The following is a 121,919-nucleotide window of genomic DNA, read 5'->3' on the forward strand; positions in this document are numbered from 1 at the left end:
CTGGTCTGAGCACAGAGAAGCGCCCTGCTGAAAGCCCTTCATACCCCTTTGAAGATGGCACTCCCACACCTGATCGGCTTCGTTCTGCCCTACTGTTTTGCCATGTGTGCTGTTTAGCTGTACTGCAGCTAGAAAAAAATTGACTGGTACTTCAGTTTTCTGCTACTTAGAATCACCACTCGTTAGCTCTATCCAAGGCGCTTACATGCTCTTTAGACACCTCCTGTCTGCAGGCATTCCGTTGCCTATGGACCCTGCTGGAGCAGGCAGAAAATCCCTCAGCCAGCGCAGGGTGGGACTGCACTCGCCACAGCTTCTGCCACGGTGTCCCATAGGATAAACAGCCGCTGGCGGCCACTCACCCTGCAGAGCTCCCAAGTGTAGCGCTGTAAGGCTGAGGCGGCTTGACACTACTGAGACAGAGTGGGAAAAACGCACTTTATAATTCAGCACAGCACTGTGTAACAGGACGGTCCTGTGAGGAGGTGACATTTACCACCCAGCCATGTTTCACTCCATTAAAGGCTGGGTTCCTAGTTAGTTCTCTTCCTCGTTTGCTTTGACCCAGAGAGAGATGAAATTCCTATGAGAAGTGAAGTGTTGCGTCCCACGGTTGCACTAAAACTCTTTATGTTTCACGTACACCATCTATACCGGTTTAGGCAGACAATGTACTGCGTTTCCATACTCCTAGTCAACGAGGCGTATCCCACGCCCCGGAATTGTGCGGTCTGGAATGGGCGGGGTTCCGGGCGGCGGCGCCGCGCTCGCGCCCTGCGCCGTTTGGCGCGGGGGGTTGTGGGTGACGTAGTCTCTGCCCCGCCGCGGCCCCCAGGCGCACACGCTCCCAGGCGGCGCCGCGGCCCTCGCAAGGAACTGTGGGTGCTGTAGGAACGGCGCACGAGCCAATGGGAAGGCGCCGTTTCGGAAGGAACCGCTGGCGCAGCGGCCCTCGCGGAGACACGTGCAGCGCTATTTGCTAACGGGAGGGCGTGGCGGGCGAGCTGGGCCCCCGCCGAGCCAATCGGAGCGGGCCATGTAGAGCCGGCCGTTCCCCGGGGTTGCGTGTGCTGCTGCCAGCGGCCCGTAGTCGGCCGTCAGCGCGGCCGCTGATTGGTGGCGGCGGAGCGCTGGGCGGGGCGAGAGAGCCGGAGTCGGGGGCGCTCGGCGCGGCCCCTCAGAGCCCAGCGGGATGGGGCGGCGGGCGCGCTGGGTGGCCCTGCTGCTGTGCCTGGCCGCGCTGTCGGCCGGAGCGCTGCCCACGGTCGGAGCGCTTCCCGCGGCCGGTGAGTACCGCGGCCCCGCCTCCCTACGCCCCCCTGGGCCCGAGCGCTGCGGCGGCATTGCCCCCCGGGGCCTGCGGCCGGGGAGGGGGGCGCAGAGGTGTCTGTGCGGGTCCTGACGCCCGCACCGGGTAGCGGAGGCGGCGACAGCGGGGGCGGTGACCCGGTGCTCTCGCCGGGGCTTTGGGCTGCGTGGGGGCAGCGCCGACCTCGCCGGGGCGCTGAGGCGGCGGAGCGGAGCAGAGCGGGGGGGCGCGGGGCTCCTGTCACCTGCGGGGCCGCGGGTGCCGGGACCGGGCTGGCTTGGGCTCGGCCTCACCGGCGCTGCTCCGTAGGCCTGGTAAGGGTGGACGCATTGCTCAGTGCGGTGCCTGCCTTTTAGCAGCTCGTTAGGAGCCCACTTCTTAGTGCTTGTACTGCTTAGAACCGAAATGGGGCGTTTTTCCTCCCTAGAACGCATTTTCTCCCCGAGGCGCTGATAATGCTGATTTCAGCCTTATTAGAGCGGTTTTCTCACCTCGATACGTAGAGAACATTTATGCGTCCTGTTTTATGTCCCCGTAATATTTTTTTTCCCGTCTCTGTTTTATTGTTATGCAGCTCGGGTTTTGTCTTTTGTCAGATTCTCATGTGTTGTCATCTACTTCCTTTCCTGGGGTTTCTACCTCCCACACCCTTCTTTCCACCATGGGCTAGTGGGGGGATGTGCAGTGCATTTATTTTTAAAGCCAGAAGCCACTACCTTAACGACAGCCATATGCGGTGCTACTGGGGATTTGCTTTTACACTGTTCCAGGAAAGTAACTTAACCTTTTCGCTAGAGGTAAGTTCAGTACTTCGGGGTTCATTTTCCTGTATGCAGTAGAAAGTTGAACTTTAAAGTAATATTACTGGATTATATGAGCTTTGTAGGTTGCTTTATAAGCCAGCAGGGCACTTTGGAAGTTATGGAAAGAATACACACACAAGTTCTGTGAAACCAGAGAGATGCAGCCAAACTTTTGAACTATATGCTAACGTGGAAGTTAGGTGATAAGGGCTAGGCAGGGGTGTGCATCAGTGGCTGTGCTACCATGCAGCTCTCCCACCTTGACTGTTAGTCAACTATCACAAAGTTGATTTGTGGGCATGAAGTTCTGATAGTTTAATTCAGCTTGTGTAAACAAAATGTTTAGATTCAATTGAGCTAATACAATTAATAAGCCATAGAAAGCACAGTACATGAATGTAGGCTTAGGAGCTGTTTACAAACTAAAATTGCTGCTGTGATGGCAGACTGTTTACTGATGTCCACAGTTAATTAGGAGAGGATGTTGAGAGTCCATAATTTGGCAGAAAGCTGTGAGAGGAATACATTTCTTGCCCAGTTTTTGACAAGAATCGTTCTGAAAGTTGTCCTCATTTCATGCTTTGATTTCCCACAGTAGCAGTGTGACTTTCTGTCTTAGAGTATAAGTTTGGGACTGTGTAATAAATGCTTCCTTGAATGTCTGTAATTGTTTCTGATGTCTGCTCTGGAAAGAGTCATCTGGGATGTGAGTATTGTGGGAGGGGTTTTAAGAAGAAAGAGTAAAAATGGTCCAAGTATGACATTTCCTAACTTTAGGAAGAGGTTTTAATGAGGACTTTTTTTAGTAGTGAATATTTTAAATTTAACTTGAGTGTTTTAAATATAACTCTATTGTAATAAACTTTGTTTAAATCAATTTATTGAAAACTTAAGTTGAATGCAAGAAAATTCAAGCCTAAGGGAAGGGGCACTGTATTTTTTTAAACATCATATTGCTGCAGATTATAAAGGCATTTAAAATAGAGACTGAGGAAAGACATTAAGAAGCACTGGCAAAAGTAGCTAAAAAATGCTAAGCATGTGTGCATTCTCCAGATGAAACTGGCCGTCTTCTGGTCACTGCAGGAGTGATGGCCTTCCCCTGCTGATCACTCATTAAGGACATGGAAAAAATCCTCTTTTTTTGTGATTGCTGGTATTATTTGATTAGTGAGATTGTTTCCTCTTGTTCACTAACTAAGGGGTAAAAATGTCCTCATTCTGCCTGAAGAGAGGAAGTGATGCTTCCTCTGAGTCCTACGTGTTCCATGGCTAAGTTCAGCAATAGGCAGATGTTTTTATGCTGTCCCACAGATTGGTGGGACAAATGAGCGCCCTCATATACCTGTAGGGAACTTCAGTACCTGGTCTTTCATCTTTCATAAGACAGAGCTCAGTGGTTTTCCCTCACCTTTCTGTTTTTACTTACCTGATAGAAAAATATTCCCTTAACTCTTTGCCTTGTTGCCTGGTTGGGAATCTCAGTTGCTACTGAGGAACTCGTGGAGAGTAAGTTCTGTAACTAGTTAGCCAGCAATTGCAAGGACACTGGAAAAAAGATTTTTATTCAGGGTGAGGGCTGACCTATATCTCAATCTTCTAGTTGAACTAAAATGAATATGTTGCACAGATTGTAACTGGGAACAATTTACTTGCTGCCAAGGATACTTGGGAACTATTCTTGTTGAATAGGTGCCACTTAAGGATTTTACTTAACTCACTGCATGTTTTAATGGGAATAGCATCTATACTATTGAGATGGGAATAGCATCTATGCTATTGAGTCTGTTTCAATGCTGAATATATCAGTCGAAAAAATTGATGAGAAGCAGTTTGAGGTAATTTTTTCCTTTAGATTTCCTTCTTTCCTGCAAGAACTGGATAAACAGAATTTGCTTTCTCTTTCAATGTCTATCTAGTCCTTGCACAAAAACAACATTGAAAGAAATTGCCAGAAATACTACAGAAAATCTCTCACGGGTGCTCTAAAGCAGTCACTGCCAAACCATTTCTGTTCATGCACCCCTCTCTGGAGACAGATTTTTGAGCATGCATTTTGCATGTATTTTTTTGTAAGTTAAACGTTCATATACTCTTGTCCTAACCTATTATGTGTCATAAGACATGCACAAAAACACAAATAAAAGAAGAATGAAATACAGGTGGAATGACTGCTGTATTAAGGAAAGTTTTATGTATTAACAGTCTGATATGTATGTTATTCCTGCAGCCCCAGTGGGTTGGCTAGCATCCTCCCTGAGGTGAGCACACCACTTGGGAGATCCCTGCTCTCAGCAGAAGCCCACTAGCTGCTTTGTTGTCACAGTATTTGAGGCTTGAAGAGCTTGGCAAAAATTAGAAGGAAACTTAGAACAGTAATCATTTAGGGATTCATCAGAGCTGGGGGAGACTGCTTCGCTTACTGAATTTTTGGCTACTTCCTGAGTGTGGGTGACCGTTGTAGCGTTGAAACTCGTGGTATTTCTTGTCTGGTAGTAACAGCCCTTTAGGTTTATGGGATGTTAGTTATCTGTTCTTCTAGTACAGCAAAACCTTGGAACTGTTGAACTCCCTGAAGCTAATGACGTTATTGCTGAATCACACTGCATAGCTCTTCTGGTTTCTACCCTTCTCTCCTTAGTGCTCTCTTGAAAACAGTAATTCCCACAAAATGGTAGGTGCTTTATCCAGCATATGGTAGGATCTTTTTCTCTAGCATAGCCTGCCAGAGTACTTTTCCTTTATTTACATAGCATACTTGAACACTGGCCTTTCTAATTGAGGAAAAATTAGTACTTCTTAAGGCTGATTTTAGTTCTATATGAGCTGGTGGATGGTGGAAAAAAGATTTTGGTTCTATGAAGTGTTTTAAAGTCCTAGCTGGATGTGAGAGCACCCAGCAATGTCTACAGCTCATCACTGTTTATAAGGGAAGCATTCTGTACAACATTGTCAACTGCCCACTTGAGCCACAGGTATTTTTGCCTACCTTTTCCTTTTAATAGATCATTTTACTCCCTAACTTGTTTTACAAATTGTGAGATTAATTTCCACTTGGCCTTTTTAGAGGAGGTTTATGGAATTAGACAGCCTTGGTAACAGATCCAAATGATAATAATAAAAAAAAAAAACTAAGTTACTTTTTATAATTGAAGGTGGAAAAACAAGCTAAACTATCAGCTTTAATCTCTGAAACAGGTGCATAAACATAACATCTGTGACTTCGTTCAATAGCTCAGCCTTGACTAATAAACTGTTCTTGGGCCCAGCTGTGACCTTTCATGGACCTTTCATTAACACTTTCAGAATAGTTTTAACAGTTTCATAGGAGTAAACACACTTCTGTAAGTGGGTGCATGTTAGTCAGCAGTTCTGTGGAACAACAAGGCTGTAAGTGATCCCTCCTTTAGTCATGCTCTTCATTATCTCTGCAACCTCATCTGCCTACCTTAGAAAAAGTCTCAAAGCTAAGAAAAATTAATATTTTGGTTTTGCTTTAGTGCCTTTTGGAACCACCGTTTGAAAACAATCGTTCAACTACAACTTCTCAGTAACAAAGCTGGTTTCTTCAGAGAAAATTTAAATCATGCAATAGAATGGAAATAGTTTTATTTACTTTCAAAGAAGAAAGAGCAAACACTTAGTGAGCTCTACCTGATGTTGCTCACGTGTCTCTTGACTTTGAGTTTATTGCAACTTCATATGCAAAAGGTTTAGTAAAATTGTTGTTTTATATGTGTGCATAGACAGTATAACCTATTTATATTTATTTTTGTGTGGTCTTTTGACGTAAAGTGAACCTACCACCACAGATTGAAATCAGTTAGTGAGGCCTTTTCTGAAATGTTAGAAAGCTCTAGTGCTGTCAGGCATATAGGCTGGTTTTGTACAGACAAAAACAATCAGCCTAGCTGGTGTAGCTGTTCAAAAAAAACCAAACATGATGTTTCCTACTGCAATAACAGGTACTTTTTGAGTGCTTTGTATATATTAGAAGGAGCATACAAGCTACTGGGTAGGTTACCCTTAGTTTTCTTGCTCTCCAGAAGCATGTCTGGATATCGTGACAAGCTCTGATGTTTGAAGGTAGTGTTTGGTCTAGGTCAAAATTATTTAGGATAATAGAATGTGATATGTGGGAAACATGGTAAATGATAACTTCATTCATAATTTCAAAATAGAAACACCACCAAGTATCCTAAATGTATGTGTACTTTTGCTGAATTTAAAGACCAATCGTCATATCATGATCTGGAGTGTCAAAGTTCAGTGGCAGAACTTCTTATGATTTATCACAATCACCCTTACCTGTTTGGTTCCTCAAGCTGCTAAGCCCTGAGGTCTCTGCCAAAAATGCAGCTAGCCTTGTTTTTCCTTATGCCTCATAGTGGTTTTTTTTTTTTTCCAAATTGGGGTTTGTTCTTATGCTATCTTGATTGCTCCTTGCAGGGTGTGTTTGATCTGGAGTGCTCTGCTGTCTCCACAAGTTTTCCTGAAGTGTTCTACACATTTTCATTTTCAGACCTGTAGAGTACAGCTGCTTACCCACATCAACTGTTCTCGATCCTTTTTAATTCCCTGACTGCTGGCACTCAAACTCTTTGAGCTTTACGTCCTCTTCACCATCCTCAACAGGCTGTTATTTATATGTCTCAGTTGTACTCATCTCATCACCACAGTTTTGCAGCTTCACTTACAAGTCTTCCCATTTTTTCTTAATTTCTGTTACACTGTTGCTGCTTAAAGTTGAATTCTCCCTCATCTTTTCACTTGTTCCAACCAAAGGTTGTACTTCAAGTAACAATATGGAATCTAGATTCCAGAAAGCAATTTCCAAGATTAACCCTTTCATTGCAAGGGTTATAGTAGTAGGCTTTGAAACATGACCCGAGGAGGTGTCATGTTTAGAATTTGTTGCTTCAGAGATGGTGTATCTCTGGTAAGGCACTTTACTTGCACGAGAATGAAAATTGTGCAAGTTTTGTTTGCTGCTAAGTGCTTGCAGGAGTCAGCAGAGTTCTATAAACTGTTGGAAGTGTTTGTGCAGGTAGCCTTTCATGGCTAACTGTAACATACTAAACGTACTGGGTATTAGTTTCTATCAGTTTAGACACCTTTTCCAGTCACAGTGCAGGTCTCCAGCCCATTTTTGCTTTGCCACTGCTACAGGGCATTGTGTACCCCAGAGCCTCAAAACGGAGGATTTCTAAGGCTAGGAGGAGTTAGTGGCAGCTTTGCTAAGTGGTCTCTTTGTTTTGAGCTTTTATTTTAATATGGGATGTGTACCAGAGAGAGGGAGGCCTGTGGCATCTTGTTTCAAATGTAGGGAGATTTGTTTGCTGCAATGAGGTGGTATCAGACACTGATGACTCGGAACAGTCACATCTCAGTGATGTTAATGTTAGAGGCTTCCCATCAAAATCATAGCACAGACCAAGTTGTTTGAAGCCCATTTTAGTTAAAGGAGCAGAACAATTGCTGCAGAAAAAATTCAGAAAAACAATGATAAAGCTGTCATAAATAAGCTTTTCTAATTATCTTCACCTTTTCACATGTATTCCTTTAATGTCTACCTAATAGCCTTTCTTGTTTATCATTTCTTTCCCTTCCAGTCTTTTCAATCAAATATCATATGGCTTTTAGACAAGAAAGATGACATTTAAACAAGACTTGCATCTCTTGAAGAATATCTTAAAGACAAACTAATTCCTCACAGTTTTGAAGAGAAACCTCTATATAAAGGTTTGAGTATGCGGGTCAGGCAGAATGAATTGGCATTCTAAAAAGGACAATGTTTAATTATAAGCATGAGGGTATGAATACAGCTTTCTGGTCACTACTGAAGCTGTTGGTACTAAGGCTGATTTGGTGACTAAAAACCTTATGTTCCACAGGCCTTTTTCACTTGATGAACACCTTAGTTTACTTGGACTTGAACCATTCAGTTCTTGGGTTTGGAATGACTATGACTTGGGTTTAGAAAAACCACACTTTTTTCACTATGGAACACAGTGTTATGTTTGCATAATTTAAGGAAGAGAATCGCCTCTGAAACATTTGATTCCTCCTCGTCACAGTTATAAAGTTTTTCTGAAGTGTATTAGTCAACTTAGTAGTACACTAGAATATTTCAGAACTATAGTACAGTATTGTAAATAAAGCTTTTATTTTTGAGATAGTTACTCATGGAAAAGCATTTTACTGACTAAGAATGTCTCTTCTAGATGAAGAAGGAAATCAAGATGAATCACTGGAGTCGAAGGTGAGGAGATAAGTTTCTAGTCATTCTGATTTACCTGTGGAATGAGAGCAAAGGACTGAAATTCAGAACAATAATTTGATTTTAGGTTTTAAGTTTTTCTGTAGCTCTTGCTGTCTCACTAATTTTTTCTGTGCATCAGAGAAATTAATACTGAGTTACAAGTTTGAAACATTTTTTTTTTCAAAGACCTGAAAGGGATACAGGCAGTGAGAACTGATAGAGGTAGCTCAGCTTACTTTTGATTTGACTGTTTAATTAATTAACTGTATCTTTTAAGAAGTTTTTAAATGGATTTTAAGCCAGCTGCTGCTTCTTTCTAATCTTCTGAATTATGTGGCTGCTTTCCTTCAGACTTTATCTGCAGAGGACCAGGTAAAGGATCATTCCACAGGAACTCGAGTGGTCGCAGGTCAGATCTTCCTTGAATCTGGGAAATCAGACTCTCAATCAGAGAATGAAGAGAGCTTTCACAGTCAAGAAGAGGAAAAAGAGAATTCACTGGAAGAGTTGAACTCTCTAGAAATGTCAAATCTATTAAATAAGGATTTGGAAGAAGCAGAAATACAGAGTCCAGGTAACTGCTTACAGACTTTTGAACAAGTGGCAGCATAGATGAGTCTGAGTAACTCCAGCATGTGGGTGAACACAAACAGTAATTTTAAACATATGAAATAACAAGTGTCTTAACCTTTCTGCAATGGAGTGGTAATTGCTGCCTTTTTCATTAGAAATAGCATCAAAATATTTGAAAGGTACTGTAATTGAAATGAATAGTTATTTTCAGATGCATTTGAAAGAATTTTCTATTTTTCTTATGTCTTAAAGCTGGAAAGCTTTAACCAGCTTTAACCAGAGAAGGCCCTGATTTCGCAAATAGAAGTCAATTACAGGTTCTGTGCTCTGTATGTACCAGCAATACAAAGAGAAATTTGCATCAGTCTTTTTTCAATCCCATGGCTGTTTGCCTGGTGAGTCAGTTGACAAAAAAGGAACAAATAGTAATGTAAAGACAAGCTTCCTGGAACAGCATTGAGAGCCTCAGGGCAGCATCTGAACTGCATGTAAACTTCAGGAAGTTTGTCAATATAGATAATACCTTATGTCTTGGGCCAGAATATCCAGGATATATATGGCTTTTTTATTACATAATTTTATGATTTTTTGATTTGCAGATAGTAGTTGGTAATAACAAGATGGCACAGTTGCGTACCTTAACCTATGCAGCAGACTTTTCCTTTTTACTTGTCCATAAAAAGTAAATCTTCAATATTACTGAAAAATACAGTTATGTTGTACTAATGATACTTGTCTTCTCACTCATACTGAAATGTCAAAAGAAAGCAGGAGCTATTAAATGAGCTCTATCATGGAATGACTGAGTGTTTTCTAAGCTGTTTCCTTATTAGAGCAGAGCTAATATCAGTTTGTGGAAACTCAGTAATAGGCTTAACCATTGCTGTGTTGTTGTTTGATGCTGTGTTGTACAGGAAAAAAGTATGTAAAATCCACTAAATATCTTTCTGCCACAAAACAGTGAGGTAAGCACCATATTTAGTCAGTGCAGTCTATTTCAAAAGTAAACTTTGAGATACTTTTAATCTCATAGAAAAATATATCCAACTGACTGGCTCCTCAGAACTAAGGTTTTTAACTACCTATCAACATACTACAAGTGACTTTCAAAAACCATAAGTTTAAGTCTTGCACAGTTCTTGGAACATCTTAGGAATTAAATAAGCAGTGTGGATTGAGGGATTTTTCATTTAAAAAAGCAATTCTAAAAGAAAAGTGTATGTTTTCTGTTAGGAGAGAGGAGTGCTAAAGGACAGCTTTACAGATGCTTTAACTGAGCATCTATCTGAGGTACAGATGTTACACCTCCAGATGAGCTACTGGTGACAGGACTGCATTGAGGGACATAAAAGCTTTTCTAAAAACAGTTTAGCTACTGTGTATGGTCACAACACTGCATGGAACAAAAGTATATCCTGAAAATTTCCATGTTTTATAGGATATAGAACAAAAAAGTCACTTCTTTAGAATTAGTGCTAGTAAAGGTTTTAAGTTTCTAAGAAAGTTATCCTGCTCTCTTCTGATGAGTGATGAGATTGTGTGTAAAGAGAACTATATTTCTTTAGTTATTGATATGTTGTGTTTTAGGGTTTTATAACACTGAAGTTCCATACTAACAGTTTTTGCTGAAAATTGCTCACAAGTTGATAAAGAGCTGGCAATTCCTGTTGCACTTACTTTCCTTATTTGGAAGAATCTTACATTAATATTGCCAGTACTTATAAGTAATCTATAATTGGGTTTCCTGCAGCTTAAAGTATGAAACAAGACATATGTAAATTAGGACAAATATAATTAAATACCACGTATTTTATTCAGAGATAGTAAAGAGGGAAATTGCTTCTGGAGCATTTGGATTGACAAAAACTAATTTATCCTCTGGGTAAATTGTTTGCCTCACTTAGTATTTATCAATGTCTAAGTATATAAATAACTGTTGTGAACATTAACCTGTGATTGCATTGCTGTGTTGCTCTTGGGATTAGTCTCTCTTACTATTTGGGAACAAAAACAGCATTATGCTTGAATTTAGAATTTAAAAAATGCAAAGAGGGGAGCATTGGGGCAGAGTAATTTCATAACTTTAGTATGCAGCTACATCTCCTCTGCAGAGCCTCTGTAAAACTGCTTTCCACAGGGGAGACAAGGTACAAAACAGTACAAATAAAACCAGGAGTTCTCAAGGAGTGCTCCTGGACTTGGAGCTTGTTCAAATGACAGTGGTTAGAGGTCCCATAAGTTGTAGTTACATGAACCCTTAGTAGGAGCTCGTATATTACTTTGTAGGCAACAAATGTCTGAAATTATTTTGGGCTAATTGCATATTAACACATGATTTTTGAGTGCAGTTACTGAAAATAACAATTTCTCTCTTGTGATGTAATTAACTTGGAGTGATGTGGTGGAACCTGTGTCAGGGCATCCAGTTACAAAGAGCAGTTTGAACAGGTCCAGCTATACCTGAAGACTTTCTTTTGCTTCAAAAAATCAACATAAAATATTTAAATTAGTATAGTCTTTAGACCTTTCAATTATAAACCCTCAAACAAAGAACTGATTTTCTCTGTAACTACAAAAATTACAGAGTTAACTTGAAAAACCTCTATAATTGACATTGTCAATTGCATGATTTTGCAAATGTTTTCAAATTAAGCTGAACCCAACTGTTGGATTTAGCTAAGTGAAAGAGGAAAGCTTTTATAAAAGTCTAACTGAAATAATTCCATCTTCAAAACCTACGGAGAGAATTCTTAGTCTTCATAGAAGATTGATTTTATTTAAAAATATTGTGATATTGGAATCAGTAACATTTGAAGTTTTAGTGCATGAGAAATGATACATTGTGCTGTTCAAAACCATTTTGAAAGCAACTAAATATATTGGCAAAATGAAATAATGATTTTAATCTTAGTATTTTCAAGAGTAGAAAACTACCAAACTCATAGTGATGAGAATCCTTTCATCTACATCATACTGATTTCACTTAAATCTTTTCATATAGTTGTGTGTTCGAGTGTACTCCCTGCTGTTACTCCACTACTTTCAATATAGCATTTTGCCATGTGTGGTGTTCTGTCGTGATTGTGCCTAAAAACAACATAGGAGCACTTTTCTGTTTGTAACATATGATTTAAATTTGGGAATAAAGGAGAGTAATTGCTGGGTATGTCTTTTCAGTTTTGACAGCTATTGGAGGCACTGCAGATGGTGAACCTTGCCACTTTCCATTTCTGTTTATGGAGAAGGAATATGCAGAGTGCACTGCGGATGGGAGGGAAGATGGCAGGCTGTGGTGTGCAACAACCTATGATTACAAGAAAGATCAAAAGTGGGGCTTCTGTGAATGTAAGCGACCTTTTGGCTTCTTGTTCAAGGAATGCTTTTTTAGGCTTGTACTTTCAGTCCTCTTAATGCTCTTGATTTCAGGATGTAGAAGTCTCTGGCCACTTCATACCATAATAAACAAGAAGTTATAAAGGCAAAGTTGTCATGATGAAGAAGTTTTAACAAATGCCAGTTCCCAGACCTGATTTGGAAATCATGCAATGAAGGCATCTATAAAATTATTTCTGAGGCTGTAGCGGGATAGGGCTTTGACAGTATTGTCCATTATACTTACTGATTTGTTACAGAAAGGCACCCCTTCTCTAGGAAATGTCCTTCTGAAGGAGGAACCTGCACAGCTTGCTTTTGAGCAAGGAATAAAAAGAACATTTTATCAGCAAACTTATACATGAGACATCACACAAGAAGAAATCATCTGTTAATATATCAAACACATCCATTAGACAGCCTTTTGTAATCACTTTGTTTATTGGTCTTCAAAAGCAAGTTTCTGGCTGTTCTTACCCTTTAGAATGAATAGGAATTTTGAGAGGACAGTCTTCAGTGGTATAATTTGAGCTCTTAATGTACACTTTTTTTTTTTTTTTAGCTGAAGAGCAGTCTAATAAGAGAAGGCAGATGCAAGAAGCTGAGGATGTATATCAGATTGGAATGAAAATCCTTAATGAAAGTAGTAAAAAGGCTCAGAAGAAAGTGTAAGTATACCTCATCTGCCCCCCCACAGGAGAAGGATGATATGGCTGGTCACTTTTGCTTAACTCAAAAAGAACTTGAGTGAGCTGTCGTGAGATTTTGAGCTTTATTGGACTCACCATCAAACCATGCAGTGATAGAAGATAGATAGTAAATACAGGGTATTTAGAAAAAAAAAAAAAACAACTATGCCTGCATTCCTTTGAATGCAGTAAAAATTGTGTAAGATTAATTTCTGAAGAGTGGGTGTCATCAAAACATTGACTTAATGCAAGGTGATGCTGCAGTTCTCTAGCTCCAATTTATACATGGCAACTGGCCAGGAAAGAAACTGAGAACATGATATGAGATAATTGCCCTTTTCACATGCTTCTTGCAGTCTGGCTCTCATTCTGCTTCAAAGATGATGTGGGGAAAAATTGGCATTTCTTGTCCTGCTCTGTTTTTTCTCCTGCTTTCTATGGTTTTAGTCACCATAAAAATAGTATTAAACTTAAAATTAACAAATCATTATAATTCTAATAATTCATTTTCTTAGAAGAGGGTAATGCTTGTAGACAAATAAAAACATTAGAAATTAATGTTCTGTTCATTCTACTTTATTTTCTGAAGGCATCCAATTACTGATTAAATAGCCGTGGACTTACCACTGTAATTTAGAATTGCTATGTTAATTTAGATCTTCCTCCTGTTCAGGTTGACAACTTCCTCAATAAGTGGTGACTTCTGCTGATTAATATGTGAGGACTATAACTATTCTAGATTCATTTTTGGAAATAAGGGAGTGTATTTCTACTTTGTCAGGGAAAGTGAGGAACATCTAAAGTTGTCTGCACCTTGGCAAAGACAAAGAGAGGCAATATCTGTTGGATTCTGAGTAATATTTTTAGTATAAAATAGTGTAAGAATTCTAAAACAATATTAGGTGTTAGTTCTCTTGTATACCTTACACTTTCTTAGAAGATGAACTTCTGTGAGGAACCAGGTATGCCTCAGTCTGTCCTAAAGAACAAGAACATGCCTGAGTATTGAAAGGAGGAGAGGTAAATGAAAATCTTGGAGTGCTCTCAAGGGTCCCTGAGGCTAAGCTGAAGCAGGCTTGCTTGATACTGTGTAACCCTGTGTAAAGTTAGGAGGTTTTTAATTGCTGTGAAATTGCTTTGAAGGGCTACCAGTTCTGAGTGAAATAGCAAGAGGAGTATCCAGAGGTCCCCCTGTTTGTTAGCATGACTTTTTCAGCACAAAATTGATCACATATGCTGTTGTCTTGGGCCCAAGGCTTGGTGTTTTCACTGGAGTGGTTTTGTACTCAGATTGTAGAGAATACATTGTCTTTTTCAGGCTGCTTCTCTTTACTGTGATATACGAGACTGTTACAGGAGTGGTTCTACTGGACACCTAGTACAGAACTAAAAATTGTTGCTACAAAAATATGATCATTTGAGCTTACATTTCTTGTATGTCTTAGAGGAGAGGAAATGCATACTGCTTTGCTTATGGAGTAGGGCAAACATTAAAATTCAGCTTGTCCATTAACTAAATCATGTGTTGTTGCTTACGTTGATGATTTGTAGCTGGAACAAATGATTGTAGGTAGATGCATTTTTGGAAAATAAAGGCTAAAACAGAGGAACAAAACCCTCTCCAGAATCTTCAGGTTTATAAATGGAATTTGCTACATTGCTTCAAGTTGACAAAGAAATTGTTTTCTCTTAAGAGCATATCAGTATCTTCTGAAAGCAGCTGACATGAATCATACCAAGGCCATGGAGAAAGTGTCTTATGCTTTGTTGTTTGGGGATTACCTGAAGCAGAACATCCAGTCATCAAAAGAACTATTTGAAAAACTAACGGAAGAAGGTTCTCCTAAAGGACAAATGGTATGTATATCCTTAGATCCTAGAGATGCTTCTATAGGTTAATAAATGAAATAATATAATCTATAAATACAGTGTTTTAGATGGTACTTCCTCTAGGGTGCTTTTATAGATGGCACCTGTACCCTCAAAGTAAGCACAAACACATCTTCTGTTTGAGTTTTAAAATGTTTAACTACTAGTAATATGAGATGGTGCTGGTCTTTTAAATTTTTTTCCCCTGTTATATGACTGACAACATGGGATGTATAAGTCAAAAAACCAGGTGTATATATAGGTGACTCCAGCCAACAAACCTTCTGAAACTGTGTACTTTTTATGTGGTTTTTTGTGCAATGTTGTGACTTTTCATTTGCAGTTTTATCTGAGATGACACCAGTTTATAATCTAGGAAATAAAAACTCTTAGGAAACCTGACATGTATTTAATGGATTGGGACTTGCTTTGTCCCTGTGGCTTTGAACACAGAATTATTCGTGCTTACTGTTACAAAATGTCATAAAATATGAGTGTTAATGATTTTAATATCCCATACCTGCATATACTTCTTGTTTAGTTATCACTTGTTTTGGAAATGTCAGCTTCTTAAGGAGCTATTAACTTTCTCTTCTCTTTGGCTACCAAATCTACAGCTGTTCCCTGTTTAATGGTGGAGTACCCATTTACCATAGAAAGTAGGAGCATGTTTTCTCTACAGACTTTGTCTCTCAGTGATGAACTTGACTTTTATTCATCTAAAATTCAATACTGTCTGCATGAGATAATTTTTGTGTATGCTTTCAGATTGCCTAGAATAGTCTTAGAACACTGAAATATAGACATCTTTACTTATACACCAGCTTCTGTGCTACTGGTTTCTATTCTGAGCTACCAGCTGTAACAGGTGTGATAGGTAGAGCAATAACTATGTAAATCTTAAGAACAAAAATAACTTCTGAAAGAACATCAGATAAATAGCTCAGAGCATTCTGATTGTTTATATTTATAGTTGCAAGTAACCAGTGGCAGAGCAGATGCAAACCTGTGGATTCATAAGATCTGTGAATCAAACAGTACAAGTCTTCTATGCAAGGCTGTGGTTCACAGATGTTTACATTGGTGTCTGAGGCAAACTGGGTACATGAATAACCTGACAGATACTGCTTAGCTTCTCTTGAGGGTCTTTAAACTGGGATACTTTCACTTTTTGGGACCTTTGGATCTACACTTGATATTCTGAAAAGTTTCCTCCTTGCATTTCATTCACTTGTCTGAATTCTGGTGAAACACTAATTTATGTTAGCATCCTAAGCAACTGAATGATTTTGAAACTTGGGAAGGGGCAGGGAAGAGCATACATATAGGCAGCACCAAACTGAAGGTAGAGCTTGGCATACTCTTTGCAGCATTGAATCTCTATGCCCATGTATTCCAGGAGAATTGATCTGTGGTTTTTCAAAAGGTGTGCTTTTGTATTTCTAGGCACTTGGATTTCTATATGCATCTGGCCTAGGAGTCAATTCGAGTCAAGCTAAGGTAATTTAGGAATTTTCAGTGTGTGGTCTCGTGTTTTCTCTTGGGGACTGATGTTAAATAACCAGTGATTTTTGTTTTAAGGCCCTGGTGTATTACACTTTTGGAGCTCTAGGAGGAAATCTGATCGCTCATATGATCTTGGTAAGTAACATGGTTAAAAACTTTAAACATGCAAGAGTGTTTTTGTACTTCTACATTTTCAGTGTTATGATTTCCTTTCATATGAATACCCTGTCCAAATACTACATCATTTTGCATGCATTGAGTGTGCAGTAGTATCTTCCCCATTATTCATTTTTAATTCAAGGATGAGTCTGCTCATTTTAAGCTATGCACCACTATGAATTTAGATGGAATTTGGATGTTTAGATCTCTTGACTTAAATCCGAATTATCAGACTTAAAATTTTTATAATCAAATGAGAACTATGAAAGAGATCATTACAGAAAATGCTGTTTTAATCATTATTGTGAGATTTAAGATCAAGTGCAATATGTAAATAAAAGGCTTAACAGGTTCACCCATAAGCATCTTTCTACTTATTTGCTTTTTCTTGAGTAATATCTGAACTATACTGGCCATGTTTAACCTTTAATAGTGTCAGTCATTGTTTTTTTTATGTAGCTACCAAGGACTCATGGCTTTTTTCCAGCCTGTTGTCTTGTCAAATCTTGATCAAGTAATGTGAAAGAAGTTTGTAACATTGCAAGCAGTATATTCTCAAGTAATTGATAGTCCCATTTTTATGTCATTTCCTTTCCAGGGTTACCGGTACTGGGCTGGGATAGGAGTCCTTCAGAGCTGTGAATCTGCTCTCACTCACTACCGACTTGTAGCTAATCACGGTAACAACTTTTTACTAGGGTAACATTCTTGACCTTCTCTGTCCTTCTTCATCATTCAACTGGAAGATACTAAAGTCTTTCCAAAGCTAATAGTATAAATAGAGAATTTCTGATATTAAACAAGTTATGGCTCTGCATTAGGATATGCTATTTTTATCTGTATTGAAATGTCGTGGAGGGTATCAAAATAATTCTCTCTTGAGTAACAGCTTGAAGCTCTATAGACATCTGGTTTTACTAACTTTTGGTGTAACTTCTGTATTGAAAAAACCTGTCTGAAAATTGATCTAATCTCTTTTTCAGTTGCTAGTGACATTTCCTTGACTGGTGGCACAGTGGTTCAGCGAATTCGCTTAGCAGATGAAGTAGAAAATCCAGGAATGGCAAGTGGTATGCTAGAAGAAGACTTGATCCAGTATTACCAGTTTTTAGCAGAGAAGGGAGATGTACAAGCACAGGTAAGATTCAGTTCACCTGATGACATTCAGACATTTTCAAGAATTACAGGAACAGCTTTATGAAATATGGAAAGACATTGGAGCTTTAGTGTTCTCTTCATCCAGAATCAAGCTGTTTCCTATTTCCCCCTTAGTTTTTATGTGAAGAGATTTATGTTTTAGTGTGTTTAAGGTAGAACTTGGACAGAAAATGCAAACTTTTTTGAAAACAACTTTAGCATCTTAGAAATGAGATCTTGGTTTTCACTAGAAGCCAGCCAGACTCTTTCAAGGATAACTTCAGATGTTGTGCAGGAAGGCTAGATAAAAACACTGGCCTTGACAAGGGATTTCAATTTCTCACTGGTCCTGCTCTTGGGTGACTTCTGCGTCACCTGCACGTCCATGCTGCAGACTGGACCTCTTCTACACACAGTCCAGGAGAGGAGGATGCTAACAAAGGCAAATTGTCCCAAGCTAACATGGTCAGGTATCACTTAAGACTTAGGTAGGCAGGATTCAAATGAACATTTGTTACTTTACATCTAGGACAGTATGTTGCTTCTATCTAGGATAAATTTCCATTTAGGCTAGTGTGAAAAAGTAGGACTGTACTGTAGTTACTGAATCAAATCTATGCCTTCAAACTTTGTGGCATCTTTAACTCTGATATTGTCTATCTTTGTGCATGTAATTAGCTCTCCTGGATCTGTATTGCTAGAAAAAGGAAGTCCCAAGGGAAAAGTAATGTAAATGCAATGTAAAATTTTTTTTAGGTTGGCCTTGGACAGTTGCACTTGCATGGGGGAAGAGGAGTAGAGCAAAATCATCAGGTACCTTTTCTCTATATCTCTTGATGCATATTATGCTAGGCAGAGGGGGAGAAAATATGACTGAGAAAGTGGTGCAAAAGTGTCTAAGTACCACTGTGTGGTATGTAACAATTTCAGTAGCCTTGTTCAATAAAAATCTTTATGTGACTAGAAGATGGAACTGATTTTTTTACATAACTAGTTTAAGATTAACCATCTTAAAAATGAGAATGTCAAAAGTAAAGCCTTATCAAGTAGTACTGGAGCTGGCTGAGCTTTTGTAAATGTGGTACAAGCTTCATGATGCACTGGGCCTGCATTAGTGATGATAGTGTAGTTTGTGGCTTGCAAGAATATTTTGCTTCTGTAGACAAAACACTGTAACTTTAAATACTAAAGATATTAAGTGTGCATAGAAAATAGAGCTTCTGCAGATGTCAGGCAAGCTAGCTACCTTGCTTATGGAAGTTAAAATAGCTAACCTCATCTTGAAGTATGTATTGAAAAACTGAGAGCTAAGGATGTGTAGTCCTGAGGATTATTTAATCCAATACAGTAATTATTTATTAGTCATCATATTTAAAATACTTCCAGATGACTGTTTCAGCAGGGTTCAGAGATGACAGTGAGTGGTCAGAAAGTAGAATAGGAATTGGCCAATCTCACCTATTCTAGGCAGGGTTTGATGGTACCATAAGAAAGTAAGATTTACCCTTGTAGCTAGTAACATAGCATAGTAACAGTTACAGTTTGTTGGTTTTTCCTCTTCTGGTTTTTGGAATACACTGGTTAGAGGGATTGCTGCTTAATATTGCAATTATATAAGTGAAGAACCCTGTCACATATATTAAATTAGGTGAGATTGGTAACTTTACTCCCAGAAGAATGTGGTAACTTGGCAAACAAATCTACCTGCCTCTACTCTATTTGCAAGAAAAGTTACTCAAATCAAAGTGATGGTGATTAAAACACTTGCTTTCTTTTCTACAGCGAGCATTTGAATACTTCAATCAAGCAGCTAATGCTGGCAATTCCCATGCTATGGCTTTTCTAGGAAAGGTAAGATACAAATACTCTCAAAAGTAAGAAAACTGCCTTGCAATGAAAAACAGAAAATGTTTCCTACTTTCTGCTATCAGTCAATCTAAAACCTGAATTCTGCAATCTAATTATTGCAGTTTAGCTCCTATTTTGAATTTTTCTGCAAGATTTGAGTGTTGTAGTGACTTATGTCTTGTCAAAGTTTTCCTTTACCATTGGGATTTTGGAGGTTTTTTTAATAGTGCCTGAACCAGGGTTTTGGTGTTTTTTTGTTTTGGGTTTTTTTTTTTTTTTTAAACAAATAATTAAATATTTGAATGTCCTTTTTCTGTGGTGGAATTCAAAACTCTAAATAGGAAACTATTCTTTTCCACACAATGTATGGGGGAAAACTAGGTTTCTCAAAACTTTGAAACTTTGGCCCTCAGGAAATACTAAGTTGTGAAGGAAATGGGAAGGAAATTCTTCCAGTTTCATTCTGTGTAGAGAATTGAGGCATCTGAGTCAGAAATGCCAATAGGCCTGTACTTACTTTGCACTAAAGCTTGACTCTCTGTGCAGGGTGGGCCTTTGTTTCAGTTATATCGGATTTAAGGGTTTTTTTTGTCTAGGGACAGATCTTACCTGACCAATCTGGTTGCCTTCTGTGATGGAGTGAAAACAGTGGTCAGCAAGGGAAGAATGTCTGATACCAGCTATCTAGATTTCTGTAAGGCCTTTGGCACGGTCCTGTACAACATCCTTGTCTTCAAATTGGAGAGACATGGATTGGAAGGGTGGAGTATCTGGGAAATAAGGAATTGGCTGGATGGATATAGCCAGAGAGTTGTGATTATTGGCTCTATGTCCAGGTGGAGGCCAGTGACAAGGAGGTTCCTTCAGGGCTCTGTCCTGGGACCAGTGCTCTCTAATATCTTTACCAGTGGCACACACAGTGAGATCAGGAACAGCCTCAGCAAGTTTGCGGATGCCACCAAGCTGAGCAGTGCAGGGACACAACAGAAGGATGGGAGGCCACCCAAAGGGACCTGCACAAACCTGAGATGTGGGTCCATGAGAACCTCGTGAAGATCAATAAGTGCAAATGGGAGGGCTGCACCTGTACAAATGTGGGTGCAGACTGGGAGATAAACTTATTGAGAGCAGCCTTATGAAGGACTTGGGGGATCTCATGGGTGAAAAGCTGGACGTGAGCCAGCAGTGTGCATTTGCAGCCCAAAAGGCAAACATCATCCTGGCCTGCATCAAAAGAGGAGTGGCCAACAGGCTGAGGGAGGCAATTCTCCCCCTCTGCTCTGCCCTCATGAGACCCCACCTGGAGTAGTTTGTCCAGGTGTGCAGTCCTCAGCACAGGAAAGACATGGACCTGTTGGAGTGAATACAGAGCATCAAGATGATCAGAGGGATGGAGCACTTCCCCAGTGCAGACAGGCTGAGACAGCTGCAGGTTTTCAGCCTGGAGAAGAGAAGGCTCCAGGGAGACCTCACTGCAACCTTCCAATACTTAAGGAGTCTTACAAAAAAGAGGGAGAGCAACATTTTGCACAACAGGTAGTTATAGGACAAGGGGGAATAGTTTTAAATTAAATGAGGAGAGATTTAGGTTAAATGTTAAGCCAAAGTTCTTTATTCAAAAGGTGGTGAGGCAGTGGAACAGGTTGCCCAGAGAAGTTGTGGATGTCCTATCCCTGGAAGTATTCAAGGCCAGGCTGGTTTGGGCCCTCAGCAACCTAGTCTAATGGCTACCTGCCCATCTAGTTGGATCTAGATGATCTTTAACCCAATCTGTTCTATGATTTTTAATTTAAAACATGATTGGCAGGCTGCTGGCAGTGATTATAGTGCGCTACTGCTTTGAAGGGTATTTAGGTCACTTGTCTGAGATCTGGGCTGCAGTCTACCTTCAGCCTGTGAGGAGTCTGAAGGTAAATCCTTATTACTCCATTTGAGTACCTTCTAAGGTTAGGCTACAATAAGCACCAGCTCTAGGTCATCTTTTTCAGGCTGTCATTGTAATAGAGGGTTCAAAATTAATGTCCTTAAAGCCTAAAAAATAGCATAATATGCTGTTCAAGGCACCTGACAGAAGAGATTGCAGTTCCTGCTTTCTCTATTGGTTGTTTTGTCACTAATTATTGTTGAAGTGAGCTGTGTTTAGTAACTAATTTTTGCTTTGTTTTTGCAAAGTATTTTGACTGCCTATACAGTTTGATTTCCACTGGTCTCAAGATTTTTACCTGTTTGTGTGTTTTTCACTGCACATCAGTAGAAATTAAAAATGAAGTGTATTGTCCTGAAAAAAAATTATTTTATGGGCAGTTCATTTTCCATTAGAAAGTTAAACCCCCTTGAGTTTTACAGCAGAGAGATATATTTTCTGCTTCTGGACAAGTTTTAATGATTATTCAGTAATGTGATAGAATAATCTAGTACAGTAACTTCCTCTCAATATGTAAAGTGAAGATGCTTCATGGTCTTCATGCTAAACTGACTACTTTGGCTGTTCTTCAGTAATGGCTTTCTCTTTCAGATGTATTCAGAAGGAAGTGATGTTGTACCTCAGAGCAATGAAACAGCCCTTCAGTATTTCAAGAAAGCTGCTGATATGGTATGATTACCTATAAGCTGAAACTACAGCATGTGCACTGAGTTGATTAGCTCTAAGTTGAAATGCGCAAATGCTCCATGTGCTCTTCCATGTGTAGACACCTATTCCCAGCTTTTGTCCCAGATGAATTAGCCCATAATCTTTCTTGCCTAAGATGTCAAAAACAGCTCTGGCTATGGTGCTTCATAAAGCTCTGTTCAGCATAAGGAGTCTAGTTGTCATGAACAGCATCTAACTCTATTTCATAATTATGAAATACTGTCCACCTAAATAGTCTGCAATTCTGTGAAGTGCTAGTTTGTTAATTTGAAGTTGTCTTGTCACAGGAATTTACAGTGCTTCTGTTATGTAAATATATAATAGTTTTATACCTTTCATCTTATTGGACTGTTTCCTCTTTGGGATGATGTTTTTTGATCATGTTAATGCCTTGTATCTGTCTTTGATTTATCTCTTATGGTTGTGTTTGTACAGTTAAAGCATGAGTAGTCCTCCAGGAAAGGTGTTCAGTGTGTGAAACAAAATAGATTAAGTTCTGAAGGAACTGTTGTAAGATAACTGCCTTCATGGTTCTTATATTCCACAATCTGAATGCTGTTCCACAACTCTGTGCTAAAGTGAGGATCTCTCAATGTGCTCACCCTGCATTGACTGAAACTTTCTGATGTGTCCCATTGCCTGTCCTGGCACTGAAGTAGTGCCATAGTGCCTGCTTTTGCAGGGGTAGTGGTTAGTAATGTAGCCCACAGGACAGCCACCATTTCACCCTTAACATGGGTTCTTAGAGTTCCTGGAGTTGTTTTGGGAACTTCTGTAGCACCCAAAACATCCTGAAGTTGGAAAAACTAAAGGTAAGTAAACTATTAATGCCCCATCTTTCTAAGGTTATGGGTTCTATATTTTGTATGACACTGTAAAAGTGCACAGTAAACTTTCATAAATAATATTGAAAGCTTTTCCCTGTTCATCAACTGTGTAGTTACTGAATAAAAGTTACTGTAAATGCTGTTTCCTCCCTAAATAAGTATTACTAGGAGCAAAAAATGAATCTCTCTTGAGTACTGTATGTTTTCGTGATGTTCAAGACATACCAGATTTGAAAAATAGAGATGTAGGTTTTGCCTTTCTTTGCAGAAGTGTTTTTCTATGTTTTCAGGGTAATCCAGTTGGACAGAGTGGATTAGGAATGGCTTACCTCTACGGAAGAGGTGTTCCAGTGGTAAGCTTTTGACAGTCGTCTTTCTAATCATAGGTGATTGTGTGACTTTTTGTTGTCAACAGATATTTTTTTTTCTGGAGGGAAGTACTGTGGAAAGCCTAATTGTGAAGATTTCTGTTGCACTGAAAATTCCATGAGGAAATCTGTAATGTAAAAAAAAATGCACTATGGAATTAGCAGCTATGAAAGAAACATCCTGATTTTGCTCTCAGAAGCTTGAAAACGTTGCTTAAGCTATTAGAAATACATAGAAGTGTGCATTTTAACAGGAGATTTGAGCTTGTCTCTAATTTTCTTGTGAAATAAAACAAATCCTAACTGTCCCCATTTTGTGACCCTTGTGGGAGTGGAGGAACATTGAAACTTAATTAGTTCTTTTGCTTTATTGCTTTTCCCACAAGAAGGTTTCTTGTCAAATTTTTTATATTTAGCTATGCAAACAGATACTCAAAATTTGAATTAGCCCAAGCTTGAGGAAATGAGTGTTCCAGAACCAGAGCAGAGCTTCTATTCTGTTAAACATAACTGTTCATAGCAATGCTGTATGTGGATGCCAGCTTTGATATAGCTGCAGAGTTACAACAGGCTAAATATCATTGTAGTCTGTTTCATTTTTTGCTTCCAGATTTTGAACAGGGGAATATTTTCACTGGAAAATCTTGCTGTGATTTTTCTGTAAAACAGATCTGTCCTTTCACATATGCACATGCATATTTTCTCTCAAACTTTGGTGTATTGCAAGGTTCTAATGACTGGACCAAATCTTCCTGCAGAACTATGAGCTAGCACTGAAGTATTTCCAGAAGGCTGCAGAACAGGGATGGGTTGATGGACAGCTTCAACTAGGTTCCATGTATTACAGTAAGTGGCATCAAAACCGTTTGCAGGTCTAAGCACCTGCCCTTTCAGTCACTGCTCACTAGGTGGCATTACAAGTGTGCATACCCTGCATGTAGAATGGACTTACTACGTTGAACTTCTGTTTCATTCTGTTTTTTCCTGACTTTTTCACAAAGCTTTTCTAGAGTAATTTTGAAGACTAAGAACTGTTTCATACAATGCTGCTTTTCAAGAGGAATGAATAGCAATGATCTAATCTTTCTTTTAGATGGCATTGGAGTCAAGAAAGACTATAAACAAGCTTTGAAGTATTTTAACTTGGCCTCCCAGGGTGGCCACATTCTCGCTTTTTATAATCTGGCTCAGATGCATGCTACTGGCACTGGAGTGATGCGGTCCTGTCATACTGCTGTTGAGGTAAGGTCACCTGTTCATCAGCATCAATAATGCTGACTGGCAAGAGACTGGCTATAACCACATCAGCTTGTGTAGAACCTTTCTATTTCAGTGACTGCAGAGTCAAGGCTATCAAAAGGGAAAGTGATATATTAGCAAACTTGTTTGTATTTCATGAGAAAAATCTTTGGCTTTTTTGTCATGTCAGGTTTGTATTTCCTTTATTGACTTCTAAGAAAATAAAAAGAATGTAATGCAAAGCAAGCAACAGTAACTTCAAAGTACCAAATTCTTCTTTTATACTTGGATTTAAGTGTAACAAAAATAATTCTGAGTAATAATTCTGAGTAAGCATCTGAATCTTACAAGTTACTATCTTTACTTACTAAGAATCTTACAAGTTGCTAAGCATCTATCTGCTTAGCAACTTGTACCTTAAAGTAAGCTTGTCTTGAACAGTGGAGTTTGCTTGTCATCTTTTCATGTGAAATAGAAATATTTTGAACAGGCATCAGAATGTTAAAGTGTTACTTCTTGCAAAACCTCAAGTTTTGTAGTTCCTGACAACCAGTATCCTCCCCCTTCCTTTTTCCTCTGCAGTTGTTTAAGAATGTCTGTGAACGGGGGCGTTGGTCTGAAAGACTGATGACTGCCTACAACAGCTATAAAGATGGTGATTCAAATTCTGCTGTGGTTCAGTATCTTCTTCTGGCAGAACAAGGCTATGAAGTTGCACAAAGCAATGCTGCTTTCATACTTGATCAGAGTAAGAATCTAAATATATATTGAAAAGGATTTTTCTGGAGGTGGCACGTTAGAACTTTAATGAAGCTCTTGTCCTCTTTCCTGCTCTTCGCACTGGAAAGCAATCAGTTCTCATTTTCACTTCTAAGGATGACTTGATAGACTAAAAGTTAAAATACATTTTATTTCTGACTTAGGGGATTTTAAAATGGTGTAAGCAGAGAGCCTTTAGAATATTGCACAGTGCTAAAAATTCTCTGGATTTCCAAAGCACAGTTGTAAAAGCAGGGATTGCATTAGGTTTACTTTTGACCTGTACTATGCATAGAAGTCTCAGTGTCCTTTGTTCTTTCTCTTGTAATGCATTTTCTCAGCACCTTCTTTGTGTGACTTTACTGATGCTACTCTTGAAGCAGGGGTAAGGAACTGAGCAGCTGATTCTCTTGAATTTGAAAAAAAACTTGTCCCATGTGTCTTACTGGAACTATATGGCTTGAACTTGGATTTATTAGTTTCAAGTCATTGGTAGACAGTGGAAGTACAATGGTAAATCTTTCTACAAACTGCAAAAGCCAGTATTTTAAACTTTCTCTAAGCCAAATTTAGGTCTCCTTGCCAGCTTTGTCTTAGTATTGAAAGCACCTATTGGTGGCTGATGGGCTAATCTAACATCTTCATTTCCAGTTAATGTTTTTTAAAGGTGTCTGAGTGAATCATCTTTAAGTAAGGTACAGTAATGACAGTCTTGGCTGGAAGTGCAAAGAAACAGTTTTTTCCCCGAGTTAAAACTCTGTCTTTACTCAGATATATCTGCATCTCAACTGGAGATTAATTTAAAATTACTTTGTTTTATACAAAATCTGTGTCAGCTGTGGGACAGTACAGTTGAGACCATAGTTAAACTAGAAGTTCAAGTTATAAATCCTTTGAATTGTCTGATACTTTGTGAACCTTCATATTGTGACATGGACAACTTCTGAAGTAGCCAAAGCACTGCCATGTAAGAGACTGCGGTCTGGCTGGTTGAGGTGTTTATGCCTTTGTTTTACCTGACTAGTCCTGGGTTTCAGATGGCCAAGACTATAACAGGTTATACTTCAACCTTGTATTTTTCAAAGTCCAAATTATGTGCTCTTAAAACTTGCATTTTCTGTCATTCCTCGAGTATGCATCAGAATCTCCTACAGCTGGAATGGGAGAGATGCTTGGTAAGCCATAGTTCAGGGTGAAATTATATAGTTTGTTCCTAGCTTTCTTATGTGGGCAGATAAATGGAAGGGCTGTATAAATTAAAGAGGTTTTTATAAGTTTCAGATGCATTGAATCTTGTTTGTTCTATAACACAGATTGCTTCGAGTTTTTAACATATTTCAGCAGACTCAAGATAAGCAGAGGGTTTTTTGTGGTCGTGTGTGTTTATACCATGGTTCTATTTAACTGGATTATTTTCTTCTTTAGAAGAAGCTAGCATAGTAGGAGAAAATGAAACCTATCCTCGAGCTTTGCTTCACTGGAATAGAGCAGCTTCTCAAGGTATGTCTGTACCTCACAATTCCAATCTGTTTCTTTTTATGTTGAGCTGCAAACCTACATTCAGTGTAGGTTCGCAGCTGCAGGTTGAGCTCTGGGTGGGAGGAGCCCAAGGCAAGGAGCCATGAACTGCCAACCTTTTCCATAACAAGGGGCCTGGGGACCTGTGGCCTAGGCAGGTGACAAGACACAGCAGGAGCCAAGGACCCCAGACTTAAGTATGAACAGACTGTGAGGGTATAAAAGCCCAGAGATGCTTTTGTTTGAGATTCCTCCTTGGAAATACCAGCTCAAGCTGGTTTTTGTGTTACTCTGCCATTATTAAATTGTTTAAAAGATTCAGACATCTGAGAATGTTCTCTTGGAAACCCAGGGTCAAACCAGTAAGGAAAGCTTGTCTGACTGTGAGAGTGGCACAAGTAGGGAGTCAAGCACCCATCAGCCCTTGCAGCCAAGCACTGCGAAGGGGGAAGGAGCTTCAGTCCCTGCAGTATCAGTCTGTAGTGGTGGGAGTGTGATGGCCACAATGCCTCTCAAATGGTCAGGAAGGTTGCCTTAACATTTAGTAGAGCCATTAATGCCTGATTTCATCTGTTTTGCTATGAAACATGTAAGGAGGGAAAGTTTACCTTCTCATGTTAACAGAAGTTGTATCCCAGATAGGATAGTTGGTGTTCTTTGGTCTATTGTTAGCTATAGTGTCATTACAACGTCCTTGCAGATCTGAGCCTTTCTGTGATTCTAAAGACTAAAAGGACTAAAATACAAATGTACTTTGTGTTTCTTTTGCTGTTCCATATGGAATTATAGAGCAGTGTTAAACAACATTAGCAATGTTTACACTGACTTTTCTAAAAGTGTATCTGCTTGGAAAAATAAATCCAAAATCCTTCAGAGTAATTTGTTACCTTTCATCATTTATTAAGAAATGCAATTTCCTATTCAAAGTAAGCAATCATGAAAAATGCATCCTTGATGTCCAAACAACACAAATTTAAACTCTGGTGCTTGTTTACCTACCCTAAAATGTGAACTTAATGAGGAAATATTTTGAGGTATCCAACTTCCAAAGGGATGCATCTACACTAATATCTGTATACTAGTTTTTAACTTTAGAGCAAGACTACCATGCAAATTCAGACTTTCAAGGCTTTTAGTTTAAAATTACAAAATTGAGATGATGGTGTGAATGATGAGACACTATTTTTCAAGTTTCTAGTGTTACTGCTCTAAAAAAAAAAGATGAATCCTTTCAAGGCCATATAGCAAATGAAAAGTTTTTCTGTAATAAGGGACTGATCATGGAAATGTTACAGGTTTTCAGCTGATAGCACTATATAGCAATAAAAATGTTGGCATGATTACTAGGAAGAAGTCTTACCTGCAGATAGAAATTGGCTCTGTTTTGGTTAGCTTAACCAAATTTTAAAAATAAAAGCTGTTTATGTGAGGGGGTGGTGAAAGATAAACAGTTTATACTGTCAAAAGTAATACTAATGCTCCTACTGCATCTTCATAGGAAGCCAAAATGGTTTCTTTGCCTAGTTATTTTATCCTTTTTTGCTGTTTTTTGATTTATAGGATATACTGTTGCAAGAATTAAACTTGGAGATTACCATTTTTATGGGTTTGGTACTGATGTTGACTACGAAACTGCATTTATTCACTATCGACTGGCATCAGAACAGCAGCACAGTGCTCAAGCAATGTTTAATCTGGGCTACATGCATGAGAAGGGGTTGGGCATCAAGCAGGTGAGTGAGCTGTACACTGAGAGTCTGCTTTGTTAGAGTACATTTGCTAATATTCTATTGAGTCCACAACTAGTGGAATTAGCGTGTCTCCCAACACATTCACCAATAGGCAATGGACAAGTATATTGACTTCACACTTAACTATGTGAAGTAATGATGCATAGACATCAAAGGTGAACAAATCTTAGGAAAAAAAAAAAACTATGGTTAATTATTCAAGTTCTTCAAAACTGTATTTTGAATTTTCTTAACTTTAGGATATTCATCTCGCAAAGCGATTTTATGACATGGCAGCTGAAGCAAGCCCAGATGCTCAGGTTCCAGTCTTCCTAGCACTTTGCAAGCTTGGAGTGATTTATTCCTTGCAGTACATACGAGAAATCAATGTAAGTAATGCAGAGTTAAAAGTGAAGAGCAAATATGTTTTCCATTTTTAAAAGTAGCTTACTTTGTAATTTTACTTAAGTAGAAGTATTGCTTGAACATTCTGCAAACTTAGGATAGATTTGTATTCTACTGTTGCATATTAAGAAAGTCAGTGAAGCTTTCATTCCTATTTCCTATTTGTGCAACTCTGTGAATCTGAAATGTGCACAGGCAGTGCTCTTCTGTGCTGTTCTTCCCTTGAAGAGAATTTCTCAAAACTGTTTAACTGTTCTTAGCCATGACCATCTGCTACCAAAATGAAGCGAATTTAACTGACATAATTGCTTAGGGGGAAAAAAAATTATCCCTGATTCTCATGCTATTTTATATTCAGCTGCAACAACCCCATTATACTTGTGTTTGATCTCTGTAGGGGAAAAATGTATTTGTATTAGATAGTTTAGGTATTTGGTATTGTTTTTCCTGAGTGGTGGCCCTGAAAAAAAACTTGTCTGGAATTAAAGTGAAGTCTTTCCAATATTTCTCAGTGTTCTGACATCTTACTGCCTTTTTGGATTTTAATAAATGAAAATGATATGGAAGTTATTACCGCTTAGAGCAAATGCAGTTTCAGACTACTCAGCAAAGTTTGACAAATTAGAGTAGTATTGAGGCTGAGGACAGTCAAAATACTTAAGTCAATTGGGCAAATACCCACGTAGCACTCACAGAAGCTGGTATGCAGAGTGCAGCTTTTCCTAGTTTTAAGTCTGCTGCTGCAGATTTAAATTGGCAGTGACTGTGTAGTATCATCAGATACAGTAGTGAAGCATTGAAGTGTGTGTTGGCTAATCCTTATGCAAATGGGATCTTACAGAAGGGCTCTTCAATCAAAATTCCCTGTCCATTACCTGCACAAATCTCAGCATTGTACCCCACAAGTGTCCTGAGGCTTAATGCTCTGTCATTCATGGGAAGGCCACAAAACTCCATAGTGGAACTTTCATCTCTAAAATAGAAAATAGAGTACCTCATTCTATATAGGATGGCTCTTAGTCTCAATGGTGTTTTAGTTCCTGCAAACTGAAAATGTCACTGATGTGATACTATTTTTTCAGAGAGGAAAAGAGCCACTAAGTTTTAAAACTTATACTTGTACATGAAAAGTGTTACAGGTGGAATTTAAAATCAAAGTAATTTCCCGTTTGTGTTCTTTGACATGATGTGGACTTTTTCTTCCTTAGATAAGAGAGGTATTCTCACACATTGATATGGACCAGCTGCTGGGGCCTGAGTGGGACCTCTACCTTATGACCATCATCGCCTTGCTCCTGGGAACAATTATAGCTTACAGACAAAGGCAACACCAGGCAATTCCCAGAGCAGCAGGACTGCGGCCAGCTGTGCCTCAACAAGAACCGCCCCCAGAGCATCAACCACCACAATAGCAACAAGAGCCTCAGTCAAAGAACTGCATTTTTCCAAAAGGAACAATTTTCATTGTGAATTAGGACTTTGGATCAACAGTCCCTCCCCCAAAAGAGGCACAAAGAAGTTTAAAAAAAATGTTTGAAAGCTGCTTAGAATGATGCCTTTTTTCAGGGATAAGAAAATTATTTTGAAACTGATTTGAATGTTATTTCAGTGCCAATGGAATAACACTATGGCTTTTTTCATGGAAACACAAGAGTGCTACTACAAAAATGTTGCCTGCTGTATCTAGTTCCTCTTTATTCAGAGTCCTTTTCATCTCCCAGAGAGACAGAAGGCTAGCAGTGGAAGGTTTTTGCCTGCTTGATGGCAGTTACCCTTTATAAAAGTAATAATTATAAATTTATGGCCAATTTAAGTCCAAGAAGCTGATCTCTATTCAAATTCTGAAAAGATTAGGGCTATTAGGAACTTAAATTCTGATCTGCATCCCAAGTGTTTCTATAGTCCTTATTGCTAATTTTTTTAGTATTTCTTAACACTTTGGTCTTTTAGGCTGTCTTGGATGGTTTAACATAGATTATGGATAAACCCTGTAAAACTAAGCCAGCAAACATGCTACTCTCCATTTGTGCTTTTTTGTTTTGGGTATTTTCCTCCATTCCCCTTAGACAATTCTCAGCAGTCAGTATGTAGCCTGTAAGGTGGAGTGGGACAGATGGGGTCTGTAAAGTTTGTCAGTCGAAAACTGTCCACACAGCACCCAAATCTCACATACTCCTAAAGCTTTTCAGGAGCCTGTGTACTTTGCAGTCCTTCATGACATGAAAACATATTGGTAGAGTTCCTAAATTTCAATTTGTCTTGACTAAGAGGCTGAGTCTAGATAGCAGAAAGCACCAGTATTACTGCGCACACTGAAGAAAGGAGAGAGCCAGAAATCTCAGTGAGTTAGCTGACTTGCTTTTGGAGTTGGAAGTTCTGTGCTTGATTTTCAACAAACCTGTTAGTGATTTGCACTGCAAGAAAGAAATGTGTCTATCTCATGCATGCATCTGCTTATTGCATCTACCAAAAAGAGCCACAAAAATGCATGCTCTCTACAAAAGGGCTTGGGCTTATGCCAGTGATGCTGCTCCAAAGCTACAGGGGTGCTCTGGTTGTTGCCAGCCTCTCTTGTACCTGGCATAGAGGAAAGTCACAAGTAATGTCTCTGGCTGTGCCATCTTGAGGACCCTTTGTAACAAGAAAATCCAAAGAGAAAGAAGACTAGTGGCTTTTTGATGCCACCAGGTCAGTGTAAAGGCCTTTTAATGGGTGTAAGGACTGTGACCTGTGGACTACTGATTTAAGACTGCAAGAGGAATCTTCACTTTGTGACGATTTTCATTGAACTATAATTTCTGGGGCTGGGGATGGGAAGCAGTGGCAGAATAGTCTAGGAGCATGAAATGCATAAGTGTCTGTTCTTATTTTCCAATGGTAGTGAAATATTGGTTTCTGTACTAGCATTAAACCCTCTGAATATACTATCATAAAGCTGAATGAATACAAATGAGGAGGCTTTAGCTGCTTTCTGATAGAAGCTGTTGTGTTTAAAGGGTTAAGGGCTTCTTTTCATGCAAATGTTTTTCCAGTGTATTGGCAACAACATATCAATACACTTTATTTAGAATTGAGAGTTTGGTATGGTTTTGTACTTGGTACATGTGCAAGGAGATCATTGCACAATAGGCCTCTAGTTTGGGATAGAAGATAAGCAATCCATTCTTTTGTAAATGGCAATGTCACGGATGACTAGTATTAAATGTACTAGTATTATAGGTAGACCTTCTCAGTACTTCATAATGCTTATGCTGGTCATATGAAGACAAATCTTTAATTTCAGTGTGGAGGGTTGCAGTATGTGTTAGAGGAATGCCTTGTTCAGTCTCAATCATCATTAGCAGATGAAACAGTATTGAACTTACATGTAGTGTCTTATATGTACAGCATTCCCCAGCTGCATTTCTAAGATATCTGTGACTTCTGAACATCCTTCTGACATATTTTGCCACTCTCACTTAATAACTCATTTTAGCTTGGCATGAGTAAATTAAAGATTATATGGAAAATGTTTTTCAGTTAAATACCATTCATTCATTGGTATTGGTCTCTTAGGCAATTTAACAATTTTGTTACTGCATTATTAAAATGTTTTGGTTGTTGATCTATTAGAACTAAATTCTAAAAGCTCTCTTTTACTTGCATGAGAATCTCTCATCACTGCTGCTATGTGACAGTCTTGTAGATGACTTTCAGTGAATCTGATGCATTTTTACATCCAAGAAATCAGCAGAAGAAAACAATTGAAGATCAGCAAGTTACTTCATTTTAAAAAAATGCTTTTTGAAGGAGCAATAAGGAAGTCTTTCTCCTGCTTTTTTCCCTTCCACCAAATTACTACCACTAACTTTTCAGATGACATTCATTTGAATGTGGTGGTAGAAGAAAAAGGTACTTTACCATAAATAATGGCAAGTTAACTCAGGGATTAAAGATATGAATAAGTTTTCTAAATCAGTTATCTACACCATGACTTAAGTTTTTATGACAATCCCTTACTACTCTGTTCTGAAACTTGCATTTTGAGGAAAATATATTTAACTCTTACTAGCAATATGTTCCTTGTTGTGCACTCAGTTAATCAAGCATCTTTTTCCTAAAGAAGTTGAGTTGCTCAGTTTACTGCAGTGAATTACTTTTCCCTTTTGGTAGCACACAGGTTATCTTATAGTTTATATGCAGGAGTATTTTAGAAGGGAAACTTGATTTAAGAGAAACCTTTCTGGGTGTGTTCAGCGTGGTTTGAATGCAAAGTTGTATTCTTTGTGTGTAGTAACATAGGCCAGAGCCTGCCTATTTGACCTTCATAGACACATGCTCTTCTTTCCCTGCACAGAAAATGGAACTACAGAGCAGTAAGTGTTATTGGTGGGATTTTTATATGTAGGAAAACTGTGGGAAAATATGAAGAAACGCATTATTCTGCATCTCAAATTATTAATCAAAGACATTAGCTGTTCTTGGTAGTTAAAAGAAACACTGAACTGTTGAGAAAACAGGATTTTAGTTCATCACTGGTGAAACTTGTCCCAGAGCTATCTGTTGAAATAATTTTCTTGCTTTATATTGTCCATAATGGGACAGTGTAATAGAAGGTAAGGCCTTTGATACAAACATCCTCATGAGACTCTTGCAAGATAGTTTTACTCACTTTTTAGTTATCTTCCATGTCAGCTACTCTTACTAAAAAAAAAAAAAAGTTTTAATTTGGGGGAAAAACATTAGGATACAGCTTGTGAAAGGACTTTTTAAGACTATGCATTATCTAATTTCCACCTATTATATGCTAGTTTTGGCCTATAAAAGGGGATTAGACTCACCTTTGCAAGTTGCTTTCCTTTTAGATAGGCAACAGTGAACTGAAATTCTATTTTTTTGTTTCAGAGAATATTAAACTGAAAAGATTTAGTTTGATTTGAACTACTGCAAATGCATATGGCAAATAGGGACTATTGGGGGGAACCCTTTGTTTTTATCAGCTACAGTTCTTTAAAAGGGTCTTGTAGGAGTTTTGTAAATTTATTTTGTATTTAAAATCAGTATAAAGGCTGGTCAAATGTAATATAATTGTGTAAACAAATTCTGTTAATAGAAAGATGTACAGATTCATTTTGTACTGTATCTTTAATCTTGTGAAATAAAGATACCACCTGTGTGGTCACCCTCAGTGTTCACAGTGGTTATGATGACAGAAGACATGAATTGCAAGTCATGTGCACTGGTATGTGCCACTGTTCAATGCATCCCTTCCTGTAAGGATTCTCATACTTTTCACTTCCATTCCTTAGGAAGGGCAAAGAGAGAGGGGGAATGTCTTCAGTTATGCTATAAACTTGCCCTCTGCGTGTGTGCATGTGTGAGACAGTGTATACAGTATTTGTACCTTGGCTGGTAGACACAGCCTTGTGAACTGCTGTGTGATTCAGGAGTAGTGACCAGTAACTTGAGAATTACTACTGCATTTTCAACACTGATACAGGGATAATTCAGTCAGTTGGAATGGGTACTGGGGGAGGGACTACTCCAAGCTGACAGATTGGTTTGTTTTGCAGGCTGGTTTTGACCCAATCATCCCTTCAGGCTCCACCTGTTGAGACCAAGTCCTCCCTTGTTAAATTCATTAAGTTGATGGGCTTTCCAGTGTGCTTCTTCATTGGGGAGAAGGAAAAAAAGGACAGTGGGGGAGCAGTAATACCTAGGAAAAGTATCAATAGGTAAGTGATCCTGAGCATCAGCCCAAATCACATAGTTTTCTGAAGTATTTGGAGGCTTTCCATGTTTTCTGCTCCTGCCAATAGCACTTGTTGCAGGTAAAAGCAGAACTGCAGGTATTAAAACCAGCTTGAGTTCGACCAACAAAGCTCAAGCTTAGTGAGGTCATCCCTCACCTTCCAAAAAAGTCCACTGTTGGAGATGTGAGTGCTGACATACTCAGTTGAGGTGGGGTCAAGCAGATACTTTATTTTATTTGTAGCCTGTAGTCAATGTGGAGCTGTGTTCTGTGGAGGGAACTGAGTACCAGGTAAATCTATAGTGCGGTGTGGGGGAGTGTTAGGGATTTCTGTAGCTTGTTAGTCTTTAAAAGCTCCAGGATAATGTTCATTGAAAACTAATATATTTGGTCTGGTTTTGGTTTTTATATTGCTGTATTTTCTATATTTTAGTCCTGAGACTAAAACCAATTAAAATATTATTAGAGAGTATCATTTCTAAACCTACAAGACCTGTTTGATTAGAATGTGTTATTTGATATAATGACAAAATGTTCTTCCTCTTCTCTAAACTCTCATGATATTATTGGAATCATGACTTTGATTCCCTTTTTTTATGAAGAATAATTGAGGAAAAAATCACTCTAGCCTACTTACTGTCAAAAATCTTCAGACGACTGTAATCAATTTCTTCTAAAGCCAAGAGTGAGGGAGGGCAGTGTACCATATATCCAGATAATGAAAACTGCAACATATCATCTTAAATTTTATTTTCAGAAAGAAAAGTAAGTGGAGGGTGGAGTACCATTGTAGTTGCACTTCAGGTAGTAAGAGAGATAGATGTCATTTAGCTTTCACAGAGATGGGTTGATCACATTTTTATTTCTTTGGTATCCAACTTTTTGAACTTTCCATATAACATGTGTTACAGTTCCAGATTTTTGAAAATAACTTTGAAGAATATCAGTTTTTTGTGTTGCAAAATATTGAAATTATAGCTCTTCAATTCTTCTGTGAATCATTTTCTGTATTTCCTTCTTTTTATATGCTTGTTTTTCTTCATTCTTCCTCCTAAACATAGGTTGTTGTTTATAAAATCAGTTGTTCCAGTTCCCATCTGTTATGTGGCTCCATTTCTGTACAGGATTCATACCAATGTTTTTATTAACTTCTAATTCTTCTAATTAACTACTTCTAATTCTTCTAATTAACTACTTTTGCTGGGGGGAAAAAAATGTTGTACCTGGGGTGTGTGTTTGTAGCCACAAGGGGGTGTTAGACAATAACAGCAACTTGAACTTGTTAAATACTTCAGGTCCCAAAGGTTGGGAATGGAGTAACTTCCACACTTTGAGTCACTGTCATATCTTGGGAGAATGTATGTGTGTGTATACACACACATACACAAAGATGTAAGAAGTCCTTGGTTGCAGGAGCTTTGGAAAATTTACAAAATTAAATAATTCATTACTCTCATTTGTGGAGCAAAAGTTCAAAATTAAAAATCACTATAGCTCCTGGTAAGACTTGGTAAATACCTTTCCATGAAGGTAATTCCATACCTTCCCAACTTTTTTAGTATGTAAATTATTCTAAAATGTGCCAAACTGTCTTCCAACATTGTTTGGAATATCATGTGCACAGCTTCCAGGAGAGTGGGTTTTTTTGCAAAGTTAAATCCATATTTTCTTAGAGTACAAAATCTTTCCCACTAAAACAAGTGAAAATGTTTAGCAACAGGTGATGAAGAAATTTTTAAAAATCATTTTTCGCTGAGATCATCTGGTGCAATATTTGAGCTATCCAAACAGCTTAAAAACAAATTAAAAATATGTTATTTGTTTCTGACCAGTCTTACTTTAATGTTTGTTAGGCTCCAGACTTTGCTATATAATGAAATTCTATTAATAGCATTTTAGGCGCTTCTAAATAATTTATTATTATTGTTATCACTACTACTATTTGGAAAATTTCCCAGGTCTAGTCAACAGCAATTGTAAAGGAAAAGTCAATTTGCATTACTGATATTAAAAAGGGATATGTGAAAAAATCAAACACACTTCATAGACTTTAAAGTCATAGCCAATGTTAAAATTACTGAAGAAATACGTGACATGTTCCAGTTTAAGGGTTATAAATTTGCAGTATAAAAAAGGTACTTCTTGAACAATCATCCAGCTTTGAATTCAAAGGGTGAAGGCCTGGCAATCTACATTTTGGTGAGTTTTCCAAAGTGATTTTGTTATCTTCATTACTGGGGCAGTGGGATCAGGAGGACTTGAGTTAATTCACTTCAGGTTGTACTTAGTTTCATCTCTAGTTTACATCCCTAATGAAAGATTTCATATTTTTTACAAATAATTCTGTGTTTAACTTGGTTGTTGAAATCTGGGAAACATTGCACAGAAGGGAGGTGACTCTAGTAAGAGAATTCAGACCCAGTGAGATAAATGTGGTGATCTCACTGCACGCAGCTGTGTTGGCTTTTCCTGCCTCTTTGCTAAACTAAAAACTTAGTGAGCTCCCTACTAGGAGTCTGATTTTTTGGAAGGCAAAGGGTGCAAGTAGGTAGAAACTTCTCAAAACAGGGCAAGAAAGAAGGGTTTCTTCATTGATGTCATCTCTCAACTAACAAACTGAACATTGTATATTAACTGTTTGCTTACTCTGTCTTCCATATTCATTTAATAGCTCCATAGAGACACAAAAAATACTTCAGGTTTTTTGCACATGTAATTGCAAAAAATTGGCCTAATTATTATGTTTGGGTTTACAAGTGCCAAAGAGTTCACTCTTCACTACATTTGTCATTCTTAGTTCAGTTCCAAAAGGTAGGTTGATACAAAATACTTCTAAATGTTTCTGGTGATACTAGTTTAGCATCATAATCACAGCTCTGATGTTTAGAGTAAACAGTTTGCAAATAATCCTTTGGCTAAAAACTGAAAAACTCTATGGTAAATACTACTAAAATTAATAGAAAAGTAAATCTAAAAATAAAACCCCTTTAAGATTTCAAATCTAGTGTCTTATTAATTCCATTTGGCACTCTGAAAGGTGCTAGAACAAACAATATTCTGTCATTTTAAAATACTATTCCTTATTTAAACACAGCAAATAAAATATTAATTTCCACTGTCTCCTTGGGATTTCTAAGTGCCAAATCATAAAGGCTTCTTGCAACTACAGAAAAGAAAGCTTTCAAATTACATAAAATGAGTATGTTTGAGCCTTTAACTCTCTCTATGCTTATATTAAGCATTTGATGCTTCCAAATTTCTCCAATAGCCATTACACTCCTGGCACTGCTATTCTACCAACTCTTCAGTTGCTCAGATTGCAGGCAGAACGAGCTCTGCAGATACTGGTAATTTGGTTTGCTGTTAGATGGCAAAACAAGGGTGTCTGGTCATTCAGAAATGCCCTTCTATGGGGAAAATATTGTCTGAAGGGTAGGTGAGGGTGATGGCCTGCCATGCGGGAAACAGTGCATTTGTCTCAACAATATTTGTTTTAAACTAATCTTGCCATTACTGAGGCGTGCAGTTAAACAAATCTCTCCTGAAGGATGTGATCTTCCAGGCTGGGCTGTGACAGTTGGAGCAAAGACCCTGCAGGTGTGTGCACATGGTCTGAGGTAAGGGAGCTGAGCAAACAATCTTTTGACACCACACATTTATTTTCTTTTGCTGCTCTGTGTGTCAATATCAGCTCACTGGCTGAGAAGTAGCACTCCTGTAAGACTACTTTGTGATACAGTATAAGGAAATAAGTACACACTTAATTGTGGAAGCAGGTCCAGATAGGTAAAGAAAATCTCAAAGTGCTTCTGTACACTTCCAAATAGAGCCTCTGTTGGCACACAACTAAGGGTTAAGTCACACTGCCTTATTCAGTATGATGAAATATATTGAATTCTGTTAACTGACAAATTTAATTAAATTTGCAGTAAAGCTTGCATGAGAATTCGTGGTTTTGTATTGGAATAAAATAGCATCATGTTCCAGGATATAATGAATTATTCATATCTTTATAATGAAATATTAACATAAAAAACCCCAGTTAGCTGTCAAGTTGAAAGAACAAAAAGTCAGGAGATGTGTATATTCAAAATAAATTAGAATTGGGATTATTCTAGCCTTCAGTTACTCAGTACATGTAGTACTGAGTTTAGAGTTATGATTTCACATGCTCTAACCCTGTAGTCGTATCATAAATACATCTTCAACATCAGTCAGAATATCAAGAATAGAATGCTGCATTTTTATGGTTAATATTATCATATTGTAGAAAATGGAAGAATATAATCTTTGTTCTTCAAACCCAAACTATTTGAAGTAGGCAAATCAGAATCTCTGGAGTAGGTTTAATTTTTTTTTTCTTTCTCCTATGTCTTTACTTTGGTGGGGATAAACGCTCAAGTATATTCTAACTTCTCTTTCAATTGTAGGAACAGCAATGTTCAACCAGAAATTGAATATACTTAATTAAATAGAATAACTTAGGGTTTGACGCTCTGATGTAATAGAATAATTCAGTGGAAAAAAGGACCTGTAATGACCATTAAGTTCAAATGCCTGACCATTGCAGGGCTGACCAAAAGTGTTTTCTGTAGTTTTGATTCTGAGAGGACTCAAGAAAATCTAAGAATTTGTATCAGGTATGTTACCTGCTACTCCTTCCATTCCAGATGTTACTAGTAAAAGAACTTCAGAAATATAAAGCAAAAATTTCTTTCAAGTCCAAACAGAATAATACTAAACAGAGTTGTGTGATGTTGTGCTAATGATGCCGTAATTTTGATGGACTAAATAGTGTAAGAGAATCAAATGTTGTAAAACATGTTTTTGCTCTCCCCCCACCTGTGTCCCACTCCTCCTTTTTAAAAGGATGCTTGTAGGAGGACACAGAATGGGTAATGTAGAATGTAATCTTATCCCCCAATGAGCTGCAGCTGGACCCTATTACGAAAGATTAGGAGTGGGCCAGGTGATAACAGGCAACACCTGTAGCAAATAAGAACTAGTGGCATAAAAGAGTGGATTGGTGGGAACTGAAGTCAGAGGAGTCAGATGGCTGCTGCAAGGACCAGGAACAGTCAGTGCTTAGAGGAGCTGCCTACGAGAAACATTGGGGAGGCATGAAGCTCTAGTGGTATGGAATCCTTGCACTATAATGATAAGAGAACTGTTGTAATATATAAGGTAACAGATGCTTAACACAGGAACTTCAATTTACCTAATATCAGAAAAAGTAATTGATGCTAGAGCAAATTTAAGCCTGGTAATCTGCATAAAAGAGAAAAAAGTGCTAAAAAAAGTAATATATTATGTGCAAGCCTTTTTCCTTTAATGATTTCTTAAATGAGGAAACATCCCTTTCCTCGGCCCTTAAACCATCTAAAGGCTATCAGTAAATATGCTCTGGAGTGAAAAGAAAGCAAAGATGGAAAATGTATTTCTGGTGATTACAGCCTGACTGATGACATTTCATGCTTTGTGCTTTAGCAATGAGAGATAGAGCAACCACTGCAATGGTTGGACTGTTTGTGACAGTATTGGTAGCTGTCACAAGCCTTTGTGACTGGAAGTTCAAATACTGCTGTGAAAAGTTACTCTGTAATAGCTTTTACTTTTATTCAGAAAACAAGAGGGAAAGGCAAAAGAAGAAATGGGGTTCAGAACTTGACCAAAACCAGGAAAGGACTGATGGCCTCCAAGTCTCTTTCTAGCCAGGATCTTTCATAGTACACTAGAGGTCAATAATGTAATTCTGGATCCTGGATTTATTAAAGATGGGGAAGATAAAGGGCAACAAATGGAAAACTAATCTTTTGGCTCATAAAACAATCCTGAGAAGAAACAAAGACACCAGTTGTACTTGAGTAGAACCATCCATGTCCTTGTTGAATTTACCCTGTACACATGTAAATGAGTCTGACAGCCCGCCTAAATCCATTTGGGCAGATTATTCAACTAAGCATCTTCCAGGTGACTGGCTTTGTTTGGGCAATCAACATCTACTGCTGGATAAGACGGAATCAGCAATTCCCGTTTGGGAGTGTTGGAGTTGTTGTGTGCTATTTTCCCCCAGCCGCCTCTAGCTGGCACTCGTGTCGGTGCTTTGGGACACGCCGTGTCCCCCGCTTGTGCCACGGGGGCTTTGCGCTTCGGTTCGAGTGTTCTCTGTAATGTGTTCCCGCACTGCTCCGCACCAGGAAAGCCTCTTCGAAACAACCAGGTGAACTAGACGTGCCAAGCTGCTGAATGGAACATCAGTTGTAATCCCATGGTTATCTTGCACTTTGCATTTGAGATTTTCCCAGTGGTTTGCACTTTTTAGTACTCTTTAGTTCACCCAGAGAAGAATAAAACTGCAATCTTCTTTTTTTGTTTTTTCTTTTTACAGTCAGTCCCCATTCCTAATTAAGGCTGTTATTATCGTGTTTATTGCAAATGGCCAATAACATTTCTCAGCTTGCAAGGTTCAATTTTCTAGGAAGCTCTTTGGTGACTTGCTACTCCCTCAGCTCTCCAGAGTCCTTCTGTAAACCTGCTAATGGCTGTAAATGTACACATCTGCGCTCACGTTTGGGCTAATGGTGCACATGTTCATTTTGCATAAGCTTGCTTTCAGCTGGAGTCTCTGAATGGTACTGGGGTTAGAAGTTAATTTCTCCATAAAGACATTTTCATATGTAAATTGCTCTCTGAACTATTTAAAGGCAGAAATAAGATTAAAATTACCATACAATTTATATTATTAGGTTTGTAATACTCTTACAGTTTAACAGTTTAAGCACAATTTGGTTAATAGACATTGTATTAACTTTTATATCTGCCTAATCCATAATCTGCGAAATTCTTCAGGGTCCAACAAAAGAAGTGAGGTGCCTGTTAATTGGTGTTAAAAGTGTGCACACAAACTCAACAGTTACAAATAAATAAATACAAATAAATAGCGTTGTATTTAAGCATGCCCGCTGAATAACCCCGAGCAGAAGGATATTTTGTTTGCATTATCGATTGTTATTTGCACATTGCTATTTATTTTTGCCCGTGGGCGAACAGAGACGGCGAACTCCGTTGCCTTTGAATCGTACTTAGAAATGGGCCCTAAGAAATTTGGAAGGGATCAGCGCGGGGAGTGTGCAGGACGAGGCGGCCGCTCCGCCGCCACCTGTGCGCGGTGCCGGCGCTGCGGGGCGGGCGGGCAGCGGGGCCGGGGCCGGCTCCGCGCGGGGCGGGGCGGGCCCGGCCAATGCGGCGCCGCCGCCTCCGGGGAGCGCCCAATGGCGGCGGCGCGGGCGGGCCGGGCCGGGGGTGATCGCGCCGGGAGGGCGCCCGCAGCGGCCGCGGAGCAGCAGCCGGCGGTAGGTGCGCGGGGCCGGGGAGCGGGGGGAGCCCCGTGCTCTGCCTGCGGAGCCTCGGGGAAGGGGGACCGCGGCTCGGGGCTGGCGGGCAGCGCTTCAGAAACTGGAGCCGAGGAGCCCTAAAGTGAAGGCAGGTAGCCCTGCCGGCGGAGCCGGGGCCGCCGCCTGCCCCTCGGTGCTTGCGGAGCGGGGCCGCCCGCGGTTCTCCTCCGCGCTCCGGCCCTTTCCCCGGCCGGGGTCGAGGCACCGCTCCCGGCCGCGACCCCGTGTACCGAGCGCGGACCCGTTCCCCCTCGGTGCCGGGCTCCCTCAGGGCCGCTCTCCGCGGACGGTGCCGGTGCCGGGCTCCCTCAGGGCCGCTCTCCGCGGACGGTGCCGGTGCCGGGCTCCCTCAGGGCCGCTCTCCGCGGACGGTGCCGGTGCCGCGCTCCCTCAGGGCCGCTCTCCGCGGACGGTGCCGGTGCCGGGCAGCCCGGCGCCCCTCGGGATGCGCGGCTGTGCGCCTGCGAGCGGGTCGGTCCTCTATGGCTGCGGAAGGGTTAAGGCTCATTAGCAGCAGCGCGGGGAAGCTGCTCGTATCCACCTACCCCTCAGCTGCTCTATGTAATTACTCATGGTTTGGATTTTTTTCTTGCTTGGGTCCGCTGAATTGTGCTGATTTTGAAACGCTTTTCTGCGGTTCAGATATTGCAAGGCAAACAAAAATCTCTCTCTCATCTTTCTGTTGTCGCGTTTGAATACGCTATGTTAAATTGTAGGTTTAAAATGCTCAAATTACACATTTCCATGCGAAGTGGATTTTTGTGTTGATATACGATCAGACAGCCTTCTCTCTGCCCATTTGTTTAGTTCATGTGTTAAGTATTCTTTCTGTGCTGCATCTCCACTTTTCTCTATTGGTTTTTGTTAATTGTTTTGTGGATTAATTTGTTGTAATCAGCCTCAGCTTTTCTCATTTTTTCTTTCCTATGGCTTAATCTGTTTGAGACTTCAGGTTTCCAGAGACACAAAAGTTTTAAAAATGCTCAACTGCTTGAGTAGATCGCGCGATGCTTTGCAGCTCGTGTCTTCTCATACTTTAGTTGTGCCTTTTGCTGGGAAATATCCTTAGGATAATATTGCAGTATTGGTTTGAGGGCACTTTTAGTATTGTCAAGGCAAAAATTTGGCAAACATTGACATTTCTCGTGAATCAGATATGAATCATTCTTGTCTCCTGTGAAATGTGTATTTTGCAAATTACTAGTCTGGGCAAGTAAATTTCTAACTACAGGTTGCTTGGAAAATGATTGTGTTCGCTAATTCTGGCATGTGACTGTTTTTGTTTTTTCTTTTCTCTGCCAAGGGGATGGAAACATACCTTGCATTACACAGACAAGTGAGATCTGCACTTTGCCTTAATGTTGTCCAGATAAACAGGTTTATTTTAATAAAGTTTGTTTTATCACCAAAAAGTTCAAAGAGCAGCTTCCCGCATCTCTATGAGATGTATTATGGGGGATTATGCAACACATTGGACTTCTCTAAATACTTTGTTTCTTAATGGCTAGGTTGTCTCTTCTCTGAGAAATTTTCAGATTTGAATGATTATAATTTAAAGCAGTGTTCACTATGAATTACTTTGTTATGTCATGCTTTTTTTCAGGTCAATATTTGACCTTTTCTGTATATTGTAAATGGCTTTTCATTATATTCCTATGATGCTTTAAAGTACAAAGCGAGTAGCAGTAACTCCCTAGCAGATCTAACATACAGATTTCCTTATATGTTAGGAATACAGCTGGCAACTCTGCTCTTTTATAATTTTGGCTTTTAAATTATTTTTAAAATACCAGTGTCATCAGGAGCATGACCATTAAACTTTCCAGTAAGAAAAAAGGGTCAGATTTTTTTTCTCCCACACGATGCAGTGTTTCTCAGTTTTGACCAGTTGTATGCTCTTATAATTTGTGTCCTTCATTATCATTAAGAACAGAACAGCATACCTTGGTTTTTAACTGCAGAGCTTTCCTTGAGTTCCCTGTATCCCTCACTACATCAGTGGCACAATTAATACTCTGTGTGGTTGATTTAGATTACAGTCCAAGGGATGCAAGGTAAAAAGGTAACAGCAACATCTCAGTAGTGGCCAACTCCCCATGTCGAGTCCTTGTTTGTGCTGCCTTGCCACCTATCTTGTGAAGAACTAGCAGCTGGTACAGTTCCCTGGTTGGGAAACCCAGACTGTGTGTGGGTTACAACCATATTGTGAGTGGGCTAAATACACCATGTTTATAGAGTCCGTAATTTTCAGCTATCTCAAGTCTGGCATCAGCAAGTGAAGATGAGAAGTGGTATCTAAGTGTGTTATCAACCTCTCAAGATGTTTTGCTCTGCAAGGCTTCTGTTGCCCCTGAAGCAGTGACTTTTCCAGTCTGTGAGACAGTTTCCAAGGTGGCATCAGCTGTAAGGTCGTGGCTTGTGGACTGTCCTGCTCTGACACTTGGCACCCTTTCTTCATGCAGCTTTTAACCAGGTACTGCACTGAGGCTTTGTGCAGTAAGCTAACAGAATCAATTTTGAATTGTTGAAGCCCTGTTAAAGGATCTCTTTGCAATACTATCAGCCTTCTCTGGAAGCTGGAAAACCAAAATGGTATGAGGAGCTAAGCTATAGGACTATAAGGACTCATGTGGTGGTGACAGTCCTCTAACATAATCTTTGCCATGTAAAAGTTGTGTTTAACTAAGACAATCACTTCAACTGAGCTAGGAAGGGACAACCTTCAAAAGGCAATTCTTGGCCAGTTTATCTGAGCTATTGGTTGCATTACAAAAAGAAAAAAAAAAAAGTATTCAACTGCAAAACCAGATTATTTTGTCCTCAGATGTCTTAGTGTATTTCTTTGGAGTCCATCATGACAGATGTTTTCTTACAGGATTGTGAACTCTGCTAATGGATGTAATAACTTCACAAGTGGTTAACCTCAAGGAAGGAATGCCTGTCATTGTATGTGTCGGGTATGAGCATGTGTTGTCTTCAAGACTAGCTGTAATTATGACCACAAGAATTTGAGTCCTAGGAAATTAGAAGCCTTACAACTCAGCTGGTACATCTGGAAACTTCAGGGATTACATCTTTGGTCCTTGTAGGTGGTGAAAGGTTTACCAGGACCTTAAACAGGGCCAGAAATCCATCTACAGGTGTCTGTGTGGGTGAGACTGCTTCCCAGGAAGGGATTATGTATTCCCTATTGACTTCTGCCATCAATTTTCACTGTCTTCTAAATGTTCAAATAAAGTGAATGGTGTGGAACATCCTATTTTTTTTCAAAACTGAAAAGGGAGTACAATTTCAGAAACTGTGATGGCAAAAATTTAAAAGATGGAGTCCTGTGACAATACCAGGGAACACACAGCAGTGTTGCAGATTTCTCTTCTTTTCTGAAAAAACTATAGATGAAAATACATGAGCACGTTATTTAGAGCAGGAATGCACTTTTGAAATGAATGTCCTGATCACCTGCATTTCTGCATCTAAAAAAAGATGCACATAAACTGATTCTGTTTGAGCAGAAGGAGGAGCTCATTTAATGTACTCCAAGTGCTAATGCAAATTCAGTCTACAGGATCATTTTGGAGATAATTGTTAGTAAAAACCACAAAAAAGGTAGTGTGAAAGTGGTGCCCTTAATGCTAAGTATTTCACTCTACCACTCAGCTCCTTGGTAAGGTTTTATGCTGTTTACTAGTGTAAACTTAGGATATAGCCTCTTGACCAACTTGACAACCCATTTTTAAATTGGGCATAATCATTATTATATATTGACAGAAAAAACAATTACAAGAAAAATAATTAACATCTTAGAATGATACTGAAAGACTTAATAGCAGACATCAATGGTAGGACAATGTGTCCCTTAGATAAACATAGAAACAAACAGTGCTTTTTAAATAGGAATTTATCTTAAAAGAAGTAGGTTACTGGAATGTATGGCTTTCTTATACATCAGTTCTATAGAGATACAGTTTCTGAAGGGAAACCATAAAATTAAAGAGCTTTTGTTCTCATCAATTGCAAAAATTCTTCAATAGGTGCTTTTTTGACAGGAAGTATTTCCCATAATGCTGAAAATATTTTTTAGCAGTGATATATTAAGGTTTGTCAGTCACCTTCAGTGAAATGTCTAGAAATGTGTGTAAGACTTCCTTGAAGTTTACACCCTTAGGTGTGAAAAAAGACATGTAAGTTTAAGTTAGTTACCATATTCTTCTTGGAGGGGGATTCACCTCATTAGAAAATAGATCAGGCAAAGGACCCCCTGGAGATGATGTGCTCCTTCTACTGACTATAAGCAGAGCCTCAGGTGACTATCTCAGATGTCTGACTGGATGTCTGGAGTTAAAGGAGGTGTGACTCATCTTGCTTTATTAAGGTAACTGAACTAAATGTCTCAGCACAACTCCTTCAGCTTGAAACAGAGGGCAGAACTGACCAGTGTGCTTCAGGATCCTACAGAGGTGCTCTAGTAGTTAAAAACGATGCTGATATTCAAAGAGCAGTCAGTGTGCTCCAGAGCTGAGATTTGAAGTGGAGCTCCTGGTCCAAGGGCCAGCAGACCTGCCCGGTGAGCTGGAGAGAAAGGATGTCTTTTTGATGAGCTGCTTCTTAATTCATTATGCTCTTTTAGGCCAAGTTTTAGTTGGCATTTATAGACATGAATATTTATAGAAACCAGTTCTCTCTGTGGACTCTTGGGTTTGCCAGCTGTTAAAATGAAATGAAAGAATTATCTTCAATTTACCTTTGAAATAGGGAGTGGCTATACAATACAGTAATTTTGCTATCTGAATCAGGGGCATCTGGTGAACAGAAGGTACTGTTTTGCAGAACTTCATGGTGGTTTTGTGGTTATGTGGGTGATGGAAATGCATGAAAAAACATCTACCAAGCATTTTTGAAGAGAAAAGTATTACTAGCTGCAAAGCTGAAAGTAGAGCTGGTCAAGCTCCACAGCACAAGGCCTGTTTATTTTCTAACAGAGCAGTTTCAATTGAATAGCTGTAAGGAAGAATTTGGCCCATGAAGTTTAATGATTAGTTGCTGTTTAGTTGCCAGCTGCTCCTAATGACAGAAACTTGCCAACAGAAATGCTTCTTTCTCTCTGATCCTTGCTAGGTTGTTTCAAGTTCACCACAGTTCAAGTATTTATTTACCTGGCTAAAGCTTACATTCTATATATAAGAATTATACATGGTGGAAGCATCAGGTGCATGCTCCCAAATTTATCCTAAATTATCCAGTACATGAGTTTAGCTTAAGGAATGCTCAGTTGATCGGTGCATGGATTACTTTGGGGGCATTCACAGCCAAAATCTCAAGTGTCACTGAAGAGAATAAAACTGAGGTAGAACAGACTTGGCAGATCTGGGCTTTCCTCTCCTAAATAACACATCTCTGACCTCTGCAATTGAATTGAATGGAGGCAGCTGTATTAGTTTACCACACTACATACAGGCTCAGAGCTTCACACCAGCATTCATCTCTTTTTTTCCCAGAAAAGTTTGCAGATTCTCCCTGTATCCAGTCCAGGCTATTGATGTGAATGTGCTTGGAGCTCACCATTAAAAGATGATCTCATGGAAGCCATGCAGTAATGTTGGTATTAATTATTTGATGCCTTTTAGCATGAGATGCAACCAGTCCTCCTTCCTGCAGTTGGTATCAGACTTGCATTGTCTTCCTGTTGCAGCTTCCTCAGCAAAACACTGAGTGTAATAAAATACAAGTGCCTTACTGCCTCCATATGCAAGAGGGGCCTGCATCACTCACCCCATGTACCTCTGCATCACTTAAAAGATCTCACCTAGATAGATGGCCCTGTGTCTTGGATTCCTCTTTTGGAATGCAAAAGGCTGCCTGCTGTCTTACAAGGCACTATCATCAGGGTGCTACCATAGACTACCACTTATTAGTGTGTGTTAGCAAAAATAAAACAGCCCAAAACCTCAATAAAACCGAACAACAAAAAGTGAAGGATTTTCTCATACCCTCTGTTCTACATCATGCTAGTATACTGTGCTTATGTTTTGACTTTCTATGTTTTGTTCAAAAGTTCAAAACTTTCTTATGTTTTGACAACTAAACAAATACAATTAAGCACAAATGCCTTAGACAGTACCATTTTAAACAAACTCTTTTTGTGCTGTGTATGAACTTGACTTGTCAGGAACTTTGTTTCTACTTCAGATATATTTTTGGTAATATTATATTAAAAACTGGGTACCTTTAAATTCAATCTTTGCACAAGCTTTTTTTTTTTTTTTCCTAGGGCTGTTTTTTCATTCTCTTGAAACAGGAGTAGCCATGCTAAAGGAATAGAACCATCATGTCTAATGGGCCTATATTTAGGCTGTCTGAAATAGAGAGTGACAACAAACATGATATTTGTGGGTTGCCCTGAAGGACTGCAGTGTCCTGGCATCACATTAAATTGCATTTAACTCTTCAGACACTGGAAATGAGGAAAGACCAGTTGGATCATTGAAAGAATTTTCTGCTAGGGCAAGCTTGTTCCCTGTTCTATCTCCTCCAGAGTATTGGTTTTTGTCTGGCTTTAAATAATCAAGCAGGGTTTCCATAAACTGGGAGACAACTTCACATTTTAACGTTGCCTTTATCTATAACGATCAAGAAGGATCTCCTTTATAACAAAAAACCCCTTTTTAAACTCTTCATTGGAAAGGTGCTGCTGATACAGATTAGAAGTTATAAAAGATGTCACATAGAAATACAATTATAGATAAATTATTTATATGTAAATAGTTGTTAGCTACATGGATATACAGAGGAGGCTTGAACAGAAGATGACTTTCTCGCTCAGTGTTCCTAATCACCCTTTTCGGCCAACATTCAGCACAAGAAAACTTCTTTGCTTTCATTCAGGGTTGCATCACTTCCTCAATAGTCCTTGTCTTCCTGATGCTTTCACAGTTGGATTCTGTGTTTTTCTCTCACTCTGAATCTGTTCTCCCATTCTGTGCATACTCACAGCTCAGACAGATCAATGCCCATCCTCTCTGTAGGCATACAGCCTCCAGTGAAGCATCTCTCTACAGAATTCAGTATTCAGTTCCTCCCTTGTCTTGAATGTGGCTAGTGTTTGAGGGCTTGAGGGCTTGACTTCTTTCTTTCTTGGAGATTTTTTTTTGGGGGGGGGGGGGGTTCCTTTTTTTGCTCTTCCACCAGCTTAGTCAAAATGAGAGTTTAACTGATACTGATTGATGGCAAATAATTGTACCCACCATCTTCACTGAAGGTGTTTTTACCCATCTTCTAGCATTTAACTTATTTGTAATCAGAAAATAAAGCCCTGATTTCATTTGTGCGGGTGAAACACTCCACAATGGAATTACTATCCTTACTGATAGAAGCAGGACCAGCTTTTGATTTGTACAGTGAATATTTGAAATGCAGTAATTTGTTGCAATGCATATAAGCAGTGCTGGAAAGTTAATATCTGTCACAACAGGATGGCATTTCTTACAAGCCAGGCTGTGTGTTTTCTGAAAGAGTGTTGGTCATCCAGCATGATATTCCAGTAAACTTATGATAGCTTACTCCCTTCCCTGTTTCTTTTGTCATTAGTCCCAGTACAGAAGGACAGGTAGATAGGATTTTATGCTCTGTGTTCGCTTCTTGATGGCTGTCTTCAGTGATGTCAGGCTGCAGTGGCATAGTTGGTTCTGCAGTGAATAATTGTAGAACACTGTGCTTTTTGTGGAATAATTGTTGAACATTGTGCTTTTTGTGTTAGTGAGGTAACTTAAAAAAACACTTTTATCATCATCACAACAGCAAATAAAATTTTGGAGGGTTTGGTAAATGGAATACATCTGGCTAGCTTGTCTGCAGAATTTAAATGAGAACATATGAAAGCATCAATATCAGATGTGCAAACCAGGTCATTCAGTGGGAATTTTCTTTTGAAACACACATTCCTTGTATGACTCACTTTTTGAGGTTTGAAAGAAGAAATCAATTCTTAAACACAGTTCCCTCCTCATACTGTGGATTGGAGAGTCAATTTTATACTACTGTGTTGTGCAATAGTTGTGACCAGTCCAAATTCACCATCTTGAAGCAGAAAAGAATCTGTGACAAATGTAATGGGCAGGTGTTGAAGTCTGGAATCTGGGTGCTGATTTGGACTTTTGCCCTGTGGAGGCCTTGAGAAAACAAGAATGAGTAGTAAGGACCCTGAACCCACCCTTTCCTAAGGGGATGTTAGCAACCTCTCCTCCCTTACTGCATTTATATTTCCTGTTGTCTATTATGAGTACCACCAGAATTTTGCTGAACAAAGTAAAACTTGAACTATTCTAGTCTTTCGGAAGGAAAAATCTTAAATTAGTGGTTTTTTCTTCTGTTTTTTTCTCCTGTTTATAAAATACTGACTGGGGGGAAAAAAAGTGCCAGATTTTAGAGATGCAAATGTTCTGCTAAACAAATTGACACAGTGCCTCTTTCCTGTGATTTTGTCCCGGTCTAGTTTTATTGCACTGTTGCATTTTTCTGATTGTTGCCTCAGATTCTAGTTTGAGTTGAAAGGTTGGCAGTTTGGGAAGTTGTCCTTCAAGTTCCCATGCAATTACATGGCTTCAGTTACACTTTGAATGAATCATGTACCCAGAGTGAGCTATACTGAAAGTCCTGAGATGCAGAACTTCTGTTTTCCTGCTGGTGACTGGTGATGTGAACTATCACTGTCAAACATTTTGTCTCACATCCTCCCTTGGTTTTTGCCCGCTGTATATTTCTTCTAATAGTAAAAATAAATAAAAAATACATAAAAATTCCTATTTTGTTTTGCACTGCTGGTCTTCTACAGTGTCTTTCTACATTTCTCACGCTTTTAGGAGTACAAGTAATAGAGGAGGTTGTACAATTTATCTCCAGCATCAGACTTTGAATCTCTCTCATTATGAGACATCCAGAATCCATGAAGTATTTCTGAGGCATGGCCTTGGCAGGAGAGACATTATTGCCTTCTGAACTGCCTAAATATGCTGGTATTGCCTGCAGGAGAGCATTTTAGGTGTCTTCTCTCTGTGGAAAACAGAGGAGCTTGTGTGGCAGATAGATTTTGGTGCAGAGAAAACAGCAGCTGTTGACCTTCCAGATATTAGCCTTGACGCAAATATTCCTGGGGGAGATGCTTGTGACTTTCTTACCAATGCATCCTGTACAGACTCTCCTCTCTTACTGTCTCTAATTGTGAGTTTCCAGGAAAGCTGGGATGTGGGTTTGTGGCATATGCTTTTATGTGTGCTGGTTGTGCTGGAGAAAATAAGGTCATTCCAGGTCACCTCAGCTTTAACACTGCTTCTGCCATGGACTTGCAGTGTGGATTTAGGCAGATCACTTTGTATCTGTTGGAATAATTGAGAATGGTCATTAGGGTGGCTGCAGTGGGTCCTGGGCTCAGGCAGACCACCAGTCTGCTTTTCTGTCATTCAGAGAGCCGGATAGCTCTAGTCCCCTTCAGTACCTCACTCCACCTTGCCCCATCTCTGTCTCAAATCACCAGGAGACAGCACTAATGACCTACCTTGTAATGGCACAAGGAGCATTTGCTCTGGCTCTGCAGAGCAAATCTTGTTACCATTCACTCAGGTGTAATCCATAATGGGAAAAGCCATCCTTTCTCCCAGAGAGGCTGCAGGAGTTCCATAAGGCATGTCCATTTGTCTCCCTTTGGGCCCTAATTCTTCCTTTCATATGGTGAGTTTTTGTTCTGCTTTTGTGTGTGTGTTACATGCAGCAGGTAGTGACTGAACTTTTTAAGCTACATCTGAAGTCATGGGGCTCATATACAAGCATGTATCAGAGTAAGTAAAACTGGTCTAAGATCTAAGACAGAGTTTTATCAGAGACTTTCTCAGGGCAATTTACAAGCTGCCAGAGCTGTATATGTGGAGAAACTATTGTCAATATTGCAAATACCATAATCAACCAAATGTAACTTTATTCCTGTCATCATCTAGGTCATTCATAAGGTAAACTTACCTCAGGCATTTAGGCAGAGGTTGATAAAATGATTTTTTTCAGTAAGAATGAAATCTAAATCCACTTCCTTTATTTCACTGGGTTTCTTAAATTCGTTGGTTTATTTTCCTGTTGTTTAGCACTGTGTTTTGTTTATGCTGTTGCACCTTGAAGTACTTGGGACTTGGTTTTGATGCTGGAGAACAGAGTTCCAATTTGGAGTTTGTTTATTATTCAGCTCATGATGTGCTGATGGTCAGTGTTTATTTACAGGCCAAGCCGAGAGGAAGAGCCATGAGCTCTCTCTCACTTGGAAATTTGCCCAAGGCAGCAATCATTCCTCACTTCATGCTACCAGAATAGTTTCATCTGTACAGGTTTGCCAAACACATGGTCAAGATAAAATTATTTTTCCTTGAGGTTTTCCTGGTGGGAGTGAAGTTTGTTTGTTACAAGAAAAGCCCTGGTCAGAGTCTTTCCTTTTCTTACTGTCCCTTTGGCTTAGGTTTTTTTCTTTCTAAGTGAAATTTAACAGCTTATCTAGTTGTTTTCCCACAATGGTCTCCTAAAAACCAAATGCAAACCACTGTAACCAGTTAATGTTTCAGTTCCTGAGATTGTAAGGGAATGTATAAGCAAGAAAAACAGAATCACTGTATGGATTACGGATTTTTTTCAATTATGTTGCCATGTAAGGCAATAGAGTATATGTGCTTAGCACAAGCTTGCAATTGATATATTTGGAAAACAAGAAAGCAAACAACTGAATTTCATTCTCAGTATTTTTATTCTGACTTTTTTCTCCTGTTTTCCCATATAACTGTAACCTAGTAACTCTGGGTAGTGATCAGAAAGCCAACTGCAGCCTGCATCATATGGATGTAACTTGAAGCAATTGGAGAAATGACCCTTAGTGCTTAAAATTATTAACTGTGCTAAGCTGTTTCTTCTCAGCAGAGTTGAAATCTACTGAGAAACTGTTTGAGTTTGCTGTCCAAACACATGAGTAATTAAATACTTGGAATGGTATGTTTACAAAAACACCATGCAATTACAGATACTTCTGAAATCCATTTCAGATACTTCTGATACTTCTAAGCCTCAGTAATGACACAAACATTTCTACATACCAACATTAGTACTGTTGGTGTTTGTACTCACATAGTGTGTAAAGGTCCCCCCTAAAGTGAGGGCTCATTGTACAAGGTGCTGGCTGTCAGACTTCTGGATAATTATGTGTGTCCTTCTCAAATACATGATTTTGGTTTTCCAAGATAAAGGGAGAAGGACAATGCTATTCCTTTTCATCTGCTGCTAGAGTGGAGTTGTACAAAAGGACAGATGTGTAATCACATCACAAGAAGGAATGGCTGTAGTCTGTGAATTTACATAGTTTTGAAATAAGAGGTTTCTAGTTATCAAAGCAGGTCTGTCATTTTAGAATAAACCTTCATCAGTCTTCAAAAGGGCTTGTATAATCAAAACACTGAGGGGACTAAAGATACACAGAGTTCTGTTCCAGCTCTATGATCTCTACCTTCTGGAGACCTGGAAATAACTGTCACCTACTTGTCGCTCATATTTACACGCACCACTGTGAAACTGTAATGTGAAGAAGGGACACCTGAAGCAGAAATTGCAGCTTCTTAGAGAGTTTTTTTTCCTCATGGTCAAGTCACTGCCTTGGAATTGGTGGTAAGGATCATTGGGTAGGTAAAACATTGTATTTACCGTGTAATAGCAGGAAACAAACAAACTTCTGATTCACATTTTTTAACCAAAAATCTGATGAATTAGCTTACTTTTTTTTAACCAGTTCAGCACTAAGCGCCTAGTGCACATAACACAAATCCAGAAGTAACAATCTAAATAATCCTGTTAGTGTAGAGAGAAAAAAACTGCTGATCTGGCCTGGTAATATCTTGTTCCAAGAAATGTGTTTGGGCTGTGCAGCATAAACTTTTGCTTTAATTGTAGCTCACTTAGAGTTTAGAGGATCCATTTGTTCTTAGTCCTAGTAGGCTCCAAAGTTCATCCCTCTATGAATATCCAGAGATGTTTGAGATTTCTGAAGAACAGGAAAGAACCCTCTGAAATTCACTTGCAGAGTACTCACTGCAGTGTTTAAATAGTGGTGCTGGCTGCTTTGGTACAGAGAGGATTCAGGGCTCTTCTGGAGAGATTTACCTCTGTAGTGGTTCTGCAGATTGCAGCATCGTTGTGTTGACTGAATGCACAGTGGCACTGGTGTTGTGCTGGCTGAGGCCCATTGGTTCACAGTGGGATGGGCTTAGATCTTTCTCAAAGGAGGATTTGGGAGAGTGAATGAGAGGTGAAGTTTGTGGATGAAGTATTTTTTCCACATAGTCTGCACAGGTGTTTGCTATATATGATTCATAATTCTATACAGGCATTTAGGTCAAGGGGTAGGATTGAGGATCTTTTGTGAATGTTGAAAGAATGGAAAATTCTATCTTTTCTTTTTTTTTTTTTTTAACCTAACATATGCAGCCTCAAAATGCCTCTATTCTGAATATCTTTGAAGTTATTAGCTATTCAGACTGCCTTTCTTCTCTTTCAGGCTGCTTGTCTAAAGGGCATGATAACCCTGATAAGTCAACAAAATCTCTTTTATTTACCAAACTGAGAAGTCTCTAGAAAATTCCAGTCATGGGAAAGTTGTATAACCCTCAATGCACAGTATTTTGATGCTTTTCTGGGCTTATAATGCTTACTATCCATTTTAAAGTGCTAGTTTTGCTGTCTGGTACTAAGTGGATTTTAAGAATTATATTTGTCACAGGGCAGTATGATACTAGAGCAAATCCATCTTAAAATAATGGTGTAATTCTCCCATGTACCTGTTCTGCTGAAACAGTCCATTTTCCTGCCTCCTTTCATATCTTTCTTCCCCTTGAAATTAAAAAGAAAAAGAAATTAAAAAATGAGCTCTACTGAAGTCTCTGTGCATACAGAGCAGGGTAAACTGTTTTCTTTTTTCATTTCCTGCCACTTCATGCTTCTGTCAGGACTTTTCCAGGAGAAAGGGCAGGGTCAGTATCCAGTTGTCTGGGAAAAGAAAACTTAGTTACAGATATTTAAACAAGACCAAAACAAACAGCTTAATTGGTCACATGAGGAAAACAAGACACCAAGGTCATCCTCTCCTTCCCTTATATGGCCTCCAAATGACCCTAAACATCTGATTTATTTTTTTCCTTAGCTTGCTTCTGTGTTTAGCTTTGTGGTTTCTATTAACAGCACCCAAAATAGATATTATTCAGGGCAGGCAGGTGTACCTGCCCACACTGCATGGAGACAGGGGTCCTGCCATGGCAGTGCAGGAAAAGGGGCCCAAGTGCTGCTGTTCCTCCTGCAGGAGGGAATTGGTTGTGTAACAAGGGTAAGATGTGCAGGGTGACTGGTCAGGGGCACACAGCCTCTGGAAAGTCTATGGCAAGGGGATCAGTCTTATGGCATCAGATTGCACTTAACATCAGGATTATCTCTGGGAATCCTTTTATGTGTTTGCAGGAAATGGTACATTTTGCATTCTATTCTGCTCAAAAAGATTCATCTTCAGACAGGAATTCTAGTTGTCAGGCAGGTTTGTGACTTCAAACTTTTGAAGTTTTCAGCTCTTTCTTTACTGCTGATCTGCCTTCAGCTGAAAAGGACTTTGTGTCCCTGAGGAGAATAATAATATTGGGAGCTATTTAATGATCTGTCTCCTCCAGAAATGCTAAAAGATTGAATGCATTTAAATATGTCTGCTTTTTAGGCCCAAATTTTGTTAATATGGGATAAAGAGAAGTCTCGGTGAAGTATCTGTTCTTGTACACTAACATGAAGTTTCACCCTGAAAAATGCTTTAGTTAGGTGAGAGACAGGAGGCCAAGAAATGCTTCTTAAAGCTCTTTCAAATAGGTCTGAGTTTCAGTATTTTCAAGTACTTCAACACCATGGCAACAAGAGCTTCAGTGCTTGAGATAATTGGGGACAGAATTAGCATATTTCCTAGGAAGAGTCTTCCAAGAGTTTTGAAGTGGTTTGCAAAACTGAGGTGGTCATGGTTTCCTGTCAGAGAGAATGTCTCTGCCTGGACCTGACCCTCCCAGTTACTAGCTAACAACCAGAGCACTTTCCAGTGCTCCATTCCATCTAGCAGATTCACAGATCTTTGTGAGGTGCATACTGTTGAAGGGCCTACTAAATTCAGTTTTCATATCTGTGAAAATATTTGCTGAGCTATAGCAAAATTATGCTTAACTCTGGACAAGGTCTAAGATGGTTTTTAAAATTAGATTTGAAGTTCCAGTCAAGCAGCAGAGTGGAAGGTACATCTAGATGAGAGGGCAGATCTCTATACCCAGACCATGATGAGAGTCATTGGCCACTCATCCTCGTTCCAGAATCAGCTTCATAATTGTTGTTTATAATGAAACATGCAGTTTATTGCTTGCTCTGCTGAGGGATTAGACATTGTAAGCAGCAAGGTGGGCAAAGACATGTTGATAGCTTAGAGTGGGGATCAAGTTACATCATAATCAAAATTTGCTAAACCTGGGAGAATTTCCTCATCTGCTCTTGCTGGGATCACGAGAGGCATGGCTCCTTGAGAGAGCACTAAAACATTGGTTTTGGTGATGGACTGTTTTAACATGAAGATGATTGCTTTATATGAAGGAGTTGCTCAAGTGTAACCCTCCTCTAAACACAGGTGACATTCCTGTCTCAAAGGTGGTAGTGCTTTGACAGTGCTGTGACTGTGGTACATAAATTGCTTTAACATTCTGTATTATAAAAAATGGTGGCACTAGTTCCTCCCATTTAATTTTCTAAAAGAAATATCTACTTTCTTGTCTTAACAGCAGTTGAAAAGAAAGTGCAAAGGAGGTGTTTGCATCTATTGGCTCATCTTCACTGTACCTCTCCCATTCTGCTTCCTCCTCCTTCTGATCCCTGAGTGAAGATGAGTGACCTGCTGCGAATATGACATCTCTGACAAGTGTCATTGCCTCCCACCAGTCCGAGTGGGTGTCCTTCACTGACGAGCTGCTCCTCCCTGTTCCCCCACGAGGTAAGAGCTCTGATTTTCTCTGGAACTGGTGAGACTTCCTTGTCTCAACTCAACTACTGGCATAAATCTGGCATATATATGTGATATATATGGGAGAGAGCTTGCCTTCTAAGTGGAAGCAGTTTGTGCAGAGATTGAATTATCTCCTGCTACCCCTATGTAACAGGAGAATTTGGGCCAAAAAGGCAAATCACTCTCCTTGTGTGATGTAATGTAGATCTACTACAGCTTTTGGATCTGTGCTTCAAAATTCAAGACAGTATCCAACCAGCCATGGAGGACATCTCACCTATTAAAAATCAAGTGCAAGACTGCCCAGTGTTAATCCAAAAACTGCATTAGGTGAAGGAAAAATTCCTACATTTAGTGGCAAATTTTAGATGGTTCAATAAAAAACAATGAAATAATGATCAATCCTGTAAATCTTTCTATGTTACCTCTATTTTAGGTAGCACTGAGGTGCCTCCAGTGAAATGTTTTAATTCCTCCGACACATCCTCAGAAGAGAACCACAATGCAAATGGAGGATTTCAAGACCTTTTCTGCTCAGAGCTGGAGGAGGCAGCTGAGCAGCCCAAGGTGGATTCTGGTAACCATGTGTCTCCCAGCACTGATCTGTCATCATCCATCAGTGCTTGGGTTCAGTTTGAAGATGCACCATGGACCAGTGCTTCATCAACCCACCCACAAACAGGTGAGGCAAAAGCAATGAGAAGGTCTGTTCCAGTAAGATAACAAAGTACAATGAGAGCATACAGGATTTTTGCCTTGCTCTTTGGCTTCTCAAAGGTTTGAGTAGTTTGCACTGTATTTTAACACAATTAATGTTATCAGAGTTTCAAAAAGGGCTCACAGTATCCTTCTGGATTGAACAAGAAATATTTTCTTTTTGTAAAGAAAATTAAAGCCTTTTTTGATTCACTCCACCTGTGTCTTGACTAAGTCTTGGAGATTGCCAAAATGCATTCATGGGGAATGAGCATAGAGGTGTTTTCAGCAGTGACATTTCTTACATAGAGGTATGAAAAGCCATTGAAAAAGTCTGAGCCATATTCGCCTTTGTAATCTGGAACCCAAAGAATGTGATCCTAGCCTTTACCCGATCTTAGTTCCCATATGCTTTTTGCCAGCAGTTCATTGATACCAGCAACTAATGTGCCAGTGCTCATCAGTACTTCCTGCTGTCTTTTGATACTTCCTGATGTCTTGTGATTTAGCAGCTGGAGAATTACAAAGACAACAGATGTTTACCTTAATTCCAGCACTGCATGCACTTATCTTCAAATATAGCAGTTCTTTCTGACATGCTTTAAACATGTGAATTCCCTGTAACACATGAATAATACTTCTGACAGAAAACTTGGATTGTCAGCTTTGGATTGGGTTTTGGATAAACTCCATCTGGTTTTCCATCTGCTATTTTGATGGGTGCTGCAGACTAGTCCTTTAGAGACAGTGTGGTTAGACCTTTGTGCAGAAGTAGGGGAACCTTTAGAATCTCTTCGAAAAGAGATTTCTCTGACCTTCTTTATATTTATTTGTTGGTTCTTAGTTGTAAATACTTATTTATCCTTGTGATGTGGAGAGAAGGAAGAGCACCCATGAAGTATAAATATGTAAAACTGAGATACTCTACCTCTCTCTCTAGTTTCATGGCTGTGTGATCCTTATGCTTACTCACACAGCCACATTCTTTTTCAAATGGGGCTGTTGGTTGCTCTGACTTGGTATTTCCTTCCTAATGTTGTTATATCCTTGTTAACTGAAAAACCTGTAAATGCACCTTCTTAAGCAAAAATTAAAAATCTTTCCTCAACCTTAATAAAGCTAATCATAAGAAAAAGACTTCCATAAACCAAATTTTATGGTATATTACCTGATGTCCTACCCTTGGAGGCATGTGGCCTGGTCTTAAGGTGTATGATTAGCAAAAGCACTGCCTGTTGGTGTGTGTTTTCAGTCACAGGGGACACTAGTCTGTAGGCAGAGGTCTAGGACATCCAGATGAGGAGATTAGAGTAGACTTTCCAAAAGCATTGCAGTTTTGTAGGAGACACTCATTTGTGCCGCTGTAGAGGTTTGTCCTGTATGATCCATGTCACTGAAGGAGGATATTTACACACTGACTTTGGCATCTGACTGAGATTCATGGAGGAGGGTGGTTGCCCTAACAGTCAGATCAGGATGTACTCCATGTAATTCTTGCATGGGAAACTATTATTCTATGAACTATATAGGAACCCTAAGAAAGTGTTTCCTAAGGATATTTTAAAATCCTTACTTATGAGCTGGTCCCATTCCTTTTCTGGACCCTGTATGATAAAGAGCCAGACCAGTGCAGCTGACAGCCTCTGAAGGGAAGCAGAAATGACAGGTCTTTGTTTCTGGCCCTTTACTTTGAGGGACGTTTGACAGCAAGAGGTAGGATAAACTCCAGCCTAGTTGTTCTCCATTATTGTGCAGATCACGATTTAATTCTATGGGCGGCAGCAAAGCTGGAGAGCTGCGTTCGCTGACACCCGGAGTGGAAAGCCCGAGGTGACAGCAATTACTCATTTCCAGTAGCAAACACTCTACGTAGGAACAATAGCAAGTACCCAGCCGGGGGAGGGAGGAGTATAAAGGCTAAGTGCAAACAGAAGGATTGGTGTGAGAAAGACAGCCACATTTGAAATCTGTTTCCTGTGCAGGCAGCTGTGAAGAGCAATGTCCTGGAGGCTCAGCACCCCGGTCGTGGTCCTGTCAGGGCTCCAGCGCTGTTAGGAAATCGTCTGTCTGTCTGTCTGAATGTGCTTGAGCAGCTGCTCAGCTGACCAGATAATTACCCAGGCTGATGGCCAGGCTGCCTGGAAATACATTTTGAAAAGGGATTGCAAAGTGGGATTTCCAGAGTGCCATGAGAGCAAAGAGGATCAATCTTCAGAGAGAGAGATTCTGTACATTGGGGCTACAGTATTTTGGCACAGGTTTCCCCAAAAGCAAATATTTCTCTCAAAATGCTCAGAGTCTAAAAAAATAGCAATGTAAATACAGTTGGAATGTAGTGGTTATTCTATAGGAAGTACATTTTAAACAAAACTAAGGCTAATGCTGGATCCTTTTTGTTCTGGGAAAACTGAAGGCATTATTGGGGCTACAGAGGTTGGGGGGCTGATGGCAAGAAACAGGGCTGAACAAACAGGCAAAGAATTTGGAGATGAAAAGAAAGGTCAAAATCTGAGGTACAGAAATGAAAAGCACCCATAATAAGCCTCACAGTGAAAACTATTTTATTTAGTATGTTCTTGTAAACCCTTCCTTCTGCCAGGTTCAGGTAGAGTAAATGCTAAGCAAAATGTTTGATTCAAAATATTTCAGCATTTGAGGTTTATGTATAGTTAAATGACAGCTGCCAAATCATGTGGATTTCTCCTCAAGAAGCAAAAACTCTTGAGTGAGGCCATAGAAATATTAAGTCAGAGAAATGATGTATTGTTGTGTCCCATTCTCTGTTTTCCTTTTGTGGGGAAAAGGAGAAATTTGAATTTTGTTATGATTATTATCAGCTTAGTCAAACTGTTACTGCCAAAGTAAAAAATGAGATTTTAAGGCTGACCCAAATGTTCCTATCACAAATGCTACACAATCTGTAAATGATCACAGCCAGCAGGTGACAAAACATTTGCATTTGTTACACAATGGGCCTCCAGCTCACAGTCTCATATTCTATCAGTGTTAGCTGCACTCTTCAATTCAATGAGGTATTCTTACTCACCATAATTAGAGTAAGGCAAGATCTATTACATCATCCATCCTAGTCAGCCACGCCCACTTTTTCCCAAGAGCTTTGTCTGGTTTTAAATGGCTCAAATTACTTGGACTCTTACCATGACCCTTGAGAGGCTATCCAACAGCATATCTGGGCTTAACTACTTTGTGCTGTTCTCTCTGAAAGTAGGCAATACTTGCAACACAAGATCAGCAGCTGGAAACTACACCTGTCACTAGAAACTGTGGTGCTGTGTTAAAATCAGAAAAATCTGAAGTCCTATGTAATAAGAAAATAAATGATGCTAACGTGGTTTATTGTAATACAGTGTAGGGATCAAGGAACAGGTCCTCAAAACACCAAAAAGGAATTAATGCTTCAAGGTAAATCTGCATATTAAAAGCCAGTCCATTATTTTAAGCATAGATATGTCAAGAAAAGTAAAATGCATGTTGAAGGAAACGTTTTTCATTTTGGGAATCAGTGAGTTGATTTTCAGTATCCAGTGCATGCTACAGAATTTGCAATTTAGGGATAGTTCTGGCACCAGTCTTTCAACATAAACAGATTTCTGAGAAATTCCTACAGCAGAAAGGCTGTGACTCTCTGGCTATTGGCATTAGAGACTGAATTCAAAATTTCTACAAGAGCCCTGCCTCATTTAGGAATTTGGCTGCAGCACTTCCAGGAATCTGAAGAGCAGCAAGCAGAAGCATCTGAAGAGAGATCTTAAACATGTGTAGATGTTTACTTTTGCTTGTCTTGCTTTTTGAGATTGCTAGACGGTCTTTTGGCTCAGCATAAGGGAAAATACCCTTTTGCTAGTTTTAATAATTAGTGTTGGGGAACCTAGAACAGTCATAGGTAGAAGGTTACTGTAGTAAGAATTTAAAGAACATCTGTTGCAGAAGAAGCTCCCTGTGGTTTTGGTTTTTCCAAAGTACAAGACTCTTTTAAGGAAAAAAGCAAACAATTCTGTTCTTTCAAGATGGCCCAACTTGCCTGGAATAAAATTAATATGCCCTTACATAGAAGTATTTGGCAATGCTAGTCCAGTCAGATGCCTTCTTAGATAAAAATTGAGTTTGGAAAGCACAAAATTAGTTGGCAGTATTTGAGTTATTAGATCTTACATGTTTCTAAATTAGCCTGTTTTTTCATATTGCTGTGACTGACTTAAAAAAACACTGGAAATCTAAGATTTTTTTTGAAATAATTCCACAGTTTCTAGGATATAAAGCACACTTTAAAAAAAACACTTGCTCCTGTTAGTTATCCACATACAGAGCTCAGCTTTTCAGTTTGTCCTCTATGTCCAAATAAAGTGCTTTGTCTATCAAAGCAATTTCAGCTGAAGTCTTAAGGATGGCTTTTCAGGTGCTGTGTTTAACAAAAAGACTGAGAGAAGAACTGACAGATTACAATCATACACTCATCATTCTTTCTCTACAGGCACTGAGCACCACACAGTGTGCAGTTACTGCAGGGAGGAGGGGTGGGCTTTGGTTCTGTGTCTGACACAACAGATGTCAACCTGTGCAATAAGGAGGCAGGTCTGACTTTCAGCTCCTCATCCTCAGGGATGACTCCTCAGAAGGCACTCAGTGTCAGTAGGCTCACAGCTGTACACTTATAAAATACCACTGCCTGCTTACCTGAGGCTATCAGTGCAGATATACAAAATAAATTCACACTTCCCAAGAGGCAAGGCAGAGAGCACTGTTTGGATATTCTGTCTATGCACATATCAAGGTTTCCATAATGTTGGTGTCCCATCACATGGCTTGGATGGAGAGAGAGAAATCTTCCTTAACTTAATTTGTCATTTTTTTCCAAAGTATCTGTCAGCCCAGTAAGGGTTGTTTGTTTATTACATACTGAGAAGAGAATCTCTATGTCAGTAGTTGTTCACTGTAACTGCAAGATTTGAGGAGCATCAAGATCTTTGTTGGTTTAATACCTAAATACAGATGTACTAATTTAGAAAACAGTTACTAAGCTGATATTAAATTAGAACTAGTCTCTACCCATACACTTTTCCTTAGTTCAGGAAGACTTTTTAACCACAACTTTCTTTTATTAGTATTATTTCCTCACTAGAGCCACCCATTGTTGCTAGCATTCAAGTGATGATGTGGGCAAAGAGCATGCAATACAAAGAGTACAGAATACAAACTCATAGCAGTGGATATGTGTGATTGTGTTCTGAGCTCTGGGTGAGGGTTAGGCAGGTCTGAACTGTTTGACATGCAAGTCTGGCAAATGAGTATAATAGGATTTTTGGTCTACACTGAGCAAAAATGTTATGCAGTATATTCAGATTGGGGCTTTACATTCTGCATGTTCACAAACAAAAGTAATTCCTAGTGCACATTAATAGGTTGATTTCAGGTAATTTTTATACTCCCCCTCCATGCAGAGCATTCCTGAGATGATGACTGTATTTGAGTGGGTGTTACAGATAGGGAATGCTTAATTAAATAAAATAAAACCACTTAAAAAAAAATCTGTGGTGCTGTAAAAACTCCACTGAGTTGCACAACAAACATATTCAGGTCTTGTCAGCAGTGTCAGAAACATGAAATCTTGTTCTGAAAAGTCACAGCTTCTCCAGTACTTGAGCAACAGGAAAGCATATGGCTGCCTGCAGCATGGAATCTAAGGCAGACAGCTGAGTAGAGCTGGAGGGTGACAGTGCCAGGCACTAGCTAAGTTGTTCTGCATTTGTTATAAAATAACTGTGTTGCTGTGCATGTTGGAATTTGTATTTACAAAGCCCCAGTACACTGATCTAGCATGTCTTTGGAATAGTTGTGATCTCTGGGTAGACTGCCCTGCATGTCTCTAACCAATACCTGTTTTCTGCAACCAGTGTCTGCTTCAAAAGCACCCAGCTGGACTTCTCCCTCTTCCAACTCTTCTGAGAGGCAAGCCCGTGCCTCAGAGAGCAGCTGGACAACCAACTCAGAGGACACCAGCAGCCCGAGCATTGCTCCCTCCTACACAGATCTGCAGTCACTGAATACCGAGGACTTCACCAGTGGTAGAACATCTGCAGCAGATTCAGCTGGTAAGAGGGAAGCCTTCAAGCTTCCATCTCAATCTTTTTGATGCTACTGAAACTCACTGTTCAGAATTAAGCCACAGGAAATGGATCCAAAGCAGAATAAACTCAAGGATTAGGCAGACTAACATTTTGTTCTATTCTAATTCCAAAAAAATCACACTTGGACTTTACACAGCACTGACATGTGCAGGCTCCCAAAGTTAGAGCCAAATGCAACTGTGTACCTGTTGATAGACTTGGAGCATTTCTGCTTTTCACATGCCACGTCAGCTTAAGCTGATCTAGGAACTAGTATGTTGTGGGAGAAGCTAGATGCCTTTCCTGAATTTCCATGCAGAAATTTTCTCAGCAGTGTATTCAGCTGAGGCAGGCCCAGTTCTGCTTGCTCCTCTCCGTTCCAGGGAGTGCCAAAACACAGATCCAGTTTGTTGGAGGCATTCTTTGCATAGTGGTTTGCACTGTAACTGAACAGTAAATGCAGAGAGAGTGTAAGACATGACATAAGATGGTTCAGGAGCAGATTTTAACCATTTAAGAATCTTGTATCTGACCTTGTAGGGCTCTATTCAGATGCAATCCTGATTATGGAAAAATGTGCTACATGGCATGGTAGCTCTTTGCTCTTCAGTTGTACTCTGGGTCATCTGAAGCAGGAGAAATAGAGCAGAGTAGCACCAGTCATGTCATGGAGAATGGGAACTGCTGAATGACAAAGCTTTCACAGTGCATAAAAAAGCTGACATGTCAGGACACAGAAAAAAATACACAGCTCCAGGAGGAAGCACCTGCACTATGTTGAAAGCTGTTCAACCCAAGCTGAGGAAGGTCAGTAGCTAAACAGTTTGGTGATGAAAATCAATTCCCTGGGTGTCATGATAGCTCAGACCTGGGAGATATTTAATGTGTTTTCTCTCAGGTGGTGAATGTAAAAATATGTGGGAAATAAGATCTGGTTTGTGAGAATGGGCTTCCCAAGCCTCGCTGAGGTCATATGTCCCTTCCATAAGAAACGTATGCATATATCACCTGCAAAGAGTATTATTTGGGGGTTCAGTGAAGCTGGGTTAGACTTCTAGGCAGATTTATAAACAGCATGGTAGGTGCTGGCTCAGCACTTTAGACAAAGGATTTGTGGAGAAGTAGTAGTTACTTTGGATAAGTAGAGCTGTTTCTTTTTTCAAATAATGAAGTTACCACAAATCTGTCTGACCATTTTTATTTCAGAATACTCTGCTTCCTTGTACCTCTGAGTTTGGAAACCACTTTTTGGTAGAAAGGTAGGATGGGCAAGTTGTAGTATGCGCTGGATATTGCTATTTTGTTGATTTGGTATAGGCTGCTGTCACTGGGGCTGTCTCTGTCTGAGCAAAGGGAATGAGGGATGCCCAGTCCATATATAACTTCACATTATATAGCAAGTCAAAGACAAAAGGGCTGCTGTATATGCCTGTTATTCACATGGGATTATATCCTACATATGGCCTAAAGTGAAGCTGATACTTCAGTAAAAGCTTTGTGTGCAACTTTCTTATCTCAGTCTGACATATTTATTAGTAAGACGAGTACAAAAACTCAGTCCAGTCACCTAAAAATTTTACAAGTAAAAAAGGAGGTAATACAAACAAAGCTGTGCTGTTAGTTAAAACATAAGATACACTAATCATAAACATAAGATACATAAAACACAAGATACACTTACACTTCCAGTACCTTAGTGATACTGGAACATGAAGTGTGAAATACACTAAGTCTTTCTGTCACCAGGTGTAGAGTTTGCAAAAGAGCAGGATGAACAAAGTGGATCTGTTTGTCCTGTTCCTGGGATGCCTCACAGTCCACTCCCTGAGATGGCTGCTGGCATCAGGAACGTTTGTGGAAGTGGGGAAGCTGAGGACCTGGTGGCCATGGAATTGTTGTACAGTTCTGGCTGCTCTTCTGTTGTACAGCCCACTGTCATCCCATCATAATAGTGCATAAGTGGACAAAAAATGTATGGTCATTTTCTTCTCTCCGTCCTCTCTGCCCCTCTCCAGAAATTCAGTTCTTTAAACCTGACTTGATTCAAGCATTTGATTTGCATTTCTCCCCTCAAAGGACTGGCTGCCTCAGTCTGTAGTAAAGTTGAATGCTCCACCAAGACAATAAAATGGCATGTATTTTGCCATGAAGGCAAAGAGAGGAATCCTCATGCTCTGTATGATGATGAAGTTACGTTGACTGCTAACCAGTATGTTGACTCCAAGGTCAAGCTTGCTGGAGGGAGAAAAAAAATCAGACTAATTTCACTGCTAAAAGCCCTATGAAAATAATAAATCAATGCTTTGATCTACTTAGTGATGGTAAAGAATCAGGTCTATGAAACCTGGGTCTGGGGTTAATACTGTTTCAAGTGAGAAAAACCTAGTGTTGAGAAAAGCATGAAAAATTCTACTCTGTGGTCAGATGCTAAGTAAAATAACTATTTTAGCCATGGTGAATTTTTATTGCCTGAACAGGATAAAAGGACACTCTATTCCATAATTTCACCACTTGTCTTGAATTAATCTTGCATGCAAAATGCTTAAACACCAGCTGCCTGGGGTAGTTCAGGGCACAGGGTTTTGTATGGGAGCAGATGAAAGCCTGAGGTAGGTCTGACTAGGCATACATAGAGACAAGTCCCAGCTATAAAAATGTGCATCTTGGTGTCCAGGGCTGGTGGGCTCTAAGCACGTAGAATTGGCTGGGAATTAACTTTCTCACAACTGACACAAAATTTGAGTGTAAAACTTACGGGGTTGAGCTTATATAATGCATGTGTTTATGCAAGATATGGCCTAGGAAGATATCTGAAGGAGGAAGATGAGAGAGACCTGAATGATGCAACCTGAAGTTTACCCTTGCTACAGGGGACAGCAGAAAACCTCCTGACTGATGGAGTTGGGATAAGCAGACTGATATCCTGTAAAGGCAGCAATGTTGTATGAGCAGAAGTGAAAAAGATTTGCTTTTCTATCAAAGCGCAGCTAAAAGATGCTGCACTTCATTGCCTATGCTTGTTTGAAATCTGGCACCAAGAAGCCTTTTATATTATCCTCATCTTTTCCAGCACAAGGGACTCTTTAGTCTGCAGCAGCTAGCCAAGAAATGTGAGTCAGGTGATAGCAGACTGTCCATTTACCAGGGGCATGTTTATGTGGTTATAACAGCAAGCACTTTACAACAGCTGGGGTTTCACAGTGTGTGTGAAGCTGTGTTTGGTACTGCTGAAGTGCCCTTGCCTCGGAGTTCTTACCATGCCTCGCCACGTCGCCCAGCTTGGATCAATGAGCACGAAAAGAAGTAGGAACTTTTGGCCTTTGTGCTGTGCTCTGCAAGTAACACAGGACATCTCTGTTACTGATACAATACAAGTGTTTGTTCCTTCTGTAGCAGATGCCTGTCTCAGCTTTCAAAAAAGGCCAAATATCTGCGAGACAGAGGAGCAACGGAGAGGCCTTCTTGTAACTGTGGTTATGATCTGTTCTGTGGTTGTGCCCAAATACCTCACAGTTTGATTTAGATTTCTGCATTTCACCATTTTTCTTTAAAATAATTTTATCTTTATAAATTAAAATTATATTGTATACAAAATATAGTTATATGTGGTCAGCATGCATATAATAAAGAAGATATTATATATATTTACATAGCTCATAAACTATATTCTATTATAAACTTCATAGACTATATAATAGAATCTCTCTGTATCACATAATAAAGCTGTGTATGTCTGTGTGTAGGCATAATTTTCCTCATAGCAATTTTAGGTGCATTGTTGGTAGTTGTGTTGTTTCTGTTGTGATTTGTATCTTAGCAAAGCTGCAGCTATGCCATGTTTGATGTTAATGGTTCAATTTGCTGACCAGTTGTTCTCTTTGGCACTTTCTTCTATCCCTGGGACTACTGGGATACTGAGGAAATTGCTGTGTTATTATTTTCTGAGAACATCTGCATGTTTGGAGATAGAAGGTTGCATGTGTGACCCCTAACTTCCAAAAATCCAGACAGTTCATAAATAGCACAAGGAATTAATTCTGAGAATGTTGTTATTTTCAACATTATTTAATGGGGCTCTGGTGCTTCTCTTCCAAAACTCGGAAATGGCAATTCTGACAAGCTCAGCTCCAGCTATCTTGACAGTAACAGAGGGCAAGTAATAACTTTTCAAACCTTTTCCTAATGCTTTTCTGCAGTGTTTCTGTTACACTTCTTCTGTAACTGTAGCCAGCTAGATACTGAATCCTGATATGATGACTTCAAGAATGGTGTTCAGTGAGTTTCAAACAAGCAGCTTTGAACAGATTATATAGCTGTGCAATGTGGTTGCACTAAATGCCATGAACAGGGTACAAGTTCTGAAATTATTCCATGTTAATTACCATGGCAAGAGGGAGAATAGTACATGCTGATGATTACCACCTTCCATACAGAACTGCATTTCAGTTGTGCTGTTTAAATATTAACCAGTTTGTGCTGTGTCCCAGTCCCAGACACATGAAAACTTGTGCATGAGAGCCTGCCAAAGCCAGCTGGAGAGGCTGCAGAGAGGAACAACCAACCCTTGCTTCAAGGAGGAGGGGACTTCAGAATACCATGAACAAATAGCACCTAAAATATACTCCTAAACAACTCCAAACTGTAAGGGCTAGATTCAGCACCAGAGGCAGGGTTCTTTATTTTCCATGTCAATACCAACCACCAATTCAGGAGTTTTATATCCTTCTTGTCATCCCAGATTTTTTTCATGCATTTTTAGCTTCTTGGAGAGTAATGAATTAGTGGGACAGCTCTGAGAAGCTAGGTCTAGATAATTCTTGGCAGTAGAAGTGCTGTGATCCCAAGATAGACCTGTGTACTGGAAATGAGCTCATCTTCAAGGCTTCCTGGCTGCAGTATCACAATGACCTTTGCACCAGAGTTCAGTCCTCATCCCTGTGTTGCAATGAGGAAGCCTGCAGCTTGGTTGTGCAAACTGGACCTAGGTGAAGTAGAAAAAGCTTTTGCCATATAGACTGACAACCTTGCTCTTTGATGAAGACTGCAGGTAAAAGTAGTGGGCCAGAGTCACTGTCTCAGTCCTGCCTTGTGGCAGGAAGCAGAGCTCAGAAAATCTGCCAGGAGGATAGGGGAACTATTAGAATGAGGAAAGAACAGGTACAACAATAAACAAATGTTTATTTCCATCTATTCAGTAGAGAGAAATAGAAAATAATCTTGGTGTGCAGTCATCTGGTTCATAGGCTTTAAGGCCAGAAAGGAGGACTGTGTTGTCATTATTATTGTCCAGTCTGGCCTCCTGCATATCTCAGGCCAAAGAACCTCACCTGGTCATTTCTGCACCAAACCCTTCAGTTTGAAATACACAGCACAGTTGCAGGCTGTGCAGGGAATACACTGGGAACAGCCCTGAGGAAAAAGGTGTGGGGCTATTGGTGGATGAAAAGGTCAACATGACCTGGCAATATGGAAGAAACTTTACTGTGAGGGTGGTGAGGCACTGGAAGAGATTGTCCAGAGAAGTTGTGGATGCCCCATCCCTGGAACTGTTCAGTGCCAGGCTGGATGGGGCTTGGAGCAAGCTGGTCTAGTGGAAGGTGTCCCTGCTTATGGCAGGGTGGTTGAAACAAGTTGATTTTTAAGGTTGCTTCCAACCTAAGCCATTCTATAACATTACCATATCCTGAGCAAATATTTGCATAATGTCTTTCTGATTAACATCAGCTGCAGCAAAGTTAGTCCCTGATCAGCCATTTCCATCCCTTCAAAACTTGATTTTTAAAAAGGACTGTCCTAGTGATAACATTTAAAAGCAAGCTGAGATGTCAATGAGCTCAGCTCTGCCAGCTCTTGTGGGCCTAAATGTGGTCTGCTAACTTCAAAAGGTCCAATACCTGCCTCCCTTACACCCCAGAAAATAACACTGATTATTTATCTTCTCTGTTACCTTGCCTCACAAAGAAGAGTGGTTGATGCTGCTGTAGGACTATCAGATTCTTGCTTTTTCTTCAGGAACAATAAGAAATATCAGGGTGTAGGAGGACAAAATTGAACATTGCTCTTATAGTAAGAAAGGAGTTAGAAGAAAGCTCAAAAGTGTCTGCTCCTACTAATGCCTACACGGCTGAGTCTTATGGTGTTTACCCCTGTGAATTAATTAGGCCTTCCCTGCTCCTCCACATTTTAAGAAAACCAAGTCTAAGACAAGGAGGAGGCAAAGTGAGAGAGGAGAAAGTGACAGCATTCCACTGAGTCTAATTTTCATTATTGCTTGGAAATGTTACAATTAAAAACTTTATAACTTTATGTGTGTATGTATTAGATATATATATATATATATGCATAGAATCAGTTCTGATCTTGTGCCATGTCATTGGCCCTGTGCTGCAAACAGCTAAATGAGCATCTCCTAGTTCAGGTGCTGAGTTTTCTTCTCATGACTACTCAGAAGTGGAACGTACAGTAACTGTGGATTTGTAGCAGAGTTATCTTTATTATAGAAGAGCTCAATGCTGAGCCTACATGGTATACTTGATGTAGTTCACTCTTTTCACACCTATTCATCAATGTTTTTACATAGATCAGCTGAAAGGACAGCAGAGAGAAGTCCAGGGCAAGTCACAGGACTGACCTTCTCATCTGCCTTTATATAGGCAATATCCCAAGAAAACAGATATGAGTAGGTGCTTTGTAGTTTGTCTCAGTGAGGCAGACTAGGTGGTATGAAGCCCTTTATTTCTGTTTGTAAGGCTGTGATTCCTCAGCCACAGTGTTTATGTTGGCCCCAGTTGGTCTCTAATGCAGAAAGCCACATGCTGATATGATAAGGCTGAGGAGTTCAGCAGGAGATTTTGCAGCTGGAAAGGACATTTCAGTGTAAAGCTTAATTGGAGATGGGATGCTTGAGTGCAGCAGCTATCTGTGATTGCTGTGTTCACAGAGGAACAGCTTGGTTTATTTGGACCAATTCTGCAGGATGCTAAGTGGCTTCCAAGCTTAAAGCTGCTGGGAGAGAAGAACACCAAGATATCTCCCCTATCTCTTTCTGAGTCGAAAACATCACTGGCAGTTTTCAGTGACATCGTCTCGCCTGTTGCATTCAGTTCCTGGCAGCATGCTGCTGTACTGCTGAGAGGAGGCAGGAATAGCACTGTAGCCATGGAGTAGCTCTGGAGAAGCACTGTCCCAGCTTCATGCTGCTGCCCTACAGCACTGGCTGCCCCCTAGGCAACACAGTTCTGCAGCTCCAGAACCGCAGCGGGATTCACCACAGGGAGGACTCATCCAGCTGAGAAGTGGCACCCTTGATTCTACGTGGCAGAGAAGCAAGCAAGGCTTCAGCAGTAGTACCAATTAACAAGAGTTGTAAATCATTGCATGTGCTCTTGATTAGAGATCCCAGTTCTGTGTGGAATTTCCTGTCTGATTATGAAGGGGCTGAATGGAGCTGGCAGAGTAAAACAGCCAGTGAAAAAGCTGGCAGCAGAAGACAGCAAGTAAGAATGAGAAATTTCACAATACCCAAATGCATGGATTTGCTTGTTTGTCTCTTGCTGTGATATCATCCAAAACCTAAGAAAGGTGGACTAAACATCACAGGAATTGGAAAAGTGATGATGAACACCTATAGGGGATCAGTTATAGAGTCATCTCCTCAAAGAACAGTGTGGGATAAAATGGGAAGCAGATTTGTCAAAAACATGAATAGTGAACAGAATAATTTAAGCAAAACCTTCAGCTTTATGTTCACAATTTATTTTCTTGTGCCCACTTAGAAACTTGTGTTAAATGTCCATTTTTATCAGGACTTCTGCCTCCCTTTTTCTTTTATTCAGCCCCAGTGTTAGGGACAAAATGTAACACTTTCTGTTATTTGAAAGCAGAAATGAGCAGAGTTGGATGACAGTACCCTAGGGAAACTGCTGATTTATGTCTTTACTTCAATATCTCTGTTTTTCACCTCATCTAGCCTTGATCAAACCATATAATACTGGAGCACAGATATGACATGAATCTTAATAACCATGTTCATCTGTTATTAGAAGCAATTTGGTCTTAATTGTCCTCATGTTTGACATGAGACCAAAATCCTCTGCCTCTATAAACTGGTATTTGCATTGTGACTGTGCGTGTTACATGAGAGGAAGAGGAGACTTCATGCTATTTCTTCATTCTGATCTTGCCTAGCAAGAATGAGAATTGTGATTCTGGGTTTTGTCACATGGATGCCAGTCCAATTTACTTATCAGTACCCTTGTGGTACTGCAGTATATTTCATGGATATATGAAACTGATTTGAACTCATCACTTAGGACTCCGTTTTTCAAAACTATTAAGAGTGCTCAATACTTTTTGTGAAGAAGTCCAGATCTGGGTTTTGCACCTAAAATTGTTTCCAAGATTCTCATGTCCCAGCTATTCTTGTTACAGTTGAACAAAATTTTCAGTGTGCTCCTCTCCAAATCTAGCCATTTAATTTAGTGTCTAAAAGGAGATTAGAGATCCTGCCAACATATGTCCTGTAGCTCTGTGTTCTCAAGCTCATTACAGGCTTTGTAGAAATTATTTCATTTAGGTGGAGACTTTAGTCAACAGTTTATTGAAGCTGCTGTATTTTCACATGTAGACATTTCAGAGAGCCTTAAACATGATTCACTTGAGATCATAGGAATGGAATCTATTTCCCAGGACCCTGATGTAAATGTATTCATGACCATTTCCTATCCATGTGTTCCTGTGCCAATATTGTCTTTCAAATAGCTTTTTGCCCTCTCCAGTGTAAGCAGTTTAATATATTTATACAGGGTAATTATGTCTCTCTGTGTTCATTTGCTAAACTGAATGAGGCAAGCTCTTTAGTATTCTGGTTCTCCATCCTCATCCTAGAGAGCTTTTCTCAGCTCACGTTGCTGTTTGAATTAATCTTTCGGGTATGTGGTGATCAAAACCATGCAAGACTGAGGTGTCACCACAGCCTGATATCAAGATACTTGTTCTCCCATCTTCAGGAATTGTCTCCTTGATACATCCTGGGATGTTATTTCCTTTTGTGCCAGTGCATCAGGCAAGTCCCCTTGCAGTATATTCAAACAGATAGTCTATATGTGCTTGCTACGTCCTGCCTCTGCTACACATGCACTTGTATGCCTGGTGGTGGGCATGAGTCTTCAGAAGGGGCTGGGGTGGAAAGGGAGCACATGCCACACAGAAGGAACAGAGAGGCACATGGTGCTCCTGGCAGAGCACACAAGTGGAGGGTGTTAGTGCATTTGTCACACCAGCACAGCACCAGCGTCATCTCTCCCTGTGCCTCGGGGCTGCACAGCGCTTCCCCCAGCACGGGCAGCTGGCTCCAGAGTGGGACACGATCCACTGCACTGCCTCTGCAGCAGGCCCTTCACCAGCCAGCCAGCATTAGGATCTGGGTGGGAAAGTTTACATAAAAGGAGTAAGGGGGGCTTTTCTGGTGGCTTTGCTTTCATGAACCCACCACTCCTCCTCCCCCAGACTGATCTGTTTGTTCAGGCTTGGTTGCCTCCAGCAACACATTATTAGTGCGAACTATGGTGTATCCTGGGAGACCTGCAGGATTCCCCACAAATCTTTTGAGTTTTTCGTCTCCAAGGAGGAAGAGACACAAAGGCATTTCACTCTGTTGATGCAGTTGCATGTGCATTGTTCCCCTTCTTTGAGTGTTGGTGTGTCTCTTCAGCAAATGCTGTAATTGGCCTGCTGCACAGTCTTCATCTTGCATCTTCGTCTCAGTGAGTAGATTATGCTTTTCTTGGTAAAGCCACCAAACTGCACTGCTTTGAAGGCTGTATTTGAAAACATGCTTAGCTGAAGAGCAGAGCTGTGTGCTTATTGTTGCACACACGGATCTGTCCTTGCTGATGGTAGACCTCAGGCTTTCACGGTAAATCTGGCCTTAAGATAAATACAGATTGTATTATGCATGAGCAGTTTTCCTTGATTTATCATGGCTGCAAAGGCAGTGAAGACACAGTGGCAATGGATTAACAACATGGGCATGTTCTCGGGCACTGCTAAGACCATATATCTCTGATAAAATCAATGCCACTGCAAATTCTTTAGATATAACAAGTAACGAGAGCATCCCCACAATGTGATCAAACTCTGCAGGTATGCTTTTGATCTCTGCTTGGTTTGAAATTACAGGACTCAGCTTCAGCTCCTTTGGCTGTTCTGTGTCCCAGGCTTGCAGGAACCAGTCTGTGTGTCACAGCACAATTCAAACATCATGAAGAGCTCTTGATTTCCTGATTAGTCACGTATGTGTCCAGAGATGGACAGCATCAGATGAACTGATCTCCCATAAAGGTCAAGGCAGCTTAGCTAACAGAGGTCAGTGCTCCAGTAGAAAAGGCATCAACAACAGATGGCATCCCAGTAAAAGAGCAGTCAGAGGCAATGGACATGAGGGTTCTCATAAGGGTGATGCTGCCAGTAATGGGAGGTTATTAGAGGGCAAAGGAGTTAGGGAAATGCAGAGAAGGTGTTTTGAATGCAATCTACTTTCATCAGGTGATTCAGCTGCCAAGAGACTCAGATGTTAAAAAGTGGTGACTGGGGCTTCAGCCCTGTCCTCTGTCCTCCTGCCAAGCTGATCCAGGTCTGCCAGAGGGTGGGGGACTGCTGGGGCAAAAGGGTGAGCTGTGCTCTGCTGAGATTTACAGTCCAGCTGCATCCACAGAACAAAACCAGTTTGTCTCACGCTTCTGAACAACCTAAACCTGAACTAATGGAGCAAACTGGTGTGAAAGGAGAAGGGTTTTGCCAGACCCAGTAGCCCCTTGTCTACTGGGTAAAAGGAGAAGCAGGTCAGCAGATATCAACTCATCCTTCATCATATGGCAGGGAGAAGAGTCACTCTTCAATGCACAAAAGCATTTGAGAATAACCTGATAATTCCTGGATCATTCTCAAGTCAAACAGCATGGGACCAGGACCCAGGAGGCTTTTCCTGCTAGACCTGGAAACCTAGCTCATGTGCCTCTTGATATCTTTCTCCAGGGAAGAAGTAAGGGGGAAGAAAGTACAAGGATGGATGACTAAGCTATACTTTTTCTGCATTTCAGTTATTTCTTAGTGAACAGCTTTAATCCCCCTGCTTCAGCCCATCTCCTGCTTTACAGAAAAGTTTCAAGGTGGCTCTTAAGCCATTGTTCTAATAAATGCTCTTTAACCCACATGGTTCCTTTTCCCTGTCTTCACCATGGGATTTTCTCTCTTCCTGCCCAATTTTTCTCTTCTGGGTGCTGCTCTACTTCTATTTCTTTCCAATTCAAAATAACTTAAATGCTTAAAAGCTTTGATGCCGGTGGCATCACCTTGTTTCTAGTGGGTGACCTGCTTCATCCTGCATTCCCTTCTGGCAGAGAAGGGAAAATTAGTAAAGGGACTGTCATTCTCCTTTACTTGGCAGAAGGCCCTTCTGCATGCAGAAGAATTTCTTCATAATCTAGTTCCGAACTTAAATTTCTCTTTGTTGATTGGATAATTGAAGTAGCACTGTTGCAAAGTAGTGAAAATACATGAGAAAATACATACCAATTCTAGCAGTCGCTGATGCTTTACTGGAGTGCCCTGCAGTGTCATTTAAATTCCATCAGTGAGGATAATTTCTGCACCTTACAGGAATCTGAAGCTGGTGTATTTCCCCAGACATTTTCTATTTTGTATGGTGCTGTCGAATTTCTTATACCTGGATTTCTAACATCACATTAAAAAAAAAGTATGTTATCTCTAAAACTCAATTTTATGGATGAAAATTTTGTGTATATTTTCATTTTTCTAACTTCATTCATTAAATCATTCTCCCACCTCTCAAAAAAAAAAAGCTATGAGTAGTGTTTGAGTATAGAAGTCTTTGCTTAAATTAGCATAAATTGGGAAAATGCTACTCAAGTTGATGAACCAGTTTTGGAGGCAAGTGGTCTCTATGCTTAACATCATAACCACACAGAGTCCCCATGCAGTAGTCTAGAGAGACATGTAATACAGCCAAGTTGCTAGAGCCACACCAAGCCTGTCATCTGCCTGGAATGAAAGTGTAAAATATGTTCTTGTGCTGTTTTTAATCTAATTGCCTAGTAATCATCAGGAGGTAAATATTCCTCACTATCTTTCCTGAAAAGTTTAAGAACTTAACACTCCCTATATATTTCATTAGTTTTTTTGTTTCAAAAGCCTTCAATCCCAGTTCGCTTTGGCAAATGCAGTACTTTGTATTTTTTCCATGTAAGCGGAGCTGGCTTTGCAATGTGTTTAATAAAGTCAGTTTCCACATTGACTATGTGCAACCAAAAGGGAAGATGTTTAAAAAGAGGAAAACACTGTGGTGAATATACAGTAATGGTCTCCAAATTGTATGCTGCATCTGCCAGTACAGTTTACTTTAAAGTAATTTTCAAGTCAACTCTTGTAAAAAACAGTGAACAAATGGTAAAAATGGTGAAAATACAACTTCTGTTAAAAAATAGCTGCTAGACTCACTAAGGCCATGAACTATGGCCATGGCATGTTTTTTTGATATCTCTGTCTTCTGTGATGAATGGCAGGACTGTTGAGCACTATAAGCATAAAGTAATTTTTAATTCCAGTGATGAGGTAAGATGGTGGGAAGAGTGAAGATCCTCCAACATAATTTTTTACTCTGTGTTTTCTCCCACAGAAATTGGAATACAAAGGCTGCCTTTATCAACTGCATGGGGTTTTTATTTCCCCTCAGCTTCTCATACTTTATAATTTGGCTATAAATTTTAAAGAATGGAGCAGAGATTAGAAATTAGCACCCTTTGTGTCCTTTTGAAGGCATATCAACCCCTCCTCCTTAGACACTGCAAAATTCCTTGCTAATAAGGCTGACTGAACAAGTCTTCATTAAACTGCATGTTGCTGGCCTGGAGAATTTGTCTCCATCAGCCTTTCAGACCATGACCTGGACAAATCAACCGTGATGCCTCAGATGTGAAAAGCCTTTGTTTGGCTTCTCACGTTCTGAACACAATTAGTAGCTCTGCAACTCATCCCCTTGGCCAAGGTAGAGTCACGCTGTCCCTTCCTGTAACTACTGGTCTTGAGGAAAGTCTCTCTGTGCATTCCTCCAGTGATTCAGTAGAATGTCATTTTAACCATGTAACTCCCAGTCCCATGGAAATGAGTGGCAGGTGAGAATAAAACTGGTTACACCCAGTTAGCATAGTCATTCTGTACTGTCTGTGCTGGCAGTGTAATAGGAAATGTAATTTGATAAAATTTCCACTAAACTGAGGTAAAGAAACTGGCTTATGCAATATGTCTGTCATTAAGGTGACTGAGGCTTCTCTAACTTCCAGACACTGTGGTCCAGATGTTTACCACCTCTTCTTTCAACCAGGAGTTAGTTACAATAGATGTGACTTTTGTGTAACATGGCAGAATACACAAGTCTTTTATTAAAAATCATCTTCCACTTGAAGATAAAGTTATTATAAATTATACAAATAAAGGAGGCAGCTTTTTGTAATAGTCATTAAAGGCTTAGGAGCTGTTTCACAAATATGTAGCTCCTTGAGCATGTCAGAGTTTGCTTTGCTCCAGAAGAATGAAGGGCTGGAGTTTTATTTCCTCCTCATAAATCATGCATTTACTCTTGGATTGTGCATTTACTTTGGCACTGGTTTTGCTGCTTCTTCAGATTATGTTCTGTTCCCTCCAGTGTTACTGCACTGGAGAAGTGGTACACCTTCTACTCATTATGGCCAGGAGTTAAGATTTCAGATTTTTTTTTGCCTCAGGCACTGGTTGAAGCCTTTCTCTGTTATGTGCCTGCAAGTCACAAGGCAGCAGAAGCATGCAGCAGGTGAGCCAGGGTACTCTCTCTTTCTGTCTATGTATATAATTATCTGTATTTCTGTATATGGGGAGGGGGTGTGCATGGATACATACTCTCATTTGTAAATTCTTGAAAGACTTCAACCGAAAATCTCAGTTGTGTTTTTGTTGGAAGGGATGGTTGAACATCATACCAACCCAACCAAGTGGCTCTTCAATCAGACAGGTCTTAACAGTGCCTCGTGTTCCCCCTGGCTTCCTCACCCACTCATCCCTCTCTATGCACACAGATCCTGGTCTCCTCAGCCACAGCGCAGATTGCTTCACAGCAGCAGGAGAAATGTTTTCTGTCAGTTGGAATCCAACCAGGATGTGAGGAAAATACCATTCTCAGACACTTCTGAACCAGCCTTGTCTTTGGGGCACAGGGCTCCTGCTTACAGCTCTGAGGCCAGGAAGGGCTTGGTCACTTGTGATAGGAGGTGCACCTGAAGGGATCCATTTCAAATGGATTTAAATGGCAGGCATGGTTAGGACACCCTTAGGGTTGAAGGAGACATCTCTCAGGGTTCTCAGCATGAGAACTAGAACCAGCTGGACACTGGTCTGTCACCTATGAACTTCTCTACACACTTTTCTTCTCACAGACCTTAAACGCTTATTGGCAAAAGGCTGCTTCAGGCATGTGGATTTATGTAACAAGCAGAAACTTGTCAGAGACTATGTCTCATAGATTTCCCAGGTATCAGTGGGTTTGGCTATTCATATTTTCAGTCATGAGAAGTTGTATTTAGCTCTGACTAGTGCCTGGATTATGCCATGTGTTATATAGGTGAGGAGTATCTGGCTTTCAGTTAACCTTTTCTCCTAATGTATTTTGATGCCTTTCATTCTCTATGTTTTGGGGTTTTTTTTTTGCTTTGATTGTATCCTGGCCTAAACCATCTTGTCCTGCTAGGATGATACTACAGAAACCCATTCTGAACTGCTGAGCTTTAATTTTGCCAAATTTTCCTCCCAAGAAAAAGATCCTGGAATAGCAACTTTCAGAATTCAGTGGTTGCAAAATAATTGATAAACACAAGCCAAATGCTGCTGACTGAGGATTGTGTTCAGCCTGGGCTTGGTTTCTTCTCTCTTTCTCACCTGCTGCAGGACGAATACAGGCCAGCAGTGACAAGATACTACTCAAGAGCAAGTCCATATCTGTTATCTATGCTTCAAATGCCTCAGGAAACAGAGTTAAAAAAGACTTTCATACAGCTTTCATATTTTGTAAGGATGAATAGGAATAAAAAAATACGAATGTGAGGTGTGATGAAAATTACACCTTCTCAGGGCTATCTGGGAGAATGTAGAGACCCCTCAGTGAGATCCATTAGGCTGCCAAGCAGGCCCTAGCAGTAAAAGCTTCATTGGTTTGCTATCTACAACACTACCTGCCAGAGAGGTGTTAAACATCCAAAGGACAATCTAGACACACAGTAGATATCAGGTGGCTTTAGTTTTTCTGTAGGGGTTGTTGGAAAGGTATTGTGGCCACACTGGATTTTGACTGAGCTTCCATCAAAGTCCAAGGTGGGGTTTTGACAGACTGGACCCAAACTGGCAATATCAGGGTGGGTAGGATCCTTCTCTAGGATGAGAAACGTGAAGTTCAGGTTGAGCTCTTGTGTAAGGAAAAATAGAGTTGAACTTAGGTTTCCCGCAGCCAAGCACAGGCTGAGTTACCAGCTTCAAAGGCATTTTGGAGTGAAGTTATCCTTTACATTTTTCACAAAGGCTCTTGACAGTTTTTGAGACATTGTGTTTAGAGATAGTAACAGCTCTATAGTGCATGTATTTTTTGGAAGGCAGATTTTATTTCTTTCCCCACAAATCTGATTCTGTTTCTAATTTGAGTTAATTAATGTGCACATTTTAAAAGTTTTTTTTGTATTAGACAAAAGGTCAAGGGACTGCCACCTTATGAGAAAAAAACCTGTTTCCTGAGAAACAAGCTTGCTTCAGTATGTCTGTGACATCCCAGCACCCCATGCAGTGCTCTGTCGTGGTGGCCAGATTAATTATGGACCCTAATTGGGAACAAGAAACAAAAGAGGGAGTCTAGGGAAAGATGACTTCATCTCCCTGCTCATCTTACATTACTGTTCTGCACAAAACGATTGAGGCAACAGACAGAACAGCAAACAAAACTATCTACATAGAGTTTTCCCTTAGCTGAGGAGAGAAAGGGTAAAATGAGAAAAGGAACACTGTTTACCTGGTAAGTCACAAGAGCAGGTCTGAGTTTTCATCTTTTCCAGCCAGCATGTTTGTTTAAGGCCACACCTTTACAAGTTTTTGTTCAAGCAGTTTGTCCTTGGGCTAATTTCTCCATCTCATTCTGCTGTAGCCTCAACTTGCTATAAGCCTGGGAATTTTTAGGCTCTGTGAAAGAAGCTTTTTCTTACACTGACAGAGAAAGCCTTGTCTGCTACATGAAGTTGTTACAACAAGGTGTGGGAGGGAAGTGAGGCATGACGGTGTTGCATAAGGGACAGTTTCACGGTTGGCAGACCGAGGGGGATTACAAAACAAATGTTCTGCTTCTTCCATTAATTGTTTAATTTCAGTGGAGTAGTATAGGCTAAAATTGGCAATACCCTAGATAGATAGGTTGCCACAAGTAAGGACAGCATGTGGCCATTCCTGATTCACTAGTTGGTTTGGGTTTTTCTTGGGAAAGGCATCTAACCCCTGATTCCAACTCCTTGCCTATCAACACAAACATATCCCTCTAGTAAGGCAGCCCTGTCTCTTCTGCAGGCTGGCAGGCACCAGCTTTGCTGCATGCTTGGTGCAGCATGTGCAGCTTTGTGCAGCACCTTTCCCACAGGAAAGACTCACACAATTGTCCCTGCAGTCCCTGATCACACTCATTTCATCACCTGCCCTCACCCCCTTTTCATCATTTAATTCACAATCACCATTGTACCAACACCCAGAAGTCATAGATTGGCCTCTTGTTTTTGGTTCTGCATGCTGCCACACTCCACCATTCAAACCATAAAGCCATTTACATTCTGTGAGTAATTTCATGTACTTAAAATTATTTTTATACTGATATAACTTAATGGGTAAATGGCAAATCAATTATTTTTCTGTATGCCAGGTACTTTTTGGCATTACTTCCCAAGTATCCAGACAACTTTGCCTTCACACAATCTGTTTTCCTCAGTGTGTCAAAATATCACGTGTAATTTTTTTCTACAAAGTAATCAATATGGGGAAATGAGGAAAACCTGAATAACCAAGGAATGTCACAGAGGAGCAAAAGGATGTTAGCTGTTTCTGAGAGGCACTGACAGATTGTTCCTGTGGCTTTCAGTCTTACACCTGAACTGCTTGGGGCAGAGGTAAGGGCAAGGAAAGAAGAAATACAGGCTAAAACCAGGGCATTTGGGAACACCTAGAAGTGTATTTGGCAGGTGGAGCGCTCTGTGTTGGTGGACCCGGCTGTTTGGTATGTAGGTTGGGTCTCCTTCTCCTTCCTTTTATGGCAAGAGTTGGCAAGAACTTCCTGGATCATTAAGTCTAATTCCTGCTATCAGAAATGGACATATCCTCTTATTAATGTCATAAATTTGTCTTGCTTGGTGTTTAAAAACAGGTGGTTTATTCCTTCCATTTTCCATCTGTAAGACTGCACTGGAATCTCATATCCTTCCAATGATCAAAAACCCCCCTTGAATCTCAGTCTCTTAGTTTGAGAGAGACTCATGTCTATGACTGAAAAACTTAGGAAAATGTTTCCAAGGAGATTAGAAATGACTGGCTGACTGAGTTCTTTAAAATGTGATATGTGCTTTGCATTTAAATGTTATCTCTATCTTTACCCAGCCTGGAGTACATCCAAAACAGTTTCACCTAAGAGGACAAAAGGAAATCCCAATCCTAAAGCCAGTTAGTGACGGAAGAGTTAACGGGACACAATGGTTCCGCTGCTGACACGGGGAGCAGCCTGCTGCATTCCTGCAAGGTGATGAGCTGAAATGTTTGGCAGTTTGGTTTAGTTTAAAAAAAAAAAAAAAAAAAGCGCAGCTTTATTACTGAAGCAAACCCAAAACTTCGGGGGTTCGGGGGTTTTGTTCGGCGGAGTTTAACGTGAAGTTCCGCTCCCGTTTTGCCGGCTGCTCCCTGTCTGTCTCCCACCTCCTGCTTCTCGGGGTGTGCCAGACCTGCCCCCAACCTGCACATTCCCCACCTCCCCGCCCTGCCCAGCGGGCGGGCCGGCGCGGAGCGCGCTGAGCTGAGCTGAGCTGAGCTGAGCTGGGGCGGGCAGGGCGCGGGCGCCTTCCTCCGCTGCGCCACGGGCACGGCGGGGACCGCCAGCCTCCGAGGGACCCGACCCCGCCGAGTGCAGCCAGCACCGAGCCCTTCTTCTCGGCCGCCTCGGGTTAGTGTTTTTGCTTCGGTGGGAGGAGGAGGAGGAGCGGCGCATAAACTTTTAGAAGCAAGGTCCTGCAGCGGCGCGGCCGGTGCGCGCCTGGGCAGGCGGAGGGATGGCTGATACAGCAGAGAAAAGAGATTGGGGAAAACATCTCCAGCCCATGAAGTCCAAGGGAACCTCCAACACGGTGTTATTGACTTGGGAAAGTTTTATTTACAGGCAGAGTTTGGTGCTGTGAGCACTACTGGTAGGATGAGGCAGAGAGTTGACGTTTCGTCCCTTGAGAACGAGTGATTAAAAGGAGAATTGTATGTTTTATATATGCAACTAAACCGGCATTTGATTTTCCCCTGTGCCCTATTCACAGCGCGCACTGCGCTGGTAGGAGCGCACGGTGTTGTAGAGCCGAGGAGGATGTGGGGGAGGAGGGGGGTTTGGTTCGTGAACTTTCGTGGGATGTTATTTCTCTTCTGATCAGACGGAGGAAAAGTTGGCTGTTTCTCTGTAGTAGAAGATAAAATGAAACATACGAAAAGAGCTATATTTTCTCCAAATATTGCTGAAATGATAATGGAAATTCGTGTCTGTCCCCACTGAGATGTTCCAGAAAGGGAAGGTTTGGAAGCAGGTTTTGCTGTGAGCTTAACAGCTCTGAGTTGTTCTGTATAGAATTTCAGTGGGTGAGTGAGCAATTCAGATTCGTCAAGGCTGCATTGTTAGGGGATTTCAGTGCCTCGGTATTTGTTGAAAGCACAAGCAGCACATTGCCGTCATGCATGCAGGAATAAGCAGCTGGATTTACACAAAAGTGTACATCAGGAACCGAGTTTTGAGGTGCAAAAAAGCAAATTTCAGCTAAGTTGTACTCTATAAGAAAGGATAATTACATGCAAACTATTTTATTTCCTCAGTTATTTTCAACATCATTTAGTACTACAGTATCATGTGTAGGATCATGTATGTCTGAGCACTTTGGAAGCAGGTTGTGTGAGGACATCCTCACAGATATGTTTATATTTGGCCTTCTGAATATTGGTCTGGCTTTCTTTGTAATTTGAATTTTTCACTCTTCACAGCCAGTTTCAGATGCTCAGCTCTCCACATGTAATTTAGTTTTATTAATATTTTTCTGTGAGGGAGAAGCACTAAAATTCATTCAACTGGTTTGAAACTGATCACACAACAGGGGAGTGAAATGGAGGTGCTTAAATAACCATGGCTATATTTTTTCCCATGCAGATTAAAAGGTCAAAAAGCTTTAAAGTGATCATGTAGCTGGAGCTTTTGCATATCAGAAACCATAGCACATCCCTGACTTAGTTCCTGTGAGAACTAGAATAATCTCACCTGTCTAAAGCACTCCAGTGACTTCACTGAGGAGGGTTTTTTGTAAATCAGTTCCGTGGTTAATTGCCTCTGCATGGTTTTTAATATCAGTTTCTCCATGTTGCCTACCAACTACCACATATCACTTATTAGATCACAGCAGTTTTTCTTTTATAATTTTCTGGGTAGGTACTTACAGACTGATTGTTCCTGAATCTCCTGTAGAGCCGATTAAATAGGTTGAGCTTTTGTCTTTTGGTGTGTGGTAGAGTTTTTATTCCTTTAGATTGTTGTGACTCTTTTCTGAACAGTTCTCAATTTTTCTGTCTTCTGAATTCTAGACAAAAGATCAGGTTCCACCAGGAATCATGCAAGTGAAATTATTTCCCATCCCCTTCATGTTTTTCTCTTCCTAAATCCTATTATATTGGTTCTTTTAGTCTCAAGATCACATCAGAGATGATAATAATCCAAATCTTCTCCAGAATCACTGCCATCCATCCCATGATGTTGCCTACTTCCCTCTGACCCTCTTTACCTGAGGGAAACCCACGCACATTACCCCTAAGTACATACTACTGAACACACCATTTATGGTAAAACACCTTTACAGTCAACATTACATTGTACAATGTTACAAAATTAACAAAATTACTTCCATCTAAAAGTGTCTCCTACTGGCTCAGTGTAGCAAAATTACTTCCATCTAAAAGTGTCTCCTACTGGCTCAGTGTAGCAAGAAAGGCTCTCTTTTGCCACTTCAGCAGAATTGCTGCTCGCAGGATATAAGAGGTCTGCTTTACATATCTTTTATCTGCTGCATCGTGCAAGTGCAGACATCTGAGGAATATATTCACTCAGCAGTGTAATCTGTTGGCATCTGGCCATCCATGGGCAGACAGGGCAATACCCCCTTTCCAGGTGGTCCCTTGTTAGGAAATGAATGAAGGAATGTAAATGAAAAGAACCAACCTGAACTTTCTCCTTCCCAAATTTAAGCTGAACTCCAGAGCTCTACTGAAGCTGGAAGCTGTTCAGTTGAGCTTATTGTCTGTCTTGCAGCTGCCTCAGCATGTACAGGTTCCAGCTGGGACCAACAGAGAATCACTGAAATGCTGTCAGGAATGCTGATCCAGGAGACTCTGTCCTGACCTGAAGTTCATATACTCTTATGAGAGCTCCTGTTCTCAAGAGATTTTCAGCCTGCTTTGCAGGTCAAAAAGACAATGAAGAAACAGTCAGACTTTGGTGTACCTATATAAAACTTATAGTTTACAAACTGCTGGAGTGGATAGCTGCTGCAGGCAGGATCCTTGTTCTTCCAACCAAATCAAAAGTAAAGCTGGTCTTGGCTGAAAAGGGAGTTGCTTTGTCTGCTTGACGTTGTTTCCTCAATTTCTGTACCCAAGCATGACAGTAAATAAGAAGGGAAATAAGAAGGTAAGAAGGGAAATAAGATAACAATAGATCTTTTTTCTTTTTTTTTCCCCATCAAAGATCATTGAGAAAAGGGTCTTACCTATCACAAAAGCAACCAGAACTTTTCAGTTTGGACAGTGAGACTTGGGTGTGGATTATAAAAATCTGCGTACTCTAGAGCTACACTTACATACAGAGACTCAATGCTGAGAGCCAAAAGTTGGGGAAAGCATATAGGATTCCAGTAGCTGCTTTCTTGTTCAACTCTACCCTATCTTTACAGAGGATAATGCGACCAATGCTATCTGTATTTATTCTTTGTGTTGGGAAAGTGTTGCCACTTCCATTTAATGACTTTCTAATGGTTCCCACTGTAGCCTGCTTTGCTGGAGAAGGAGATAAAATACGTAGAATTGGTTGAAATTGCAAACTGTCCACTCAACATCCTTGATCAGCCAGGGCTTCCTATGAAATTACTATAGCCAGGGACCTCCCGTGTTTTCCCAACACGGAGATTTCTGGTGGACCCTGAAGGATGCCAGTTCCAGGCACGCAATGCTTTTAACGTGTTTGGTGCATGTTATTTTGATCTAGTTCAAATTCTGTAATTAGCGCCCGGGCTTGTCTGTACAAGCCGGTCCTGCGGAGCAGCCTGTGGCGAAGGCCAGCCCGCAGTGAGCGCCGCGCACCCCGGTACTGCACGGCCCTGCCCTCCGCGGGCCCGGCACGGCCACCCAGCCCCGGCCTCCTGCCCTGCCCTCCGCGGGCCCGGCACGGCCACCCAGCCCCGGCCTCCTGTCCTGCCTTCCGGGGGCCTGGCACGGCCACCCAGCCCCGGCCTCCTGCCCTGCCCTCCGCGGGCCCGGCACGGCCACCCAGCCCCGGCCTCCTGCCCTGCCCTCCGCGGGCCCGGCACGGCCACCCAGCCCCGGCCTCCTGCCCTGCCCTCCGCGGGCCCGGCACGGCCACCCAGCCCGGGCCTCCTGCCCTGCCCTCCGCGGGCCCGGCACGGCCACCCAGCCCCGGGCTCCCCGCACAGCTCCGGCGGCCGGGCAGGGCAGGCCGGCGGGCAGGGCAGGCCGCTCGCCCCGCTGCTATGGCAACAGGCCGGGAATGCCTCTGGCTCAGCCGCCCCGCTCTCCGCTCCGAAGCGCCTGCTCTGCCGACAGCTCCATTGTCTGCCGGACAGTGGTCTTTCCATCGGCTTCCAGCGAAATGGCCTCTCCCCGAAGACAAAAGGCTCGGCACAAAGAGATTGAACAGGGCTGAGAGTTTAAAGGGGAAAAAGAAAATCCCCTTAATTTGTGTTTTAACTGTAGGGGAGAGAGGAGAAAAATAATTCTGGCTTCTCTAAGTGATAGTTGGTCATGAAGGAAAGGGATCATAACTAGGTTTTGTTGGGATTTGGTAATTGCTTCCTGATGCATCCTGAAACTATTCACAAGGAGACTGGCTCACCCGCGGAACTGGGGCATGGTTTTTATCCCTGCACAGTCAGGCTGCTGCCAACTGACAACTGTTCAGATCATCTAATGAGAGATCTGGGTTTCAATTTGCTTTATGGGTGAACCACTTTTCATATCCAAAATCATGAGAGTTAATCCCAGGAAACAGTTTTGTTTAGATCCAGCTCAGAGAACTCAAGTGCAGATTTGCCAAGTGTCAATAGATACCTTGTTTTCTAGAGTTTCCCCCTTATGTTGTGGTGTGGTGTTGATGGAGAAATTTAGGGGGGAGGATACTGCTGAGTTAGTAAATACAGGATTTAATCTTGCAAGTTGTCAGCATTTCTAGAGCATTAAAATTGTGGTTCAAATAAACACACTCCCAGTACATTCTCTTTTCTTGTCTCAAGCAGAAACATGCTTTCCTGAAGCCAGTGGGAAGGCAGAATTCTCCTTCATGACTTCAAGTGCTCATATGTGTGTTTCTGAACAAAGCTTACAAGAAATGCCATTCCATGTGAGAAGTTAAATTCAAACCTTTCCATAGGGTGCCTGTCCTTGTCCACATGACTGGTCTTTTTGTTTCTGCCATTTGACCTTGATGTGACCTAGATGAGTGGTACAAATCTTTAAACTGAAGAGATGCAGTGCAAAAGATCAGAATACATTATATTCCTAAATGAATTTAGATATTTCTTCCAGACTTATTAACCTAGTGGAAGTCTGCTGGTGGTACTTTCTCATCTGACTGCTATTTCTGACATTTTATATAAGTCCTTTATCCAGATAGACCAGTGGATGAAAAAAAATTCTCATGCCCCCATTTTCATAACATACTGAAGCAATTTTGCAGCATTATCTCATGACGAAAAAACATCTCCTAGATCATGATCAGTTCTTGAAATGGTAGAATAGAATGCTCATCAGTGAACTGAGCAGTCATTCTTGTCCACAGCAATGTTTTATTCTTAGATAATTCCTGTCAATTTCCTCCGCTGTGTAAGATACTGCTTTTGAGTATTTTGGTTACGCATTAAGCGTTGCCCATTTATTTCTTGAATGTTCATTTGATCTTTTTGTAGGAGTACATTAAAATATATATTTTGTAACCTGAGTACCTTTTGTTTAAGCTCAGTGAAGTCCTCATCTTATCCCATGTTCCTCATTTCTCTAATCCCCGTTGTTTCCTTTGGGCAGACCTCAGTTCTTTCAGGACTCTTCTGCAAAATCTCACATGGCCCTTCAGAAAGCTGAGCTTTGTTTACAGGGCACAGCAGCTGTGGGGGCCCTGTTGTTTTCCTTCACATTGGTCACATTCTGTGCTCAGCTCTTGTCTCTCCGGCGCCGCCACCAAACCAGCTACGCAGTTTGGTGATAGAGGCAGTAAGGCTTCCTATCACACTGCCCGTACCTTTTTTTTCCCCTCCCTAATCTTGTCCTGTACCCTGAAGAGATCTGTTAGGTCCCTTCCACATTTCCAGAATGTTGAAGTCTATTTCCACTTAGCTTTCTGTGTGTATTTTGTACAGGAATTGTCCTGACACCGAGAGCTCCACCCTATCCAGTCCTAGTACCCTGCCTAATTCCTACTTCTGGTGCCTCAGGACAAAAATTTTCAGGATTCCCTGTTCCTCCCCTCTCTGCATTCCCAACAAAGGAATGGTGAGCATCATTTGGGGATGAAATAGGGCACATAGGTAAGACTAGGTGGTGATGAGGGTTGCTAAAACTTATAAAATAAATCAGTTGTCTGAGAAGTTATTTGGGACTAGCATTCAGAAATTTGCACCTTGTGTTTTGCCTCCAGCCAGAATCATAGCTTGGATTGAAGATGCCTGTTAAAGATGGAAAGATGAGAATTTAAAATCAGCACAGAGGACTGAAATACAGGTTTCTTCTTCACTTCTCCCCACAGTGCTGTGATAACATAATGAGTTATATCTTTCCATTCTTCTTGTGTGGGTCATTTTTGCTTAAACTTTCACATTTAACAGAGTCCCATGCCTTTCTGTTCACTGTAATCACACCAACATGGTCCAAGGGAGGGAGGAAGAAATTGCTTGTTGGATCATTTCTAATTGGCTGCCTCTGTGGAGTGACCCTGAATAATCCTGTGTACCATGGCAGCTACACACATACATAAAAAAGGAAAAACAAAACTCCAAATTACATAAGATAGGCAACAGCCCAGTATTTGGTTCTGTTGATTTCCTGCAATTGTGAATAGCTGCACAACAGCTGGGATTTTATGGTGGGAGCCTGGACTGGTTGTGCTAAGGGAGTCTCAGGCCTGGAGCAGATGAGTGTAGAAAAGGGGGAATGGCCTCATCAATCACAGCAATATATCGTAAAACGAGCCAGTCTGTCATAGCAGCCTCCTAGGCTGGTGGACAGCTGCCTGAGGCTGGAGATGACATGCTGATAACACCACAGGATGATAACAAGACTCTCAGACTTGGGCAGAGGGCTGTATAGCAGGACAATTAATTAAAACGTATTTGGATGAATAAGCTGGAAAGTTTTCTGTCTTCCACCCTCTTTGGGAGTCCTTTTGTTATATGTGTACAATGGGTGAGCTGGGTCAACTCTGTTGTTTTCCAAAGTTGGCTGAAGTTGTTGATGGTAGGTTGTGCTCATCAGACTGGCAGGGCAAGCACAAACTGTGACAGCGCAGCCATGCTTTTCATAACACCCTCCAAGACAACCCCTGTAGCATCACTTTTTTTTGAATGGGCAAAAACTGAGATCAGTGTCACTGTAAAGGAGGCTGGAGTTAGGTTACCACTAGTGGGAATATTTCTTCCTACTATTCTGTCTCTGAATTGTCTTGCTCACATATATCCAAAACACATCTTTAAAGGCCTCGAGAGGTGAAAACCGGCAATGCAGCATCCTGACTCAACCCTGCAACCACCTTAGCAACAGCCCAATATGAATTTTGAAGACAATAACAGAACAGTAACCAAATAAAGTGGTGCCTATCTCACTGTAAGAAGCATGTTTCACAATCTATTACTGCAAGCATTTGCTTTCCAAGGTCTTGGTAAACCTTTTTCACTTACCTCCAGTATTTTTTGGTAGAATCCTCCTTGCCTCTAAATAGTGTGGACAGTACCCTATTTCTTAGCCTGTGGGAGGAGCAAACAGGATGAAGCAAAAGCCCAGCATTTCTCCTTGCAGTTCACAGCCAGTCCAGTATGTAAGCATTGAGCCTTAGCTGTTTACTCCAGTCTCTCCACCTTTCTCTTTGTTTTCATCCAGATACACTTGCTTGCAATGGCCAGTGCACAAAGAACTACCTTGACACACATAAGTTAAGTTTTGCTCCGCCAAGGGCCACAGCTTCTACTCTCTACAATTGTTTTATTCTCTACAGGAGCTTCCTTGCTTATTCCCTTTATCCTTTATGGCTCCTAGAAAACTCACAGGCTTTCACATGACTTATGATAGCCTATTTATCAAACACACATGACAACAACCATTAACACTTCCCATTACATCAGTATTTTTGTTTTGCTACAGAGAGAAAACTTGTGGAGCAGAGGCCATAAATTGCTAGCTGATGGTCACTTAGACAGTCACATGGTTCAGATTAGCACCTAAGACTTTTGCAGCCCATTCCTGTGTCATATCCTTTGCATCATCTTGCTTCTCAGGCACTTTTAATTACTATTTTTTTATGGAGGGTGTGGATGGATGTTGAACTAGCAGGTGCATGTTCAGTGATATCTATGTGGGTCAGGCATTGCATGTAGATCATGTCCTTTTTGTTTTATCACACTACTTCCAGACAGTTACCTTCAGTCCTTTGTGCTATGTGTCAAAAATCCACCAAAATTAAAAAAAAAACCAAACAAATTCAGATGCATGCGGCTTTGTTACTGCTCTTCTCACCTTTTCACTGAGCACCTCACCTCTTAGCTCATAAAACTTCCCTGTAGCCTGGAGCTCACATCTGCTTTGAGGCAAGAAATGGCCAAACTGGCTACTCTTATGCAGTTACATGGCTTTGTCTGCATTTTAAACAGAAAATGTTTGCATAACAAGCTACAGGCGTGAAAAGTATTAGCATTAGGCAAAAGTTGAGCACTGCTATCTTCTGTAATTTATAGCTATATATCAGCTGTGTTGTCTATGAAACATATTTATCTCCACAGTTCACCAGGTAACTAAATTATTAAAATACATGACTGAAATTGAAGTTTCCACAGAATCTTCCATTAGAAATTTCTAAATATGTCTTTGGGCTTGTTTTAAATATCAGCAGTGACAAACTTGTAAATCATTTTGATAGTGCTCAGGGTGAAGGTAGTGTTTAAATATGAGATTACCTCTTGACCACATGACCTGAGATATGCAGACAAATCTGGCAGACAGGATGTGAGCTGCTGACTTGATATGATATAAAACTTGATCCTGGGAAATGCCTTGGGCACAGAAATGAGGAAGTTATTGCTTCTATTTTTAAATGTTGTGAGGAGCCAGTAGTGTTTGCAGTAGTGTTTTTGAAGATGTAAAATATCCTGTCTCTTTCTAAATGATGTGCAGTGTTTATTTTTGTAAGCAGTGGATTGAACAGTGGTATAGGCTTATTCAACATCCCTGTGTATTGACTTGTCTTTTTATGCTAAAGAATTAGCACAAGACTGAGCAGATGGTTGGAGTGACACTGGTTTCAGCCATGCATGAAGTGTCCACCTAGGAATCAGAGAACCAGTTATTTTGCATTGACTACCAAGTTGTCATCAGCTGATGTTACCATTTGTGGTCACTGCCAGTACAGTTTCTGAACTGATGGACTGGCAATAGCAAGCCCAGAGTGCTTCAGCCACTTAACACACATGATAGTCTCCTGCCTTGGATTTTCCTATAGCTATGGGAACATTTCTCACATTTATTCAGCGAGGCCAGACCCCACACCTATGCAGTACTGCAGCAGCCATTTGAATCCATAACTCAAGGCATGAGGCCATAGTGTGTTACTTTGCTATCAAAGGTTATGCTTCTCAGTAGGACCCTAGATTCTGAGGGGATGCAGTAGCTGGCACGTTTCCACCTGCAGTCTGGCACTGCAAATAAGAGACTTGTTCCCTGTGGTATTACCTCAGGTACTCAAGACAAAACTAACAAGGTCTGAAAACCTTGGTATTTTGTTACTGGTTCACCATATATTGCTTGAAAAGTTACAGCATAATGAAGTAATGTGTTGTCTGTGTATGAGAGATTTAAGTGATTGCCTTTTGCAGAATAGAACTTGTTCAATGGATGGTAGCATCAGCTCCTCCAAGATGAATTGGGATTATCTTTGCATTTATAGGGCTGGCTGCAGATTTATCCTGCTTGCCAGATACCAATTTCATGAAGCACCCTAGGCTTGCAGACACATTTCTCTTTCCTTATTCACTCTAATTTCTTCATGAGGTCAATAGTCTCATCTCAGTGGCAGTTCCACTATTGAAGGATATGTTGTATGTACTGTGGATTAAAATCAGAGAGAGAAGCAGATATCTGTGGAGAGAAGCAAAGTCCAAAGTACATTGAGGAAAACTATCTTCATTTATCTTTGCCAAAGTACCTTTAAAGAAACCACTTCTGAAAAATGTTGTGAATGTCTTGTTCTTCTTTGTTCCTTGAAAGATGAAGTAGCGCAATTCATTCTTCTGCAGAGACTCTCTGCTTCTCTTATTGATCTCTCTGCTGAAACAGGTTCATTTGGTGTTTTCCAACTCTGCTCTGTCCCTTCACACACAGGCTTTGCCTTGCCTACCCAAACTGGGAGTGTAAGTATTCCTGTGGCAGTAGCAATGACTAAGTCTAGGGTGTAGTCACTGTCTTGGTAATCTCTGGACTGAGCACACCTTGCTGAGGGCTCAGTTAGATGACATAGTGGGAAAAATATGTCAGTCATATCTGTGCCATGCCTTCAGGGGTAGAAATGAAGGTGCTTTGTAATGAATCATGTAGGCATGCTTACTTGCTAAGGCAATTACTTTATGAATATACCTGTTTGTTTAATAGAAATAAGTTCTCAGGTAGAAGGAGGAGGTTTTAATCTTTTCTCCACCACTTAGGTGAGATCTGTTCACAACTTGAATCTAATTATAAGCAAATAGTATTATGTCACATGTAGCATGTGAATTCTTTGAACAGGCATAGTGTTGTCTAAATCTTGTAAAAATCTTGAACACTTCTTACAATTATATTAGTGTTAATGTACCACCTTCTGGCCAGCTAATAGAAACACATGAACTGATCTTCAGGAGCTTTCCTGATCTGTGGCTCTCAAATGGGCTAAATAAAAAAGCCTCTTTTTCTATAGTAGCTCTGGGATCCATTCACTACCATTGTGTTACACAAGAGAAGAACTCCACTCTTTTAAGTATGTAAAGAGAACAAAAAGTGTTTACCTAAATTTCTTTTTAGAATAGCCATACTTATTGAAAAAAAAAACCAAACAAAAACAACAGCAACAAAGAAAGCTATGTTTAAGTGATAAGCAGTGCTTTTACTTGGAGCATGAAATGTTTTCTAGCTATGACTAGGAGAATTTTATTCCCTTTAAAAGTAACTGTCTCTTACATGTAATTCCTGCCTGATGTAAAGATGTAACAGTTTATTCAAGATACTAACAGCCTTGTCCATTATTTTTATGAACTATTGGAGTCTACTTACATGAGTTTGGAGTCTACTGTTCAAATGATAAATTGGTATGAATTGGAGACACAGGCACTTACACTTTAAAGCTGTATATCTCTCTTTGCTGCAGTGTTCTGGTAATTTTTTGATAGGCTGTGTGGTTGTTCTTGATAGTAATTCTGTCTAGGATTATTAGTACACTAACTTCCAAGTGTTTACAGGCTAAAAAGTAGGCAGTAGATCTGGAAAGAGCATTTTCTGAATATGGATATGTTCTGCACAAATATAATTTATCAGTTTTGTGCACAATGTGTTACACATGCTTGGGTTTTTTTAAGACTAGCCAGACACATTCTGATTTCTTAGGACACTGCAGAATACGTAAGGAACTTCTGTAAAACTGTAGTTGCAGCCAAGATCTGTACAAGAGAAAGTTCACTGTACACAGACTATGAATTGCTGAAATATATTTTCAGTTATTCCATACCATATCTGACACGCTGGTGGTACAGAATATTTTTTTTGAACCAGAGTTTTAACTACTCAATAAACATAACACAATAAAAATACTGAGTATTTTTAGATTAAATCACTCAAGAAAGTTCTACATTACAAACTAATTTTGTTATCTTGAACATTTTCTTTATTCAAGGAAGAGTGAAAAGGCTCTTATTGAATTAATTAGTTTCTCCAGTTGAATAAAGATAAACAGAGAAGAGGAAAATGATTGATAGCTTCCTGCATAGTTCAATGAGACTTACAGCTGCAACTACTGCTGTTCTGGTGCTATGAAACCAGTGTCTTAATGGTTAGTTCCGTCTTGTTTGTTGGGAAGATGCTCTTTTCCTTCTCCAAGCAGCAAGGGGTGGTGTGACTGGAGGGGACACCAGGCAAATAATTCTGGGCAGTGAAGCACTGTAAGCACAAATACCTGAAAGGCAGTAGTCCTTCTTTCCCATAAACACAGACTTCTGTGTAGAAAGATAATTGTTAGAAAAAGTCAAAGCACCAGTGGAAAAAGTCAACAAAAGCTTCTAGGGTCCTTAAAGATAGTATGTAGAGGACTGTCCTTTTCAATAGTTTTGCAATGCATGGCTAGTCTGTAAAAGCTGTCTGTTCTTGTTATTGCTTTGTATTGCTGTGGCTTGAAAAATAAATTGGTATCATTCACCTTCATATATAGTTCTCAATTGTAATAACCCTTAGAACTTGGTTGTTGTGTTTTGTCCTTAGATCAGAAGGTTGGGTAAACTTACTGGAATGAGAGGACCAGAATATCAAGTTAGCCAAGACATTATAATGAGCTCATGGCAGCACTTCAGCTAGCATGATTATTCCCTATTTCATATTCTAAATGGTAGCTGAAATAAAAATTCAAATTGTCTGTTATGGTTGAGGCAGAATGGAAATCAAGCTCATCTGTTTTAGGAACTGGTGGCAATTTAAATAATGACTTAAAATAGTTTGGTGGTGTTGTTGCTGTAAATTACACTCAAATCACAGGTGTACAGTTATACCACAGTGCTACATTTTACATTTACTTCTTGCTTGTACTGAAGAACAGTGACTTGTGTAAACATGTGATGTCTGGGAGAAGCAAAAAGCACAAATGCCAGCACTGCTGTGTCATGTAGAACAAACATGGTGCAGTTACAGAGTATAATTTCATGCTGGCTGCTCATTTTTTAGAGCATTCTGATTCATTAGCTCAGTAGGAAGAAAATGGGAAGAAGATCATTGCATTTCTTAACACTGAGAATTTGTGCTCATTTTGGAAAACACCTTATTACCACTACAACAATTCTGGGAAGAGCTGGGACTGAAATAGTGCACTGTGAAGGAAGTGTATTGGCAGAGCCTGAGACTAGGAAAATAGCATTCAAAGGTGCCATGTCCTGAGAGAGGATGAGGATAGCTTCCACAACATAAGTTAAACCCATGTTTTTCCTTATCCTAACATATATCCCTAGATCACAGCTTCCCCAAGAGATGTTCCAGAGACATCCAAGGACTGTCAGAGTCTTGCATGCTGGGTACGACAAAGAGTCTCTTTGCTGAACACATCCTGGGGAAAAATCACACCTGGGCACCTTCTGTAGTTCCATCACCATACCCCATGTGCTTTTGTGGTAATGGCACATGCACAGACAAGTATTGGGGACAGATTGCAGATGTGCCCTTCCTCAGTGTTCATTCCTTTTCCTACTGGATTATTCTCTGAAGCAAAGGGTATGGGGAGAGAAAAGGGAGGAAAATTGTAACAAGACTGAGGGAACATTCCAGGCAAATAACAGAAGATAACTGTAGAGAAGAAATGCATCCTGAAAGTTTAGAGAGGGAAGTTTTAAAAAATCACCGTGACATGTGGTTTCTCCTTTAGGTCATTATGTTGGGATGAGATCAGTACAATCATTGCTGTCATTCCTTTAATATGTCTTTATGGATTTCTTTTCTGTGTTCAACTGTGTATCTTTTAATTAATTCTTGTCAGACTCCTCAGCATTTTAGCCAAGTCTTTTGACTATCTTATTCTTGCCCAACATATGAATAGGCCTTCTTTGAGCATGATGTTTTTTTTGAGGAGTGAACTAGGTAATTCCAGAATAATTAGCTGAAATTTCCTCCCCTTCCCTCTTTTTTTTAAAGACAACTCCTCGTCTCTCCAGGAAGATGAAGAGATAGATATGGAGGCTGTCAACTGGCAGCTGAACAACACCTCCATGAATGGCCATTCATCTACCCCAACCACAGTTCGCTTTCCCAGCTGGGTGACTTTTGATGACAATGAAGTCAGTTTTGCACCACAGAGCCTTTCTCCCTTGAAAACAGATACCCCGCCTGCAGAAACACAGGCTCCAGATGTTAACTTTAATCTCACTACATCTTTAAAGAAAAGAGAGCGTCCTAAAAGTACATTGGCAGACCTCTCCAAAATTCAAAAACTAGATCTCTCTTCTTTAACCAAGTTGCCTTCTGTTGAAACACCACCGTGGAGTGCTACTAATCCCTTTCTCGATGAATCTCTTCGAGATGTCCAACCCTCACCCATCAATCCATTCAGCTCATTCTTTGAGGAGCAAGAGAGGCGTTCCAAAAGCTCTTCTGTCTCCAGTGCTCCAGGCAAAAGCCAAAGAGACTCTCTCATTATTCTCCATCAAGAGCCTGATACTGTCAATTTCCATGAGGCAAACAAGGCTGTAACACACACAGCTGTTGTAGAGCAGCTCAAACAGCTCCAGATTGGAGATCCAGATGGTGTGAGCAGTTCTACCTTGCCTGATGATGACCCCATGATGCCATATGATCTGGATGCAGCTTTATTTAACCTGGCACCAGCTCAGCCAAAGGATGGATGGCCAATGATGCTGAGGATCCCAGAGAAGAAGAACATTATGTCATCGAGGCACTGGGGACCAATATACGTTAAGCTGACTAAGAGTGGATGTATACAGCTTTTTTATGAGAAGGGACTAGAGAAGCCTTTTCGGGAGCTCAAACTTGAAATCAATCATGAGATTTCAGAGCGCAAGCTGCAGAACTACGATGAGAATGGAAGGATACACAGCGTGCGGTTGGATCGCACAACATACAAGGAGAAAAAGAAGTATCAGCCTAAACCAGCCATTGCACACACTGCGGAGAGAGAGCAAATTATCAAGCTTGGCACTACAGATTATGAAGACTTCCTTAGCTTCATCACTGCTGTGCAAGACACACTGATGAACTTGCCAGCTTCATCAACAGATCTGAGCACGGTGGGACTGAATTATCAAGAAGAAGAAATCACTGTGGATGTCAGGGATGAGTTTCATGGCATCTTGGCCAAGGGAGATAGTGTGATTCTCCAGCACAGTGTGCTGACTCATATCTATGTTCTCAGCTTCCTTTCTGGCCTTGCAGAATGCAGACTGGGCCTTAATGATATCCTGATCAAAGGGAATGAAATAGTTGCAAGGCAGGATATTATGCCCACTACTACCACTAAGTGGATTAAATTATACAGCTGCCGCTTCCATTCATGTGTGGATGAGGATGTGTTTAATAACTCCCGTATTATCCTGTTCAACCCCTTGGATGCCTGTCGGTTTGAACTGATGAGATTCAGGACTGTCTTTGCTGAGAAAACTTTGCCTTTTACTCTGAGGACAGCTGCCAGCATCAATGGTGCTGAAGTGGAGGTGCAGAGCTGGCTGATGATGTCCACGGGGTTCTCTTCCAACCATGACCCTTTAACTCAGGTCCCTTGTGAAAACGTGATGATCCGCTACCCCGTGCCAAGTGAGTGGGTGAAGAACTTCCGCAGGGAGAGTGTCCTGGGGGAGAAATCTTTGAAAGCCAAGGTGAACAAGGGAGCCACTTTTGGATCAACCAGTCTGTCTGGTTCTGAGCCAGTAATGAGAGTAACTTTGGGAACTGCCAAATACGAGCATGCCTTTAATTCCATCGTATGGAGGATAAACCGACTGCCTGACAAAAACTCAGGTGAGTGCCATATACCATTTCTGCAGGAATAAACTAAAACAAATTATGTTTTTTGAAAGATAAGAAATACTGAGTTTAAATGGTGAGAGATATATCATCCTCTGTAGTATGCCAAAGTATTTGTCTGACCCTTCATTGTAATAGTTTTACATACACTACAAATATAGCTAATGATAAAAACAGTTTTAGGTTTTCTAGATGCAAAAATATGTATTCTGTCTCTTCCTGGGGTATTTAAAAGAGATAGTACTTAGGGAGATGGTTTAGTGATAGACTAGATTTGTACTAGGTTAATAGTCGGACTTGATAATCCGAAAGATAATTTCCAGTAAATGGTTCTGTGATTCTCTGATTATGAAACCTAGGCATCAAACATCTGTGTGCTCAGTACTGTGATTGGAAGCAGAGCCTTTTCATGTAACTTGCAAAAGCAAGATTATGTGCTATGGGACTGAATGACAGGATCAGATATATTGCTGTGCTCAAGCACATATGATATCTTTTCCAAGCATACTGAGACAGTGCTACATATTTCAATGCATATGCCACAATTAATGCCTCTGAATTATCTGAAATGGGGATTGTAAGAGAACAGAAGACATTGCTCAACCATTAAAAAAAACAGACATTTCCAAATACCATTTTGTGGCTATGTTTCTGTGATCAGTGCAGACAGGGAATTACAGCTTAAACCTGAAGAGAGAATACCAACATTAAACCCACTTTATATTTCTATCCCAAGTCTTTGTATTTCTAGTAACGTATATGAAAATGATGTAGGCAAGCTACTGTTCCCTTTGGCCATTTCTGCCAGTCATTCTGTTTGCTGCCTGTCATCCATGGTGCACAATAAATCTGGACAACTCAGGTTTATTCTTAGTTGTAGTGAATTCTACTTCTTGACCTATCTGATCTAGAATTTTACAAATGAGATGGACTTTTCAGTATTAATGCTGTAGTAATGCATCTGGGTCACTGGGAGGGTTTCAGTGTTTCCTGAAGGAAAGTTCATTGTGGTACCAGACTTGGCATTCTCTATATGTTTTTCCTGAGTTTGAGTTAGGGTGTCAGCAAAACAGTGATCCAAATGTCCTAATCTTTTGGGTCACATTTCAGCCCAAGGACACTATGGGTTACACCACGGGTTACAACTTTGGAGGGATATCACTGACAAAAGGGAAGGCTCCAGGTTTGCTGTAGACTGAGGTGGAAGAAGACAGAGCTTGGAAACTTGAGAGAAATACAGCAGTGAAAAATTCACCCCAGGCTGTTTATGAGCAATAATATGCTTATGAAGAAAATCTCAATATGCCATCTGCACGGGCTCTGGGAACAAGATGCTGTGAAGTTGGGCCTTCTGTGGTACCTTCTCTCCAAAGATCTCAGTGTACCATACAGACATCACAGCTGAGGAAACGAAAGCCCTCAGACTTTAACACAATCACAGAACATGCCAGTAGCAAACCAGGAGAAGAGGCAAACCCCTGTCTCTGCTGCCTCCTGCAAGGTGATGCTGCCTTACTCATTGCTACTCTGAGGGAGATATTGATCTGTGCCTCTTGTTTCCTTCTTTCCCATTGTGACTCTTTATTGTATATACACTGTGACAGGGGGAAGGAAATACATTACAGATTTGTTGCTGCTGTTGGACCCCTGCCACAGAGCATCTATCCATCAGTGTCATCATGCAAAACGCAGGGTACTTGGTATTTGTTTACATCCTGAGAGGAAGAGAGTGTCCTCACCCCTCCGGTCAGATCAGATGTTATTTCAGGGAAAGGAAGAGCCTTGGAAGCACTGTCTTGGCCAAGACACATGAGGTATGTGAGAGGGAGGGAATCCCAGAGTGATGACAGGGCAGGCCGAGTAGTTTAAATCTGACCTTGCCCTTCAGGGACTATTTCTGTTTATTTGTGGTACTTCGTCCCATGGTTCTCCTTTCTCAAAGAATATGGCAAACAAAGAGGTGTATTAAGTGGCACTCAGAAGGATTCATTCCCACTCCCTCTTAGATTTGCCTGATGGACAACATATGCTTTTGCCCAAGTGATAGTCATATGGGATCTAGCTACCAGCCTCGTGCATGTTTGGCTGTATCCAGCCCCATCCACAAGTCATATAATAACCCAACTTCATATATTTGCAAAGTTGTCATAAATGATGCAGTTCTCAAGCAGTAAACACAAAACTATGAGTCCACTGACTCACACTTTATGCTCTCTTACTGTGATACCTGTAACTCACCCCTAAGAGCACTCTGGGTCTTCCATAAATATCTGGCCTCCTAATGACCTGCTTTGATGCCCAGGACTCCAGAGCAGGGGAGGAGTAGTGGCATCACATTGGAACTGAGGGAAGTGCTGCAGGTGGTCACAGCCTGCAGCTCCACCTACCTCCAGAGGCCACACAACAGGTCCACACCACTTGGGGCATATGCATTGCATGTGTGCTCCAGCACACGTGCCTGTCTGCCAGACATGCTCACAGGAGTATGTATGTAGGCACACATTTTGGGACTTTCCACACTCTGACACACAGTCCCTTGCAAACACAATCCCAGAACTCCAGAGGTCTCCAGATAGCCAGCTGGGCCTCCTGTGCTTCACTCCATTCCCTGAATGTGGACTGGTGCAGTCTCTGTGTAGAGTGAGGAGCATGACCCCCAAACCTGCTGTCCCCAGGAGAGCGTGTCCCTGCCATAACTCACTGCTTGTACGTACGTTGTAGCATCCTAAGCTCCCAGATTGTTAAGAATTGTTTCAGCAGCTTTGCACTCTTATCTAAATTTTTTCTTTTTGTGCTTTCTAATGGGATGGGGCCCTTTGCACTCTCTCTCTAGGAGACAGTGTTATCAGCACTGTCTGTATTATTTTGTAGTCAAAGTATCTGCTTATGACTGAACATTGAAAAGCATGTGACAAGTGAAGGACAGTGCATACTCTGACTGTGATTTGTCCTAAGCAAAAAAATTGGGACTGGATTCTACTGAGCACATTGCTGAAATCCACATAGCAAATATTTGTCCATTTTTACAGTTTGGTAAACTTTATTGCCTGCGACATATTTAAAATTATTATGAACAAAGGAGTTGATGAAGAATGCCTATCTGCAGGCTGTTTACAGCTCCAGTTGCTGCTGGCTGGGCTTCACATGTTCTTTTTTTTTTTTCTTAAATCCACCAGTAGAATACTAGGGAAACATCCAAACAGACTTTGATCATGGGAAAATGCTCCTTCTGTGAAGCAGGGATGTAACATCTATGCAGAGCCTTGGATCTGGATTTGAACTTTCTCTAGTTTGGCTGTGGATCCCAGGCATGCTGCCTGGAATACTTTCTGAAGTAGATTATATCTTTTAATCCAAACATGTTGGGACATTTGGAGTGTCATGAGTCATTTGGAACAGATTCTCTCCAATCACAGTTACACTTGCATATATATTAATTATCAGATCCTTGATTTTCAGAACAAACTGGTAGTAGCTCAAGGAACCAAGAGGTGCAAAACAAAAGCAGTGTGTTGATTCCTCCTGATTTTCCTAAGAAGGGTACCTGTTCACCTGTTCATTAGAGAAAGAACTCTGAATGAGCCTGTTGAACAGTCTATAGAAGTGGTGCCTTGTGAGCCTCATGCCCAGAACAGTAATGAACACTGATGGGCTAGGTAATTTGGCAATAACTTCAGTGAAGGAGTTGCTTTCTTAATCTGTTCACCTTGTTATCTACCACACTGAGCTGGTTTAAATTAATAACTTTCATAATTTTTATGCAATTTGGCAGGGGCGGGGGGGGCGGGGGGTGTGTTACCAAGTGTCCAGTTGAAATTAGGAAGAGTTGAAAAGCTCAGCTCTCCAAAGCACCTGGCTTGCAGTGTGCTCAAGCCCAGTTGAACACTTCCCAGTGATACCTTCACACACATCCCCCCAAAAGCAGCTGAGCACGTGCCAGCTCAGGAGTGTCACAGCACAAGCTGAACGTTCTGCAGCTGTGGCCTGCACCAGGGAACAGAGCCACTCCTCCCTGGGCTGCTGGCATTCTCCAGTCTGGAGGAGGGAGCAACCCACAGCAAACTAGAGAGGAAAAGCATATCAGAGCAGGTGAGCAGGAAGGATTACAATGAGGAGTCTGCTGACAGTGGTACAGTGTGAGGAAAGAGATATGAAAGGATGGGGGAGCCTGAGACTGGGGGTTGGTTGCCAGTACTGAGTGCTGAACACAGATTTTTGGACCCAGGTTTAGGCATCTTCATAATTCAATGCCAGAGAGCAGTGCTGTGTCACCCAGGGGCCCCACGTCAGATCCTGAACTGTGCTGCCACTGTGGCTGTGCTCAGCACAGCCATGCTCAAGAACTGGTCAGAAGCAAAAGCACTGCAGTGCTGGAGGCACAGTGACCTCCCTGAGAGCTCCTGGGGCTGCTGCTCTCCTGTGGTGGGCAGGAGCAGCAGGAAGGCCTGCTGTGTACCACAGCTCTTGATCCACAAGAAGAATGTCCACGTATGAAAAGCCAGGAAGGGCTGTCAAACAGAGATCCTGCCTTGCTCTAGAACCAGGGCAAATGAGTCAGTACTCTGCTTGGGATAATTAAGCCTGATAAAAAGCAGATGTATTTTTAATGCTTGCAAGAACCTGAGCTTCTATATCTGCTTGATAACTGCACCCATTCATTCATAACTTGTCTCCAGCTATGGTGCTGCATATCCTTGGTCTCTGCTGGACTGCACAGCCTCTCACTGGATTTGCTGCACACACATTATTTTACAAACTTTCCAGCAGTGAGGGAACTTTGGCTAGACCATTTTGAAATATGAGGCTGGCTCTAGATTAAATTCTTACCCAGACTTACACCGAGTAGAATTTTTTTCCCAGTTCTATTTCAGAGGTCAAGTTGCAATGCCTAAGCCCTCTAAAGACTGCCTAATTTCATCCTACTGAGACAAGTCATACTTCAAAATCCTACATCTTGCTTTTCAGGCTTCATTTTAACAAGGCTGACTTTGGGCTAAACAGGTGTACTCCAGCTTTTTCCCAGTGGGAGCTTCTGGGCTTTCCCCACCCAGTTCTCTTTACTGAGTCTGCCTTCCTCCTTCCTTGTCTCTGTCCTGTACACCTTGCTGACCTGCATGGAGAACTTTCTTAGTGAACAAGTGTTCAGGAATCCTAAAGCCTGTAATAAAGGCAGGCAAAGATTCCATTCATTTACTTATACATTCATTTACACATACGTAGATAATGGGATCCTTTCAATCAGAAAGCCCTGTGTGGCTGTGAAGGCTTTCATCCTCATTTTGCAAATAGAGAAACCAAGGCAGAGACATTAAATTACTTGCTCAAGACCTTAAGGAGTTGTCAGCAGTCAGAGAAAAAGCCGACTTAGTTTGACTAGAAGTCCCTGCTTTAATTTTTAAACATCACTGCTGTCCAGGAAAACAAAGAAGAAAGAATAATAAGGATTATTTACATATGGCAGAGCTAAACATTACCTCCTCTCCTTGCCATCCTTAATGACTAGCCACCTTGTCATGGGTTCCAGTGAGGAATAAATGGTTATTCTAAAGCTTTGCACAAATTTGCTTTTTGAACACGAGAAAGTTATTTAACCTTATCCAGTACATTTTCTTCTGTTAAAAATGGGGATTACAATTTTAAATAAACATCAAATATTTCCAAATTCTGTCTTTCCTTACTGTCATTTCACAGCATTTCAGGAGGATGTGCCACAATGTACTTAGCATGTGAAAGACACTGAGGGAATCAAGAGGACAAATACTTTCACCCTACTGTGCTTGATTTACTTCTTGTATTTTCACCTTCTAAAAGCAAACTAGAGTGATTAGCAATCCTTTTTGCATTTTGTTTAATTCCTTTGGTAACTTCAGCCACATTGAAGCAGGTAAGACACTTGCTGTGAGCTAATTCACCTAGAGAGATTCTCAGTTTCCTGCAGCTTCATGATGCTGCTTTCTCCTCGGCATTGTGTTTTGATTCATCTGACACAATTCTCATGACTGTTTACTCTCTTTTTCCAGCTTCTGGCCATCCTCACTGCTTTTTCTGTCACCTAGAGCTTGGCTCTGACCGGGAAGTGCCTTCCAGTTTTGTCCGCTACGTAGATGTGGAATTTGACATGCCCACCACTTCTGCGTCCAAAGCCGCTGTCCGCTCCATCTCTGTCGAGGACAAGACCGATGTCAGGAAGTGGGTCAACTATTCAGCACACTACAGTTACAAGGTAAAACTGAGCAGTGCTAATCACCATGGTTACTTTGCATGCTTCATTGTTTTGCAAGTATGGGCAGACAAAGAAAATACCATGGACAATAGAGGTGGGAATTTGGTTCATGCCAGTCTGTGTGCAGTAGCTACCCATGTGCAGCTATTGATTTATGGCAAACAAGCAGTGGATTATCTCAGCAAAGATGGAATAAATTTGCTTGCAGTTGCCTGTGGAAGAGCGTGCACACAGCCAACTCCTGGAGATTAGATGATAGGGAGAGTTTGGACAGGAGTTCTGCTGCTCTTCCTTAGTGGGAGTGCTACCCTGGGAGTCCTATTGCAGACAAAAGAACCACAGTATTTCTCTGCTTAAATACTTCTTTCTTCTGCCTGCCCTAAGGAGAGGAGCAGATAGGAAAGTGCACTATGTATATACCTGCCAAAATATCTCAGTAAATTTGCATGTTAGCTGAATACTCAGCAGAGAATTTGGCATCCTACATTGCCTTCTTTGAGAGCAATGATAAAGAGATTCTGAAAAGATTCTCATGGCAAATATTTTTACTGGTAATTTTAATTATATTTTTAGTAGTTTCCTAAATTCTCCAGAGATAATATTTGATCTTCCTGAGTATCCCTTTTAAGAATTAAAACATTGGATTATTCCTGAGTTTTTGGAGATGGAGAAATTTAGAACCCAAACATAGATCTCCTTGGCCCTGTCCCAATCCAAATTGATATTTGTAGGCCAAAGCCACCTCTGAGCCTGAAGACAGCAGGGAGTGTGCTGAGATTTGGGGTGGTGTTAGGCAATGCTTCAAGAAGGAGGCAGTTGGATTTGATGATCCTTATGGGTCTCTTCAAACTCTAGATCATTTAAAAACTCTCTTTGCTTTATACATCAGGCTTCTCAGAATTTATAATTAAGGCTGATTTTCTGCTGTCACATAGGAAGCCACCTATCGTGTGCAGATTTGGTCCTGAGCTTGAATTCAAAGTACAGCTGGGAATGGTAATGAATATAAAGTCATGTGAGTTCTCTGCATGACATTATCTCTTTTGGAAATTATTTCATGACACTGCTGAATTGTAGAACTGCTTAGATTAGACTGAAAATCCTTATAGTAAATAAAATCAAAATTTCCCTGATCCTCAGTCTATTTTTCCTCGCAGCCCTCTCAGGTCACCAAGAGTTTCTTCGCCTGAACACAAGAACACCACAGAGAAAGATTTGTGAATCTTTTGTTTTCCTTTCTCATTACAAATTTTCTTCCTCTTTTTCTTCTTCCAGGTCGAAATAGAGCAGAAAAAAAGCTTGAATGAGGATCTGAAGGGAGAAAGTACTGCAGATGTCAATGAATGTGCTACACAGTAAAGGAAGATCAGTCTGCAAGTCCCATGAGGGGTGGTCAAATTAAAGACCTGGAAGAAAGGACTTGCAGGGCTTGGGTTTTTTTCTTTTAAAAAATTAGGGACTACTACTTTTAAAATAATGCTCTGAAGAGTGTAATTTTTTCTCCTTCTGATGATCCATACTTTGAGAAGAATGTGGTCAGGGTTTGTTTGGAGGGGATCCACGGGCTTTTGCTGGAACCAGTACAGTTGTACAGTCAAGCCTGCCTTTTCTGCCTTTTCACCATTTAGGTTCTGCACTCAAGTATGGTCTGGCAACCATCTCAGCCACACCAGAAAACAGCCTTTATCTCACAATCTTGCCCTCCCACATTAAGCATTTTTTTTCAATGCCTTTTGGTTTGGCCTTTGACTGAATTGCTTCCTTCTGAACTGCCAAATAAAATTCAGGGAGGATGGAGTGGAAAATTATATAAAGTCTCCTTTCTGAAATGGTCCACAGAGTGAAAACCCTGAGCATCATTCTGAAGAATCAACACACTCTGCATCTTAAACAAAGAGAATGGTCTCTGTGTTGAAGGAGATGAGCTACAGACAGGACAGCTGATCACAGAGCTGTCCCTCTGTTCAGCCCTTCCTGTCATCCCTTGAGTGACATGTCACTGTGCACATTTTCACAGGGTTTGCACAAGTTACAAGAAAGCCTCTGCAATTTCTTACAATTTTTACTTTGTAGTCTGAGCCGTTCTGGTATCTTGACTGAACATGGTTGTGGCTGCTAGTAATAGGGAATGTGTGTTACCATAGTGGAGGTACCAGAGGGACTTTGCTAAGATTAGATCATTCCTGCCTTGAAAGATATTTAAGGGAAAAACATGGGGGTTTAGTTTTGGGCTTGGGGGTTTTTTGTATGTTTTCTTGGATGGGTAAAATGGGTGGTTATTGAAAATGTCAGAACACAATTACTTTAACAGAAAATATTTGTTTTCCTGAAAATCCTTGGAAGTCTGTCCAGCACAATATTTTTTTCATGTTCTATCTTGAACCTACAATATAAGTAACTTGTATCTTTATAATACTCCTCCCATTAACTGGGCTCCAAAATCTCTTTCCAAAAATTAACAAGCTTCTCTCATGGAGATTTTTTATCCCCACTTAACTGGAAGTAATAGCAAGTCTTAAAACTTCTTTCTAAGTAAAAATGCTGAAGATATAAATCACTCATTCACACACATTTTCAGAGAAAACAGTGTTACAAGTACCCATTTTTAGTTGTTTCTGTGGCTTATGTAATATTTTGTCTCGTAATGTTAAATGTAAAGTAAGTAATTTATTAAATCATTTATCTTTTGAAAGGTTACTACTGACTATAAAATACACATTTGGAAAACTTTGGCAATGTAATTTAAAATCATAATGAATTAAAATGAACGCTTTTTTATAAATTTATTTCATTTTACATTTAATATAAAAAAATTAATACACTCTTGATTTACCACTTTCACTGTGACTCCTATAAAAATTACTACAATGTTAAAATCACAAATAAATAATGAAATTCATTTCATTGAGCCTGAAACTGGTAGTCATAGAATTTAAAATAAATTGTAGGGAACTTTTAAATGCCTTTTTTATATGCACCTACATTTCAAGCCTGCATCACCCTAGTGACTCATACTTGGAGAGGCACACCGCTGTAAATGGTGTACATGTAAATGGTGTAAATATGTAAAGTCTCAATCCTTCTAGGACTTACTGACAAGCCTGTAATACTCCACTGCAGGTAGCCCTTCTGGGCCCAGGATGCTCCTTGGAGCACACCAGTTAACACTAAGCATTTGCAACATCTCTCTGTAAATGGAAGAATGCTACTAACTTTTATTAAGAATTTTGAGATCAATGGATTAAAATTTCTGGTATTATTAATGCTAACTTGTATAGGTTGTGAAATACTTGGGAGCACAGGGCTGAATTTGTGACTGATTCTCAGCTCTGGCACAGGCTGGCTGTGATGAGTTGCATGGCAACTCCTCTTCAAAATTCAAAACTCCCATTCAAAGGCAGTCAAAGAATTTCTGAGTGGTCTTCCTGCTTTTCACTGCAGCTCCTAATGTACAGTTTCTGAAATCCCACCATCAAGAAATAAAAAAAAACCCAAAAAACAAACAAAAACCAAGCTGAAGCAGTGCTGAGATGTTACTGAGGAAATGTGAGAATGTTTTGTGAAAGAAATGGAGATATTTCTACTCTGAACTGCAGGCTCAGTGTCTGATTTTTTTGCCTATTGCCCCATAGCTCATGGAAACACAAATAAGTAATGCAAGTTAGCAAAGTTATGTTGTACACCTTAAGAGGGGAGAAAATAAAAGGAATATAATATTCCGTCAATGTTGAATTGTTAAACTATTCAGCCTCTATCATACTTGTGCCACAGAATATTCTATGTTCCAGTAACTGAAAGATAAAAATACCAGACCTTTATGGATTTACTTAATTTCTGTACCACTTCATCACTGTTTTTTTGGTTTTTTTAAATTCAGAATCAATGGATGAAAAACCTGACTCTCAACTTTCTTGTGTAGTTGTACACAGAAGTATTTCTTCCAGTCATCATGAATTTATGCAGGCAAAACTGGATAAGTGTTGTGGCTTATATGAATGTTATTTTAATCCATTCTTATCTCTGGAGAGATTTTTAGATGTACCTGCCACTGAGTTCTCAAGTGTGAAGGATGAATACCCCAGCCAGAATCTCAAAACATCTTAATTTCCTTATTTCCTAAGGACTGGACTAAGTAGTTTGATTTTTCAAAAGAGTGCTAATAACCAAAATTCTTAAGAAGTCTATTGATGGTGTCACTAGGTGTCTCAACTGAATTATTTTTTGGGTCCAGCACCATTACAAGCATTGAGAATTTGAACACTGGGATCCTAAGTGCCCTTACTGAGGTCTCCACTGTTTTTCATTGATTGAATAGTGCCAATTTTTCAGTGTTACACATTGTCATATATGTACTTTATGTACATATACTCTTCACCTATGTGAGTATAGTAGTAATTTGAACAGACTTGATTGGAGTGAAGGGAAAAGATCTGAGAAGTTTGTGAGTTTGAAAGTAGCAGAAATTATTTAGATACAAACAGTGCCTGTAGGGGGGATTTTTATTTGTTTTTTAATCGTGTGGAAAAATCTCTCTGACTAGTTTCAGATTACTGCTTCTTTTGAGAAAGATGCAGTTGTTGTCCTTTGGTATATTTGAAAGCTTTGTAGTACTCAAACACTCCCTGCAGGAAATGTGCCTTCGAGGTAAGCATACCTTTACTCCCTGAAGTGATTACCACTTCCAGTCCTCTTTCTATTTCTCATTAGGGTTTTAATATTTGTACTGTGGTAAGACTTGAGGTATTGTATGGAATTTTGCCTAGAAATATGAAGTGTCTTTGATCACAAGGGGTAAAGATGAACAAATATCTCCAGGCAGCAGAGGTTATTTTAGTTAATATCTCTTACATTTATTAACTATGGACACTCTGCTAGCAAAGGAAAATGGGTGAATTCATCTGGGAAATACTAAAACTGACTGATGTTATTTTGGTTCTTTTATTTAGATTTAAATTTAGTCATCCTATGAAGGAGTCAGATATAGCAGTAACATTATAAACACTGCAGAAATAATCTTCCTGTTCTGGTGGGTTGCTGGCTGACAGTTACTTGATAGGATGTCCAACATCTGTCCACATTATTTAGTAGCTGCTAAAACTCCCTCTAGAACAGTCACCTCCCAGGATAGACAGCAATTGCATGAGAAAGGGCTTGAAAGCAAGTGGAAAAGGTGGATGAAGTTCAGCCTGGAGGTGCTTGCTCTTTTGCTTGCACAAAATCCTCAGTCATTTCCTTGGCCCTTCAGTGCACTAATCAAGTCCTCGATAGGTCACCTTTGTTCCAGTTGGTGAAAAATTTCTTTCAGTGACTCTTAGCAGCTCGTGTGCATAGCTGTATTAATCTCTAGAACTGACCAGCACAAGAATTCACAGCACACAGAGATCACCTAGTGCATGAAGTACTTACCCTCTTCTGCCACTAAAGTTAAACCTACATCATGGCATGTCTAAGATACAAAATTTTGTGTGATAACATGCACAGCTCTTCCTAATGCTCCTGTTTTGTTCAGTCAGCCAGCCACCCCTCACACATTCAGCCATCCATCCTCCCATCCGTCCTACCCTCCTTCCCTGTCTCTCTCTTTCATACTTGCAATTTATTCTTTGCACTATTGACATTGATTGGTTTAATTGTTATTTTGTAACATGTTCCTACCTTCTTATTTTGTAAAATAAGTAAGTCTATACACTGGCTAACTTCGTAGAAGTGGTTTATTTTTTTCTTTATATCAGTTGAAACGGGATGTTATGTTTTTGTTTAAACTACATGAAAATTTAAATAAATGTTAAGGTGAAACAGCATATCCACATTTTCACTGTGAAATTGAAGTCGTATGTGCTGTATATTTTGATAAATCAGAGGTCTTGAATTCAGAAGAGGAAAAGAAATCTTTTGAATGGTATAAAGGACAACATAAATTAGAAGTTTAGGGACTACATACAGAAAAGAGATAACGTCATTTGATCAGGCAGCTTGAACAATAGACTGCAAAGCAAACGGAGCAGGCCTAGAGCCTGAGCCACAGAACAGTTTGAAGTAGTACTAACATAATATGGAAGATGGTCCAGCATTTGGAAACAAAGTAATTAGGATTGAAGCTTCTGCTCAGTAGTCTCTTCTTTGACCACTAAAACCAGAAGTACATGAAAGAGAGAGCAGAACATGTTTGTAAAGCAAGTATCACGTCTAAAGTATGTAGAGTCCTCTGCAATGATTCTCTGAGTTCTTTCAAAATTCAGTAAGCCAGGTGTCATTTCATACATCTTTCCACTCCTCTCAGAGTCACTGAGACCCACTTCAGTCTGTTGTTTTTCTCAGAATGCGTTCCTTGTATCAGACTGAAGAGCTGGGCACTTCTCTTGGCCAAATAAAATCAGATATTCATCATAAGTGCTGTTCAGAGTTTTGCTCTGAGCTCAGTACAACTGACGGTATGTCAACCATTTTACAGTATCAGAAAATGGAGGCACACAAGGTATGATGCCTCATATTTGTTATTTAAGAGTAAATCTGGTCAGCCAGAAGAAACAAGGAAAGTTAAGATTCAGTAGCTGTTAGTACTAAGAGTTTTTTACTACAATTCAGATACTCAGTGACTTTTGGAAATGAACATATAAAATTAGGAGGGTAGGATTTTATTAATCCTGATAGCTTGCTAATATGCATAATGTTTTTAAAAAGAAAAATTTAGAGAAAAAAACCCAGACATTTTAAAACCAAGGAGCTCAAAGTTCCTTGGCAACAGTGTAGTCTTTAGAGATAAGCCAAAATAACACCCTACAAGAGATTGGGAGGTTAGAGTGCCAGGGCAGTGTGTACCCAAACAAAAAATCACTGGAGGGAGATAACACAATTTGGAGAGGAAAAAACCAAAAACCACAGTTTTCTTTCAGTACTCTTAGTTGCCATGATTGCCCACCCTGACTAGTCCAGATATGTTATAAATTTTTAAGACAAAAAGTGCTGAAGGTCAGCTGGAGATGAAGCAAAAGATGGAGGAGCAGCCCACTGTTTCAGCTTAGGTGCAGGTGTGGGTCACAGCAGATGTGTCTGAAAAGTGAAGTGCACCAGTCCCAGAAAAAACTCTTGTTCTCTTGGTCATAGTATCAGAAGCCTAACAGCAAAACTGCTGTATATGAAAAAGTAATTGGAATAGTATTTAATACACTAGCTATGAAAGGTGTCTTTCTCAGCTCTGAACAATGGGACAGCAAGGCCTAATGGACAGGGGTGACAGTAGTACTGCCTTCAGTAGCACTGGGGTGATTCAGCAAGTGCCAGACACATGCTGGGATTCAGGAGGTCTGGGCACACTGGTCCTTCCCCATCTGGGGGCCTTCTGCAGCCTCCCAGTTGTTACTACCCCAGGGGCTGTAGATAAACTGGGAGCAGTCAGCTCAGCCTAAAGAGCTTTTGAAGGAAAAGGCTGAATACAGGCTGAATACAGCTGAAAGTAACTTCTTAAATTGGGAGCCTCTTTTGTAAAGGTTTTCCTGATGCAGGACTGAAAAGGAGAGCTCAGCTCCTCTGTGGAAGCAAACAAATTTGTTAGGGCATGGTCAGTTCAGTAATTGTACTAATACAGAGAGTCCTCAGATTGAAAGGGAATGAAGTGGGAAAACCTCATGTCAGTGCACAGATGCAGGCAGAATAGCAGAGTTCTGACTTCAGGCCAAGCAAAACTGCAGACAGTTTTCAACTGAGATTAGGAGTTCAACTGCTATGGCATCCCGTGTGCCCATCTCCCTGTTATCCAAACCTTGTTTCTCACTGCAGCAGGTTTGGTTGATTTTTTCCCCACACCCTCACAGGTATCCTTTGCTGTGGCTCTCAGGAAGTGACGGTGCAAGGGGAGGACCCAGGGAGTGCTGGTGGTAAAATGGGATATGCTGAAATTACAATCTCAGCAGAGAAAAATGGGTGCTAATACCTCACGAAGTCCTGTGACAAGTCAGGAACTATGCAAAAAAATGTGACTTAGGGAGTCCCAGTCTACAAATACTGATCTTGGGAACAAAGGAACAAATGCTGTAAAAATTAATATGAATATTACAGAAGACTGGAAGGCTTTTGAACAAATAGAATTAGATTTGGATCTGAACCACAGTGTCAAAATCAGCTCTCAAATTGTTCAGGGCCAGCAGACAGCGTGATGACATTGTGAGTTGACTGACAGCTCTGCTTGGTGAGTTGGGGTCCGTGGTACGGCTGTTACCTGGAGAAGTGAACCACAGATGGGAACACCAAGGCACTTACTGCGTGCTCACGCTCCGTGGGCTCTCAGAAGTGAAGGGACTGTTGCTCTCTAGCGGTCACTGCCAGGTTCTTGCCTGGGCTGCTGACCTGCTGCACCAAGCAGCCTCAAGGAGTCACAAGCCTCACCAGTTAGCAGGACTATGAACTCCATGCAGAATTTGGCCCGTTGTAAATCAGTTGGATCTCAAAACTGGGTGTAAGAGTTGACTACCTCAGCTGATTCCATGTTTAGCTGAGAAAAGGACAACAGACAAATTAATTTTTCAGTGATGTTGACCAGCCTTTTCACCCAAGTATCCTTACCTGTGTGCACAGTCATGCACATACTCAGTTTAAATTTACATCCATAAAGCACTTCAAGTACCTCCAACAAAATTGCTGTAATAGGATAATGTTTAACTATTTTCTATAAAAAAACCAAAAGCATTTGTGTGTGTTGTATAGGCATGCAAGGATATGTAAAATTATGCGTTGATAGAAAGAATAATTTGACAAAAATGTTTGATCTTTTTATTTTCTGGACACTCTTAAAAGCGACAGCCACTCCCCACCACCCTGAGGTAAACTGCTGTGGCTCAATCCAAGTCCAGGCAGCCAAGCCCACTAATCCTGTCTCATCCACCCCCATGCAGCTGCTGTCTCATTCTGGAAGTACACAATTCCCAGAAGCTCTCATAAATTTGCATGAAAGATGTCTGCAAACACCAACTGTTCCTGTATGTGACCCAAACTACCACAGTTCTATACAGCCGAGTCCAGCTTGGGTTTTCAAGCAAGATATTCCCCTACTCTCCCTCTCTTGAGGATTCCAACCTGCTGCTCTGCTCACAAGGAGCATTGTGTACTATAAAGCTGGGCACTTTTCAGAACACTGCACTGCTGGGAAGTGAAGGGGTTTGGGATCCCTTTCTTCTTCTTGTTTGAGGCTACCTAGAGGGTGGGTACAGAGGTGGAGACAATTAAAGACTAAAAAGAAGGATTGAAGACTTTGAGGGTTTAGAGTACTGACCAGGTTTGTCAATCCTTGACTGCAGTTTATTAAATTCTGTTGAGTATATTATGTCCTTGGAGCAGAAATTAGACACCAGACATACCCTCTCCCTCCATCCAAATTGCTTTCTTTTGAGCTCACTGAATCTAGAAGGCCTGTTACCCAGTGAAAGTACTTAATAGGATAAATAATAGCACCATTTGAGGCTAGTTCCTTATCTGTTTGCTGAGGTGCTATGGAAATTGAACTGTTTAAATACATCCTTACCATGTATTTGCTAAGAAGCAAATTGTTATAAAAAGTATTCTTCAGAAACAAAATTATCTTTCTGTATTAGAGCCTGGCACAAATACAGCTATATGCCTTTAAATAATGGGGGCAGTCCTATTTCCCATCAACAAAAAAACACATGACAATCAGTTTCAATCTCTCCTGAAGTAGTTTCTTACCTAAATTTTAGGTTTAGGAAAATGATATATTAGTTATTAATTTTTAGCTTACATTGACCATTTAGTAATTTACCATGCATTGAGGCTACATTCATTGGAGTTACAGCCAACAATTATTGTTCTCAATGCAAAGGCTACTGCATAGTTTTAGCTCAGGGGAGGAAAATTTGAAAGTGTATTTCTGATTTGTTTTTTGCTAGGGTTACTATACTGCCATAGGAGTTCTGCCTCCCTCTTGTGGCTACCTCTTTTACTTTCAGCTTGGAAAAGAAACATTCACAGTGCAGCCATGATCAGAGTTCCTTACAGTTGCCTTCCTGATACAAGTCTCCTCCTTAAGTTTAGTACAAAAAGCCCCATTATGTCTGGATTCCCCTATACAAAAAGAAAATAATTTTTTTTTAAAAATTGTCTACCTAAGAGACAGATTATTTTTCACATTCGTGTGGGAACAACTGAACATTTTTGATAAAATCAGTGGTAATCCAAGCTGGTTACGTTTTCTAATTGAATTGGGTCTGAATATTTGGATTCAAGTCAGCCACATGTAAAAGCTCCACCGAGGAGCTACTAAGATATACTTCAGGGGGGGATGATATTTTCAAGTCATCCAAAAACCCATGGCCTATGCATTTTAGGATATCACTTTGTTCTTTCCTATCACCTTCCATTTAAATTTTACACAGTCCTTTTAAAACACTAAGAAATCAAGCTATCTGAAGAGTTAAGTAAAGGACTGTACCTCTAAGAGGGTAGGAAAACCAAGACAACATTAAATGGCTGCCTTGGAATGGTAGAGCCCCAGCTGAATGCAGATCTAATGTCCCTCTATTGCTTCCCCACCTCAGAACATCTTCTCCCTTCAAAGTCCTTAGCAGACTTACAGCATTTGCAGGGTGACAGACCTTGAGTGTGCCTCCCTGCGCCCTTCATTCTTTCTCAATTTACACTGATATCAATATAGCACTTTATAGCCTGACACACCATTCAGAAAGAGATGTGAATTTTATCTTGAAAGCCATAGCTAGAAAGTGGGCAGGAGGGACATGAACATTTGCAGAAGTCTACAGTAATGGAAAGAGAATAAGCTGCACAGTTCAAACACTATTGCTGATCATCTTGCTTTGTCAGGTCTAAAACAAAATGTCTTTCTAATTCTACACCACTTGGTTGCATCCTCCAGCTTCACCCCCAACTTCTTCTGGCTTTGGCAGCAGGGCAAGGGACTTGCTTTGACCACTCATATATTTACATAACTGGTCAGATGATGTGGATAGAGACCTTATCACTTTGGCTTTGAAGGTACTCTCATTTGCTTCACATTAGATGATACCTATCAGCACCTCCTTGACAGCTGGCCAAGGAAAACATTCATGGGAGATGAGCCCAGCTGAGCTCAAAGTACACACTACCAGGGGCTGGCTGCAGTGACAGCTAGAACTCCTTGGGAAAAATCATCCCTTGTGCCTACAGACCTCAGCCAATAAAGGCAGCATTGTGTCCTCACCCTGTAACTATAAAACTTGTCTGCATCTGAACAGATGGGTCAGAGCATGGATCAGTCTCTCCAGCAAAAATCCAGCTGTGTGAAAACTCTATAAACTGAAAGTTCTCTTTTCTGCTCAGCAGGTGTTCTGCTCATACCATAAAATAGTGCAAGTATTGCAGATGTGATGGGATGCCTCACTAGAAATATTTTCTTTCAACAGAGACACAGCCACACTGACCACTAATCTGCTCAGAGTCTTGGTGGGAGAAATGAGATGGCTGATGTCAGTAGGCCATATTGCAAATCTAGGGAGACCTGTAGTGGAAGATGATACTTAAATGGAAGAACTCCCTTTCCTCCAAAGCAGCAAGGCAGGGAGCAGGAAGCAGCTAAGGGAAAATTTGAGTTCCAGTCTGTAAGTGCAGCTTCCCATTTTTTTAACATGTCAAAATCTTGGTATGCCAAAGACTCCCAGGTTATATATCAATTGCCATGAAGACTGGAGCAGAGAGGAGCTCTAGAAATGGGTCACCGGTTAGGAATGACAATAAATGCCTAGGGTCCTAAAGCTCCACTACAGGATGAACTGGGCTGGCTCATTCCTGCTGTTTTCCTTTCTCTTAAAGCCAGGTACTCCAGCTGCCCAGCAGTTCTCACACTAATGCAGCATTGCAGTTAGATAATTTGCCTCAGAATGAGAACTCCACATTAACCACTCATAAGCCATAGGCTGATTCCAGCTAGTTTATGTTCACTGTTCCTCACTGGGAAGACTAAATTCAGCCAAAACTGAACTGGAGTTGTTTTCTGCAAATTTCACCCAGTCCTATGAAAACCAACCTGAGGACTCATTAAGGGAAGGGGACAAAAAAAAAATAAAATTTCTGCTTGTCTGTCTAATGCCTGTCATGCTAGGTCCCAGAGAGGATATGGGATCACCTCTGAATAGGCTGCAAAGTGTAGGGTACACCTATGGTTTCTCCATGAAAGCTGTAGACTCCTTGCCCTTAAATCAGCTCTATGAAATTCTCAGCAATCCAGAAGCTGGTGTGGACTGCAAGGCCACTCACCTGGGCACAAAGGAACAGAAGTATTAAGTGGGAGGCAGTGAGCATCTGAAGTGGAACAAACCTGCCTCGCACAACAGCATTTTTAGCAGATGTGTGAACATGTGGCTGAAGGAAAAACCACAGAGTAGGATCCATCACAGCACATCTATGCTTGGTGGCAGCAGCCTGTGTGCTGTCTCCCACTCTGCCAGCTGTGCCAGGGAAGCTGAGGCTACACAAACACACACACTCCCAAAGGAATCACAGAGTTATCACTCACCAGAGCAGCACTAGGCCATAGTTACACACTGCAGATCTGCATTCTGGTGTACCCCAGATGAATCACTCTATCTTAGGTCACCACATGGAGCCTGAGGTACATAGGGCTTCCAAAGGCACACTATATATAGGTCACTCTGCAAATTTTTCTCTATGGATATTTCATCCTCTGATGCTTGTATATACCAGGAATAACTTTGCTAAAGTTAATTCAGTTCTGCTGTGGACCTTTGCACATCATAGCTGCTGGATGGAATATATGGCAGTAATCAGTAAAAACATTTATCAGCATGCTATGTACAGCTCTGCTTTGGACAAGTAAAGTAGGACATTGTGTATGAGGAGACTAATTGGTATTTTAAGTCTAGCTTTTTTTATCTGACTTCTTTGTTATTTGGTTTCACACTCAGAGCCAGCAGTATTTTGGCTGTTGCTGAAACATCATCACAGCTGAGTAGCTGTGATTCATAACAGTTACAGTCTGAGTGAATAGTGCTACTACTTCATAAGCACTTCAGCAAGGTACTAATGCAGAATGTGGAACTCAGAGGTACTTCTTCACCTCACACCCTTTCAGAGAAGCTCTAACCTTCAGAATTTTAGGGACTTTTTTTAGCTATTTAAGCATTGGTACTCTGTATTCAAACTATGAATCATCCAGTTTGTGGAGACTTCAGCGTTATGTCAAACATGCACACGTGAAAAATGAAGGGGTGGTCTATGCTCCAAGACCAGTAATCTTCCCGCTACAAGCATGAGAGTTTGATTACAGCAAGCAGGGTTTGCATTTTAGTAATGGCCAATTCTTCTTCGATAAAAGGAAGCCTGGAGACTTTTCTACATGACAAAGCATTTGGCAACAATGTTGTTTTGAAGCATTTCCTCCTTTAGTCACTTATTTCTACTCCTGTCAGCTCTTTCATTTGCATTAACACGTCTTTTGTAGGGCTGCCCTACGAACCAGATCAGGAAACTGATCCAGGTTAAAAATTAGCCAACACAGGAGGGGAAAAAAAAAAAAAAAAAAAAAAAGGCAGCACAGCAAGGAACTGGCAAAAGCAGAGCGTGGAGGCACAGAGACAGAATGAGCACACAGTGGTATAGGAAGGAAGTACAAATGCCTGAAATTCTCATTATCACTCAATACTTGGGGGTCACGAGAAAACTGAGTCAGTGTCTCAATTAAGTTTTGCCTTTACAAATTCAGTGTAGCTTTGTCAACCAGAAACATGAAAAAAAACACCAAAATCTCTGGTCCACAAAATCTATGATGGCAAAAACCTCTGCTAAGGTGTAAAATAAATGCAGCATATGGCAAGAGCCTGGAAAAGACCTATTTGTTTCCTCCAGCTACAGCTGATCATTTACTAGAAACAGATGTTATAAAGACCACGGTGCACAGGTGTGAAATGATTCCTTGAGGAAAGTCAATTTTCTAGGCAGAGGAGGCACAAGTGGTCCTAGAAAAGGAACGCTTTTGCAAAATCTGACATGGAGTTTGTGTATAAGTCAGGTAGGGAACTATGATTCTGCTGGAAGAGAAACCCTGGCATTGACAGGAGAGGGTTGAGCAGTTGTTAGTGGCAGCTTTAGAAGAAAATCTCTGATCGGTCCCCTGGCTTTGGTGGTGCTGTTCTTCAGTCTTTGAAGAGGTATCTGTTGAAAACTGATGGGGACAGGAGGAGCTACAGTAATCAATAGTACCTAGGCACCTGCTCATGTAAGTCTTCTGTGAAAGCTGCAATTTAGGTGTTTCACCTGGGGCAGGGAAGATTGATTTCTTATGTTGGTAGCTATTTGGCTCTGACTGGATAACTAAGCACATAATTTTATTGTCCAGTTTAGACATGCCCTAATAAGAAAGGGGTATATATAAGTTGTTATCAAAAAGCTAGATGTAGTCTGACAGTAAACAGACTATATTAAAGAAAAAAATACTTGTATTTCCTACTTTGCTTCAGTAAGTACTTGGTAAGAGCAGAGCAGGCCTGAGACTCTACAAAACTAATATTGAAATAAAAGCTTAATGTGTTACTCAGAGGCACTCCTTTAACTCACACCCTTTCAGGGAAGCTCTAACCTTCAGAATTTTAGGGACTTTTTTCAGCTTTCTTGAAGGCCTTGCCTACTCCGGCACTTCAAAGATGAGGCTTCACTGAAACATTGTCCGCCCTCTGCAACATCATGAGATGCAAAATATATTGCTGTAGGATGAGAAGGGTTAGCTCTCTGTGGGCTGTTGAACTGTACATATACTAGACCCTTAAAACTGGTGTTAGTGTGCTTTGGTAAAGTATATTGCTGGGCTTCAAATTCTAAATATGAGAGTAATCCAACTAGAAGAATAGAGGTGCCTTGCAACAAGGCTATTTCATTCCATTTCTGCCTTGCTAAAAAAACCTTTTTGGAAAATCTGTTGCTGAAGAGGGACACGTTTATTGGTTTTAGCTTCCAGCTCCTGGATCATGGTGAGCAGGCTGTTAGGAGAATATCAATTAATATATATGTTTTATACCGTTTAATTAGGGAATTTTTATTCAATATCTGAACACTGTCTGAAAGTCATATCATGTAAGTTTTGTTATTTGTCAGCCTCCCTTCTGACTCCTGAGGGCTTGCTGCACCCAGAAAAGCTTCATTATGATGTGTCTGCTTTTAACTTCTGCCTGCACCCAACATTTTGGATTGTGGCTTGGGCCACTTATTTTTTGGTTTTAGCTCTGCATGGACACTTAAAAACTCTAAAGAAACAAAAAGAACAAAAAAAAATCCACTCCTCACAAACAAACCAAATTTCTCAAATTTCATTTAAGGTTATATTCTCTGGTACAGTGAATGGAAGCAGTAAGAGAAAATTAAAGGAGAAAATAACCTCTGATTTCACAATGTGTGAACATAACTTCAAGAAGCATTTTCCCTTAAGAACATTTTTCAGACTGCCTTAGTTCTGTGTATGTTCCTGTTTTATCCTTACACATTTAAACTTCAGATTGCAATAGCGTGTGTTAATCTCATTCTTCTGGAAACATGCCATTTCAGAGATTAGGTGAAAAGGTTTACTTTTTGACTAATAATACAATGTGTTGCCAAAGCCTTCTGAAGAGTGTTCAACAGCTTAGCTTGTTTTTAAGGTAAGAGTGTAATAAAGATACTGGGTGAAAATTTGATGTTGTCTTCATGCCTGAAGCAGGAGACTTCACCAGTACAAGAGCAGATTGGTAATGTGGACAAGAAAATGATGACAACTCTGGAAGGCATGCTGAGGGTGAGCATCATTCTGTCATCCTGTAATATAGCTAAGACCAATTTTTCTTTTCCTTGTTTGACCACCCCCCCCTCAGAGGGAAGGGGAACTAGTAGACATAATCACAAGTCATCAATAAAACAAGTTTTGTTTTGTTTCAAGAACTAGGAAATTAAAAACCAGTGTTGTCAGCAACACCTCATACCATGTACTCTATTCTTCACTGTATGATCAAAAATTATTTCAATTATTTCAAAGAAAAATGAGATCAGGCATGGTCTACCCTTGGGCGCAGAAAAATAGTTTCAGGTTTTAATTGTTTTTACAATTTTCAGATAAACCACAAAAAACTAAATTAAAAAAACAACTAAACAACAGAGAAAAATAGAAATTAAGATTGCAACTTAGATTGAATGTGTTTTAACAGAGCATCAAGATTTTGTGGTTCTTTCTTCCAGTTCAGTTGCTAGCTGGTGCTGTTCTGTGCCAATCACAGACACTGCATCTTTGACTTTCTGGATTCAAGTGTGTCCCATCCCTCCCCCATTAGCAAATACTTATACATCAGTTATCCCTTTACAAATGTCTTCTTGAAAGATATGTGGTGTAGAACAACGAATTAGTACTTGCCAAGAACTTAAAAATGGAAGGGTGGTCAACCCAAAAATCATACTGAAGAAAATTTATTTCTTCCTTCCCCACCCCCTGCAGCTTCCTGTTCACAAGTTCAAAAATCTCTATTCTAAAAGAAGTCATTCCATGATGAACTACAAAGAAGATATCCCCCTATCCTAGACCCTTTGTATTACTTTAGCTACTGTTGCAGTGGTAAGTAATTTGCCCTGCTGAGGAGAAGCCAGGGATGCTTCTGAACAGGCCAGGAATCATTCAGGGTACTCAATGTAGACTGTGTGTCTCTGAGAGCAAAATGTTTGCTGTAAAAGATGGTTTGTCTTTGTCTCAAACATTTGGTAGAGAAATAAATATGATTGTGTCTAGGATTGAGTGGGAACTTTTCTATATTATTTCCTTCTCTAACACATCAAGGATCAGCTTTTGATCTTGTGCACAAATTGGTTTTTCCCTACACTATCCCATATTTGGAACGATTTTTGCATTGAAGGAGAAAGTTTACCCAAGTGTCATCATCTTTGCTCTAGATGTAATGTCCATCTTCACTATGGGGCTCAAGTCTAGCCAGCCCAATAGCTAAAACAGAACTGCCTACCCAACAGTACAGCTGACATTATTGCTAAACCTGGTGAAGCCACCCTGAGTTGTCAGTGGTAGAAACCTCAGGGAGAAAGATGACAGGCAGGGTAACACACAAACTTAGGAAGATTCATGCTTGCCCAGCAAACAAGGAGAATGCTGCTGGCAGATAAATATAGATAACCATAAAAGTAATGCTGTTATGTAGCTTATGCCTTCTGATGCTCCCCAGACTATCAGCATTGCTCCTGCACTATACACAAGCATGTGTGTTATTCCCGTTGAACAAAATGCTAAATGAAGCAGAATCCCCTAACATCCATAGAGCAGGCAGCCAGGGTGAACAGACTCAGGAAGTGGCCAGCTCGCTTGACTCCCCAAGCAGCAGCTGAATTGCTGTGAATTAAATGGACCATTAGTCTTACTCAATGGGGCATTTCTCATGAGGGCTTGATTTTGTTCACAGCAATATTCTTCAGAGGCACTTAAGGGTTTGCAGTGCTGTGCTACAACTGGGTATTAGTGCCTGAGAAACTGTGAGAGGGCTGTGCACACAAGTCTTACCTTCTGCAAAGGCAGTTTGATGAAATATGGAAAGGAGCATGACACCAGTCTGAGGCCGTACTGCTAACATGCCCAAATGATAGATTTTTTAAATATTTAGTAAGACACTCTGAAAAACTGGGAGGTGGTTCCAGGGTAGGAAACTGTAGCCATGTAATGCCTTGTTTTGAAGAGAAAAGGGGTATGAGTGGCAACCTGATTCTTCCCTGTTAACATGCCAGTCATTTTGGCAGTTTTGTTTCACAGTGAAGTACAAACGTTTTGCAAGAGACTACGATATTCCTATCAGAAGTATCAGAAGTCAAGGAACACCAGCATCTCAATCAGTCCCTGTAATTCATTCATCAGACCATGAATTAGGGCTTCTGAGTGGGCAGATCATCCTCAGTCCTGCTGGCTGTGCTATGCAGGTGGAAAACTCCAGCAAAAAGGTGAGGTTGGACAGGTGAGAATGGTAGAACTTTGTAAATTATGCTATTATTTTGGCCAGGGCTCCAGCAATGTGCACAGAGAATACTGATTTAATTAGTGGACTCACTCTAAACCAACCATTC

At 40.5% G+C, this 121,919-nt stretch overlaps 2 protein-coding genes across 2 annotated transcripts; both read left to right on the top strand.

The window, feature by feature from the left end:
• Positions 1–1,094: 1,094 nt before the first annotated feature.
• On the top strand, positions 1,095–34,166 carry SEL1L (SEL1L adaptor subunit of SYVN1 ubiquitin ligase). Its single transcript, XM_071426686.1, has 21 exons — positions 1,095–1,286; positions 8,337–8,374; positions 8,726–8,948; positions 12,125–12,292; positions 12,882–12,987; positions 14,703–14,865; positions 16,324–16,377; positions 16,459–16,518; positions 17,141–17,222; positions 17,526–17,680; positions 18,436–18,492; positions 19,462–19,530; positions 22,043–22,120; positions 23,277–23,339; positions 24,113–24,200; positions 24,448–24,596; positions 25,176–25,341; positions 26,778–26,852; positions 28,431–28,603; positions 28,861–28,989; positions 30,214–34,166. The coding sequence occupies exons 1-21, from the start codon at positions 1,193–1,195 to the stop codon at positions 30,415–30,417; spliced, it is 2,394 nt and encodes a 797-aa protein (XP_071282787.1). The 5' UTR covers positions 1,095–1,192; the 3' UTR covers positions 30,418–34,166.
• A 7,787-nt stretch (positions 34,167–41,953) lies between these two features.
• On the top strand, positions 41,954–109,633 carry STON2 (stonin 2). Its single transcript, XM_071426685.1, has 7 exons — positions 41,954–42,088; positions 56,986–57,194; positions 57,643–57,888; positions 63,815–64,012; positions 95,768–97,603; positions 103,630–103,832; positions 105,108–109,633. The coding sequence occupies exons 2-7, from the start codon at positions 57,107–57,109 to the stop codon at positions 105,189–105,191; spliced, it is 2,655 nt and encodes an 884-aa protein (XP_071282786.1). The 5' UTR covers positions 41,954–42,088; positions 56,986–57,106; the 3' UTR covers positions 105,192–109,633.
• The last annotated feature ends 12,286 nt before the right edge of the window (positions 109,634–121,919 follow it).

Source organism: Agelaius tricolor, unplaced genomic scaffold (assembly GCF_023055355.1).
Source record: "Agelaius tricolor isolate 1412-34295 unplaced genomic scaffold, bAgeTri1.0.p SCAF_5, whole genome shotgun sequence".
Classification (NCBI taxonomy): Eukaryota; Metazoa; Chordata; class Aves; order Passeriformes; family Icteridae; genus Agelaius; species Agelaius tricolor.

What these genes read in the sequence shown, in the direction of transcription:
- SEL1L (XM_071426686.1), top strand. Translation starts at nt 1,193, where the DNA reads ATGGGGCGGCGGGCGCGCTGGGTGGCCCTGCTGCTGTGCCTGGCCGCG. An exon ending in CGGAGCGCTTCCCGCGGCCG is followed by an intron (nt 1,287 to 8,336) that starts GTGAGTACCGCG and finishes TGTCTCTTCTAG; the next exon opens with ATGAAGAAGGAAATCAAGAT. An exon ending in CCGACTTGTAGCTAATCACG is followed by an intron (nt 17,223 to 17,525) that starts GTAACAACTTTT and finishes TCTCTTTTTCAG; the next exon opens with TTGCTAGTGACATTTCCTTG.
- STON2 (XM_071426685.1), top strand. Translation starts at nt 57,107, where the DNA reads ATGACATCTCTGACAAGTGTCATTGCCTCCCACCAGTCCGAGTGGGTG. An exon ending in ATCTGCAGCAGATTCAGCTG is followed by an intron (nt 64,013 to 95,767) that starts GTAAGAGGGAAG and finishes TTTTTTTTAAAG; the next exon opens with ACAACTCCTCGTCTCTCCAG. An exon ending in ACTGCCTGACAAAAACTCAG is followed by an intron (nt 97,604 to 103,629) that starts GTGAGTGCCATA and finishes CTCTTTTTCCAG; the next exon opens with CTTCTGGCCATCCTCACTGC.